The sequence below is a fragment of the Phacochoerus africanus genome, chromosome 3 (genome assembly GCF_016906955.1).
Source record: "Phacochoerus africanus isolate WHEZ1 chromosome 3, ROS_Pafr_v1, whole genome shotgun sequence".
Taxonomy (NCBI): domain Eukaryota; kingdom Metazoa; phylum Chordata; class Mammalia; order Artiodactyla; family Suidae; genus Phacochoerus; species Phacochoerus africanus.
In genome coordinates this window covers 111,243,588-111,387,766 of record NC_062546.1, presented here as the reverse complement: position 1 = coordinate 111,387,766, position 144,179 = coordinate 111,243,588, and the positions used below count along the sequence as shown (strand labels likewise).

General features: G+C 45.0%; 1 protein-coding gene across 4 annotated transcripts; it reads left to right on the top strand.

Annotated features, from left to right (window-relative positions):
- Positions 1 to 71,522: 71,522 nt before the first annotated feature.
- On the top strand, positions 71,523 to 137,729 carry ACSL1 (acyl-CoA synthetase long chain family member 1). Of its 4 annotated transcripts, none has more exons than XM_047772346.1 (21): positions 71,523 to 71,658; positions 91,267 to 91,493; positions 102,086 to 102,200; positions 108,823 to 108,887; positions 112,594 to 112,695; positions 114,870 to 114,969; positions 115,179 to 115,357; positions 119,170 to 119,202; positions 119,376 to 119,427; positions 120,197 to 120,270; positions 122,489 to 122,566; positions 124,663 to 124,797; positions 126,832 to 126,966; positions 128,011 to 128,106; positions 128,982 to 129,054; positions 130,573 to 130,661; positions 131,595 to 131,711; positions 133,182 to 133,325; positions 135,193 to 135,294; positions 135,454 to 135,525; positions 136,128 to 137,729. In XM_047772346.1, the coding sequence occupies exons 2-21, from the start codon at positions 91,296 to 91,298 to the stop codon at positions 136,266 to 136,268; spliced, it is 2,100 nt and encodes a 699-aa protein (XP_047628302.1). In that variant the 5' UTR covers positions 71,523 to 71,658; positions 91,267 to 91,295; the 3' UTR covers positions 136,269 to 137,729. The 4 variants fall into 4 exon arrangements, with proteins under 4 accessions (XP_047628302.1, XP_047628303.1, XP_047628301.1 ...); XM_047772347.1 differs by lacking the exon at positions 71,523 to 71,658 and adding an exon at positions 86,512 to 86,682; XM_047772345.1 differs by lacking the exons at positions 71,523 to 71,658; positions 122,489 to 122,566 and adding exons at positions 89,653 to 89,714; positions 122,631 to 122,708.
- The last annotated feature ends 6,450 nt before the right edge of the window (positions 137,730 to 144,179 follow it).

The following is a 144,179-nucleotide window of genomic DNA, read 5'->3' as shown; positions in this document are numbered from 1 at the left end:
GAAGTAATGGACCCCAGAAGAGGTCTCTGGTGAGATTATCCTATTAAAGCTCTAATTTGAAATCTCCTTCTCAACACATCCATCTAGGCAGCCACTACAAACTCATTAGAGCTGGCATAAAAGAGGGACTCTACTTGCCATTCCTGTTACAATGTGCTTTATTGTGATATGGTGCCAGGGGCACTGAGCATGAAGTCCAATGACCTGAATTTAAATCTAGACTCTGCTATGACCTAGGGCGGTCATTAAACCTCCCTGCTCTTCAATTTGCTTCATCCGTAAATAAAGCAATTGGAGGAAATAAGCGCTAAAATGACTGCCAGCGTCTATGATTCTATAATTCTCTGATTATGATTTTATTTTTTTGTGTGCTTTAAAAGTAAGGAAGTGACCGTAATACTTGAAGGTTAGGCATCGATCATGTCTACTTTGTATTCCATGCGTATGTAGAATTTGCATTGTCTCATTGTAGAAGCAGCTCTGTTGCATTGCCCCCCCCCAACCCTGCCCCGCCCCGATTTTCATTCTAGCTCTTGGGGTGTCCTCTGCAGACAGCTCTCCAGTGTCTCTAACCCTAAACCACTGCTCCATCCCAATCCCCCTCCCCCCCCCTCCCACACACTGGGCTCCTCCTTGTTTTCCACATGCAGTGAACCCAGACTGTCCCAGCAGGATGGCCTCTGCACAATCACCCTGGACTACTCTTCTCCGGTCTTGGAATTTCAAAAACCAGTACTTTTTTTTTTTTTTTTTTTTAATGTGGGTTATGGGTGTTTCTTGTTTTGTTTTTTGTCTTTCTTTCTTTTTAGGGCCACACACGCCCTATGGTTCCCAGGCTAGGGGTCCAATCGGAGCTGCAGCTGCTGGCCTATGCCACAGCCACAGCAATGCCAGATCTGAGCCACATCTTCCACCTACACCACAGCTCACAGCAACGCTGGATCCTTAACCCATTGAACAAGGCCAAGGATCGAACCCATGTCCTCATGGATACTAGTCAGGTTTGTTAACCATTAAATCGTGACGGGAACTCTTTTTTTTTTTTTTCATTGGGTGTTGTTTTTATTAGGTCGAGTAAGAGAGGCTAGAAATTAGAATGATATCATTTATTATCACCTTGATTTTATAAAAAAGAGAAAAATTACAACACTCTCAAAGTAGGGAGGAAAAAACCTCATCTCAAACCAAAGACTTTAAATTGAATAACTCTAACTTTAATAAATATTTATTAAATCTTTATTTAGTTTTATTTAATCTTTAATAAATCTTTTATTTAAATAGATTTAAATAAATCTAACTTGGAAAACTTACTGCCTTGCCCTCATTTTTCTCATTTCCTATAGATCAATGAAAAGTTAATCACCAGCATCTGTCCTGGGCTTGCATTTGAGACTCACTTCCCTACTCCATCTTTCCCTCTCTAGAATATTCCCACCCATTCTTTAAGATCAAATTTGAATGCTACTTCTTTAGTCTTTCCTGATTCCCCAGGTCAGAGGTAGGCCCTGTTTTCTTGTTTGTATTTTTGTTATAGTGTAAAAAATACGGATTTTTAATGGCAGTTTCTTGGGGATACAGAAGAGGGAGTTACACCATAAATCACTAAAGCCCCTTAAAAACCTTCTTGAAGTTCCCATTGTGGCTCAGCAGGTTAAGGACCCAACGTTGTCTCTGTGAGGATGCAGGTTCGATCTCTGGCCTTGCTTGGTGGGTTAAGAATCTGGTGTTATGGTGGCTGTGGCTTAGGTCACAGATGCAGCTCTGATTCGATCCCTGGTCTGGGAACTTCCATATGCTGTAGGCATAGTCATAAAAAGCAAAAACACAACAAAACAAAACAAACCCTTTTTCTTCATACTCTCTTCTCCCACATTCCTTTTCCCTATGCTAGCTATCTCCCCTCAGTCTCTTTCCCCTTTTTAAGAATTTGCTAAAAATATTTTTTTTTTGGTCTTTTTTTTTTTAGGGCAGCACCCACAGCACATGGAGATTCCCAGGCTAGGGGTTGAATCAGAGCTGCAGCTGCCAGCCTATACCACAGCCACAGCAATGTTAGATCTGACCACATCTGCAACCTACAGTACATCTTATGGCAACGCTGGATCCTTAACCTACTGAGCAAGGCTGGGGATCAAACCTGCGTCCTCATGGATACTAGTCAGATTCATTTCTGCCAAGCCACAGTGGGAACTCTAATAATTTTTTAATTAAAGTCAAAATTGGAATATAATGTTACATTAATTTTAGGTGCACAATATAATGATTCAGGAGTTCCCTTCATGACTCAGCAGTTGATGAACCTGACTAGGATCCATGAGGATGCAGGTTCAATACCTGGCCTTGCTCAGTGGGTTAAGGATCTGGTGTCGCCATGAGCTGTAGGTGTAGGTCACAGATGTGGCTCGGATCCTGCGTTGCCGTGGCGTAGGCCAGTGGCTGTAGCTTGGATTCGACCACCAGCCTGGGAACTTCCATGTGCCACAAGTGCAGCCCTAAAAAGCAAATAATAATAATAATAATAAAAATAATGACAATATTTATATTGTGAAATGATCACCACAATGTCTTGTTAACATCCATCACCATATATAGGTATAATTTTCTTTCCTGAAATGAGAATTTTTAAATATGCACTATTATTAACTCTTGTTGCCATGCTGTACTTTACATCTATGTTTCTAACTGAAGTTTGTACCTTTGACAAACTTCATTCAATTCCCCCACCTCTGCCTCTGGCAACCATCAGTCTGTCCTTTGTATCTATGAACTTTTTTTTCTCTAAGTGAGATCCTACATTATTTGTCTTCACAAATTTCATTGCACATAATGCCCTCTAGTCCATCCACACTGCTGCAAATAGCAGGATTTCATCCAATCTCTCACTTTTTTTTTTTTTTTTTAGGGATAATTATTTTTAACCCCTCCCCCCAATACACACACAACGGCCTTCCCCATCCCAACTGGAAGCAGAAAAAAAAAAAATTGGAGTAAAGGCAGTGATAATCAACATGCAGTACTGTGCAAATAGGTCGTCCATTGGAATCCTTAAATTCTGGGCAGAGGCTTGGTCTGCAGCTTAGATGCACATGCTCAGTTGGGTGTCCTCAGTGTCCAACATTGGCAGGACTGCAATTCAAAGTCTGCTGCTAAAAGTGAATCAGTTTAGCAAATTTACAAAACTGATGTTGACTGTTATGAGAGGAAAGTCCCAAGTACCAAACAAGTCCATCCAATGCACAGAGTACAAATTCCTTTTTTCAACAAAAAAGTAGAAAAATCAAAAATACTCCCAAATGGGTCAGTCTCTTTTTTAAAATATCTCCTTCAGCCTTTCCAAGCCCCCTACTCCATCTCCACTATCTGAAACTGCGTGGGACCAGAGTTCAGTAAAGCCTAAATCTGTCATCAGCCTGAATGTAAAACCACTGTGTCTTAAGCATTCCTTTAATCCAGCTTTTGCCACTTATCCATCTCCTTAAAGTCTTGTGGTCTCAAATAAACCAGTAAACAGGACAAAAAGACGCCAGTTTTTCCTGCTGTGACTCATGCACACACATGCACGTGCACAAACGTGCCCATGCATGCACACATACACGGAAATGTGCACACATACACACAACTTTTTTTTTTTTTTTGTCTTTTTGCCATTTCTTGGGCTGCTCCCTCGGCATATGGAGGTTCCCGGCTAGGGGTCTAATCGGAGCTGTAGCCACCGGCCTACGCCAGAGCCACAGCAATGCAGGATCCGAGCCGTGTCTGCAACCTACAGCATAGCTCACGGCAATGCCGGATCATTAACCCACTGAGCAAGGGCAGGGACCGAACCCGCAACCTCATGGTTCCTAGTCGGATTCGTTAACCACTGCGCCACGACGGGAACTCCCAATTTTTTTTTCTTTCTTTCTTTCTTTTTTTTTTTTTTTTCATTTTCTAGGGCCATTCCTGTGGCATATGGAGATTCCCAGGCTAGGGGTCGAATCGGAGCTGTAGCCACCGGCCCACACCAGGGCCACAGCAACGCGGGATCCAAGCCACATCTGCAACCTATGTCACAGCTCACAGCAACGCTGGATCCTCAACCCATTGAGTGCGGCCAGGGATTGAACCCACAACCTCGTAGTTCCTAGTCTGATTCATTTCCACTTCGCCACGACAGGAACTCCAAGTTCATTTATTATGCAATGTTCACATGTATATTTTTCCTGGCAAGTGTGGGGTGTGGTCACTTAGCAGACTTGAATTCAAGTTTTGGCTCCAGCAGCAATCAATTGTGAATACTTTAGCAAATTACTTAATTTTTAGTTTTTTTTTTCTTTTTTTTTGTCTTTTTGTCTGTTTAGAGCCGTACCCAAGGCATATATAAATTCTCAGGCTCGGGGTCCAACCGGAGCTGTAGCCACCGGCCTATGCCGCAGCCACAGCAACACCAGATCCAAGCCACGTCTGTGACCTGCACTACAGCTCACAGCATTGCCAGATCCTTAACCCACTGAGCGAGGCCAGGGATTGAACCCGCAACTTCATGGTTCTTAGTCAGATTCGTTAACCACTGAGCTACGATGGGAACTCCATACATACACACAATTTTTATTTTATTTTATTTATTTTTATTTATTTATTTATTTATTTTTTTTGTCTTTTTGCTATTTCTTGGGCCGCTCCCGCGGCACATGGAGGTTCCCAGGCTAGGGGTCCAATCGGAGCTGTAGCCACCGGCCTATGCCAGAGCCACAGCAACGTGGGATCCGAGCCGCGTCTGCAACCTACACCACAGCTCATGGCAACGCCGGATCCTTAATCCACTGAGCAAGGGCAGGGACCGAACCCGCAACCCCATGGTTCCTAGTCGGATTCGTTAACCACTGCGCCACGACGGGAACTCCTATACACACAATTTTTAAAAATAAAGTAATGAATAAAAGATCTATAGCCAGTATTGATACAGTAGATGCTACTCTTCAGTTCTTTGGGGCATCCCCGCTATCTTCTCCTATTTGATAGAGTTCTTGTTCCTATAACCTGGGTCTCCTTCTTCTCTAGAATGAGGAATAAAACATTTTTAAGAGAGCAGGGCAACTCCACTAGGACATCAACATTGGGCAACCCCATCATCATGGGAGACATGATGTTGAAACGTGGATAAAAACCATGCTCTCTCCTGAGCCCCCATCAAAGGCAGGGTCTTTGGTGATGGAATTGAATGGCTCCGTGGATGCCAGCATTCATTGCTTATTCCTATGACCACTTTGGCTAACTTCCTGAGCCTGACTATCGGTCTATTTAAGAGGTTGGAAAGGAGAGGCCCCATGTTTGCATTGGCATTGGGGATAAATTAAGACAATAACTGTACCCTGGAGTTCCTAGAAACTGCCTGTTGCTCACCCAGGCCTGATGTGAGCAGGGTCTCGTACCAGCTACACAGCTTGGCTGATGAGCAATGAGCTACTGGAATGAAGTCATGCCCTCTGTCCTCTTTCCTCTCTTGCAAACTGTGGGCACTCTTTGTTCTCTGGGGACTCCTTTACTATGTTAAACCTGTCCATTATCTGTCTGGGGAGAGGGCTGCCTGAGCCATGGGTTGTGACACTGCATTCAGGCTAATCGAGAGCAGAGTTAAGTACTCCATGTTCAGGGGCTTCTGTTCACTTGATTCTTCCCTGTGTGTCTTGCTGTTTATTGGCAGTTCTTACACAGAAGGCAGTCTGTATTCAAGGTGCTTGAGAAAAGAAGTACACTTACCTGCCTTGAACAAGACACTGTTTCTCCCCTTGGGCTGTTTGTTCAAACTCATAGAATTAGGACCATCATATCATCTTCCCAAAGAAATTACATAACCCAATGATGAAAACATGGAGGACAAATGGCGTCTTATCTTATGAAGGTAGCATTCAGGCGGCAGTGGTCTGGGTGACAGAAAGGGTAGGTGTTGAAAAGGCCTTTTTTCTTGGAGGAGAGTCTAGATCAGACCTCTCATGTACTTGAACGCTATTACCATGCTTTGCTTTTGCTTTTGTTTATTTGGATGGATGAAGGGGCACAGCAGTCAGGGAGAAGAAGGATATTTAGTTTTTATCAAGATCACCTGTTCAGGAAGTTCCCATTGTAGCTCAGTGGCAATGAGCCCAATTAGTATCCATGAGGATGTGGGTTTGATCCCTGGCCCTCAGTGAGTTAAGGATTATTGATGCCATGAGAAGTGGTATAGGTCACAGATGTGGCTCGGATCTGGCGTTGCTGTGGCTGTGGCTAGGCCGGCAGCTGTAGCTCTGATTCAACCACTAGCCTGGGAACCTCCATATGCCACAGGTGCGGCCCCAAAAAGAAAAAAGAAAAAGATCACCTGCTTCAAAATTTAGCCTCTAAAAGAAGCAATACCCTTTGTCCAGCTTCTCTGAAGAAAAGGAAAAGCCTAGTGATGAAAGACATGGGCCTTTTGCAAATAACCAGGTTGGTCCCTCTGCTGCTTGGCCATCTCACATCCCCTGGTGTCCCCATGAGGCCAGCTCACTCCTGCCGCTTGAGCTGCACGCCTGGCCCAGCCACCCATGACTACTGGTGGTCCTAGAGGCATCTGTCTTTCCTCCCCTGCTCCACCACTGTGGCTTTCAGATAATCCTGTGTGAGTGCCCATTCTGCTGCTCCTGTCCAGCCTTTGTCACAGATTCCTTATCCACGTGAGTTAAGCTCTCAGGAAAATCGTTCTTTAGTTTGAATTCTTTTTTTTATGTATTTATTTTTTCTTTTCTTTTCTTTTTATTACTCAAATGAATTTATCACAACTGTAGTAGTATAATGATCAGAACGATCCAATTTCACAGGATTTCCATCCCATAACCCAAGCACATCCAACACCCCTCCAAACTGTCCCCTCTGGAGACCATAAGTTTTTCAATGTCTGTGAGTCAGCATCTGTTCTGCAAAGAAGTTCAGTCTGTCCTTTTTTCAGATTCCACATGTCAGTGAATGCATTTGATGTATGTCCGACTTCACTTAGCATGATAATTTCTAGGTCCACCCACGTTGCTAAAAATGCCGTATTTCATTCCGTTTAATGGCTGAGTAATATTCCTTTGTGTATATGTACCACCTCTTCTTGATCCACTCCTCTGTCGATGGGCATTTAGGTTGTTTACATGTCTTGGTTATTGCAAATAGTGCTGCAATGAACATTGGAGTACATGTGTCTTTGCAAGTCGTAGTTTTCTCTGGATGGATGCCCAGGAGTGGGATTGCTGGATCAAATGGTTGTTCTATTTGTAGTTGTCTGAAGAAACTCCATCCTGTTTTCCACAGTGGTTGCACCAATGTACAATCCCACCAACAGTGTCATAGGGTTCCTTTTTCTCCACACCCTTTCCAGCACTTATTGTTTGTAGACTTTTTGATGATGGCCATGCTGGCTTGTGTAAAGTGGTACCTCAGAGTGGTTTTTGTTTGCATTTATCTAATGATGAGTGATGTTGAACATCTTCTCATGTGTGTTTTGGCCATCTGTATGTCTTCTTTGGAGAACTGTCTGTTTAGATCTTCTGCCCATTTTTTGATGGGGTTGTTTGTTTTTTTGGTATTGAGTGGTAGGAGGTGTTTATAAATTTTGGAGATTTATCCCTTGTCAGTTGATTCATTTGCAAAGATTTTTTCCCATTCTAGAGGTTGTCTTTTTTTTTTTTTTTTTTAGGGTTTCCTTTGCTGTACAGAAGCTTTTCAGTTTGATTAGCTCCCATTTGTTTATTGTTGTTTTTATTGTCAGTACTCTAAGAGGTGGATCTGAGAAGATATTGCTGTCGTTTATGTCAGAGAGTATTTGGCCTATGTTTTCCTCTAGGAGTTTTATAGTGTCTGGTCTTATATCTAGGTCTTGAATCCATTTGGAATTTATTTTTGTGTATGGTGTTAGGGAGTGTTCTAATTTCATTCTTTTCCATGTGGCTGTCCAGTTTTCCCAGCACCACTTATTGAACAAGCTGTCTTTTCTCTATTGTATGTTCTTGCCTCTTTTGTCATAGATTAGTTGGCTGTAGGTGCGTGGGTTTAAGTCTGGGCTTTCTATCCTCTTCCACTGATCTCTGTTTCTGTCTTTGTGCCAGTACCATACGGTTTTGATGACTGCTGCTTTGTAGTCTAGTCTGAAGTCCAGGAGCCTGATTCCTCCAGCTCCATTTTTCTTTTTCAGGATGTCTTTGTCTATGCTGGGTCTTTTGTGCTTCCAAACAAACTTTAAGATATTTTGTTTGAGTTCTGTGAAGAATGTCCTTGGTAATTTGATAGGGATTGCATTGAATCTATATATTGCCTTGGGCAGTATAGTCATTTTGATAATATTAACTCTTCCAATCCGCAAACATGGTATATCTTTCCATCGATTTGTGTCATTCTTGATTTCTTTCATCAGTGGCTTGTAGTTTTCAGAGTACAGGTCTTTTGTCTCTTCAGGCAGGTTTACTCCTAGGTATTTTATTCTTTTGGGTACGATGGTAAATGGGATTCCTTCCCTAATTTCTCTTTCTGCTCTTTCATTGTTAGTGTATAGAAATGCCATTGATTTCTGTGTATTAACTTTGTATCCTGCGACTTTGCCAAATTCATGGATGAGCTCTAACAGTTTTCTGGCAGAGTCTTTAGGATTCTCTAGGTATAGCATCACGTCATCTGCAAATAGGGATAGTTTTACTTCTTCCTTTCCAATTTGGATTCCTTTTATCTCTTCTTCTCTGATTGTCGTGGCTAGGACTTCCAAAAGTATGTTGAAGAGTAGTGGTGAGAGAGGACATCCTTGTCTTGTTCCTGATCTCAGTGGGAATTCTTTCAGCTTTTCACCATTGAGGATGATGTTCGCTGTGGGTTCGTCATATACGGCCTTTATCATGTTGAGGTAGGTTCTCACTATGCCCACTTTCTGAAGGGTTTTTATCAGAAATGGGTGTTGGATTTTGTCAAAAGCCTTTTCTGCATCTACTGAGAGGATCATATGGTTTTTATTCTTCAGTTTGTTAATGTGGTGTGTTACACTGATGGATTTGCAGATATTGAAGAACCCTTGCATCCCTGGGATAAATCCCACTTGATCATGATGTACAATCCTTTTAGTGTATTGTTGGATGTGGTTTGCTAGTATTTTGTTGAGGATTTTTGTATCGATGCTCATGAGTGAAATTGGCCTGTAGTTTTCTTTTCTTGTGGTATCTTTGTCTGGTTTTGGTATCAGGGTGATGGTGGCCTCATAGAATGAATTTGGGAGTGTCCCTTCTTCTGCGATTTTTTGAAATAGTTTCAGAAGGATAGGTATTAGCTCTTCTCTAAATGTTTGATAGAATTCACCTGTGAAGCCATCTGGTCCTGAACTTTTGTTTGTTGGAGGCTTTTTTTGTTTTGTTTTGTTTTGTTTGTCTTTTTGCCTTTTCCAGGGCTGCTCCTGTGGCATATGGAGCTTCCCAGGCTAGGGGTCTAATCAGAGCCGTAGCTGCCAACCTACTCCAGAGCCACAGCAATGACAGATCTGAGCCACATCTGCAACCTACCCCACAGCTCATGGCAACTTTGGATCCTTAACCCACTGAGAAAGGCCAGGGTTCGAACCCGCACCCTCATGGTTCCTAGTTGGACTCATTAACCACTGAGCCACGATGGGAACTCCTGTTGGAAGTTTTTTAATCACAGTTTCAACTTCAGTTGTTGTGATTGGTCTGTTCATCTTTTCTATTTCTTCTTGGTTTAGTCTTGGAAGATTGTTCTTTTCCAAGAATGTGTCCATTTCTTCTGGGTTTTCCATTTTATCAGTGCATAGTTGCATGTAGTAGTCTCTCATGATCCTTTGTATTTCTGTGATGTCTGTTGTTACTTCTCCTTTTTCATTTCTGATTTTATTGATTTGAGTCCTCTCTCTCTTTTTTTTTTCTTGGTAAGTCTGGCTAAGGGTTTATCAATTGTGTTGACCTTTTCAAAGAACCAGGTTTTCGTTTCATTGATCTTTTCTGTGGTTTTCTTTGTTTCTATTTCATTGATTTCTGCTCTGATCTTTAGGATTTCTTTCCTTCTGCTAACTTTAGATCTTGTCTGTCCTTCTCTCTCGAGCTGCTTTGGATGTAAAGTTAGCTTGTTTATTTGAGCTTTTTCTTGTTTCCTGAGGTGGGCTTGTATTGCTATAAACTTTCCTCTTAGAACGGCTTTTGCTGCATCCCATAGGTTTTGGAGTGTCGTATCTTTGTTGTCATTTGCTTCTAGGTATTTTTTAATTTCCTCTTTGATTTCTTCAGTGAGCCATTGGTTGCTTTGGAGCTAGTTGTATAGATTCCATGTGTTTGTGTTTTTTTGCAGTTTTGTTCTTGTTGTTGATTTCCAGTCACATAGCGTTGTGGTCGGAAAAGATGCCTGATATGATTTGAATTTTCTTAAAGTTACCAAGGTTGGATTCATAGCCCAGGATGTGATCAATCCTAGAGAATGTTCCCTGTGCACTTGAGAAGAATGTGTATTCTGTTGCTTTTGGATGGAATGTCCTATAAATACCTAGGAAGTCCATCTGGTCTAATGCTTCATTCAGGGCCTGTGTTTCCTTATTTATTTTCAGTCTGGATGATCTGTCCATTGCTGTAAGTGGGGTGTTAAAGTCCCCCACTATGATTGTGTTATTGTTGATTTGTCCTTTTAAGGTTGTTAGCAGTTACCTTATATATTGTGGTGATTCTATATTGGTTGCATATATATTTAAAATTGTTATATCTGGAGTTCCTGTCGTGGCTCAGTGATTAACACATCTGACTGAACAATGAGGCTGCAGGTTCAATCTATGGTCTTGCTCAGTGGTTTAAGATTCTGGCGTTGCCATGAGCTGTGGTGTAGGTCACAGTTGCGGCTTGGATCTCACATTGCTCTGGCTGTGGCTTAGGCCAGCAGCCACAGCTCCAATTAGACCCCTATCCTGGGAATCTCCACATGCCATGGGTATGGCCCTAGAAAAGACAAAAAAAATAAATAAAATAAAATAAATAATATTTTATATGTTCTTTTTGGATTGATCCTTTGTTCATTATGTAATGTCCTTCCTTGTCTCTTTAAAATATTCTTCATTTTAAGGTCTATTTTGTCTGTTATGAGTATTGGTACTCCAGCTTTCTTTTGATTCCGATTTGCATGGAATATTTGCAGTAGAGAAAGTGTGACTAATTTCTGATTACTTCTCTATGTAGAGAATACTGCTCCCTCCTCCCTCAGGAGGGGATGGGAGGCCCATCCCACATCTATCTGCTGATTGCATTTATAGTTCATAATCTGTAAAGTTATGAACCAAAATATTCACAGTGCTTATTTTAGAGGATGCAGTTATAGGTGATATTTACTTTCATATTAGACAAAATGGAACTATTTATATTTTTAAAAAATGAGTATCAGGTCAATTACTCAGATAACATGCAATGTTTTAATAACAAAATATTCTGTTATAGTGTTTGCCTTCAAAATACATTTTCAACCTTCCAGTTCAACTGTCCCTTCTTCTAGCTCTGTCTAGTAGGAAGTTTTTCTATATCAGAATTGACACAAATTTTATTGTTTTTTTTTTAAATGTCAGTCTTAAAGACTGTGAATTTGTGATATTAATTGAGCATCCATTTTGTGCATAATGCTGTGTTTGGAAACCACAAATAAAGACAGATAACTATATATATATATATAGTTTTTTTAGGGCCATACCCCTGTCATATGGAGGTTCCTAGGCTAGGGGTCAAATCAGAGCTACAGCTGCTGGCCACAGCCACAGCCACAGCCACAACAACATCAGATCTGAGCCACGTCTGTGACCTATATCCCAGCTTATGGCAACACTGGATCCTTGACCCACTGAGTGAGGCCAGGGATCAAACCCGCAACTTCATGGTTCCTAGTCAGATTCATTTCTGCTGAGCCAAGATGGGAACTCCAAGACATTTGTATTTATACTCTTGGGTTATTGCAATAAAAGTAGACTAAATCCATGTAATATACATAAAAGTATAAGATCTAAAGACAATTTCCACCAACCTCAAGAGAAATGCTTCTATCACATGCTGTATGTGTTTGGAAGGTGGAAAGCTTAATGCACCACAAGGGCTATTTTCCTTAGGGTTCAGTTTTTGGGAGAGCCAGAAATGTCCTGCTGTTTCTCCTAATCTCTGCAGCCCTGGAGGCTACAGCCCCACAATGGACAGAAATACACTGTCACCTCAAACACTTTCATGGCAGGAACTTAGATGAGCAAGGCAGGCAGGGTATAGGATGGTGACCATATCATTGATCTTCCAAATGCAAACACTTTTAAGGGTGGAGAGGGGAGCTCTTATTAATTACACAGGGATAACTGGCATAAACTGGGATCATCTGGGCAAATCAGGATATGTGCTCCCTGCTGTTTAGAAGCCATATGGAATGAGGGGCCTCTAGCTCCAACTAGAGAGCTGGTCCTAGAGACAGTGAGATAGGGCAAAACAGGGCTCCAACCAAACACGCAGCCACTGATTTCCAATATTTGAATACAATGCTACAATGTTGAATACAAAAATTCTACAAGATAACCAATATAACATGTATAATATGAAACCAATTATGTGATATATATATATATACATACACAGATATAGATAGATATATACATGTACAGATGATTATATATATATAATATATAATATATATAATATGTGAAAGCAGGAAAGAAATATAGGAAAGTATAGTTTGCCCCAGGAGATGGTGAGGGATGATTTTTGTCTCTTAAATTTTCCATGAGTTTTTTTTTTATTAAGTATACATTTCAGAATCAGAAAAAAGCACTTTGTATATGTGTTTAAAAGTGGAATATATGTGTAGATGTATGTAACATAATCTATTTTCTCATGTGATCTGTCCAGCACCAGTCCATCTGGCCAGAGACTCCTGTCATCTTCTTATACTCGGCCTTGGGTGGTAGTCTATGTCGGGATCATGAAGGGCCCATGGAAGAGCCGAAAAGAATCCTCAGAAAATACCTGTTCCCTGAATTCTCTGCCCAACCTGGTGCCAGGTAAGAGAAAGGACGGACTCTTGTTAAAGATTAACAGGAGTGGCTATGCACACATTGACAGTGAAATGTTTTCCTATTATTACACAATCTTTAAAAATGATTTAAAAATTAAAAAATTCCAATCTTTAAAAATTGTGTAAAATTTTCTGTGTATAGTCTGTTTTCTTAATTATCTCCTCTCTGTCCCACCCCACCCCACAGAAAGGAAGGTTGTTGTTGTTGGTTGCTTGTGTTAAAAGCAGTTCTGCTGGTGAGACTGGATCCCTTTGCCTGGCCACAAAAGGAGACCTGTTCAAGGTCTCTGACCCCAGGATCCATGGGCCGGGAGATGGGTCAGAGTGCTGTCACCACAGTCTAGGAAGAGAACCTCACCTTCTTGGCTTTTCTGCTGGTTCTTTGGGTTAAAAAATATCACCAAAGCTGGCAAAAGTTGCTGTGTTCTCCCCTCTGGATTCAATAGCAGTGTATTGTATTTTCACATGCATTTTGTACTTCACTAGAAAGGCTTTGAGATGGCACAGCAGCATTTTTATTTTTAGGTTTGGTTTCACTTATTCCATTTACAATTTTGGGTGTACCAAAATGAATATTTCAGTAAGATTTTTCAAAGGAAGGAAAGAAATCAGAGCAAAGGGAAAGTAAATGGAGAGGAGGAGGAGAGTGGATGGAAAATCCACATAGAGAATCCCTGTGGTGAGGTCACAAAGACTGGGTGGGACACTAAGCCGGGAGGCCCTAATGGTTAAAGAGAATCCCAGACAGAAGAGTCACCATGACTGGTTCAACAAGGAGAAGACTGTGAAGAAGTCTTCTTTATGGTTGTAATCATTTTTTATTTATTTATTTATTTATTTATTTATTTATTTATTTATTTTGGTCTTTTTGCCTTTTCTAGGGCCGCTCTCATGGCATATGGAGATTCCCAGGCTAGGGGTCTAATCAGAGCCATAGCCACCAGCCTACGCCACAGCCACAGCAACACGGGATCCGAGCCACGTCTGCAACCTACACCTCAGCTCACAGCAACGCCAGATCCTTAACCCACTGAGCAAGGCCAGGGATCGAACCCGCCACCTCGTGGTTCCTAGTTGGATTCGTTAACCACTGAGCCACGACGGGAACTCCCATTTTTATTTTTATTTGCTTTTTAGGGCTGCACCTGAGGCACGTGGAGGCTCCCAAGGTAGAGGTCCAATCGGAGCCATAGCTTCTGGCCTATACCACAGCCATAGCAATGTGGGATCCAAGCCACATCCTGGACCTACACCACAGCTCATGGCAATGCCGGATCCCCAACCCAATGATCGAGGCCAGGGATCAAATCCGCAACCTCATGGTTCCTAGTTGGACTCATCTTCACTGAACCACAACAGGAACTCCATGGCTGTAATAATTTTAAAGTCCTATCAGTAGGTAGCTGATACCACATGGAAACTGGTGTTGAAATGGCCGAGCTAAAAGATGGGAAAGAGCCTGAGAACCTGAATCACTGCCTGGAGGAGAGCTGCTCACCTACCAGAAATTTCTATTAAACATTTGAGAGTTTGTGTGTTACAGCACACAAACATGCCCTAACTAATATACCCATGAGGAAAAGTCATTATTGCACAAATCAGTGTCATTACCTTTTTATATGTTTGGGCCCCCTCTCTTCAATTAAACTGCAAGTTCCTTTGGAACCCATCCTTTTTTTTTTAATTAAAAAAAATTTTATGTTCTCAGAGAGCCTAGCATAGAGGCATGCATGCAATGAGCCTTCAATAAATGCTAAATGATCTATTCAACAAGCTCCTAATGGGATGGAACTGAGTCTACTGGGATTTGAAGTTCTTGCTATTAAGGAACGTTAGACCCAATATTTTCATAAAGAGTGGAGATCTAGGAGATCTAGGAGAAAAAGATAAAATAGAAGTACCCTCAAATCCATTTGGAATTTCACTGAGAGATGTTTATCTCTTTAGCCCCTGCAGTTGTTGGAAGTAATGGAATCTTGAGTAGAACTTGAACAGGCCTGTGAATCGAGAGGCTTGGGTTCTCTTAGCTCAGCTCCACCACAAATTACGACCTTCAATTTCCTTGACTGTAAGATGAATAGTGGTTCCTAAGTGAAATTCTATGGATTAATGGAACATTGGCTACCATTCAATTCCCTATCTCTGTGTCTATGTATATATATTGTCCATGTGATTTTGATGCACAGCCAGATTTGGGAACCCCCGGACAAGGTGATCTTAACCTATGGGTCCATCTTTTATAACATGGAAACATAAATTTGCTTTCCTGACCTAAGGTTGTAGAGCTGAGAACTGGGAAGAGAGAGGGCCGAATTAAACCATCTCTTTAGGGGAAAAAATGAACCATAATAATTAAAAACAAAAAACAGGAGTTCCCATTGTGGTGCAGTGGTTAACAAATCTGACTAGGAACCATGAGGTTGCGGGTTCGATATCTGGCCTTGTTCAGTGGGTTAAGGATCTGGCGTTGCCATGAGCTGTGGTTTAGGTCACAGACGTGGCTCAGATTCCACGTTGCTGTGGCTCTGGCGCAGGCCAGCAGCAACAGCTCCGATTAGACCCCTAGCTTGGGAACCTCCATATGCCGAGGGAGTGGCCCTAGAAAAGGCAAAAAGACAAAAAAAAAAAGAAAACCCCCAAAACAAAAAACACATCTAGCTAGTCCAAAGATGAAATGGAAAAATAAACATGTTTTAAGTTGACTTGGTAGAAGAAATATTTACTTTGACAGGATATTAGAGAATTTGTCAAGAGTTATTAAACATAGAAGTTAAAGTTTCCATTGTAGGAACTTAATAAATATTTGTTGATCAACCAGTTGATGTGCTAATTCAAGCAGAGAAGGAATTTTGTCACCATTGTAAAGTCAGGGTTTCTAATTGCCATTTGGGAAAAAAAAAAATGCTTTGTATTGCCCTAGACAACCTAAACTGTCTATTCCATTATCCTAACAAGCACCAAAGAGGAATTAATGTGTTCTTTGGCAACCAAAGATAGAATTCCCACTCAAGCTCCTTTCAGGCAGATATTCATGGTTACTTGCAGTCATTGAGAAATATTACATGATCCATGCCCTGTGCTTTTTTTTGGCTATACCCACAGCATGTAAAAGTTCTCCAGCCAGGACCAAACCCAGCTGAGATCTGTGCCCCCCGGGGGAACTTCCATGCCCTGTACTTGACCAATCAGGCTTAAGTTCTGGGCCCTCCAGGAATTTCAGGCCTTACGTTTTGGAGGTGTCTTCATTCCCCAGCCCTGGGTCTTTACTGCAATTTCTGAGTAAAGCCCAAACAATGATGGCAGAGCTTTTCAAAACAGAAAGGATCCAAGGTCCTTTCAAAAGGACAGCAATCAGAACTCTTTGATTCTGAAATTAAGCAATTTCCAGTGGTACCAAAGAATTGGCATATTATAGTAATTAGAGCGTATCTTCTATTCAGCACATTTCAGTTTATTTTCCACTCAAACATATTCAAAATGTATTTTTATTCAATATATTTAAAATGTTCCTTCTTTGAAAAATATCCCCCAGTTAGCCAGCACTCCCTCCCCCCAGCCAGTTGTTCCCACCTTTATTCTTTTCTAAGGGCTTAGTGGCCACTTAAAGGCTCTTTGCTCTGAGTTGTTCTCACTGCAACAGTCCACTCAAATTTCATGTAAATTTGAATTATGCAAATGTAAAATCATGCTGTGTAAAATAGTAATAAAATATCACAGAATGGGCAACATTTGAAATCGCGCAAATTCCTTCAAGCATGTATGATCTAACCAGAATACAGAATGGCATAACAAATCCAGAGCACCGTCTTAGGGAAATTTACACCAAGTTTAGTCTCTTGTCAAGCAGCCACCCCACATTAGTGGTAAATAGAAATCCCCACAGACCTTCATCTCTGTGAATCAAGCACAGAGGATTTTGTGAATGTTTTTGGTGACTGTAGTGATACTATTTTAACATTCATCGTTTTAATGGTTTGACATCTTTTCAATCCCATGATAGTACAATCTAAGCTTTTATAAAGTATTGGTGCTGAAATGTGCTGTAAATTACTATGAAATGAAGTTAGGTGCAGTAGATGAGGAAGGCACTGGCTGTGATCCACAGTGCTGTTAATTTGGGAGAAAGATTGCAAAATAAAAAAGATCTCTCCAAAGCACTTTTTTAAAGCATCGTTAAAGCAAAAAATATGTTACTATGATTGTAGATTTGTGTACTCTGAGTACATAGTCCCCCCAACCATTTTGTGATTGTAGCTATAAGAAAATTATACTTGAATTAGATGTGTTTTGAATGATGCCATTCTTCAGGAATGCAGTTGTCTTTAAACCATTTTCATGTGAATATAGTGCACCTTCCTCCTAGATTGCAATCTCTTTAAGAGGAAGCAGAAACCATCTGCTATTTGCATAGTCCACACGCCAAATACCAAATAATAATCATGGTGATATTGCTGTAGATATTCTCTGTTTATAAAGGGAATTGTCTCAATTCGCCCTCATAATGACCCTCCAAGGGGAGTTTTCTTATTTTCCCCATTTTACCAACCAGAACCCAGAGGTGTAGATTCCTTGATTTGCTTGGTCATTCAGCAAGACATGGTAGGTAAGAAAACTGTCAGACTGATCGCTGAAACAAGAACATACAGGCATCCTAATGGATTTCTTCCATTCGCCTCATCTGAAGCCCTCAGTCCGATTCCTCCCTCTGTATATAGACATGTCCTAGCAATACCACAGAGGATGACAGCCTCTCTGATGGTTCACAAACTGGCCCCCATACTTATGGGGCAAGGAGAGATCGAAGAAAGGTGCAGATCACTCCATATAGGTGGGTGGCAGGTTTAACAAGCAAAGGAGCTTATATATGATCTGCAGATAAGTAGATCTCTGTACCTATCGCCAAATCTTAGAATTGTATAGAGAGGACTTCACTGGGCTCAGTCACATATGTCATCCAGATGGTCTCAAACCATGTTACTACCTCAAGGCTGCGTCCTTGGGGCAGTTTCTGGGAGCAGGAAAGGCAAGCTTGGAACGCACATTCCAAGGAAATTCAGCCCCATTAGGACTGAGTGGTTGGCAAGAGACATACATAGACATTTAAGTTTAAGAAATAGCACAGGAACCCAATGATCAAGTCAAAGAAGGAGTTCATTTGGGGGAGTAAATGGGCCAGAAAAAGTGTTAGGGCAGTGGGCTAAATCCACTGAACTGTGGACAGGATTGGCCCCAAGGCCATAGGCCAGATCTGCAGATTTGGGTCGTTTAAAGGGGATGGTAGAGGGACAAACGGGAAGACTGCTGACCAGGAAGAACTTTGCACTGACTTTTAGCCCAATTCTCTTCTCCATTAAATATTTATCTGTTAGGAGTTCAGCAGAGCTAGAGAGTTTTCACCCTTTTACCTAAAAACAGAATGAAATAAAGGGTAAAGAGATGGGAGGTTCTGATTCGCATCTGCCAGTTTGGGGAAAGCAGTTGTATTTACCCAGATTTGGCAACTGCATTTTGGAGAACTCAAGCCCTCAGCTAGTCTGCCATGGCCTGGCTTCAGGGTCTTCACAGGAGTCCCCATTGTGGTGCAGTGGAAATGAATCCGACTAGAACCATGAGGTTGCATGTTTGATCCCTGGCCTCGCTCAGTGGGTTAAGGATCCGGTGTTGCCATGAGCTGTGGTTTAGGTCACAGACGCGGTTTGGATCTTGAGTTGCTGTGGCTGTGGTGTAGGCTGGCAGCTGTAGCTCTGATTGCACCCCTAGCCTGGGAATCTCCATATGCCATGGGTGTGGCCCTAAAAAAAAAGAAAAGAAAAAAAAGGTCTTCATAAATACTAGGAAAATGGACCCTAGAACTATGTGACGCAAGTCGTCCTTTTAAGAAGGCAAGCAGGGCCTAAAGTGTGGGATCAGTGAGATGACTGTCCTGGATGCTTGTTATGCAGGAAGAAAGGAATTTGACCCGCATCTGGGACGGGATAGAGATGGGGGAAGATGACTGGTCTTGGAGTCAGAAAACCTGGGTTCTCAACTAGTATCCATGAGGATACGGGTTTGATCCCTGGTCTCGCTCAGTGGGTCAGGGATCCGGTGTTGCCATGAGCTGCGGTGTAGGTCACAGACACGACTCGGATCCCAAGTTGCTGTGGCTATAGTGTAGGCCAGCAGCTTCAGCTCCAATTCAACCCCTAGCCTGGGAACTTCCATATACATGGGTGTGGCCCTAAAAAGCAAAAAGGGGAAAAAAAAAAAAAAAAAAAGAAAAGAAAGGAAGGAAGGAAAGAAGAAAAGAAAAGAGAAAAAGAAAGCCTGGGTTCTGAGCAAGGCTCTGCCATTGCAACTGCTCTGGGCAACGTCCTTGTCTGTGACTTGACCACACACCTCGGAGGGGGTAAGGAACATAAGGAATCATGTCTTCACAAGTGCACTGAAAGAAGCTGCAGAGCATCGTTCTCCTGTCCTTGAAGTCCTTAATCCCTTCCTTCCTTGTCAGCTTCTCAGATATTCTTGGCTGGGTGAAGAGAGAGACTCCACCTGATGTGGCTTCTGGAGCCTGAGCCTGTGACAACTTGGCTGTCCCTCAGGGGCTTGGTGGCTGGTCCAAGCTCTCGCCTTGTGTGCAGTCACACCCTCTTGGAGCAGGAGAGAGGCTCAAATCCCTGTCACTCTCAACGCACCTAAGGTGACTGGGCTCAAGTCAGATCAAACTAGGAGGAGGGAGGTTGTCAAGATCCAGGAGAAGGGGCACATAGGTCCCCTGGAGTCCCTGCAGCCTCTCGGTGACTCCCCGGTACAAACCCTCTCTCATCTCCCAGTTCTCCCTTGGATTCATCCACGGTATATACCTGGGAGGCAGGTAGCTCATGCTGCCTCACTTCTGAGAGGCTTCCTGACTTTGTCCTCTGGAACTGGCCAAAGCCAGGAGGCCAGAAACCAACCATCCTAGAACTGGTGTGGTCAGTGTGGTCAATGTGGTCTGGCACAGGAATCAGAGAAGGTTCTGGCAGGCCCTTTCAAGGAATATGGCATTTATTTCCTGGGCACGTTCTAGAATACATGTCTGGTGCTATGCTATCTGCCATCTGTATATAGTAATTCTCACAAACACTCGAAGAGTATGTCATTACAGAGGTGAGGAAAAGGAGGGTGGTAGGAATTAAGTGGCTTGCTTAGCGTTACCTGCTAGCAGGTAGCAGAGCCAGAATCCAAGCCCAGGTGGGCTAGAGAGCAAAGCCCATGCTGTTTGTATGGCCCCACAAAACCTCCTTCTCAAGAGGTGCTAATTACCTGGATTCAGGGGAGGGCTGTGTCCTGGAGCAGGTGAATCAAGGGCTCACTGCCCCTTAAACCAGCCAAGAGTCCAACACTGACAACTAAGACCTCACCCTCTCTTTCCTTCACCCTCTCCCCTCCCTCCTCTTGTGCCTTTACCAGTGGGGAGACCCCGGGACTGATGGGGGAGCTTGGGCTGGGTCTGGAGGTGCTCCCAGTGACCCAGGCTCTGTAGACCACACCTGTGAACCAATAGCTGTGAATGAAGTCCCACAAAGACTCACTGAACACGTGCCACGCACTTGGTGCAAATGGCTTGCATCTTCATCGGGGAGCAGGACATTCACCTCAAACTGCCAAGTGACAGTCAGGGCTGTGTCTGACTGGAGGCCAGAGGAAGGCTCCAGACAGCGAGGGTTCAGTTGGTTGTTGAGATCAGACGGGAGCGTGAGATGAAGGGAAAGGCTCCTGAGAGGCACAGAGACCCAGCTTCAGCCTATGCAGTGTCTGGTTCAGAGGAGTGTTTGTTGAATGAATAAATGAAAACTGAATGTGGTTTGAATTCAGACAAGAAGAAATGAGTTGAGATGACATTCCAAAAATAAGGCAAAACATCAGAAAAGTCTTAGGGGCAGGAATAAGCAGGAAGAGGGAGAGAAAACACTGTGGTTCATGCTGGGAAGGAAGGGGGGATGGGGGATAACGTTGGATGGCTGTGTGGGACTGAGAAATGCAAGGCTTTAAAGGCCTCGGAAGAGTCTGTTCAGTCCCCTAGGCACATGTTACTTGCAGGCATGCTGGCATCTCCATTGAGTATCTAAGGGCATCTCAAATTCTACTGGTTTCTAGCTGAGCTCTTACTCTTTCTCTGCCAAATCCTTGTTTGGCAATTCTTGGTCCCATCCTTCCAGTTGCTCAAGCCAAAAATCTGGGACCAATCCTTCCTCTCACAAGCTACATCCAGTCCATTAGGAAAGCAGGCGGGCTCCACCTTCACAGTCTCTAGATGCTGGAACACAATCCCATTTCACCTTGTCCACTCACCTCCGCCTGCCTAGACCCCCACCATTGCTCTGGACTGACCTCCCTCTTGTCACCCCTGCTGCCCTCACGTCTGTCTCAGTGCACCAGCCAAAGACATTCTTTTCTTTTTTATTTTATTTTTTTTATTTTAATTTTTTTTAATTTTTTATTTATTTATTTTTTTATTTTAATTTTTATTTGCTTGTTTGTTTGTTTGTTTTTGCTTTTTAGGGTTGCACCAGCAGCATATGGAGGTTCTCGGGCTAGGGGTCTAATTGGAGCTACAGCTGCCGGCCTACGCCACAGCCACAGCAACGCCAGATTGCAGCCATGTCTGCGACCTACACCACAGCACCACAGCTCACAGCAATGCCAGATCCTTAACCCACTGAGTGAGGCCAGGGATCAAACCTGCATCCTCATGGTTCCTAGTCTGACTCATTTCTGCTGCACCACGATGGGAACTCTGAAAGGCATTCTTTTAAAATGTCAGAGCATGTCACTCCTTTACTCAAAACTTGTCATTGGCTGGAGTTCCCATTGTGGCACAGTGGAAACGAATCCAACTAGGAACCATGAGGTTTCGGGTTCGATCCCTGGCCTTGCTCAGTGGGTTACGGATCCAGCATTGCCGTGAGCTGTGGTGTAGGTCACAGACACAGCTCGGATACTGCGTTGCTGGGCTGTGGTGTAGGCCGGCAGTTGTAGCTCTGGTGATTTTCTTATTTGACCCCCCAGCCTGGGAACCTCCATATACCATGAGTGCGGCCCTAAAAAACAAACAAAACAGGAGTTCCCGTCGTGGCGCAGTGGTTAACGAATCCAACTAGGAACCATGAGGTTGCGGGTTCCGTCCCTGCCCTTGCTCAGTGGGTTAAGGATCTGGTGTTGCCGTGAGCTGTGGTGTAGGTTGCAGACTCGGCTCTGATCCTGCGTTGCTGTGGCTCTGGCGTAGGCTGGCGACTACAGCTCCGATTAGACCCCTAGCCTGGGAACCTACATATGCTGCGGGAGTGGCCCAAAGAAATAGCAAAAAGACAAAAAAAAACACACAAAAAAATCCAAAACAAAACAAAACCCACAAAACTCATCATTGGCTGCCATTGCTCAGAGTGAAAAGCCAGTGTCCTTACACATCCTCTAAGGCCTGTGGTCCCGAGCACTTGCCTACACCCACCGGAGGCTCAGCTCCTCCTGCCCTTCCCCTCACTCCCTCTGCTGCTGTTGTGCTGGCCTCCTTGCTGGTCCCCAGGTGCTCTGGGCACCCTCCAATGTCAGGGCCTTTGTAACTGCAGTTCCTTCTGCTTCGCCTACTTTTCCCCCAGAGCTGGCCTCTCCCAGCTCCTTCAGGTCTTGTCGAGTGTCGCCTCCTCAGGAAGCTCTTCCCTCGCTGTCTAAGCTAAACTTGTGTTACTCCTCTCCCTTAGCCCTCTCCCCCTTCCTCTCTTTGTTTCTCCTGGCAACACGTACTGTCATCTGACCTATTTAGGTTTCTCTCTAGCAACTAGAACATAAACCCCACGCGGGCCAGAGTTACTGTTTTTTTTGTCCATTGCTGGGTATCCAGCCCCTAGAAGAGTGCCTTGCCCATGGTATGTGCTCAGTAAATCGTGATGAATTGATATCTAAATGCTAGAAAACTTGGTAAGGGAGAATGATGAAAGCAAATAACAAGAACCCGGATTGTAATGCCAAAGCTTTTCAATTTCCCCTGGCATCTGCTTCTGTGTTTTAGCTCCACCTGGGTTAAGAAAGACGCCCCTCAGCTATTGTTTCATTATCTGTCTTCGCCCTTTTCACCCCTAGCCGATGGTAGTCTCGCAGTTCAGCTGACAGAGCAAAGGGATTAGGTGATGTTATGAGGTGAATTGTGTTCCCCCCAAAAGAGATAGGATATCCCCCAGTAGAAGGTGGCCCTGTGTGGAAATAGGTTCTCTACAGAGATAATCAAGTGAAAATAAGGGTGGGCCCTATTCCAGGAAGACTGACGTCTTTATAAAAAGGGGAAATCTGGACATGAGACAGAGGGAAGATGACGTGAAGACACACAGGGGAAGAGGCCATGTGAGGGTGGAGTCAGACACTGGGGCTATGCTCGCATAGCCAAGGAACCCAGGGCCACCAGAAGCTGGGAGAGCAGCCTGGAGCAGATCCCCCATTCCAGCCCCAAGAAGCAGGCAGCCCACCAGCACCCGATGTGTCTTGGGCTTCAGGCCTGCAGAACCGTGAGCCGCCAGTACGGTGCTCTGTGGCAGCAGCCCCAGCAATAGAAAGTGAATAGGTTGCTTCCTCTGCACCAAGCCTCCCCGCCGACCCACACTGATGGGCAGGCATGGAGATGAGCTGGGTGAACATGAAGGGCTTGGGCTGCACGGTGAGGGGCAGACGAGCCTCCAAGGCTGCACTGGGGCACCTCGGACCAGGGTTTCAGTCCCCACCTCCGGCACAACCGGGCCCTGTGCTGCAGGCAAGCCGCTCCACCATCTGGGCCAGCAAAATGAGTTTTTGGAGTGAATCTTGTCTACAGCTCAGCCAGCGCTCCGTGTTCCATTGTTCTACGGCATCCTTGGAGGTCTAAACATCAGCGGGAAGGCAAGAGAACATTTGATTCAATGATGACCTTGAAAACCTTTTCAAGATAACTCTTAATTTGCAGAGCCCAGTTAAACAATTAAAAAAACTTTGTCTGTTCCCACTAGCTGGCTTTTCCTCAGCATTTATTTCCAGCCTGGGCTGATGTCATTGATAAAATGAATGGAGAGATGAGTCAGTGCTTGAGCAAGGCGCTAGGCCCTCTGCAGTAACTCCTAAATTAAGCTAGCTGTAGCCACCAAAGTTCAATTTAAAAGCAGAAGTGGGGGCGGGGGGGAATCACAGAAAGGAAAAGGCCCAAAGGAAGATCACTGTTGGTCCGTTGGAGAATAGATTTGTGCCAAAGGGGCCCAAAATAATACATAATTGGCAAGCTTCTTGTCAACGCTGCTACTTTCGTCCCAGCAGAATTGTATGGCAATTGTGTAAATTGCTATGAATAATTATCATTTTTGCAAAAATTATATCCAGGCAGAAAAGCAAGTGTCTTGTGCAGCGACATCTCTGAAATATCCAGATTTGGAAACAGGATTAACTGCCTCCAAAACCCGCCACCACAGCCTGCAATCACGTACATGTTGCAGCAACACAAGTGCAAGCACTCCCCTCCCCTGAAAATGGGTTTGTGGGGTCAGGGGGAGAGTGTGCCAAGTTGGTCCTGGACAAGATGCAGCTGTTGTCTATGCCAGAAACGGGGACCTTAGAGGTTACTATGCCACCTCCCATTCAACTCAAGAAATTAGAATATGGTAGAATGAAAGAACTTTTTCATCTATTCATTCAACATATCCTTATGCGAACCCACTGCTTCCCAGGTGCTAGACCCTAGAGATATAAGACAGACACTGTTCCCTGCTTTACAAAGCTTACAGTTTCAGATAAAAACCTGGAAATTATGATAAAATCTGGGAAGGAAGCAAAGACTAACAGAGACGCTTAGCTTTCACAAAGTGATCTTTGAAAAGGTGAAATTGGGGCCTAACACATGGGGAGGAGCTGTCCATATGATGATTAAGAGCAAGGCCATTCCAAGCAGAGCGAACAGCATGTGCAAAGGCCCTGAGGTAGGAAAGTTCAGTGTCTGCAGTAGAGGGAAATATAGAGATAAAAATCTGCACATCGGACAAAGAACTATGGACCTAGAAGAACCATAGAGAGCTCTTTGCCAAACACCATTATTTTGTGTTTTCTACAGTTTAAAGTGTCTCCGTATCTTCCCTAAAGTCACAGAGACCAGTGGAGGAGGAGAACTAGGCTCCAGAATGCTGGACTATATTTCATGTTACCAAGCCCTCTCATTAACCAAGTTGAACAACTGAGTTTACCCCATTCTCATTCTCCCAAGATACTAGTAGCTCTGTGTGTCATACAACAAATGAATTCCAGATTTGGAAGCTTTGTAGGAGTTCCTTATATGTGATTGTATCCATTCATCCATTCTTTCTTTCACTCACTTTCAACTACTTAGTGCAAGGAAGCCCATGTGCCCACAGCATCGCTCCTTTTCTGGGAACTGTACTTCATCACACTGTTCTTATGTCCTGTGTACCTGTCTGGACCTCCATGAGGAGGTCAGGATCTATCCCGAGCACCAGGGAATCTCCAGAGCTTACTTAGCTCAGAACATACAAGTTGCTCAATTAATATTTACTGAAAGCTGGGAGTTCCCATTGTGGCTCAGCAGAAATGAACCCGACTAGTATCCATGAGGATGCGGGTTTGATACCTGGCCCCATTCAGTGGGTTAAGAACCCAGCATTGCCGTGAGCTGTGGGGTAGTTCGCAGACAAGTTTTGGATCCCAAGTTGCTATGGCTGTACTGTAGGCTGGCAGATGCAGCTCTGATTCAACCCCTAGCCTGGGAACTTCCAAATGTCATAGGTGCAGCCCTAAAAATCAAAAACAAAACAAAACAAAAACCATAATTTACTGAAAGCCGAATGCCTGGATGAATGAGTAAGTGAAGGCTGAATATCCTCAGCTGTTATGTCCTCAGCTGTTCACTGGAAAGTTCACCTGTGAGAACATAGTTCTGTATTCATACATGCCCCAGTCTTGTCTTCAGACCCTGCTGATAGAGAGTTGATACATCATTAAATGCTCGTCCACCATTAAGACCATTAAAATCCAGTAGCAAATTTTACAATTACCCTGATATTCACAAATATTTTCTCAGTTTTATTTCTTGTTGTTTCCCGTAGGTAATATAAATGCACGATTTCAAAATCAAAGCAATATAACAAGGTGACTTTGTGAAGTGTTACTCCCACATGGCCCCATTTACTCTGTTCCCCAAGCCCCTTCCTCACCCCTCTAGGTTGCAGACTGTTTTGCCTAGGATAGTGTCAAGCTGTATCCATTGTCTTGGTATAAATATTAATAGTGTCCCCTTTCATTCTCAAAAATATCCCATTTATGCAAAAAATAATTTGATTACCCTAGCCATAGCTAATCATTTTCACTACTTCCTTCAAGCTTTTCTTTATGCAAAATGAAACAAATAAGAATATATATTCCTTTTTTTTTGGCCACACCCTCAGGATATGGAAATTCCTAGGCCAGGTATCAAATCCAAGCTGCAGCTACAGCCTATGCCACAGCTGTGGCAGGACCAGATCCTTAACCCAATGCTCCAGGCCAGAGATCAAATCCATGCCTCTGCAGCAACCAGAGCTGATACTTAAACCACTGCAGCACAGTGGGAATTCTACAAATATATGTTCCTATTTTCCCTCTTTCTTATGTATTCTTTTCAGCACTTTGCTTTTCTTTTTCTTTCTTTCTTCCTTTTTTTCTTTTCTGGCTTCCCCACGGCATATAGAGTTCCCAGGCCAGGGATCAGATCCAAGTCTCAGTTGCAACCTATGCCACAGCTGCAGCAACATCAGATCCTTTAACCTACTGTGCAGGTCTGGTGTTGGAAACTGAGGCTGGATGCCTCTGTTGTGTCACAGTGGGAACTCCTTGCTTTTCTCCTTAACAACTTGCAGCCTCTCCCATAACATAACATAGAGGTGGTCTCCTCATCTTTTCTTTCTTTCTCTCGCTCTCTTTTTTGTTTGTTTGTTTTTTTTGGGTTTTTTTTTTTTTTTTTGCAGCTGCATGGCATCCATTGCATAGATGACTACGGCTTATTTAACCATTCTGCTGTTGATGGGCAGTTGACTTATTTCCACTTGTTTGATGTTACAATTAATGTGGGAATGCTGTATCATTTACATGTGTGGAGTTGTGTCTATAGCAAAATACCCAGAAGTAGGATCACTAGGTCAAATGGCACATGCATCATCATCTGCAATTTTGATAGAAATTGCCAAATTTCCTTCCACTGGGGTTGTGACATTCTGCAATCCTAAAACAAGGTATGAGAAATCCTGATTTCCTAAAACCTTACTCTCAAATGTCATAGACTATATGGCTTGATCCAGAATTAGAAACTGTGACCTAGAGGGGCACACTGTTGGTTAATTCCTTCTCCAGAACCTGACTGACTCCCTACACCTGCCAAAGAAATGGTAGCATATTAATATTTTGTTCTAATATGTGATATAAAAAATCTTTAAATCAAGGGCTTTCATCAATACTAAGAACTTTCAGTATTTTCCCATCTTTTTTCTTAATAATTAATAGTTTTTCTATTAAATCTCCTAACAATATAATTCTAACCAGGGATTCTTTAGTCTGATGTATAAAGATTACTAAGAACTGGAGTTCCCATTGTGGCTTAGCAAGTTAAGAACCCGACTAGTATCCATGAGAATGCAAGTTTGATCCCTGGCCTCTGTCAGTGGGTTAAGGATCTGTTGTTGCCTTGAGCTGTGGCATAGGCCAGCAGCTACAGCTACGATTCAGCCCCTAGCCCAGGAACTTCCATATACTGCTGGTGTAGACCTAAAAAAAAAAAAAAAAAAAAGGAAGAAAACAAAACATTCTCTTTCTAGACTCCTCCAAGGATGATAATGGAAGGTGGTTATCTGAAGATAACAGTTGCGCTTCCATATGGTCCAGCTGCTTTTTCCCAGGGGAAGATTTGACCTCTCTGATGACCTCTGAGTTTGATTTCTTTAAAGGAACTGGTTAGTGAAATTGTAACCATATTCACAACCTTTCAGAATTAGATTTCAAGGGAGTAGAGTACCTGTTTGCTGATGTTAGCTGTAGCTGACAATGATGAATGCCGGTGGGAGCATTCATCAATGCAAAGAAAAAGGATAAAATAGACAAGATATATGCAAAAGAAAAAAGTGTACTGTGGAATATTTTCATGCCAATCAATATAGCTGTACCTCATAATTTTGTAGAACCTCAGAGACTTCCACTTTATAAATTTATAACAACTCACTTAACCCAATCTAAATTCTGAGACATTTAATTTTCTCCTATCATAAACATCTGTTACAGACAATTTTGAACTCCAGTCTGATTATTTTCTTGAGTTCAATTCTTAGAAGAGAGTTTAGAAGATTAAAGGATATGCATCTTAGAAGGGTTTTGACAGCTATTGCCAAACTGCTCTGCAGAAGAGTTGTACCAATCTAGACTCCCATGATCAGGGACCCCCCTCCCCACACCAATGTGAACTTAGGGCATTATTAGTCTTTGAAATATTTGTCAAGTATATGAGTGGAACAGCTAGCTTATTGTTGTTGTAATTTACATTTCTGTGCTTACATTTTCCACATTTTTATTAAGGTCCAATTTACCAAGCTGTTAAAGATTCAACAAGAAAAATGGAAGCTGATAGCCATTCTTTTTTCCAGTGTTCCTTGTGCAATGGCTGGTTCCGCTTGGCAGGCTTCAACTGAGAGCCCTGAGGTGCAAAGCCTGAGCTATCACACAGCAAGGTGCTGATGAGGCTAAGAAATCTGAGCCTGTGTCCCAACCCTTTGTGTCTTGCATCAAACCACGATCTTTCACAAGATTGCAGAATGCTGTCTTAAGGCTGAAGAAACATATCTCCTTTTCTTTTTTTTTTTTCTGCTTTTTAGTGCCATACTTGCAGTATATGGAGGTTCCTAGGCTAGGGGTCTAATTGGAGCTAGAGCTGCTGGGCTACACCACAGCCACAGCAACGATAGATCTGAGCTGCATCTGTGACCTACACCGCAGCTCATGGCCAGCCGGATCCTGAATCCAATGAGTGAGGCCAAGGATCAAACCCACATCCTCTTGGATCCTAGTTGAGTTTGTTAACCACTGAGCCATAATGGGAACTCACATCTCTTTTAAACAGAGTTTATCTACGATGAAAGACCTTTGCTGTTGGGAATATGTTGGAGTAAAAAAAAAAAAAAAAATTAGAAACCAGAATGTGAAAAGCAGTTCCAACAGCAAGAGGCCTTTTGCTCTGGGGGACAAAGATCAATCAAGAGCCTTCTCTGAATGTAGAAGGAAGCTTTATAGCTGAGATGATCAAAAGGTTTCCTTTGCAGCACCTGCAGTTTGGGTTTGAGTTCATTCTTGCCCTCTGTGTTACTGACCCAAGGGTACAGGCTTTGGTTTCCTCATAGTCTGCAATGCTTGCCTCTGTCAGCAGCACAATGGGGTGAAAGCTTTGGGGCTTTAGAGGATTGCAAATGACAGCCAATCACGGCTTCAAAAGCATAAAATGGCATTTTTATCACACAGTCAATGAAGTCCTCTGGTCCATCTTTTTCTTTGAAATGGAAGAAAAATCCACTTCCAATTCAGGTAGGATGTTGAGGAGTGAATGCTTTATGGAATTACATGCTTGTACAGACAAGGGATTGCTGAAGAACTATAGAAACCAAACCTACTGAAGGGTGGAAAAGGTCTGGCATAACATTCAAGCCACAAAAAGTGCTTCACTCATAGCAAAAATGTGCTTAGCAGCCCGTGTTCAGTGGTTCCACATCAGGTTTGCTTCTCCTTGGAGCAGGGGTGGCCCCAGCACATGCCCTCACATCTGGCATTCCAGCACCCAGCAGGGACCACCCCTTCAGGAGAGAGGACAGAACTGCATCTTAGAGCCTGGGGGACTCAGAATGTGCCAAAGTAAACTCCTTGCAGCAGGTTAACAGCCAGCCCAGAGGAGATCAGTGGACACCCGGCAGGACCATCCTTCTTCCACTCCCCCAGGGCCTCTCAAGGCCCCTCACCCATTAGCTCCTTCTCTATGGGAGCAGGAGGAAGGCTCTATACACACTCACATCCCTTTACAGACGAGGTATAGGATGGCTAAGGTTTCTAGAGATGGGGAGCCACTGGAATGGGCAGAGATGAAACCAAATCAGCTCTGAGTTGCTAATGTTAAAGTTGATCAGGGAGACGTGGAGGTTATTGCAACTATTCTCTCTGCTTTCACCTATGTTTGAAAATTTTCATTAAAAAATACTTTTTAAAAATTATGAGAGGAGTTCCTGTTGTGGTGCAGCGGAAACAAATCTGACTAGGAACCATGAGGTTGCAGGTTTGATCTCTGGCCTTGCTCAGTAGGTTAAAGATCTGGCATTGCCATGAGTTGTGGTGTAGGTTACAGATGCAGCTTGTATCTGGTATTGCTGTGGTTATGGCGTAGGCCAGCATTTGTAGCTCCAATTCAATCCCTACCCTGGGACCTCCATGTGCTTCAGATGCAGCCCTAAAAAGCAAAAAAAAAAAAAAAAAAAATTGAGACAGGGAGTTCCATTCATGACTCAGTGTTTAACGAACCTGACTAGTATCCACGAGGATGTGGATTCAATCCCTGGCCCCCATCAGTAGGTTAAGGATCTGGTGTTGCTGTTTACCAGATGAGGCTGGGATCCTGCATTGCTGTGGCTGTGGTGTAGGCTGCCAGCAATAGCTCTGATTCGACCCTTAGCCTGGGAAACTCCACATGCCTCAGGGTATAGCCATAAAAAAGAAAAAAAGAAAAAAATCATGGGACAGTGAAAAAAACAAAAACAAGAAACAAATCCTCTCTAAAAATCAGAGTGAGGGGAGCTAGGAGGTTCCTGCAGAGCACTGTCCTGTACACAGCTTCTGGCCAATAACTGGATGACAGCAGTAAGGCTCAGAACAGTGACATGGGGAAAGCTTGATACAGAGGAACCCAGTAGATATACAGGCAGTTCAGGAATCTAACCTTTGAATAAGTACTTCAGATGACTCGGGGTCAAGTAATTGGCTAAAGGGCCACAGTTTGAAAAACTCTTCACTCATGAATTTGATTTTTAGCTTCCATTGGGCTCACTTCCTTTACTTTAGCACAGCCACTCTATCAGTAAGATGAGGGCAATCGACTTACCATATTAGGGCTAAGGGTTTGAAAACTGTGAAGATGGGTAAGTGCTTTTCAAATGCTCCACGCTTGATTACTGCAGCCCCAACATGTTTCATGTTTTTTTGACAATCTTCCCGAGTAATCTATTTTTTTTTTGGTCTTTTTAGGGCTGTACCCACAGCATATGGAGGTTCCCAGGCTAGGGGTCAAATCACAGTTATAGTTACCAGACTACACCACAGCCATGGCAGTGCCTGATCCTTAACCCATAGAGAGAGGCCAGGGACAGAATCCGAATCCTCATGTATCCTGGTCTGGTTCTTAAGGTTGAGCCACAGCAAGAACTCCTGAGGGAATGTTTTCTTATTCCAAATTTTTCTCAAAAATGTCTTGATGGAAAACTAGAAATAAAATGACAAAATTCTAATTTAATACTGAGGTAGGTAGCAAGGAAGGAGATCCTTCATTATTTAAAAGTCTTTTAATTTCACCACACCAGAAATCTATAAAAATGAAATTACAGAGAACAATAACTCAGATGAGGGAGAAAGGAAAAACCCCAGAAAATCAGCTAAGTGATGAGGAGATTCTCAGCCTCCAGAAAAAAGACTTTAGACTGTTGGTGCTGAAGATGATGCAAGACATTGGAAATAAACTAGAGGCAAAGATGGATAACTTACAGGAAACACTGACCAAAGAGATACAAGATATAAAACTTAAACAAGAGGGGATGCAAAATACAATAACTGAAATAAAAAATTCACTAGAAGCAGCTAACAGCAGAATACAGGAGGCAGAATGAATAAGTGACGTGGAGGACAGATTAGAAGAAATTATGGATGCAAAACAGAAAAGAGAAAAAAGATTGAAAACAATTGAAGAGAGTCTCAGAGAACTCTGGGACAACGTTAAATACACCAACATCCATCTTATAGGGGTGCCAGAAGGAGAAGAGAGAGAGAAGGGGACAGGAAAAATATTCCAAGAAATAATAGCCCAAAACTTCCCTAACATGGGAAAGAAACCACTCACTCAAATCCAAGAAGCACAACGAGTACCATATAAAATAAACCCAAGGAGGAATACACCAAGACACATATTAATAAAACTGACCAAAATTAAAGACAAACAGAAAATACTGAAAGCAGCTAGGGAAAAGAAACAAATAACATACAAGGGAACCCCGATAAGGTTCTCGGCAGATGTTTCAACAGAAACTCTGCAGGCCAGAAGGGAGTGGCATGATATACTTAACGTGATGAAAGGAAAAAACCTCCAACCAAGATTAGTTGACCCAGCAAGGGTCTCATTCAGACTTGAAGGAGAAATCAAAACCTTCACAGATAAGCAAAAGCTGAGAGAATTCAGCAACACTAAACCAGCCTTACAACAAATGCTAAATGAACTTCTCGAGGCAGAAAAGAAAAGACAGCAACAAGAAACAAAAATACCACAAATGACAAGGCTCACCAGTAAAGGTATATATACAGTAAAGATACAAAATCATCCATGCACAATTATGCCACCAAAATCAGAAATCATGAGAAGAGGTGGGTACAAGTGCAGGACACTGGAGATGCACTTGCAATTAAGAGAACAACAACTTAAAACAATCTCATATATATATGAGACTCATATCAAAACTTCAGAATAACTGCAAACCAGAAATCTAAAATTGGTACACAAAGAAAAATCAACTCAAATACAGCACTAAAGATAGTCATCAAACCAGAAGAGGAGAGAACAAGAGAAGAAGGAAAGAAAAAAGAGCAACACAAATGAATACAAAGCAATTAATAAAATGGCAACAAGAACATATATATCAATAATTACCTTAAATGGTAATGGATTAAACGCCCCAACCAAAAGACATAGACTGGCTGAATGGATACAAAAACAAGACCCATATATATGCTGTCTTCAAGAGACCCACTTCACTTCTAGGGACACATACAAATTGGAAGTGAGAAGATGGAAGAAAATATTCCATGCAAACAGGGATCAAAAGAAAGGTGGAATACATATACTCATATCAGACAAAATAGACTTTAAAATGAAAAATATTTTAAGGGACAAGGAAAGTCATTACATAATGATCAAAGGACCAATCCAAGAAGAAGATATAAGAACTGTAAATATCTACCCACCCAACAGAGGTTCACCATAATCTATGAGGCAACTGCTAACAACCTTAAAAGGACAAATAAACAATAACACAATCATAGTGGGGGACTTTAACACCCTACTTACAGCAATGGACAGATCATCCAGACTGAAAATAAATAAGGAAACACAGGCCCTGAATGAAGCATTAGACCAGATGGACTTCCTAGGTATTTATAGGACATTCCATCCAAAAGCAACAGAATACACATTCTTCTCAAGTGCACAGGGAACATTCTCTAGGATTGATCACATCCTGGGCTACAAATCTAACCTTGGTAACTTTAAGAAAATTGAAATCATGTCAAGCATCTTTTCTGACCACAACACTATGTGACTGGAAATCAACAACAAGAAGAAAACTGCAAAAAAACACAAACACATGGAATCTATACAACTAGCTCCAAAGCAACCAATGGCTCACTGAAGAAATCAAAGAGGAAATTAAAAAATACCTAGAAGCAAATGACAACAACGATACGACACTCCAAAACCTATGGGATGCAGCAAAAGCCATTCTAAGAGGAAAGTTTATAGCAATACAAGCCCACCTCAGGAAACAAGAAAAAGCTCAAATAAACAAGCTAACTTTACATCCAAAGCAGCTCGAGAGAGAAGGACAGACAAGACTAAAGTTAGCAGAAGGAAAGAAATCCTAAAGATCAGAGCAGAAATCAATGAAATAGAAACAAAGAAAACCACAGAAAAGATCAATGAAACGAAAACCTGATTCTTTGAAAAGGTCAACACAATTGATAAACCCTTAGCCAGACTTACCAAGAAAAAAAAGAGAGAGAGGACTCAAATCAATAACATCAGAAATGAAAAAGGAGAAGTAACAACAGACATCACAGAAATACAAAGGATCATGAGAGACTACTACATGCAACTATGCACTGATAAAATGGAAAACCCAGAAGAAATGGACAAATTCTTGGAAAAGAACAATCTTCCAAGACTAAACCAAGATGAAATAGAAAAGATGAACAGACCAATCACAACAACTGAAGTTGAAACTGTGATTAAAAAACTTCCAACAGGAGTTCCCATCATGGCTCAGTGGTTAATGAGTCCAACTAGGAACCATGAGGGTGCGGGTTCGAACCCTGGCCTTTCTCAGTGGGTTAAGGATCCAAAGTTGCCATGAACTGTGGGGTAGGTTGCAGATGTGGCTCAGATCTGTCATTGCTGTGGCTCTGGAGTAGGTTGGTGGCTACGGCTCTGATTAGACCCCTAGCCTGGGAAGCTCCATATGCCACAGGAGCAGCCCTGGAAAAGGCAAAAAGACAAACAAAACAAAACAAAACAAAAAAAAGCCCCCAACAAACAAAAGTTCAGGACCAGATGGCTTCACAGGTGAATTCTATCAAACATTTAGAGAAGAGCTAATACCTCTCCTTCTGAAACTATTTCAAAAAATCTCAGAAGAAGGGACACTCCCAAATTCATTCTATGAGGCCACCATCACCCTGATACCAAAACCAGACAAAGATACCACAAGAAAAGAAAACTACAGGCCAATTTCACTCATGAACATCGATACAAAAATCCTCAACAAAATACTAGCAATCCGCATCCAACAATACACTAAAAGGATTGTACATCATGATCAAGTGGGATTTATCCCAGGGATGCAAGGGTTCTTCAATATCTGCAAATCCATCAGTGTAACACACCACATTAACAAACTGAAGAATAAAAACCATATGATCCTCTCAGTAGATGCAGAAAAGGCTTTTGACAAAATCCAACACCGATTTCTGATAAAAACCCTTCAGAAAGTGGGCATAGTGAGAACCTACCTCAACATGATAAAGGCCGTATATGACGAACCCACAGCGAACATCATCCTCAATGGTGAAAAGCTGAAAGAATTCCCACTGAGATCAGGAACAAGACAAGGATGTCCTCTCTCACCACTACTCTTCAACATACTTTTGGAAGTCCTAGCCACGACAATCAGAGAAGAAGAGATAAAAGGAATCCAAATTGGAAAGGAAGAAGTAAAACTATCCCTATTTGCAGATGACGTGATGCTATACCTAGAGAATCCTAAAGACTCTGCCAGAAAACTGTTAGAGCTCATCCATGAATTTGGCAAAGTCGCAGGATACAAAGTTAATACACAGAAATCAATGGCATTTCTATACACTAACAATGAAAGAGCAGAAAGAGAAATTAGGGAAGGAATCCCATTTACCATCGTACCCAAAAGAATAAAATACCTAGGAGTAAACCTGCCTGAAGAGACAAAAGACCTGTACTCTGAAAACTACAAGCCACTGATGAAAGAAATCAAGAATGACACAAATCGATGGAAAGATATACCATGTTTGCGGATTGGAAGAGTTAATATTATCAAAATGACTATACTGCCCAAGGCAATATATAGATTCAATGCAATCCCTATCAAATTACCAAGGACATTCTTCACAGAACTCAAACAAAATATCTTAAAGTTTGTTTGGAAGCACAAAAGACCCAGCATAGACAAAGACATCCTGAAAAAGAAAAATGGAGCTGGAGGAATCAGGCTCCTGGACTTCAGACTAGACTACAAAGCAGCAGTCATCAAAACCGTATGGTACTGGCACAAAGACAGAAACAGAGATCAGTGGAAGAGGATAGAAAGCCCAGACTTAAACCCACGCACCTACAGCCAACTAATCTATGACAAAAGAGGCAAGGATATACAATAGAGAAAAGACAGCTTGTTCAATAAGTGGTGCTGGGAAAACTGGACAGCCACATGGAAAAGAATGAAATTAGAACACTCCCTAACACCATACACAAAAATAAACTCCAAATGGATTCAAGACCTAGATATAACATCATGGGAGTTCCCGTTGTGGCATAGTGGCTAATGAACCTGATTAGGAACCATGAGGTTGCAGGTTTGATCCTTGGCCTTGCTCAGTGGGTTAAGGATTTGGCATTGGATGAGCTGTGGTGTAGGTCACAGACATGGCTCAGATCCCGTGTTGCTCTGGCTCTGGTGTAGGCTGGGATACAGCTCTGATTAGACCCCTATCCTGGGAACCTCTATATGCTGCAGGAGTGGCCCTGGAAAGGCAAAAAGACAAACAAACAAACAAACAAATAAATAAATAAATGAAGACCTAGATTTGAGACCAGATACTATAAAACTCCTAGAGGAAAACATTGTCCAAACCCTCTCTGACATAAACAACAGCAGCATCTTCTCAGATCCACTTCTTAGAGCAATGACAGTGAAAACAAAAATAAACAAATGGGACCAATCAAACTTCAAAGTTTCTGCACAGCAAAGGAAACCCTAAACAAAACAAAAACACAACCCACAGAATGGGAGAAAATTTTTGCAAATGAATCAATTGACAAGGGATTAATCTCCAAAATTTATAAACACCTTCTACAGCTCCATCCCCAAAAAACAAACAACCCCATCAAAAAACGGGCAGAAGATCGAAATAGTTCACCAAAGAAGACATATGGATGGCCAAAAAACACATGAAAAGATGTTCAACATCACTCATTATTAAAGAAATGCAAATCAAAACCTTACAAGAGGAAATTGTGCCATCAGATGGCCTTCCAACTTAAACTGCAGCATCAACTCTTCCTTCATCCCTAGACTACTGGCCCATCCTGCAGATTTTAGACTTGCCAGCTATACTTATGTTAACAGATTCCTTAAAATGAATCTCTTTATATATGTGTGTGTGTACATGTGTGTGTGTACGTGCACGTATACACATATAAGTGTGTGTGTATTTTTCATATATATATATTTGTGTATTTGAAACCCCTAAATGACTTGGAGTCCTTGCATATCCATAGATGTACAGAAAAAAGAGTGAACACTACACATATTCATGTATCTGCTCTGGGACTAGAGGTCAAAATACCTTTTCTAGAGACCCTGTTGAGTCCACTTGCTTATTACTGCCTTTTTAGACTTCCCTGGACTGTGAACTCTATTTGCCTACTGAAAACCATGACAGCAGCTTTGCTTCTTTTTGATTTGTTTGTCTCATTTCATTTTAGACTCCAATGTAAGTGAAATCATGCTGTATTTTTTTTTTGTCTGACTTACTCACTTAGCATAATGCCCTCAAGGTCCATCCTTGTTGTTGCAAATGGCAAGATTCCATTCTTTGTCATGGCTGAGTAACATTTGTGTGTGTGTGCATGCGTGTGTCATGTGTATCACGTCTATCCATTCAGCCATTGATGGGCACTTAGATTGTTTCCATGTCTTGTCTATTATGAATAATGCTACAGTGAAAATAGTGGGAAAAAGTTTTCAAATTAGTGTTTCTGTTTTCTTCAAATAAATACCCATAAGTAGAATTCCTGGATCATATTGTAGTTCTATTTTTAATTTTTTGAGGAACCACCAAACTCTTTTCTGGAAAGCCATTTGATAAGCAAATAGGAAAGAAACTATCAAGAGAAGTTTAGGTAATATAATTTTCATAGTAATTCACCTTCTGAGACCCTGTCCTTAGAAAACAACAACATCACTAACACACTTAGGCAAAGACTTATGTCCAAGGGTGTGGCAGACTTACTTACCAGGGCAAAAGTCTAAAATAAATGAAATGTTCAAATGTAGGAGAATGATTAAATAATCTATTATACACCTATAGGAACATTGTCCATCAGATAAAATGTGTCTCCCTAAAATAAAATAATAAAATATATAAATATATAACAATATATTTGTAAATATATTTACTATACATAATATGTAATAAGAAATATTTTACCAAAATGGAGGAATTCCCATTGTGGCTCAGCAGTAACGAACCAGACTAGTGTCTAAGAGGACATGGGCTCAATCCCTGGCCCTACTCGGTCGGTTAAGGATCTGGTGTTGCTGCAAGCTATGATGTAGGTCGAGGATGTGGCTTGGATCTGGTGTTGCTGTGGCTGTGGTGTAGGCTGGCAGCTGCAGCTCCAATTGATCTCTAGCCTGGGAACATCCATATGCTGTGGGTTCAGCCCTAAAAAGACAAAAAAAAAAAAAAAGATAATGGTGAGATAGTATAAAGTGAAAAAAGAAGATGCAAACCTGTAAGTACTTACTGAAAAAACCTAAAATGTCCATCAGGAAATGAATGGATAAGTGAGATATGAAATACACACACACACACACACACACACACAAGGAATAGTTATCAGTCCTTCAAAGGAAAGAAATTCAGATACATGCCACAGCATGGATGAATATTGAAAATATTATACTAAGTGAAATAGGCTAGACACAAAGGGACTAATGATGTATGATTCCATTTATAGGGGTACCTAGAATATGTAAATTCACAGAGACAAAGTAGAATGGAGGTTATCAGGGACTGGGGGAGGAATGAATTGGAGTTATTATTTAATGAGCACAGAGTTTCAGTTTGGGAATGAATTGGAGTTATTATTTAATGAGCACAGAGTTTCAGTTCTGAAATGGATAGAGGTGGTGGTTGTACAAGGTTGTGAATGTATTTAACACCATTGAATTGTATTCTAAAGGTGTTTAGGAGTTCCCGTTGTGGCACAGTGGTTAACGAATCCGACTGGGAACCGCGAGGTTGCGGGTTCGGTCCCTGGCCTTGCTCAGTGGGTTAAGCTCACGGCGTTGCTGTGAGCTGTGGTGTAGGTTGCAGATGCGGCTCGGATCCTGCATTGCTGTGGCTCTGGCGTAGGCTGGTGGCTACGGCTCCGATTAGACCCCTAGCCTGGGAACCTCCATATGCCGCGGGAGCAGTCCTAGAAAAGGCAAAAAGACAAAAAATAAAATAAAAGAAAATTAAAAAAAATAAAAAAGTGTTTAAAATGATTGATTTTATGTTAGGTGTACTTTACCACAATAAAAAGTATGCAAAGAAAAATACATGCAAATTTACCCCCCAAAAATGCATGCTTTGAAATATAAGATAATGTGTAATTGGATATTAAAATGTAATCTCTGGATACCTATTAATTCATTTTAAAGTATGGATTGGAGTTCCCATCGTGGCTAAGTGGTTAATGAACCCAACTAGTATTCATGAGAACTCAGGTTCGATCCCTGGCCTTGCTCAGTGGGTTAGGGATCCCACGTTGCTGTGGCTGTGGTATAAGCTGGCAGCTATAGCTCTGATTTGACTTCTAGCCTGGGAACCTCCATTTGCCATGGGTGCGGCCCTAAAAATACAAAAGACAAAAAAAAATTACGGATTGATTCACACAAAAGAACTATGGTATTGAACACCGACCATGTGTCAGTTACTCTTCTAGGGTCTGGGAATAGAGCTGGGCAAACAGGACAGGTGGCCCCTTACTCTAAATGCAGGGAGTAAAAGATAATGAGATTATAAGAAATTCTTTCTTTTTTGACTTTTTTTATATTTTTTAAATCCTTCACGCTGAGAATATTATTTTTATATTTGGGTGAAAAGCATAAGTGAAAGAAGGGAAGCAATTATGAAAAGCAATATTGGCTCGAGATGGACATTCTGCCTTGCTGTAACCTCATCCATCCAGAAAGGAAGAGGTCTGCTGCTGATGAGTGAGGGGCTGATAGGGATCAGAACTTGTGGAACCGGAGAGACCTGTGGTTCCTGCTTCATCTTGCCATCCCGCTCTTCTCCCTGTTGTGTTTTGGGCTTTCCAGCTTCCAAAAGCCTCTGGATGGCGGTTATTCTATTAGTCCTGCCCACTGCATCCCATTCCCGTGGTTTGGTTTACATCTGTGTTCGAGAGACTAAGAACTTCATTCTTCTGGTGTCAGGATTTTACTCCTTTGGAAACAGTCCTGCCGTAACTTTTGAATCATGGTATTTGGCCCTCTCTCTACTTACAAAAGGCCATGAAACGTCTTCTAGAGACTCACGAAGCTGATCTGAAAATATCAGGCAAAGGTCAGTAGACTTCCTGGCTCAGCACCTCTCCACCAAGGAATTGTTGCTAATTGTTGGCTCCTCTTACAACAGAGCAAAACTGAGACTATTTTCAGGGATTTGCAATGTAGAAAGTCCTCCATGGCCTCATTTCTCCATCCGCTTTCCACCTCCAAATAATTGACCCTAGTTTTTGTACTTTTTGGTCTGATATGGCTGGGATCAGGGGAGGGAGCTTGAAAAGGCAAAAAAGAAAAAAAGAAAAAAAAAGGAATTAGACCAAAAAAAGTTAGAGAGATGAGAATTGGTAAAGATGAGGTACATGTATGTATATATGGATGATACAATAGTTTATGGGTAAACCTTTCAGAATCAATTATAAAACTAAAGCAAACAATAAAAGAATTCTGAAAGATAGCAAGATATAAAGTTAATACTCAGAAATCAATAGCATTCATAATAATAACCAGTTAGAGGATATAATGATAAAGAAAATCCCACTGACAATAGCAAAAAAATAAAATTAAGTATGTAGAAGTAAATTTAACAAAAAATGTAAAAAAAAAGTGAGTAAAACAGCAAAATATTTGTAAAAGATACAAAATAGACTCAATCAAATGAAGACATTCATTTTTGGATAAGACAATTCATCATAAAAATGAATGAATAGGATTTATTTGAGTTTCTTGATGATAATGCAAAGAACCTCCCCCTTCCAGCCGCCACCACCGCCTGCAATCTCCCATAACCTTTGGCCTAGGTATCTATTTTAGTCAGCATTTTCCACACTCTGTCAGAAACCTCTCTTGTCATTGAACTAGATTTTGGAGGTGTATGAACATCTGGTTTTTGGACTACTAGTCCCCTAAAGGCTGTTATGATATTTAATTCTAGCAATTCAGTGAATGTTTAATTTATCAGTCTATGATGCATAAATAAAACCATCTTTGATGGCTTCATGTTTGTCTTACTCCAAGACAAATTTTACTCCGTATATCTTCCCCGCAAAAACTGACTTCTTTCTTCTCCATTTTCTCTCTCTCCCCCAAATCTCCAGTTATCAGTTCCTAGCAGTGAAAATTCCTTCTCTACTCTCTTTCCCTCCATGTTCATATCTAGCAGCCTTATATAGGAGAGACTATGTGGTTTGGTGGTTATAAAGCACAGACTGCCTGAGTTCAAATTTGGATTCTACTCCTTGGTTGTAATTTCTGTGTGCCTCGGTGACTTCATTTATAAATTGGGACTAATTAGAGAAACTATGCGATAGGGTTGTTGGAGGCGGGGTAAGGAATGCAAGGCATCTAGTGTGGAATCTGGCAACTGAAGAAAGATTCAATGACTGTCCATTGGGAGTGATATTACCTGAATGAGTGTAGGCAGTAAAATTATTTAGGAAAGCAGTCCTGCCTTCATGGCCTTTGTCCTACTCCTGACTCCATCCTATGAGGAGAAAATGGATCACCAACTTGTGAGGACAAATCTGGAAGAATGGGTTTGGCCCCAGGGAAGAAGTGACTGAGATGGGCCACAGCTACCACTTGCTCAGCACCTTCCAGCACAGCAAGCACTTCCTTGTCCTTCAAAGCCCTTGACGCTGCAGCACCTGTGCCATATGCATATGCTCCTGGGATTCGGTGCCCCTGCCTAGCACCTAGAAGAAGCTGCAACCTAGCAATATGAGCCATGTGCCAGGGGCCCACAATCAACGAGTGACAAGCTGAGCTGAGAGTCCAAGACTTCGGAGGACCAACTGAGGATCTTTGGGAGACACAGCGCTGCTGGGTCTGGTCTTCATTTCCCATTTAATCTATTACATCTACCCTGCTTCTGGGAGCCTTGCCTTCCTAGTCACCCCCCAGCTACATCCCCCACCCCCACCCCCACCCCAATTCCTGGATGCCACAGATGCAAAACATGAGTGTCCCCGCCCCTCTTCACATACCTAGTGGGTCTTGAGGATAAGCCACTGACCCAGACTGGGTCCCATGGCCTGGCCACAATTGCTTGGCTCAGGTGATTCCCAGATGGACCTTGCCACAAGACCTGGCACCTTCCAGGAGCATCTGGGGTGTTCACTTAGTTCCTAGCCCTCTCTCTCCCTGTGCTGTCTCTTGCAAAACACTCCCTCCTGGAGGCTGACCTGTTGCCCTCTCTAGTCTCTAGGCAGTGGGGAGGCAGCCTTATTCTGAATCCCAGTGTAGTTGTCAGTGGCCTTGGCAGCAGCCTGGCCTCATCTCTGGGATTTGAACGGACCCAGAGTGCCATTTCCTGCCAAAAACAGACAGATGTCAGGGAACAGTGCTTTGTCCTCTCAGCTCCTGAGCACTTGAAGGCTGCTACATCCCCCGATCCCAGGCCTTGCCCACCTGACTATAGACGTTCTTTACCCCCTGCTTCAGAAACTAGGGCCCGCCTTCTTTCTTTCCTCCCCCACCTGTGTTCTCAAAGAACCCATCATATTGTGCATCCAAGTAGTCTCAATCTCAACACAACCTCAAGATGCTGATATCACTCTATGGAGTAGAATTAGACTGTCCACTCCAACGTAACTTTGGGCACATTATCTTACTGCTTTGAGACTTTACTTCCTTTCAGTTGTGATGTGCATTAAATTAGATGACATCTCTCTGTTATAAAACTGTGTATTTAGGAGTTCCCATCATGGCACAGTGGTTAACGAATCTGACTAGGAACTATGAGGTTGCGGGTTCTATCCCTGGCCTTGCTCAATGGGTTAAGGATCCGTCGTGGCTGTGGCTCTGGCGTAGGCCAGCGGCTACAGCTTCGATTCGACCCCTAGCCTGGGAACCTCCATATGCTGCGGGAGCGGCCCTAGAAAAGGCAAAAAGACCAAAAAAAAAAAAAAAAACCCTGCGTATTTAGAGCTGAAACACCTTTTCTGTTACCTGAGGACTTTGAGAGAGAAAGCATGGTTATCAGTCTAATGACTTTAAGTATGTCTATCTTCCAGGGGGAGATACAGCAAATTTTCTCTACTATGGATAAAGAGTTCTAGTCTTTATTTCCAACTCATATCCCTCATGCTTTAGAATGAGCTTTTCTATCATATGTCTTTTTTTTCTTTTTTTCTTTTTTCTTTTTTTTAACTTTCAGATCTACCTTTGACACTTCTGTAAAATACCCTCAACTTTTGACATTAAGCTTCTTGCACGAAAAGTGTGATAATTTCCAGGACTTCCTGTCATGGCTCAGTGGTAGCAAACCTGACTACTATCCATGAGGATGTGGATTCAGTCCCTTGCCTCGCTCAGTGGTTTAAGGATCTGGTGTTGCGGTGATCTGGGGTGTAGGTCGCATATGCGGCTGGGATCCTGCATTGCTATGGCTGTGGTGTAGGCTGCAGCTCCAATTCGACCTCTTGCCTGGGAACTTCCATATGCTGCAGATGTGGCCATAAAGAGAAAAAAAAAAAAAAAGCATGGTACTTTCCTTCAGTCTGAAAGTACTTTGGAGACATAAAATAATGAAAATAACTTTTGAAGTGAAGCGTCACCCTGATGCAATTATAAAACATTGAAGTTGCTAAGACTTCAGCTATGTCAAAGCTTTGTACTTTTGTCTCTTGATATATTCTATAATTGTTAGCTAAATGATTAATTTTCATAATTCTTTTCTCATTTCTGCTTCTTAGATTTTTTTAAAAATTTTTCTTTGTTTTTTGATGGAGCAGAAATAGCTCCCACAATATCCCTGTAGAAGCTTCATTAATTCAGTAACTCATTCATTCAACAAATAAACTATCGCAATCTGTATTTATTCAAATTCTTTTACCAAAAAGCATTCCTTTTGGGTCTTCCCAAACCCAAAACATCTGTTTGAAATGAGAAATTAAATCATCCATGCTTGTAGGCATGTTGATTGGTAGAAAATTTTGGATCATTATTTGGATTTTTAGAAATCCAACCCAATATTATTAATTCATCCCTCCAATTTCGTGCTCCTAGGAACATGGTCATATTCACCTCCCAGTCCTCATGGCATCTATGTGAGGCCCTGTGACTGGCTGTCACAAGTGGATTGCAGAGGAAGTGACACTGCCACTGGGGGTCTAAGGAAGTTCTCTTCCTACCTCCCCCATTTGCCGACTGGATGATTCCAGGATGATGGTGAAATCTTGGGTTGAAGACAGCAAAACTGCACGAAAGGAGATGCGTCCCCCTGAATTATTATGTGGAAGGCCACCTCCCTAACAGGTGACTGGAGGGTGAGGTGACTCATTAGAGTTCTGGGATTGTCTAATACAGCACTTAGCAGACCTGGTGAGTACATTCCTTTTATCCTTTTTTTTTTTTTTTTTTTGGTTGTGACCTATGCTGTAGCTTTGGCAATGCTGGATCCTTTTTAACCCACTGTACTAGGTTCAGGGATGGAACCCGCATCCCAGAACTCCAGAGATACTGCAGTGGGATATTTTGGCTATAGTTTGGAATGATGATAAGACATCAAGGAGTATGTACTCCAAGCTTTGGCAAAAAGGTTGACTCTGGAAATGCAGATTTGGAGATTATTGTAATATGCATATTTATTTGAAAAGTAAAGAAGAAAAGAGTCCAGGGCAGAGGGCTGGAATAGACACCGGTGGTGCCCACAGTTGAGGTGCAGGATATGGAAGAAGAGCCCTAGAAAAATGTAAGGCAGCAGCAGAGGGAGGGATAAGGCACTGATGTGGGTCACACAAGTCACAAATCAGGGAAGGGACTTTCCAGAAGGAGAGAAGCATCTCTGGTGCCTAGGACTCCTGTGGTGAGAAAAGATAAGGGGATTAGAAGCCTTCAGTTGGCATGGTGATGGCCCGGAGCCCAGACTGGGAAGAACCAGGTGTGAACAAGTCAGCAGGCCCTGCCCAGGGACTGGAGAAGTAGGTACGCGGAGAGAATGAGGCTCTGGCTAGAGGTGGTAGCAATACAACTGGAGGCAGTTACTTTTTGTTCTCGGAGAGGCCAGTACCACCAATAATCCTCATAGTGAGCTTCCCTTCATCTCTTCCATTGCCACAGCTCATCTCTTTGTGCACATGTGCCTTTTCCCATAGCTTCTGCCTCCATCCTAGTCTGTTAGCTCCTGTCTCTTTTATTTTTTTTTTTAATTTAATTTTGGTGTGTGTGTGTGTCTTTTTGTCTTTTCTAGGGCTGCACCCATGGCATATGGAGGTTCCCAGGCTAGGGGTCGAATCGGAGTTACAGCTGCCAGCCTACAGCACAGCCACAGCCACAGCCACAGCAACGCGGGATCCGAGCTGCAACTTTGACCTATACCACAGCTCTCATCAACCCTGGATCCTTAACCCACTGAGCGAGGCCAGGGATTGAACCCACAACCTCATTGTTCCTAGTCGGATTCGTTAACTCCTGTGCCACAGTGGGAACTCCTCCTGTCTCCTCCTTTAGGTCTCATTATTGCTGCTGCACTCAGTCTGATCCTCTGGACCCAACTCTCCATTCCTGCTGACGTCGAGTGGACCCTCTGGCCTTTTAACAAATACGTCTAAGGTTGTTTCTCTTTCAAGGGCGTTGTGTCATCAGGAATGAAGATTATTTTTACCCAATTTATTTTCTTCTGCTTTGACATGGGCATCTAAAAAAATGATAGCAATTACTATTCAGATCACTCCTCTCAAGCACAGTCAACGTTCCTTTACCTCTTACCCCGTAATTGCATCGTGAGCTGTACCCAGCTGTTCTTTGGAGCTTGCACGGTGAATAACTTCCCTGCCCGCCCCTCTTTGCAAGTGATTCTTAGAATCCTTTTCCTCCACAAGGCCTCTGCAGTTGGATTTCTGATTCCTGTCCTCTATAGGACTTCCGTGACTGTTTCCCATATTTCCTCTTCCCAAACATGCTACCTGAATTCCACCTCAAGTAACAAATATGTGTGCCATTGAACAACGTAGATAGAGTTACTGCATCGTATAACTCTTCTTCTCCTTCTGCTGTTGGTTTTACCACATAAACTAGCCTGGGTTAGCTTCATTTTACATTACCTTACATCTTACAGGTCAGGAACCGTATCTATTCCAGTGTGTCTATACTCCAGGATCCCCGCACAGGGCCATGTAAGAAATGGTACTTTATCCATGCTTTTTGCTGATGGGTTGATAATGACCCCATTCCTATTCTCAACAAGTGACAACTCATTTTCCTTCTACTTCCTGCAAACCCACCATAGGCATCATTCATTTTCTCGGTTGTCAGCAGCCCTGAGTTCCTGTCTTCTTTTCAGAGTTTCTTTCTTAATACTTGTATCATAATGTTTTTCTGCTTTCCTTACATTTTATTCTGCCTTTGGGCAGGTACAACAATTATTTTCTGGTTGGAAGAATGCTCCACAGACTAGCTTCTGGTTATGTACATTTCAAACTTTGTTTCTCCTCATGACCCATATGTTTTCATTCTAATTCCGGATGTCAGGATACGGTCATGTCACGGTGTGACCTCTGACCCTGGACTTTTGTATCACATTGCTGGATGAGTTCCAGTAAACCAGAGGAGTATTCTTGGACATCACCTCGACTTTGAGAAGCCCAGTAATAACAACTGCATGTTGACATTACTGAAAATCACATCTGTAAATCCTACTCCACCAAAACTAAACGTATCCATAATTCACCTTCCCCTTAACCGCATCTCCAAAATGCCCATAACCACTCCAGTGACAGCTGACACAAGGAGAGATGTGATGGAGAGGAGGATGAAGTGAAAACATATGATAGATTTAACCAATTGCAGTTAAGATATCTTACCTCTGAAAATTTAGAAAGCATAAGCTTTTGTGAAAACAATTCTGGGATCTTGAAAGCAGTTCTCAGTACCATTGAGGGGCTCTGAAATGAAAGCTTCATTGAATTCATGGTAAATCCACCTTTCTACTCTCTCTAAGCTTTGTTTCCTCGTCTGCAAAATAAGGATAATATTAGCTTTGTGTCTTTGAAAGGGTGTCGTGATATATATAATGAAATCATCTGTGTTTTTAAAACGCACTTTATATTACTCTTTAATGTATTAATAGAGTTTATTCTTATATATATTTTCCAAATTTGCCTGCATTATCTTCTTCCCACATTCTCTTCTTACAAAAAAACATAGACACTCCTCCCACTGAGAGGCAAAGCCTGTGTTCCCGCTCTTTGAATTTGGGAGGGCTTGTGCCCACAGCAGATGTGATCCTGTGACTCCTGAAACCAGGTCATGAAAGGCAACACATCTTCCGCTTGGCTCTTTGGGAATGTTTACTCTTGCAACCCAACAGCTGTGAGGAAACTCAAGCAATAGAGATGCCCAGAGAAAGAAGAGCAAACAGCCACCTCCAACTGTCAGCCATGCGAGGGGGTCACCAGGGAAGTGGATCCACCAGCCCTAGCTAAGCTGACACCGAGTGGAACAAAAATAGCTGTAGATTCATGAGCAGGGTAAATGGCTGTTGTTGTTGTTGTTTTAAGCCTTTCGACTTGGGGGTTTTTGTTTGCTGCTTTTTAGGGCCACACCCTCGGCATATGGAAGTTCCCAGGGTAGGGGTCAAATAGGAGCTACAGCTGCCAGGCTACACCACAGCCACAGCAATGGAGATCCGAGCCGCATCTGTGACCTACACCACAGTTCACGGCAATGCCAGATCTTTAACCCACTGAGCAAGGCCAGGGATTGAACCTGCAACCTCATGGATCCTAGTCAGGTTCATTAACCGTTCATTAACCAATGAGCCACGATGGAAACTCCAAGCCTTTAGGTTTTGGAGTGGTTTGACATGATGTGAACCATTCATCTTTCCAATGAAATCCGTCCCCACTCACTCCAAACTGAATTTCTCTCCATTCCACAATCACACCCCACAATCCCCTGTGCCTATGCCTTTTCTCAGACCACTGCTTTCATCGGAACGTCCTTTACCCAGTCCTTTTCCTTTACCCATCCTTGAAGGGCTCTCTCAGTCACCACATGCTCTACGAAGCTTCCCTCCCTTTCCCAGATGCTTGTGATGTCTTCCTTCTCATAAGCCTTCTAGAACCTTGTTTCCACCACTTATAAACACTTATTGCCAGGATTGAAACCCGGCATATTTCACAACTGGCAAGGCCAAGATCTTAAATCATCCAGGCTGTGATTGATGATCCTCTGGCCTGCAGCAAAGTTGGTTCCACATTGTCTTAGCTCCTTCTGTGGCCTGCATGAGCCTTCTGGCCAGGGCGTCTCATGTATTGCTGTTGGTGTCCCCATCCCACACACAAAACCTAAGGTCTCGTGTGTAATATACCATGTATATTATTTATGAATAATTTGCTGAGACTTAAAAAACAGATCCCTGACTAATAAAAGAGAAGGTCCAGAGATTATAGCCAGGGATGCTGGCAGGGATAGGGAAAGAGCTTAAAACTTTAAAGCTGTAAACAACTGAAAAGTAAGATAAATTTTCTCAGATCAGGATCATAAGGCCATAGGGTTTTTGATCTGAGAGCTTGGCGATCACAGGGTTGGGGCTCACACTTGTGTGCAGAAGAATCACTTGGGGAAATTAATGTGTGATAGGGGTTGCAGAGGGAGAGTTTGGATTCTGGATTTCTCACCTTGGGACATTCTGAATAAGTAGGTTGGGGTGCAGTTGATGGCATCTCCCTGGAGAGTGCTTCACGTGACTCCGATGCAGATGGTCTGTGGACCACACTCACAGAAACCCAGGTTTAGTCAGACCCTCTCTGTCAGAGTCTCATTTATTCCCTCTTGCTGCAGTCATGTGCTTTTTTTTTTTTTTTTTTTGCTTTTTTAGGGCCATGCTTGCAGCATATGGAGGTTCCCAGGCTAGAGGTCTAATTGGAGCTGTAGCTGCTGGCCTACGCCAGAGCCACAGCAACGCTGGATCCGAGCCACATCTGTGACCTACGCCACAGCTCACAGCAATGCTGGATCCTTAACCCACTGATGGAGGCCATTGATCAAACCGGCAACGTCATGGTTCCTAGTCAGATTCATTTCCGCTGTACTACAATGGGAACTCCAGCAGTCATGTGCCCTTTGATGTGGCCACCTGGGCAGAAGGAAAGAGAAGTTGAGAAAGCCATAACTTTAGGGTTGTCTCTGAAAGAGAAATGGCTGCCTTTAAATCTCCAGCTGGTGGCAGAATGAAATAAAACACTTCACAAAATCGGCAGGGAGACAAGTAGCTGGTTAGGAAGCCAAGTAGCCGTTTAGGGAGCCTTCTGTCTAGGGGTGTCCTTGGGTGGGGTGACCTGTTTCCTCAGAGTTGAAGACACTGTTAATGGTGTGAATCACTCCGTGCAGTTCAGGCTCCACCCTTGGCTGCTTGGCTGGTGACTTTGACTCAGGCTCCCTTTGGCCTTGCTGAAATTCCCTTCGCCTGCACAGGAGCCAAGGATGAATCCATCCCGCCCTCCTTCCTCCTTTGCTCAAGTCTGATGGCCGGCCCACCTTTCTCCAGCTCCCTGGTCAGTCTGTCTGCTGCTTCTCGGGGTACCAGACCATCACAGCCGGTCTCCTTCCTTTGTTGCCAGCGCCCCCACAAGGCACAGCTCCAGGCTGAAGAAGCCAGAAGAGAGAGAATCTGGCATTCAGAATCTCTAATGAAATAACAGAGGAGCCAAGAAGGGAAAAGATATAAAAACTGGGCAAATTTCTGCATGCATGCCCACACTGGGCCAAATCTGTCCTCAGTTGTGGCATCTGCAGGGAAAAATGTAAACAGGGTTGTGGGCTTGTCTGCATGGGCAGCCTTCTTGAAACCACTGGGAAGAAGCGGTTTTCCTAAGCAGCAAGGCTCCCACTCTCACTGTGGGAAACGAGTTGTTCCTGTCCAAGCTTCCCCCCTCCCCCCGTAACTTTCAGAAGCTCCTGTCCTCAAGACCTGTTTCCCTTGACCTTTGAACTGCAGGTGATGGGGAAGAGGCGACCAGCTATGACAAATACTTGTTAAAGAAAGAAGCATCATGTTACTTCCTCCTGAGAGGAGGATGTCAGGGAAGGCATTAGCCTTTGTCTGTATCTGTCATTTGAAGGAACGAGCTTCAAAAACATAATCCCGAACCCTCTCCTCCCCTGACTGATGGAACACATGCTGAGCTCTATCATGGCCAGATGCTGGGATTCAGAGGGGAAGTAGCGTCTCATGGAGTCAGGGACACGTGATAAGGGAGGTTGTCCAGTCCAGGGAGACTCTATACTAAAACAACTTGATTTACTAAAAACACACTTCTTTTTTTTTTTTGGTTTTTGAGGGCCGCACCCTCGACTTATGGAAGTTCCTAGGCTGGGGGTCCAATCAGAGGCTATGTCTGCCATCCTACATCACAGTCACAGCAAAGCAGGATCCGAGCTGCGTCTGCGACCTACACCACAGCTCATGGCAATGCTGGATCTGTAACCCACAGAGTGAGGCCAGAGATCAAACCTGCAACCTCATGGTTCCTAGTCAGATTCGTTTCTACTGCGTCACAACGGGAACTCCCAAAACCCCACTTTTAACCTTGCCCATAAGTATATTTACCATGGCAGCAATGCTCCCATTTTTAAACACGCAGTGGTTAGCCTGCAGGGGGGTCAATAATTATCCAGGTGTGGCTGGGCACAGCTGGATACTGATCTCTGGAATGATGGCCCCTGTATCATCAGGTGCCCATTGCTGGCCCTTCAGACAGCATGAACTGATGGTTTTGCTCTGGGGCTGCGAATCTCAGGGTTTCCACTTTCTCTGGAGCTCCAAATGGTCCCCAATGTCCTGAGATGGTCAGTGGGCAGAAGGGAGGGGTTTGCATATCAAGGCGCAAAGTGGGACAACTTGCTCTATGTCTGTGCTGCCCAACAGCCACATATGACTACTGAGTACCTGCAATGTGATGATTCTGAATTGAGATGTGCTGTGCATGTAAAGTGAACAATGGATTCTGAACACTTACTCCAAAGAACTAAAACATCTCATTAATAATTTTGATATTGATTACGTTTTGAAATATTATTTCAGGACATACTGGGTTAAGTAACATATTAAAATTAATTTCATCTGTTTCTTTTTACCTTTTTAATGTGGCTACTAGAAAATTTAAACTTACATATGAAGCCTAGATCATATTGCTCAGTTCTGCTCTAGGTGTCAAGTTCATTGAGGGCAGTGACTGCATCGGTTTTGCTCCTCTAAGTACCATTGCACCTACAGAATTCAACACAGTATCTTGCGCCCAGAAGCACTTATGAAGTATTTGGGGAATGAATGAAAATATGAATGAACAAATGGACATCATTACTCGTTTCTCTGAAACCCAGAAACATTTCTTCCCCCTCCTTTCTTTAACATCTGAGGAGGTTGGAGATTTGCAAAAAATCTATCTCCCAAATTTGAATCTCCAGCCCTGGACTCTATCTGACTGCTGCTCAGAAACTCCACTTAGCTGGGTAATAGATGTCTTAAACTTAACATCTCCAAAGCCAAATCTTTTTTCTCTCTCAAACTGGTTCCATAAATGGCACCATGATCCACCAGTTTTTCAGGACAAACCCTCACTCATTCTTAAGTACTCTAGTTACAGGGGTTACCATCATCACCTAGTCAAGAAACTAGTCTTTTTGGCTCTACCTCCAAATATATTCCATTTATATCCACTTTCTGTCCTGCTGCCACTTTGGTACCAGCCACCTTCATCTCTCATTGGCACTACTGTTCCTAATTGGTCCCTGTGTTGCTGCCACTGCCCCCAGAAACTCTGTGAGCCATTATTATCCTTCTGACAAAGACAAAGCAATGAATGCCCAATTAACTTGATGGTGAGCGGATTGTTATCTGTATTTAACAAATGTGCTTCAACCAAGCATGCAAACTGCAGGATGGAAACAGGTGGAGCAGTCACCTAAATATACACTTGCCTTCAGGCAAGTCCTCACTTAGGCTGGTCCAGACAGAAATCGACTCTATCTATAAAGCTCTCCACAGATGTGGGCTCCAGAGAGGGGCTGGCCAAGGCTTTGACTCTGTGTTATTAGCTGAACAACACCAGCCTTCCCCAGGTGGTGGGTACAATGGCCAGAGCAGCATCCCTCTCCATACCAGCGGCTTGGGGCGCCTCACACTAGGACGCTCCCCAGCACAGAAGCTAGTAAAGTAGAACCCACCCCCCACCCCTAGAACTTACAAAACATACAAAGGGCCTTTAACTGCTGGAGCACAGATAAAATAAAGGAATGCGATCATAGGCACATTTTGCTGACTGGCTTATTTAATGAACTTGTACTGCTGCAGAACTGCAGGGAAGAGTAGCCGCAGGAAGGAGGGATATGCCGAACAGGAACCTTTCACAGAGACCCCTGTCTGGTCCCTTCTGCCACAGGAGAGCTGGCTCCTTCTGAGAGTTGGGGGGGATGGGGTGGGGGGGTGGCAGCGGCGTGGAAGCTTCAGCCCCTCCTTCCTCCCATCCCCAGATTTCACCCTCTCCCTAAGCATCCTCCTCCCTTCCAAACCCGCCATCCTTCCAGTGCCTGGTGTCATCTTTGGCTCCTCCTTCTATCTGGTGCCTCATACCCATCACCAGCCCTCAGATGTTCCCTAGGTCCGCAACATGACCTGGAGCAGATCCCTGTCACCTTCCGCAGGACTCCACGTTTCCCTAGGGGTGGCCCTCTCTTCACTCTCCTCGCTACTCACTCCTACTCTACATGGTCACTTCTGCCAGGTCAATCTTTCGGAAGCACCGTTTTTTTCTAAGTCAAATAGGAATCTGTGTAGCTCTTTATGGCTTATTCATTCATTTAAAAAAATAATCCATTTAGGAGTTCTGTTGTGGCTCAGCAATAACCAACCAACTAGTATCCATGAGGTTCCATTCTTGGCCTCGCTCAGTGGGTTAAGGATTCCGCATTGCAGTGAGCTGCAGTGTAGGTGACAAACGTGGCTGGGATCTGGCAGTCACTGTGGCTGTGGTGTAGGCCAGCAGCTGCAGCTCCAATTCAATTGGACTCCTAGCCTGGGAACATCCATATGCTGCAAATGCAGCCCTAAAAAGCAAAAAAAAAAAAAAAAAATTCCATTTAGCCCACAAACATTTGCATCAGGCCGTATGCTGGGGACTGTGATGAGGGAAACATGCTAATTCCCTACTCCACAATCAGCTGCAGGATTTGTAAGACTTAACCATCTCCAAGACAGGACTTTGCTGTCATTATTTCCCCCGATTGGAGTTTCACCTTCACTCATTTTCATCCTGTGAATTTTGCTCATCAGCAAAGGACCAGTTCAAAGCCTTCCTCCTCAATACCTCCCTGAATTTATATCATTTCCTGATCTGCTTCCTATCCTTCACCGTCTTGCTTTTTTTAAATTCAGTTATCTTTTCATATGTGTAGGTCTTATTCCCAGAGAGACTATACATATAAACATTCTGAGGGGGAGTCTCCCACAGTGTCTAGTTGGTAGGGTGTTCTGCAGTATTTTTTAATTGATTGATCTGTACAGAAATTTATTGTTTGAGAGATCTACTCCATTATCAGTGAAAGTCATGCATAGATATTTTTGTCATACTAAATTATCCAATTGAATTTCTATTGTTTGAACTTATTTTAAATCTTTAATAGGCAGATATTTATTATCTATTCTCTACACTGAAAAATTGTTTAAAATTCTATTTGTAAAACAGGAGACATGCTTAAAGTCAAGATTTCATATTTTACTTTGTTACATTTTCACTGTGTTTAATGTGACACTGAGCAAATACCAACTGCCTGATTAAAAAAATAATTGACAGTGGGAGTTCCCTGGTGGCTCAGGGGTTAAGGATCTGGCATTGTCGCTACTGTGGCTCTAGCTGCTGCTGTGGTATGGTTTTAATCCCTGGCCTGGGAACTTCTGCATGCCACAGATGAGACAAAAAAAAAAAAAAAAGACTGATGGAAATATTTCCCTGTATTTCAAGGCTTGATTTCTTGTCAAATGTCACCATTTCACTCTGATGTTGTCGAAAGCAAGACTGTGTTTTGCCCACTGCTGCATCAGCAGTGCCCAGGATAGGCCTACTACCTATTAGAAAGAAAAAGAATCAATGAGTGTGATGGCTGGGTGGATGGATGGATGAATGGACAATAGAGCAGCAGAGATTTTTTTTCAAGCCTAGGATATTAGAAATGCCCTCAAGGAACGGGTATTGGAACTATCCCATAAAGCCTAAGGAAGGTTTACATGTGTGGGATGGTAATAAGGGCAAACCTGGACTAAGCAAACATCTTAAGCAAAAGCTTGATAACTAAAAGAGTTTGAAGCCGGCAAGCTATGAAGTGATGGAAAATCAGGTTGGTGAGTGAAAATATGTTTGATGTTCTCAGGAGCCCATTAGAAGGAATTTAAGCTCCTTGAGGGCATGGCCATCTCGGGGTTGTGTTCTCAGAGCTTGGCACAGTGCCTACCACCCTGAAATAATGGGATAATAAACAACTCATGGACAAGGGTTTCCCCGTGGCCACTTCTCTGACATCGTCTCTGTCACTGTTTTCCTGGCTCACTCTGTTATACCGTGTTGATAGCTTGACTTTCCTTAAACCAGACTCAGAGCCTTTGCATTGGCTCTTCCCACTTCCTGAAACAGCTCTTGTTTGGCTCCATCCTCACTGACCTTCCTGCTCTTCTTTAAACTTACCACCCCGGACCCTTTCGCTTACCCTTATTTGATCACTCTGCGTGGAAAATTCTTCTCTCCTATCTTCATGGGACTCAGTCCCTCCCTCCATTTAAGCCTCTGCTCGAAGTCTTTCACTTGGTCCAGAAGCCTTCCCTGCAGCCTGTATAAAAAGTGCCTCTCAGAGTTCCCATTGTTGCTCAATGGTTAATGAACCCGACTAGCATACATGAGGACGTAGGTGGGTTCGATCCCTGGCCTTGCTCAGTGGTTTAAGGATCACAGTGCCATGAGCTGTGGCAGATGTGGCTCAGATCCAGTGTTTCTGTGGCTGTGGCATAGGCCGGCAGCTATAGCTCCATTCAACCCCTAGCCTGGGAATCTCCATATGCTGCCGGTACAGCCCTAAAAGACAAAAAAAAAAACCAAAAAACAAAAAACAAACAAAAAAAATGAGAAGTGCCGCTCTCCTTCTGTCATTATCAATCCCTCAACCTTTATTTTCCTATAAAGTTTTTGAATAGCACACATCACCATCTTATATTATTAGAGTTGTCTTTGATTGTTGATTCCCCATCCCTGTTAGAAGGTAAGCTCTCATTCTGAAAACCTCAAATGGTAGTGAGAACTTTTCTTGTTCACTGCTATTTCCCTGGAGCCTACCTAGAACAGCGCTTGACACATAGAAAACACCCAATGAACATTTGTTGAATAAGTCAATAAGTAGTTTAAATACCTTTTCCTGAAACCGAAGCCCTTTCTTTTTTGGCTGCAGTCATGGCATATGGAAGTTCCTGGGCCAGGGATCCAACCCACACCACCCCAGTGAATGTTGTCAGATCCTTAACCCACTGTTCTGCAGCAGGAACTCTGGGAGGACTTTTATATGCATATTACAATGTACCTTTACAGTAAACTAATTCCTACAACTTTAGAGGTAGAATGGACCACATTAGAATTATCTTATTCACCCAAAGTATTTTTTTTTTAATGGCATATGGAAGTTCCCAGGCTAGGAGTCGAATCGGAGCTGCAACTGCTGGCCTGCACCACAGCCACAGCAATGCAGGATCCAAGCCACATCTGTGACCTATACCACAGCTCACAGCAACACCGGATCCCTGACCTACTTGGCAAGGCCAGGGATGGAAGCTTCCTTCATGGATACTAGTTGGATTTGCTTCGGTTGCATCACAACAGGGACTCCTAAAGTTTTTTTTTTTTTTTTAATTTTTTTGGCCATATCTGCAGCATGCAGAAGTTCCCAATCCGGGGCTCAAACCTTTGTTTCAAACCAGTCCGTGCCTCTCCATTTACCCGGTCCAGGCAGCTGGGCTGGCTGAGAAAGGCTGCCCTTTCTGCCCCATCTCCTTTCTCTGCTCCTCCAAGTTCACACCCCATGCTGTTTCATGTTTATCTAGACCTCAAGCATACTCACTGTGCCCGGGCTTGTTCTTATCTGCTCGCAGATTCTCACCTGTTCTTCCTAGAGCGGGTACAGTGATGACCTTGTGCTTTGGGGCAGCTGAGGTTTGAAGCCTGACTTTCCACTCATTGGCTATGTGACTTCAAATCAGTAGCACCAGTTCCCTAGGCTGCAACTTCTCTAAGGTGGGGGAAAACCTCTCATGATAGAATTAAATAAGAGTGTATCTGGAGTTCCCGTCATGGCTTAGTGGCTAACAAATCCAACTAGGAACCATGAGATTGCAGGTTTGATCGCTGGCCTTGCTCAGGGGGTTAGGGATCCGGCGTTGCTGTGAGCTGTGGTGTAGGTTGCAGACGCAGCTCCGATCCCGAGTTGCTGTGGCTGTGGTGTAGGCCGGTGGCTACAGCTCCGATTGGACCCCTAGCCTGGGAACCTCCATATGCCACGGGTGTGGCCCTAGAAAAGGCAAAAAGACAAAAAGACCAAAAAAAAAAAAAAGAATTAAATAAGAGTATTTATATAAACTCCTTGTGCAAATTTCAGTAAATATAAGCAATTAACGTTAGCAATTACTATTACCATGATGTATCCATATAGAGTAATTCAGTGATCCAGCCTGCCTCCCTCACCCTATTCTTGCTAAATTGTCTACTTCTTATCCCCTGAATATGTCTTGGGTACTGTTGCCCCCTCGCTACGGGGCTCTGCACTCACTCCATTGATTTAAATCCTAACTGTGGTTCAAGGCCCTTTGCACGTCAGGGGCCATCTCTGGATTCCAGTAGCAGCCCTTCCTCATCCTACTTACAGTAGATGAGATTATCGGTGTCTATCATGTGTAGCCCCTTCCTGTGAAAGTGCTATGGTCACCCTTATTAACACTAGGCTTGTAACTTGGGGCCAATAAAATGGAGCAGCAGTGTCTTAGGCCAAGGGCCCTCGGACCTCTCAGAGAGCTCTCTTGTGGTCTTTGCTGCACTTTCCTCTCTGCCGAGAGTGGCATCTCCTTAGAGAGGCCGTCCTTCCATCTGGGGCTTGGAATGACCAAGTCTGTGGAGTCCACAGTTGGCCTGTGGCTCAGCTGTCATGAGAATGAAAAATGGAGCTTTGTCACCATCAGCCACTGACATTTTAGAGTGGATGTCACTGTAAGCAAACCGAGCATAAGCTAAGGCACCGTTCATTTACCTTTGTCATGTGCTATTTATTTGTCTTTAAATAAATATATCTTATGGTCATTCCTGGGTGTTTTCCAACAACCAGTTCTCCACTGATATCAACTAAGTGTCAGACAATTCAATTCCATCAATAACGCAGTTAGTGCAGACCCCACACCTTAAGGGCTCAGCCCCTCAAGTCCCCCCACCGCCACCCTGTCTCAGATGTCAGCTGCAAGTAGTGGGTACCCAGCTTACTCACATTTATGTCTGATTTAGCTATAAATCCCTCTCCTCAGTTTTCTAATTTGCTGGAACAACGGACAGAACTCAGGGAAACACTTATATTTACCAGTTTATTACAAGAGATATTATAAAGGATGTAAATGAATGCCCAGATGAAGACCAGGAGGGTCCTGGGCACAGGTTTCTAGCCCTGCCTAGTTGAGACTTGCTCCCCGAACCCCCCCTCCCCGCAAGTGGATGGGGTCACCAACAGGAAGCTCATCTCCACCCCCTTCCTCTTCCCAGAGGTCAGTGGGTTAGACTGAAAGAGCCACCCCAGGAGGTTATCTGGGGGCCCCACCCCAAGTCACCTCTTTAGCATAAACTCAGGTGTGATCTGAAGGGGTTCACCCTGAATAACAAAGACCTTCCTATTACTCAGGAAATTCCCAGGGTTTTAGAGCTCAGGACCAGGAATGAGGGACAAAGACCAATTTTATTCCTTATTATACCACTATTCCCAACTTAACTTAAAAGCCTTTGGAGAATAGACTTGTGGTTGCCAAGGGGGAGGTGGAGGGAGTGGAGTGGATGGGGAGCTTGGGGTTAATAGATGCAAACTATGCCTTTGGAATGAATTAGCAATGAGATCCTGCTGTGTAGCACTGGGAACTATGTCTAGTCACTTAAGATGGAGCATAATAATGTGCAAAAATAGAATGTGTACATGTATGTGTAACTGGGTCACCATGCTGTACAGTAGGGAAGAAAATTGTATTGGGGAAATAACAATTAAAAATAATTTTTAAAAAATTCTTTGGAAACAGCAATGAGCTTACACCAGGCGCAGTTCCCAGCCAGCACATAGCAGGTGCTCAGGAAATTGGACGGAGAGTAAAAACTTTCAGCACATTTGAAAAGGAACCAAAAAAAAAAAGAGGGGTGATTTCAATGAGCCCAGACTCTGGCATTTTCCTATACATAGAAAAACACTAAATTCATTAACTTGAGATACCTGGTTTTCTTTATTTAATGGTAATCTTCCGATGTTCTGACTACTGGGTCTTTTTTGCACACACACACACACCCCCAGCCGCCCCCTGCCCCACTCCAAATCCTGGCTCTTTCCTAACCTTTTCAGAGTGGTCCCTCAGAGCGAGCTGAAAGGCTGGGTTATGGGCAGAAGTCCTCAGTTTTGTCTGCCAAGTAAAACATGATGCTCCACTCTTAGGTTGTGCAATTTTTTTTCAGTCAGCAGCACCGAAGAAGGGTCAGAGTTTGATCTGTGACCCAAATGCTGGAGGGATCAATAGGGCTATGTCTTTTTAGGGAGTTAATTAGCTAAAAATTTTGGTGTTAATTTTTTTTTTTAATTTTTAAAATTTTTATTGTATTCTCCTCTTTGGGGGGGTCTAGCTTTATTTATTTTTATTTAATTGTATCAGAGTGTAGTTGACTTACAATGTTGTATTAGTTTCAGGTGGAAAGCAAAGTGAATCAGTCATTCATGTAAATATATCCATTCTTTTTTCTCACATAGGTTATTACAAACTGTTGAGTAGTTTTTCTTGTGCTCTGCAGTAGGTTCTCATTAATCATCTATTTTGCGCTAAATTTTCTTAGAGACTGGATGCTAGGGACAGACAGGCACTGGGTCCTCACCCTGTGAGCTCTCTGAGGTCCTGTATTGTACTCAGTTCTTACACCCTTTATGAGCAGGTGTACACACATGAACACACAAACACACACATACCTGTACACTCCAACACCTCCCACTGTGGATGGCATACAGTCAAGGCTCAGTAAATGTCTTTAGGTGAAGCTAGGAAGACCTGGACTTAGAAGGCAACTTTGGGAGTTCTTGTGATGCAGCAGAAATGAATCTGACTAGGAACCATAAGGTTTCCATCCCTGGCCTCGCTCAGTGTGTTGGGGATCCTGCGTTGCTGTGGCTGTGGTGTAGACTGGCAGCCGTAGCTCTGATTCGAACCCTAGCCTGGGAACCTCCATATGCTGTAGGTGCGGCCCTAAAAAGCAAAACAAAAAACAAAACAAAACAAAAAAAAACCAACACACAACCCCCCCCCCCAAAAAAAACTGAAAAGCTTTACCAAGGACTAATTGAATTTTTAAAACTCTGAATAGAAGGGAACTTTGACCTTTTGCTGCCCATGTGTACCAAGCTGACAGCAGCAGATACTTGCAGATGGTTACAACACCGCATTCCTGGAAGTGAGGACCAAGGACCTAGTATGTGGCAGACCTCTTCCCACCTGTAGAGCTGGCTGTTATTATCCTTTGGTTTCAGATGTGGAAGCTGAGGCTCAGAGAGAGAAGTCACATGACCAGTGTCAAATAGAGTTCTAGGCCCAAGATGGAGCTGGCCCTGCCCCAGGTGCTCCGTCAGCAAACCAAAACTCAGGTTAGTCCCTGTGAACACTCCACCTCACTTTAAGAAACGTGGCATGTCCAGACAGCCAAAATCCAAAGGCCAAGCCAACTCTGGATTCTACACTTGTTTCCTGTTCTTTCTTACCCCAAGCTTGTCCCAACCAATCAGATATTTTCTTTCTTTCTTTTTTTTTTTGTCTTTTTGTCTTTTTGCCTTTTTCTTGAGCCGCTCCCACGGCATATGGAGGTTCCCAGACTAGGGGTCGAATCAGAGCTGTAGCCACCTGCCTACGCCAGAGCCACCGTAACGTGGGATGGGAGCCGCATCTGCAACCCACACCACAGCTTATAGCAATGCTGGATCCTTAACCTGCTGAGCAAGGCCAGGGATTGAAACCGCAACCTCATGGCTCCTAGTTGGATTGGTTAACCACTGCGCCATGACGGGAACTCCCAATCAGATGTTTTCTATTCTTCTCTTCCTTGTTCTTTACTCCTTATCCTACAAAAGCTCCAAATGGAGACTGTCAGATTTGTGATGTGTTAAAGTCTGTATCATCTCATTTGTCTTTCTTTAATCCACTTTTTTAAAACACTGGTAAGAGGCAGAATCAGGCTTTGAACTTGGATCTTTGTAGCTCTGAATATAATGTTCTCTCTATTCTATCAGAGGCTCTTAACCTAAAGACCCTAAGAAACCCATAGGAAGCAATGGGAAACATTTATGAGTTGAGGATCTGTATCTTTCATCAGATTCTCAAGGTGGTCCATGGGCTTTGGAAGGCTGAGATGTGGGTTTGTTTTTACACGCAGGGGTCAGGCTGGTGTTTGCCTAGTGTGATAGAGAGAAAGGACTGTGTGAAAGCAGAAGTTGGAGGAGGCTGTTTGTTCCTCCACTTGCCCAGTTTCAACATCACTCTGAGCTGATGTACCAGTTCCAGGGGGTTTTACCAGTGCCCTGTCCCTAGGGACACGGGATGACAAATGGCCTGGTCCAAGTCCCACGTAGTCCCCATGGCATTTGCAGATACATTTGCTTACTGAGAGAAATGGAAGCCGCTAGTGGGTCTTGCAGGCCTGCCACATAATTAAATCTTTAGGTCAGGATGCGTGGGTCAGAGAGGCTGCAGGGATGGGGGCTGTGCCTGAAATTAATTGCCCTCTCAAGCTCATGGTGGTGTAGCTGTGTCATGACTGAAATGGAGAGGGAAGCCAGTATTGCTCAGACTCTAAGAATGGAGTAGAAACAGCTATTGATGCATTAGATATTAAATCTAATTTTCCTCTGGACTTCTAGGCCACGGGCCTTGTTGAGTATAAGAGGAATGGAGGGAGTTCCCGTTGTGGCGCAGTGGTTAACGAATCCGACAAGGAACCATGAGGTTGTGGGTTCAATCCCTGGCCTTGCTCAGTGAGTTAAGGATCCGGCATTGCCGTTAGCTGTGGTGTAGGTCACAGACTCAGATTGGATCCTGTGTTGCTGTGGCTCTGGCATAAGCCGGTGGCTACAGCTCCAATTAAACCCCTCGCCTGGGAACCTCCATATGCCGTGGGAAACGGCCCTAGAAAAGGCAAAAAGACAGAAAAAGACAAGGAAAAAAAAAAAAAGGGAATGGAGGTTGGAAATGCTTTTAATATGCATGTAATAGTTATTTGTAGAGACTTCACTGCTCCTGCCAGGCATGGTGCTAGGAACCCCTTGCCACACAAAGGTGAATAAGGCACAATCGATATATGTTCCTGCTACACATTACACAAATGAGTAATCACAATTGAATGTGACAGGTCCTATACAAGAAACGTTATAAAGAGACTGTGGGGGTCATCTCCAGAGGAAGGAAAGATTATATCTAAGGGAACGAAAGCAGTTCTATTGGAGGTGACATGTCAGTTCAATTAAATAAGAATGTATTGAGCACCTGCCACTGTATTGGCACAGGGCTGGAAGATGTCTAGATGCTGAGTATCTGTTGTCAAGAAGCTCAAAGCCAGGCCACAGGTCTAGAAGCATAGACAAACCTGCTACAACAAAGGCCTTGCCGGGAGTTCCTTTCGTGGCTCAGTGGTTAACAAACCCGACTAGGATCTTTGAGGATGCGGGTTCGATCCTGGCCTCACTCAGTGGGTTAAGGATCCAGCATTGCCATGAGCTGTGGTATAGGTCGCAGATGCAGCTTGGATCTGGCGTTGCTGTGACTGTGGCATAGGCCATCAGCTGTAGCTCCGATTTGACCGCTAGCCTGGGAACTTACATATGCCGTGGGTATGGCCCTAAAAAGCAAAAAAAAAAAAAAAAAACCTGCATCTGAAGTGCAAGGTGGCACAACTCTAGGAAAAACAAAAGTGTGTGTGTGCATATCCTGCAGAAATTTATGCCTAAGTTAGGTTTTGGAAGATAAATAAGAGTTTAAGGTGTTGCAGGTAGAAAGAAGAATAGATACAAAGGCTATTCAAAGAGAAGCAAAAATACTAGTAATTATAGAGTTCTCACTTGGAGCCAAGCACTGTACTAAGTGCTTTGCAGACATTATGTCACAGAGAGACCACCTCCCTTTTTTTGGCATAATGGTCCTTTCTTGCATAGAAGCTGATACTCAGTCTCCAAAGGGCCTGCCATAATCCAAACTATCCACCCGCCCATCCATCCATATCTATTCAGCTATCATCTTCATCTACTCATCTATCCATATCTATTCCAGTGTTTACTCAGGAATCAGATATAGGATTCTATTTTCTTCAGACACCATGGTGTTTTTCTAATAAGCAGAAAATACACTTTCCAAAGTATTGACTTAAATATTCCTCTATTAGATAAGGTGAGTGATTTCTGAGCAATAAGAGAGCACCATGTTTGGAAGACCAGGGTGGGATTAATATTTAGGTACCTTGAAAGGAGCTCTCTTGGGGATATACTTTGTCTTGTCATCCTCAATTGTTTAAATTCCCGGGTTATAAACTAGAAATATGTGGTTTGTCAGAGCACTAGCAGTTATGGATTGGGAACTTTAGTTCTATAAACCCTGCGGACTCAGTAAAAGTTATGTAAGGGTGGAGGACTCAAACGGTGGACCTGCCAGGGAGTTCCTGCTGTGGCACAACGGGATCTGTGGTGTCTTGAGAGTACTAGGAAGCAGGTTAGATCCCTGGCCGGGCACAGTGGGTTTAGGACCCAGCATTGCCACGGCTGTGGCTTAGGTCAAAACTGCAGCTCGGATCTGATCCCTGGCCCAGGAACTCTGTATGCTTTGGGGCTGCCAAAACAAACAAACAAACAAACAAGCAAAAACAGTGGATGTGCCAGGACTGCTCCAGAGTAGAAAGGCCTAAAGGAAAGCAGGGTACACCATCATTGTCCATCTGGACAGTGCTACAGGTTTTCAGATTGATCAAGAAACTATTTCCTCGGCAAAACCCCACAGAAGCATTATTTTTCCTGTGAGAGCATTGTTTTGTCCCCTGAAAACAGAAGGACAGCAGGATTGTAATCTCGGAAGGAAATGGGGGGCAGGGCGGTGGTGGGAAGGCATTGTATCTACTCTTTATTTATTTATTTACTTATTTTTGTCTTTTAGGGCCGCACCTGCGGCATGTGGAAGTTCCCAGGCTAGGGGTCGAGTCAGAGCTATAGCTGCTGGCCTATGCCACAGCCACAGCAGTGGGGATCTGAGCCTCATCTTTGACCTACACCACAGTTCATGGCAACATTGGGTCCTTAAGCCACTGAGTGAGGCCAGTGATCGAACCCAAGTCTTCATGGATCCTGGTCGGGTTTGTTACCGCTGAGCCACCACTCTTTAAAATGGAAAATATTTGACTGACTTTAGTCATAAGTGTGAAGAGAGTGGGATTCCTTCCTCTTTCAGCTCTTATATCTTCCAGTTTTATCTGTATGCCCTTGTGCCTCTTTCCCTCTAGTCCCAGAAAAAGGTCTTTTCCCCTTCTAAAAGCTTGACTTATTTTCAAAAACATTTGCCTCCCATCTCTTCCAACATTGAGGTCTGACCACCAGTAATCCCTGTTCCTATTTTATTTTCAGTCTCTTCCATTTTCCTGGCTTCTGACTCAAAGCTTACAGATTTATATGTGCTCTAATCCCTCTCATCTCTGTTAGTTAAAGCTACAAACAAAATACTCTAAACTCTATGTTCCTTTTAGAGACTATGTTTCTTCTTTATGTTTTTAAATTGAGATACAACTGACATATAACATCATATAGTTTCAGACATACAACATAATTTTTTGATATGCATATATTGAAAAATGATCATCATAATAAGTCTAGTTAACATCCATCACTATTACTACATTTTGTGTATACTTAGATGCATAATTGTCCAGATTTTTTTTTTTTATATACATCTCTAGAATCAGGACATATGGTGGATTGTTTGCAAAAGGGCCACTGTAGTTCCCCTCCTTGTATCATGTCCTTGGGTAGTTCTTTCCCACGTGGATTCTTGACATGGTTGTGTGGCTTGCTTTGGCCAATAGAACAGTAGTGAACATGATACAAGCAGAGGTCTGAAAAGAAATTGTACCCTGGGGCTTGTCTACTTCACTGACCTTGGAGCCCTGAGACCACTGATTAAACATGCTTGAACCAACTTACCAGAGTGGCCATGAGGAAAAGAACAAAGGGACCTCAGTAAATAGGCTGATGACCATCAAACATGTGAGTCAGACCATCCCTGGACCACCCAGCCCTAGTTTCTCCATTAGCTGACCAGCTGTAGGAAAGCCCAGGAGAGACCAACAGAGGAACTGCCCAGCTGAACCCAGCCCAACTGCCAACCCACAGAATCATAATCTAAGAAGCAATTATTGTTTTAAGTCATTAAGATTTAAAGTGATTGGCTATAAAAGCTAGCCAATGTAGGGTGTATCTATATTCTAATTGATGATGTCTTACAGTTAAAATGGGTGACATTTTTTTTTTCAGAGATACATAAAGTAATGGTGCATCTTATAATGGATTGTGATTTAGATTGGATGAGGTACAGAATCCTACTCCTTTGGCAGATAAGAAAGCTAGGGACTAGAGGGTTTTTTGCCATAGGTCTGTAACTAGTAAGTTTTGGAATTCGAATCCAAGCAGCCTGACCCCAGAACCTTTGCTCTTAACCTGCAAGTGGTTCCACCCGGCTGGTAAGGGGAGTAGCCAGAGAGCTGGTTGATAAAGAAACCAACCAGCATCTTATGAAATTCTGGCAAAAGGTTTGAATTTTCCTGGTTGCCAATGAAAAACTAATTGAACTGGAAGAATGGGGTACTTACATAATTTCTTTTTAATTGACCAAAGAAAACCTTCATCTCACCTCAAGAAAAAGAAAGTTGACTGTTGTGGGGGTGTGGGGTGGAGTCCAGAAACCCTGGCCTCATCTGACGGCTCTGCTGGAACAGCATTGCAAAGCCAGGAGGAGCCCTGGAAGGCAAATCCAGGAGAGCTGGTGGACTCCCACCCAGCAGGCAGAAATCACTGCCTACGCAGCTGTGGACTAGCTCATCCTCATAAAGGCAATAAACTTGGTAGATCAAATACATTCGAAAAATAAAAGGGGAGATCCCATTGTGGCGCAGTGGAAAAGAATCTGACTAGGAACCATGAGGTTGCGGGTTCAGTCCCCGGCCTCGATCAGTGGGTTAAGGATCCGGTGTTGCCGTGAGCTGTGGTTTATGTAGGTCGCAGATGCGGCTCAGATCCCGAGTTGCTGTGGCTGTGGTGTAGGCCAGCAGCGGTAGCTCCGATTCGACCCTTAGCCTGGGAACCTCCAAATGCTATGGGTGCAACCCTAAAAAGCTAAAAAAATTTTTTTTTTTTTTAAATAAAAGGGATGTGGGGAAAGGGAGGACTATGGCTTAATTAGGGCCACTAAAGACCTTGTGATAATCATCATAGTTAGGGAACAGTGTCAGTTTGGTGAACATATCCTTCTTCCCTATGGCTGGAAGCCCAAGAAAGCCAGACTAGCAAATGTAAGCAGTAGCACAGGGACTCTGCAAAACATCCTGCTGACTACGAAGCTAATGTAGCTTAGTTTTCAGGGCCCCTCTGTTACAGGAGCCCCTTGCAAGATCTGGGAAGGGGCTCTAGCAATATTTCACATAATTCAGTGTTCCTGCAAAATTTGCAAAAGTAAGATAATTTAGCTGCAATCAGGTAATACCATTGCCACGCTCTACTCTCTTCTCCAAGTCCTCTCTGTCACCACCCCTCCCTTTCAGCCAACGCTAAAATGGCCAGGTCATTTCTGGCACCCAGCTAAGGAGTTGGGCATATAGGATATTTATGGGCTGTTCAGGCACTTGTATTTCTCTAACCTTCCCAGTGCAGGAATATCTCAGGACTATTCTCTCTGCCAACTCACTCAGCATCTTGGCAGGAAGGTTCAGAGCCAGTGGTCATATCTTCTTATCAACCTGTCTTAAGGCATCTGGAAGTATGTGGGCCATGAAAGAGAAACATGGGGTTAAAGATACACAGCTAGGAGCTATACTGCTGAAAATTCTGATCAGCACTTGTTTAAAATGAAAATCCCTGGCGTTCCTGTTGTGGCTCTGGTTAAGGACACAGCATAGGCTCTGTCAGGATTCGGGTTCAATCCCTGGCCTTGCTCTGTTGGTTAAGGATCTGGCATTGCCACAAGCTGCAGAGTAGGTCGCAGATAGATGCAGCTCGGATCTGGTGTTGCTATGGCTGTGGTGCAGGCCAGCAGCTGCAGCTCTGATTTGATCCCTAGCCAGGAACTTCCATATGCTACAGGTGAGGCCATAAAAATTAAAATAAAATAAAATAAACAAAATGGAAATTCCTGGATTTTGTTCTCATCAACATCTAATCAAAACCCATTTTTGGAGTTCCTGTCATGGTGCAGCGGAAACAAATCTGACTAGGAACCATGAGGTTTCGGGTTCGATCCCTGGACTTTCTCAGTGGGTTAAGGATCCAGCGTTGCCGTGAGCTGTGGTGTAGGTTGCAGACGTGGCTCGGATCCTGCATTGCTGTGGCTCTGGCGTAGGCTGGCAGCAACAGTTCCGATTAGACTCCTAGCCTGGGAACCTCCATAAGCCAAGAATGCAGCCCTAAGAGGATAAAAGACAAAAAAACAAAAACAAAAACAACAACAAAAAAACAACTCATTTTTAAAAAATTCATCAGCCATGTTGAAGGAAAGAAAGAGTACTTTCCATCTATTGTCTCTATAGAAAATCATATTGTAAAATGTCATATGGGGTCTCCTGCCCCCAGATTTATAGCCCAGGCTTATTAGGAGAAAAACATCAGACAAATCCCAATAGAAGGACATTTTACAAAATAAAGCGACCAGTGATTCTCAAAGCGGTGAAGGTCCTCTAAAACAGGGGTCATCTGAGAAACTGTCAGAGCCAAGAGGAACCTAAGGAGACATAACCACAAATGTGATAGAGCATCCTGGCTGGGAACAGAAAAAGAACATTGGGTAAAAACCAAAGAAATCCGAGCAAAGTGTAAATTTTAGGTATAAAAATGTATCAATTCTGGCTCATCAGTGTTAACAAATGTACCACACTAATGTTAGACGTTAATCAGAGCAGCAGTTGGGTGTGGGGTTTATAGAAACTCTGCATTTTTCCTGTCAATCTAAAACTGTTCTAAAAAACAAAAGTTTTTTAAAATGTCATAGTAAGAAGCAATTAATGAGTATGAAGCCAAAATGGGGGTGAGAGTGCTTATTATAAAGTCAGGAAAAAACAATTCATAAAAGGCTTATTTTTTTCCCTAGTTTTGGTGAAATGTATAGTGTTATAAATTTTTTAAATTTGAAATTTACTGGGATTTCTGTTTTCGATCTAAAGAAACATTTAATTTCATATCCAACTTTGTAATTTTCTTGAAGAGGCCCTCTAAACTACATAAACTTCCCACTCCACAAAACCTGAATCCTTGCTTGGTTGACCACATGTGAATACTTAGAAAAATATGTCCAGTTCAACAATGGAGTATGCACCGTGTGTAAATACCATGCTAGGATGTGCAGAGGCGTGCAGTGTGTTGGTAGTGGTGGTGGTGGTTTATGAAGATTCTCTGTTCTCTGACCACTTACAGTTTCATGGGAGAAATGGTTATATGCCTAACATAGATGCAGCCTCCATACATATTGAGTGACACCCACCTCCTGCCACCAACACCTCCCAAGGTCTAGAAGTGAGAGCACATTGGCCATTATTAATCCATGTGGCCATAGTTCAGAGAACTGTGCTCAAAAGTTGTAGCCAATAGTAATCATCACAACTTTGCAGGGGCCACTGGCCTGTGAGAGCTTTTGAGACAAAGCCATTGACAACCTGCCCCTCAGCTTGTCTCCAAAAGGACTCTGACTCACTTTAGTTTGTCTAGAGGATTGATCAGTTTTAGACAGATATAGATTTGGACCTAGCCAGAATTAACCACAAAAATTTTCATCAACCCGAAATGTAACAGGGGTGAGAACAACTGAAAAGACCCAGGCTTCCATTAGGAAATTCGTTCCACTGCAGTATCCAAGTGGCTCTTGTTCACTCGGCCACAGAGGAAGTTGGAAGAAAGAAAGTAAAGAGGTTTAAGACTGGATTCCTACTGTTCCACGAGTCACAAAATGGAATCCCTCAACCATAGACTGTGGAACATTCATTTAAAGAGAAGACTGAGGCCATAGGCTGTTCTTGTGGCACCCTCCCTTCTAAGGTACGTCCTACTAATCTCATTTTACAGAGGAGATGGCGCTTAATGCACATTGGCCCAACTCCAAAGCCTCTGTTCTCAACCATTGTGCAGTACGGCCTCCCATGCAAGTCTAGCTGATGGTCGCAGAATAACCCCATAAATTGTGAAACTTTTAAAAATGATTAGGAAGCAAAGTTGTCGGCCGAAAAGGACCCGAGGAATTATTTCATCTAGCTGCCTTACTTCCTGAGGAGAAACCTGAACTTCTGGGGAATGAAGTTGCTTCCCATTGTCACACAATAGTTTCTGCCAACAGAAGTGGGACTCGAGATGCAATGCATGCCTGTCCCACTCTTGAGCTGAGAAATCACCTGCATTAAGGGCTAAAACCCAGGGACAGGCATGATACAGGGGGAAAATGTCTTGGAGGGGAAGGGGATAAGAGGAGACAGCCAAGGACAACTGTCACGTGTTATGGGTTGAACTGAGGGCCCCCTACCCTATATATGTTGAAGTCTTAACCCCTAGAACTTCAGAATGTGACCTTTTCTGGAGAGAGATTCTTAACTGAGGTAATCACGTTAAAATGAGGGCATTACTATAGACCCTAATCCAGTTTGACTAGTGTCATTGCAAGGAGAAATCTGGATACAGGCACATAAGAGGGAAAACCATGTAAGGGGACATAGGGAGAAGAAGCCATCTTCAAGCCAATGAGAGCTGCCTGGAACAGTCTTCCTGCACGGCCTGCAGAAGGAACCAACTCTGCTCACACTATTTTATTTCATTTTATTGCTTTTTAGAGCAGCACCTGTGGTATATGGAGGTTCCCAGGCTAGGGGTCAAATAGGAGCTACAGCTGCTGACCTATACCACAGCCACAGCAATGTGGGATCTGAGCTATGTCTGTGACCTAGCTCAGAGCAATGCCAGAACCCCAACCCACTCAGCAGGGCCACAGATTGAACCCAAATCCTCATGGATACTAGTTGGATTTGTTTCTGCTATGTCACAATGGGAACTCCTATTTTTTCATTTTTCTTTTTGTTCTTTTTTGGGCCAATACGGTAGTTCCCAGGCCAGGGGTCGAATTGGAGCTGCAGCTGCCAGCCTACACCCCAGCTCTAGGCAACACCAGATCCTTAACCCACTGAGCAAGGCCAGGAATTGAACCTGCAACCTCATGGTTCCTAGTCGGATTCGTTAACCACTGAGCCATGATGGGAACTCCCTATTTTTCTTTTAAATGGAAAATCCAGATCTAGAAGCTCTAGATGGGAGTTCCCATCATGCAGCGAAAATGATCTGACTAGGAACCATGAGGTTGCAGGTTCGATCCCTGGCCTTGATCAGTGGGTTAAGGATCTGGTGTTGCCGTGAGCTGGGGTGTAGGTCAGAGATGCGGCTCAGATCCTGTGTTGCTGTGGCTCTGGCATAGGCTGGCAGCTACAGCTCCAATTAGACCCTTAGCCTGGGAACCTCCATGTGCTGCAGATGTGGCCTTAAAAAGCAAAAAAAAAAAAAAAAAAAGACCTAGATGGAGAAGGAGCTCAAGGAGAAGTGACCTGTTACAGAGTCCATCAGAATGCAGAGTGCCCCCACCATCACTGTAGCACAGCGCTGAAAACGCTGTGGGAGGAAACAGTTACTGTGGCCACTGTTCAGATGTTCTGGGACTGTGAGAGAAGCCCAGTGACAGTCCTTAGGCTACTGTCATACAGTCAGCCTGAGTATTGTCACATAGTTAAGGTTGAGTATGAGGCCTGAGTGAGCACAAGCTCACACCAAAGTCAGTACAAGTACATTCGCCTATTACGGACTGCTCTGGAGGCAGATTGCCTGAGGCCCAGTGTACTTCTGCCCTCACTAGCTTTCCACCTCCCCGTGCCTCTGTGTCCTCATCTGTAAAAAGGGACTAATGACAGCACCCATCTCATAAGGTTATGATGAAGATTCAATAGGATAATTGTGAAATGTTTCAGTAAAGGCTGTCATTATTAGAGGCATTATAAAAATAATTCTTCTCATGCCTCAAACTCAAAGCAGTTCCAGATAAGAGCCGGCCATGCAGTGCTAGACACAAGCACCACTGTAACCGGGACCTCGGTTATTAGAGGTTAAAGTACCAGCAGACCTCAGGGGGCTAAGAGGAACAATAACATTTGGGCTAGGAGCCTGAAAAAAGTTGGCCTCTGAAAGGCCCATAATGGGCATCGCATGGATGCAGACAGTAGCCCTCAAAACCGCACCGCCAGGGCTGAGCAGCAGACAGGCCCCAGGAACGTGGCAGGTGAACACTGCCATTAGTGACGTGGAACCAGTGCTCGGCCCCAGTTATACCCGGGGTGATCTCTTCGGTTGCTTCATGTCCAGGCATCTGCAGAAGTACAGACTGGGGCCTTCCCAGCCAGGTCTGTGGCAAAACCCCACGTGGGAGCAGTGGTGAAACCGGGTTAAAAGGAGTCCTGCACATCGTTGCCAAATAAAATAGGAAAAGAAAGCCCCCGCCCGCCAAATCAGCGGGGCACGCGGTTGCGGAAGGAAGACACGAAAGGGCGTCTCCCGGCCTCCAACTGCACCGCAGACTTCTGGGCTGAACCGCCACAATTTGCTCTTTGCCCCCCCTCGGATTCGTTATGAAATCCCGGGACAGTTAGGGCTACTTCAGAGGCGTTTCCCCAGCGATTCCCGGAACTCCCCCACCTGCTGCCCGGCCGGCACGCGCGCGACCTGACGGGAAGGCCGGCGCGCGGCGGGTGGGCGGGACCTGATGTGGGGGCGTGTTCTGTGATGGGGCGGGGCCTGAGGACCGGGCAGGGCGGGCGCGGCACGCGCACCGGCAGCAGCCTGTCTCCACAGGGGTAGGGGCTGGGGCACAGCTCGCTCACGGCGGCGACGGCGGCGCCCTTAAATAGCATTCGGAGCCGGTGCAGGGCAGGCAGTGGGCTGCGGTGACAGCCGGCGGCGAACCGCCTGGCCTGCGGAGGAGGTGAGTGCTCCTGCCGCGAGGAACCGTGTCCGTGCACGCCGTGGCCCCGAGGTCTTAGCGGAGCTGCGAGGCTGATGCTGTTCCGCCGGCAGGAGCCTGGGAGGCGGCGGCCTCGGCAGAGGCGCGCGAGCCGGCCCTCGGCTAGCCGGGACGTGCCGCTTTTCCGGCCTCTGCCCTGCGGCCCCCTGGGTTCCCGCTGCAACTGAGGCCTCCGGGCCGCCCGAGCCGCCGCCGCCGCCGCTTCCTGTGCCCGAGCCGGGGATACCGGCCCTCGGCTCCCTTCGGGCGGCGCCGGGCTGGTGCACGGCGGCGTGTGGGTGACGCGGGCCGCGGGACTAGGTCCTTATTTTTATGACGGCGAGGACCGGCCTGGCGAGAAGCGGGACCCGGGGCTGCAGATGCGAGGGATGATCCCGCGGCGCGGTGACGGTGCTCTCTCGGTCCGACCTCCCTCCTGCCCCTGGGCGGGGTTTGAGGCGCGCTCCGATCGCGCGTGGACGCATCGGTGCAGGCTGTGACCCAGCCTCCGCGCGATGGTGGCCCCTGCGCGCGGCGCTTGCGGGAGGGTCAAAGGCAGCATCGGAAGCGGGTTGCCACATGTGGAAATTCTCGCGGTGCCTCCACAGTAGTGCCCGTGCCGCTGCGCAGAGCTGTGATGGAGTGAGTCATTTGAGGAGTCTGGCATTTTTTGAAAATAGGAAGCAAAAATGATGCTATCTATCACCTTGCAGCCTAGACGGAGAGTGCTGGTAGGTGGCTTGAACGAACACGTGGACGAGAACCTAGAGACAGATGCTCTCGCCAATCAGTGTGTACGTTAGAATAGCACACCCCTTCCTCACCCCACCCACTTCCAAGGTTATGGAGCTTAATTAAGACCATTATAAAAGTGCCCTTGCCTTTTAAAGTTCAGACTTCTAAGCTTCTTGTTAGTGCAGGAATAACAGTGCCCCAACTGTTAATATGCTTCCTTTTATTTTCTAAATTTATTTTTTATTTTATTTATTTTATTTTTTGGCCCCACCTGGGGCATGTGGAAACTCCTGGGCCAGGGATGGAACCCGTGCCACAGCAACGACCGGAGCAGCTGCAGGGACAACCCCAGATCCTTAACCCGAAGCACTATAAGAGAACTCCCCTTCCTTTAGACCAAGAGAAACTGCTTAAATTCCAGTTTCTGACACAAATTTCATCTATGATTGTCTCACTGTAAACATTTATTTACTTAAACACTTAAACAAAAAGCCAATCAAAGCCTTCTGGCTGATTGACCATTTTCAGGTGGAGGTGGCAGGTCAGATTGATTTAAAACCTAAGGTGTGAGTTGACAGTCTGGTTGGGTGGGCTTGAGAAGGTGGACTTTTAAAGGAACCCTTGTTTCCCATCAGTGTGGAGCCAGGCTTGGGAGTCTTGTTCTTTTTTTGGGGGGGGGGTCTTTTTAGGGCCTCACCCAAGGCACATGGAAGTTCCCAAGCAAGGGGTTGAATCAGAGCCACAGCTGCCAAGCTACACATAGCCACAGCAACACCAGAACCGAGCTGCGTCTGCGACCTACACCGCAGCTCATGGCAATGCTGGTTCTTTAACCCACTGAGCGAGGCCAGGGATCAAACTCACATCCTCACAGATACTGGTCGGGTTGTAACCACTAGCCACAGTGGAACTCCTAGGCTTTTAAATTGGGGGCATTTAGAAAGTTCCTGTGTGCCAGCGGCTGCAGGTTCAGTCCCTGGCCTGGGAATTTCCACATGCCTTGGGTGTGGCCAGCAATATAGTGATTAGTTAATTGGGGACATTTAAGAAATAGAGACTTGGGACAAACTCAGGTAGAGGCAGGTATATCATACAGGTTGAGTTTTCATAGCTATGGCTACTTTTGGATGAGGTTTGGAATGGCTGCAAGTGTCCCCAGGTGCCACAGTGTTGTGCTTATTTAAATGTCCAGGTCTTGCCACATTTTTTGTTTTTGATGTAGCTGTTTTGTGAAAGTTTGGAGAAGAGGCTGAGGAAAGATGACGTTTTTGTCATCATAGTTCGGGAAGTTCTCCTCTCCTCAAGTTTCACTTTTCTGACAAGAGCTAGATTATAGGAAGTCATTTCCAGATCTGCTACTCAGAAACCTTAGAGGAATAGTTTTTTAAGGTCAGTTGCTGAATTTATTGTGTAAATTTGTCAATTGAGCCACATGTCCATTATTCTTTTGCAGTTACTGTCTGTTATAACCAAGTTCTGTCAATGTTGACAGAATTAATAATGTTTTACCAACAGTATTGTTTGGATGATGCAATAGGTGAGATTTCTGTGTTAGCAAATTCAGAAGAACTTCCTTTAAGGCAGCTCAGAGCTGTAGGTATCCTAAGGCCTCTTCAAGCTGCTCTCTGACAGGCTACTGCCAGTCAGGAGGGAGCTGGAAGGTGCCAGAGTTTTTATTGAAGGTCATTGGTCCAACTTGGTGTTCAGACAAACACATTAGCATCACTTTGCTTTGACACTCCTGCATGGAGACCAAGTCTCAGTGAAGAGAGCTTATCTAAAGCTACCAGGGGTTGAGTTTGTGTCAACGTTCTATTACTTACAGGACCTTTGGAGAGCTTTTAAACCATCACGAGGCCTGAAGACAGAGCTGAACTTGATGATCTAGAGAGTAAAGTCACCCAGTGCTCATGTCTGCAACTTAAAATCATTTCCTCTAGTTCCTTACTTAAAATGCTGAATGCCAGCTCTTAAAAAATCCTAGCTTGGGAGTTACTGTCGTGGTGCAACAGAAACGAATCCCAATTAATGCCCACGAGAACACAGATCCCTGGTCTTGCTCAGTGGGTCAGGGATCGGCGTTGCCATGAGCTGTGGTGTAGGTCACAAACTCGGGGCTCGGATCTGATGTTGCTGTGGCTGTGGTGTAGGCCGGCAGCTGTAACTCTGATCAGCCTCTTGCCTGGGAACCTCCATATGCCTTGGGTACGGCCATTAAAAAAAAAAATCCTGGTTTGTGTAAGCCTGAGGTGATATGTAATTTGTACCACAATGACAAAAGAAAAAGATCACGTAATCTGAGTTAGTTTCATTTTTCTTTTTCACATCCTTATGTTTAAAAGTTCTTGACTGTGTTGGAGACACACAGTACTTAGTTAGCCGTAACCTTTGTGGAATCAAAAGGGGACAACGAAATGTAATGGTGCCTTTCCTGAAATACGGCTGCCTTGGAGGGATGGCACATTCTTTGGACAACAACTTAGCTGGAGGAGAGGACTCTGCTCCCCTGTGCTGCCTACCCCAGGAAAATACATTTGGCTGGCGCTCCAGGGCTTGCCTCCAGATTTTAAGACTGGTGGTTCCATGTGCTTTTCAAGTTTTAAAAAAAATTTGAAAGGTGTCTAATATCTAAATCAAAACCACTTGTCTCAGAAAAGCAATATTAATAAAATATATAATATATGGTTATATATTATATGATATATTAATTTAAATACTTTTTATATTATAATAGGAGTCTACGCTCATTATAGAAGATTGAGGAGCTTTAAAAAGTCTTGGAGTTCCTGCTGTGGCATAGTGGGTTAAGAATCTGGCCTTGTCTCTGCAGCAGTCTGGCTCAGTGGATTTAAGGAGCCAGCACTGTTGCAAGTGAAGCAACGTAGGTTGCAACTGCCACTCAGATTTGATACCTGGCCTGGGAACTTCCATATGCTAGGGATGCGGCTCCAAAAAATAAATAGGTAAAAGTCTTCAAGGAGTTCCCTTGTGGTGCAGAGGGTTAAGGATCCGACATTGTCACTGCAGCAGATTGGGTCACTGCTGTGGTGCAGGTTCAATCCCTTCTATATGCCATGGGCATAGCCAAAAAAAAAAAAAAGGTCTTCAAGAGATATTAACATGTTCATATATTTCCTTTTTGTATTTTTCCAGAAAAATTTTTTTAATTTAATAATGTTTTTAATCAAAAATAAGAATTTTGATGATTTAATTTTAATCACTTAAGTTATATTGTGAACATTTTTTCCATGTTATGTACTCTTGAGAAAAAATTAGGGTTTTTTTTTGTTTGTTTGTTTTCTTTTTTCGTTTTAGGGGCACACCTGTGGCATATGGAAGTTCCCAGGCTAGGGGTCCAATTGAAGCCATAGCTGCCGGCCTACATCACAGCTCACAGAAACGACGCATCCCCAACTCACTGAGCGAGGCTAGGGATGGAACCCATATACTCATGGATACTAGTCAGATTCGTTTCCATTGTGCCACAATGAGAACTCCGAAAAATTCGTTTTGAAGCAGACTGCCTTGGGTGGTTTATGAACTATACCATAGTTTGTGTATTGTTGTGTATTTGGAAATAACTATTTAAGAACAGTTCACCAAACTTCTTATATATTTCATTTTATGAATATATATATATATATATATATATATGTATGTATGTATTTAAGTTAGGGCATGCTCTGCTTTAAAACTGTTGAAGCTGGCAATGATTTGGAAATTATTTTTATTAATGAGTGGCTTTAATGGACTTTGTGGTTCATGTGTTCTAGTCAAAAGCTGTTGAAATAAGGATTTCATGCTTTGGAAAGATAAATGGAAAGAAGTAAGGGCGTCACAGGAGGAAATGTGGGTTGCCTTTTATACCATTTCCTCATTCGGGGAGGGACTTCTGATAAATGTATTATCTGTCCATTTGCACAGTTATTTGGCTGCTATAGAAATTGGCATTTTCCCCACAGGTTTGTGGTGGAGAAAATGTCCATATATGTAAAGCCAAAATGTCCTGAGTACCATTGATTCCTTTATTAACCAGAGTAAAGAAAAAGTGGCTATAGGGGCTGGTTTCTTCCTGGAGACTCAGCATCAGCTCTGGAGCAGGGCAGGGTCAGCTGACTGCCCCGGTGGCCACTAGTGGCCAGCCTGGGAGACACAGGACATGACAGGCGATGATGACAGCCCATAGCACCAGGGTCTGTTCTCAGGGCTTCACATCCCTTAAACCAGTTAATTTTCCCAACCTCCCTGTGTGGTAGGTCCCACTTTTATCTGTGTTTTACAGAAGGTAAGGAACAGTTGTAGAAGTTAAGTCACCCAAACTAGGATTTGAACCCAGGCCGTCTGGCTTCAGGGCCAGAGTGCCTCATGGCTTGGCTCCACTTCTAGAACTCGAAGGGTTCTTAGTTCAAGGTTGGGGGAGTTCCATTTATCCAGCTGGTGGCGAGACTGAGGACAGAGCTGGTTTGGTGTCACTGCTCCTGGATCGTCCCCTGTCTCCTTACATACCCACTTTACCACCAGCATGCTGAAACAACAACAGATTTTGATTTAGCTACATTTAGCAAGTGATAAGATCATCTGCCACATAGCTGTGACTGTCTGGAGAGTTAAAGAGTAAGGGGCTTTGCCAGCCCAGGAAGCTGGTCTTGTTCTAGCTTGTGCTAAGCACTTTCTTGCTGTTGTTTTTATGGCTGCACGCACAGCATACAGAAGTTCCCGGCCTGGGCCAGGGATCAAATCCGAGCTGTAGCTTCAAGCATATACCACAGCTGCAGCAGCACCAGATCCTTAACCTAATGTGCCATAGCAGGAACTCCTGAAAACATTTAATAAGACAGGATAATAGAATTGTGGATTTGCAGAGTTTGAAGGCACAGAGGTATCGCCCAGTGGTCATGGCCCCTTTTTGCCAGGACAGTTTTAGGCAGAACCCTGATATATGAAGTAAATAGAAGCAGGGCTGCCCTGTTAGAAGCAGTGGGGTGGGAATCCCAGACCACACAGAGAGGAGATATGTCTCTGAGACACTGGAGCACAGCCCCAGGCTCCCCAGATCACTGAGAGCCTCACACCCTCATCAGCCCTGTGTTTACAGGGTGCAGGAAAGGGGGTAACTTTCCAAGGATACACAGTCTGTGTCCGCTCGGGCTGGGACACACAATGGATTTTGTTCCTGGGCCTTGTGCCTATTGGAGGAATGGATAGACCTCGGTGTCATCCTGGACTTGTGCCCTGAGATCCAGTCAGTCAGGAGGCTCAGGTTATTCTGACTTACTCTCTGTACCACACTGTCCAGCATGCACCATTTCTTCCTTTCACCTTTCACCTTCTGAGTCACTGCCCTCATCCAGAGTCTGTCACCTCTAGTTCAGACAACAGAGGTCTTTAGTTAAAAAAAAGAGGAGGACAGGCATGGCTGTTCCTAATGTAGAGTTCTGATCAAATCCCTCCTCTGCCTGGAAGCCCTCCAGATTCCCTCTGGAAGACCCCAGGTCTTGGCATAGCTTGGCCATCATGAGCAAGAGTCTGGTTCCCAGGCGTCTTCGGAACCACCACATGCTGGGGTTTTTGGAAAGCTGTGTCTGCTGGTATGGGGTTGAACAAGGTTTATACCTGTGACTCTGTAGTGAGCACTCCCTTCTGCCCAGCCCACCTCCTGTGTCCTGGACAAGCCTCCCAGGCCTGCATGCCCACCCCCATCTGTCTGCAGTGACATTCCTCTTCCCACCCTCGTTCCTCAGAGGTACTTTTTCTGGAGTGACCCTCGCCATCCTCAGACTCCACATCACTCACTGGAACCCTCGCTGAAAATATTCATTCTGCTTGGAAAGTAGCTGCTACCCCAGGCACCCCAACCGTGATTCAGAAACTGAAAGGTTAACTCCTGGCCCACCAGAGGCTCTCTTGAACCCTGTTCTGGTGGTCGGCCTCTTCTTTTCCATTTGGTTAGTATCTGGCTCTACTAGTTTCTCGGTTTTTTGACTGACACCCTGCCCCTGCCCTTCACTCACCTCTGTGTGTCTGTGTGTCTTGCTTCCCCAGAAAGGCCCCCAGCTGCACTCTGAGCTCTGTGCTTTTAGACCTAGTCATTGTCATTTCTGCATTTTCAGCAGCAATGAGCATAGGTTCTCACTGCTGCTAAGCACTTAAATATTATGATGAATTGAGCCCAGGGGACAGTCAGATGGACAGATGTCCCATAGCAGATGTCACAAGAATGTACTTTTCATAGTTCTCGGTCTGTATGTTATGATCCCATACAATGCTTAGATCTTATAGCCGGGATCAAGGCATTGACAATCTCCAGACCAAAGCCTCTGCTTTCCCAGGGTAGAACTTGGCGTGCATGAGGGCATCCAAGGTATCTCCCAGGGCAGTTCGTTCTGTTGGAGCTGCAGGTGGCTGTAGGCTTCACAGGAAGGAGATCAGTGTCGAGTTTCAGATACTCTTGCATAACAGCACTACTGCCTATGTTTACCTGGTACTCCTACCTAAAATCCTACCTTGATTCTATGCCATGGGTGAAATGATTACCTAGCCATGGTTCCTTTTGTAGGACAGTTACTTGCCTTGTGCCTCAGGCAAACTTCCCACATGCCTCAGACTGAGCAGTGGGCAGGGACCTCACCTGTCAAGCAATCCAACCAACCACCTCTCAGAGGAGGGCCCTGAGGGGCAGAGAGTGTGCCCAGCACCTGGAACAAGCTGGGTGCCCTTGGTGGTGCCAGACTGCCTTCCCCCTTCTGACATGAGTCAGAGGTCAAGGCTGAGGACTCCAGGGCCTCTTCTGAGTGCAGGCAGGGGCTGTTCTAGGGACAGACCGTATCCCACGAGCCCGCCCTTTAGCCTGCGGGGTGGGGTGGGATGTCCAGAACAGCTGAGCCAGTCCGCTTGCCTTCCGAGGTGGGCCAGGTTGAGGTGACCTGTGACTGGTGCTGTCCTGCGCTCCCCAGCACGCATCATGGGGCCGTGCTGAGTATTTTTGTCTCCCCCTGGACGGAAAGTCTGTGTGCAGGGTTTGTTACCCCGCGTCCTGCACATGGCTGGCTATGGCAGGTGTCCCAGTTAGCCCTCATATTTACTCTGCCCCAAGTCAGGAACTGAGAGGGACTCTAGCCAAGCAAGTGGCAGAGAGGCAGCGGCACTGCTTAGGAGGTTGAGGGGTAGCCTCCAAAATGGGGTGCATATGCCCCGGGTGGGGTAGACCATCCACTGGGTACAGGTGGATGTATTAGAACTTCCATAGGTATTTTTTTTTAGCTTTTTAAAAAAATACATACTTGTGTGTATTATAATATTCAGAAAATATTTGCGCATATCTGTAGTTTATAAACGAGTACACCTACATATTGGGGATATATTTATTTATGATTTTTGAGGCATCATCAAACATTTAGAGAACCAGAAAATTAACTCCTTCTCTGCCATCAGTGTGGCAAAATCCCCCTGAATGCCGTTTTTAGGAGAATTTGTTAGTTAGGGAGGGGGAGCAAACCTGCTTTGTGACACTGGGTTGTGATTTGTGTCAAATTGGTCTCTCACTTCAGGAGAATCAGGTTAAATCCAAAATATGTTTTGCCTTTGGACTCAAAAATTGACTGTGTAGAAAGATGCCTCATTAGGACAGAGATTTATTTTTTCTTGGTTTTGTTCCCTTCCGTGCTCCCTCCTCCCCAAGGCTAGGGCTTGACTAGAGTGGGTGCCCTGTAAACATTGGCGGTGAGTATGAATGTACCTTTTTCTTGAATGACAAGTATCATGCTGGAGTTCCCACTGTGATCCCGAATCAGACTAGTAACCACGAGGTTGCGGGTTTGATCCCTGGCTTCACTCAGTGGGTTGGGGATGCGGTGTTTCCATGAGCTGTGGTGTAGGTCGCAGACTTGGCTTGGCTCCTGGGTTGCTGTGGCTGTGGCGTAGGCCAGCAGCTGCGACTCTGGTTGGATCCCTACCCTGGGAACCTCCACATGCTGCAGGTGCAGCCCTAAAAAGCAAAAAAAAAAAAAAAAAAAAAAAAGGATACAAGTATCTTGCTGGGTTGACCACTTCAAGTCAGTGTTTGAGTTGCCTTTTCTTTGTTTAAACCTTTGCCCAATGGCAGGGTGCGGTATCTGGGATTTGCTTTTAGATCTTTTTTCTTTTTTCTTTTTTCTCTTTCTTTTTTTTTTTTAGTGGATATAGAATGAAACAATACTGGCAAAGTGTTGATCATTATTGAAACTGGACCTGGGGTTGTGGGTACATGATGGCTTCTTATACTACTCTCTATATTTTTTGAATCGATTTGGAAATTTTCATAATAAAAATTTCAGCAAAACATGAAGGACCCCAAACCAGTGTCATCTGTTCCAAGGAGGTACCGTCAGATGGGACAGTCTCTTTTTTTCTTCCTTCCTTCTGTTAAACGCTGGTTATTCTATAATGCTCTGCAAGTGGTTAGATGTGTGTTGTCTTTAGCTTCCCTAGGGCTCATCACCGCTTCTTACAGTTAACCCGAACTCTTGGTGTAATTCGAGCTCACCAGTGCCTCCCTCGGCCCCTCACCCAGGGAACAAAATCCTAATTCTCCTTTTCTCTGTCTCTTGTGTCAGTTTCTTCCAGCACCACTGAGGGCGTTCCCCAGAGCTGAAATCTGTAAAGGCTCAAAGGGGATTTGTCCCACACTTGGGAGAGGCTAGCCTTGCTCTCCCACTGGACAGAAATCTTTTATTCTGCCTTCCACTCACCCCTGCTCTATTGGCCGTTTATCTCTAGTTTATCCGTCCCTCTGAAACCTCGATCTATTTTAAGAGGTGTCAGTAACTCTACCCAACCTTGTGTCCCCTCAGCCTTCTTATCCAGGTCACTGACATGTGATCGCCGTGACCTCTGGGAGCCACAAGGACTGGGCCTGCTTCTTCCTGAGCTACTGAGGCCAGCTGCTGCTCCATCTGCCCACAGGGCTGCCCTCCTGGGAGGGCAGAGTCCCTGGCCTCTGGTTTATGTCACTGTTGTCCTTAACCCACCTGCCACCCCGCTCGCTCCCAGCACAGGCTGGCCTTCAGTGCCACCCGCCCCGCCTCCCCCGCCTCTGCCTGTAGCCCTGGCTCACTGGACTGCCCTCCCTCTGGCTCCAGCCCATACAGGGTGCCCTCTCTCTCCTCTGGCTCTGGAGCCCAGGGCCCTGTATAATTGGGTTGACACTCACAGGTGGGTTAACTCCTGCAGGAGGGTAGCTGGCACAAACTTAGATCTGTATCTTCTTTTTTTTTTTTCTTTATCTTTTTAAGGCTGCACCTGCTGCATATGGAGGTTCCCAGGCTAAGGGTCCAATCGGGGCTATAGCTGCTGGCCATAGCCACAGCAACTCGGGATCCAAGCTGCGTCTGTGACCTATACCACAGCTCACGGCAACATCGATCCTTAACCCACTGAGCAAGGCCAGGAGTCAAACCTGCATCCTCATGGGTACTAGTCAGGTTCATTTCCACTGAGCCTCGACAGGAACTTCTTAGATCTGTGTTTTCTGAGAGAGGCTTCACGCCACCCATCACTCTGCTGGGAGGACGAGTTGCTACCTCGAGACCTTTCCAGAGCAGGTGGGAAATACATAAATAAAAGAGGAAATGAACTGACCTGACCTAGTTATAGCTTCTTTATCTTGAGAAACTAAAAAGAAAAAGAAAAAAAAATACAGCAAAGTACAAAGAGTAATAACACCATAACACAAATACTCATAGAATTGATGGTTTTTAACATGGTCTGTTTTCTCTATATGTCCAGCCATCACCCTTAGTTTCTGCTGGACTGGGATCCTGTTATTTAGTCCCAAATGCCAGGACTTCATGGACACCTTCTGCCTCTTATAGCGTCTTGGAGATGCTCCTGGGTGTTGCCGATGGGGAGGGTCAAAGCCTCCTTCTGTCCCCCTCCCTTCTCGTCCCCTCGGGGGCCCACCCAGGCCATGGGGGCAGGCTCAGGGTTTTGCAGCTTACAAGCACAGCCAGCCCTGGACAGTGAGCTCCGAGCCTGTGGGTCTAGCATTCTTTCATGATTCTGTTCTGTCTCCATCCATAGCCACCATCGGAAGTTACTGGCTTTGGACAAAGCATCTGAGGGGACCCCAGGAATTTGGTGCCTCCTCTCTGTGCAATTTCTCAAACAAATGGACTTCCCCCAGGCCCTGAGGCCCTGAGCAGAGGAGAGCTGCTGCCAGCTGGGTCCAGCCCTGTGACAGGACACTGGTCCTGTTTCCTGTTCCATTGTTCTCCCCTTCTCTCCTCCACGGAGCCTCCTGCCTTAGCTTTACTTTGTGGTTCATTGTCAGCCAGAGAGGAGGAGAGTCTTGTCTTCAGGCTGGTTTTATTTCCTCCTCTAGCTGATACAACAGGCTCTCCTTGTGTTGCCTAACTGCCCCGGACCATGGTGTCATGCTCCGTAACATGCAGGCCCACAGGCATGTTAGAACCCTCCCTGGGCCCAAATCAGCTGAAACAACTTGCCTGTTGGATCCCACTGCTGAGCGGGAGGTTTTACCTGCAAGGAGACTCTTCATCTTGGTTCTTCAAGAAGCTTGAAGTCAGCCTGACTAACAGGCCTCCTGGTCTCCAGCAGCTGAAGCAGAGCCGGTGGCCCAGGGCTGCTTCCTTCTCTGGCTCTGATCAGGAAACCTCTCTGCCCCCCTGAGACATCACTTAATGGTAGCAGATTGGTGTTTGAAAACCAGTGGAAACAGCTTGTAGCCTCTGGCCTATTTGGAGTCTTAAATCAGGGCTGGGGGAAGAGGGGTAGGTGTGGTGACAGCTGGGAGCGGAAATGCATGGCGGGCATGGAGGCAAAGGGAGGACCTGTGGGGCTTTGAGGGGTGAGCAGTGCAGGAAGGAAGGGTTTGGAAGAGGAATGGACATGGCGAGCACTGTGATACCTGCCTTCATGGCCGCACTAAGGCCGGGGGGGAGAGGGGGGCAGGTTAGTCCAGAGCATTGAGGGGAGAGAATGGAATGTTCTGGAGGCTTACGGACCCCACAGGGTCAAAACCCCCTCCCACTTCATGCTTCTACCATCCCTCTCCAGACTCAAGAACTCACCCTTCCAATTCCTTCTCTTTTTTCCATTAAAAAAAAATTATTTTTTGGCTGCACCCACAGAATATGGAAGTTCCCAGGCAGAGATCAAACCTGCGCCATAGCAGGGACTTGAGCCACTGCAATGACAGTGCCAGAACCTTCCTTAACCAGCGGTGCCACAAGACTGCTCCTCGTTTTTCTCTTTACATGCACTTAGTTACCAAATCCTGGTGGGTTTTTCTTTTTAAGTGATTCTTTTTTTTTTTAAATTCTGGTAAAATATGCATAATATAAAATTTACCATCATCGGTAAGCATGCAGTTCAGTGGCATTAAGTGTTGTATAAACAGTACCGGACTCTAGTTCCAGAATTTCTCGTCATCGGAAACAGAAACTCTGTACCTGGGAAGCAGTAGCTCCCCATCCCCCACCCCTATTTCTGGTCTCTGTGAATTTGCCTATGTTAAGTGTCTCATATATGCAGAATCATACAAAGTGTATCCTTTTGTGAATGGCTTCTTTCACCTGGCCTGACGTTTTCTAGGGTCATCTGTGTGGTGGCAGGTATCAGAATTTCCTTGCATAAAGGCTAAGTAGCTTTTCAGCGGCGTGTGTGCAGCAGGCTCTGTTGTCCCTTCCTGTGTAGATGTTCAGGGGGAGTCACATCTCAGCTTTTTGAAGCCTTTTGTGTCCTGGCTTTGTCATCCTCTGCATTGTCTCCCACCTTTGTGTAGGTTTGTCTTTTTTTTTTTTTGCTATTTCTTGGGCCGCCCCCGAGGCATATGGAGGTTCCCGGGCTAGGGGTCGAATCGGAGCTGTAGCCACCGGCCTACGCCAGAGCCACAGCAACGTGGGATCCGAGCCGCCTCTGCAACCCACACCACAGCTCACGGCAACGCCGGATCGTTAACCCACTGAGCAAGGGCAGGGACCGAACCCGCAACCTCATGGTTCCTAGTCGGATTCGTTAACCACTGTGCCATGACGGGAACTCCCCTTTGTGTAGGTTTGAATCACCACGTGCCTGGGTCCCAGCCTCTTAAGGTCCATAGGCTTTGGCTGCCCTTAGCCCTGGGCACTAGTCCTGCTTTTTTTTTTTTTTTTAAGGTTTTTATTTTTTCTATTATAGTTGATTTACATCGTTCTGTCCATTTCTGCTGTACAGCATAATGACCTAGTCACGCATATATTTTATATATTTTATTTATTTATTTATTTATTTATTTTATTTTATTTTTAGGGCCGCACCCGTGGCATATGGAGATTTCCAGGCTAGGGGTTGAATCGGAGCTACAGCTGCCGGCCTACACCACAGCCACAGCAACAGCCAGATCCGAGCCATGTCTGCAACCTACACCACAGCTCATGGCAATGCCAGATCCTTAACCCACTGAGTGAGGCCAGGGATCAAGCCCACAACCTCATGGTTTCTCGTCAGATTCATTTCCACTGCGCCATGACAGGAACTCCTGGACACATTTTTATTCTTTTTTTTTTTTTTGTCTTTTTGCTATTTCTTTGGGCCGCTCCTGCGGCATATGGAGGTTCCCAAGCTAGGGGTCAAATCGGAGCTGCAGCCGCTGGCCTACACCAGAGCCACAGCAACGCTGGATCCGAGCCGCGTCTGCAACCTACACCACAGCTCACGGCAACGCCGGATCGTTAACCCACTGAGCAAGGGCAGGGATCGAACCTGCAACCTCATGGTTCCTAGTCAGATTCATTAACCACTGCAACACGATGGGAACTCCTGGACACATTTTTAAATAGCTGTCCTAACATTATACACGTGTGTTCCTGTGACTTGGGACCATTTTTGCCGTGGCAGCTGCAGATGGGACTTCAAAACACAGTTCCACTTCAGCAGCTTAAACGAAAGAGAAAAGGGGAAAGATGTGCCACAGAGAACTGTTCATCCTCAAAAAGTGACTTTGCAGATTCCAGAGACCCTGTTGGAAAGAGCATGTTCCAGTGAGTAAAATGTCCCTGAAATGTGAATAGAAATACAGGAACTCTTTCTAAAGTAACGTATATTGTTGTGTGACTTAAACATGTAGCTCTATAAATGTAGAAACTACAAGTAGACATTCGAACATTTCATCTAGTCCCTAAAAGTGTATCTGTTCCAGTTGGACACGTTATATCTGGAATTTCTTTGTTTTGGGGCACATGTGGTAGCTGTGGCCTGTGGCCAGTGGGAAGGGGCAAGGCCTGGTCTTAATCTTACTGGTTAAAAATTAGTCTAGCTTCATACTTGCCTATAAGAGCTTTGTGTCGCACTCTCTCTCGGACAGTTTTAAGGGGAGAGGCAGGGAGGGAGTGGTTGAATGTGAAATGATTCAAATTGTCTCGACCATTTCAGTAAATCAGTTTTCTAAAAACGGAGCATCTCTGCTCCCTTTCTCTGTTTAAAATCTCCTAAGAAATTGAATTGGTGATCCACAGGATCACTTCGATGAAAATTAAGTGGGTGTAAAGTTTACTGTGCTTTGTTGCGCGGCAAGGCCCTGAGGCAGGGGATGGGGAGAATTCCCTGTGGAACTACTTGCTCCTTTGCCTGGGATCCTGAAGTGCTAACGGCAGTGCCAGAGTGGTCCCTCTCCTTCGTCTGCTCAGGATGAGGAGACGGTTCAGGGCAGCAGCGGCCACAGTCGGGAGGCCCCAGGCCAGATGGGATGGGGACAGCCACCTCTGCCTTCCTTTCTAACAGTGGCCTGGCGCCTCTGTAGAGCTTCTGATCCTCCCACTCGAGGGAGAGACTGATTGCTCTTTTGGTTCCCAAGGGGGCAGTTTAAGCAAATCTAGCCTTAGGTGGTTTGCCAGCCAGGGTTAAGGAGCAGGAGGGCAGCTGGTTTGGAGAGGCCCGTTGAAAGAACAGCGCACGGCCCGGCTGCTGCTCTCTTGTTCCTCCTGAGGCTGAGCCCTGCCTGGCCGGTGCCAGACAAAGAGGGCACTTTCAGGCCTCTGTCAAGGGGCTATTGTACAGGGAGGAGGTGGAGCGCCAGCTTGGCTCGCGGTTGTGAGGAGCGATGTCAGGAGTTGGTCTGCTGCTGCCGGGCTCGGGTGCCGCTCCTGTGGGCTTGTTTGAGGGATGTGTTCCTGGTGAAGGCCATCCAGCTGCTGTTGTTCAGCTGGATGAAAGCTTGAGGCACTTAAGAAGGAGAGAAGCATGCGGCTCACCCAGTTTTTTGATTTATAAGTGACACGAAGAAAATAAAATGCTAGTGTAAGTATCAGTTTGCAGAATTGCAGGAGCTGTGTGTGTGTGTGTGTGTGTGTGTATGGGTGCACACGTGTGGCCCTAGAGAATGATGCCCTTGTGAGTCACCTCTGGCCCTGAGCCACTTCTTTCCTGGTGCAAACAGAATGGTAAGAGGTGAACTTTGTGTGCAGTGGACCTTGGACCCACATGCTCGGAGGCCAGGGGGCTGGGATAAATGCCAGTGGTTGTATAAGACGCAGCGAGTGAGATGGGTTTCAGAGGCTGAAATGCCATGCAGCATGAGTGTTGGAGGGGCCAGGAGAAGCCACCTGCCTCACGGTTCCTAACCAGGGGGTGTGGGCTGAAGGGGGCTTGTGAGCCCCAGGTGCAAAGAAGTATGTGAATGTTCTCTGGGAAAGCCTTTCCAAAACACCGACCTGATGCAAATTGTCATTTATTAGCCAAAGTCTGGGCGGACAGGTACCAGGATCTCTGCATTCAGACAGTCCGGTTTCTCTTCTGCTGCCTTGTTTATCTAGACCCACCCAGGCTTGTCTGAAGGCATCCTCCGCTCTGGTTCTTTGCACTGGGCTTGTGCCAGCCTCTGCAACCAATGTTGGCTTTCCTGTCTTGCAGTTTGAGACCCCAGCCCTGTAGGAGGTCTGGAAGACTCAACTGAGCAAGCTGGCTTTCTGTGGGCACGGGAGTAGCTGTAGGGAAGGAGAGGCTGGCTGCCAGGAGTCCTTGTGTGTTCAAGAAATACTGGCCGCTTAAGCCCTTAAGCCGATTGAATCATGTTCTTAGCAAACAGCACCCTGATTATATGCCTGGACTATAAAAACTTCCCAAGATGATGATGTGAAAATTTGCTTTTGAAAGAATTAGAAAAATATTCTGACTAGAGCACCATTGGAATAAGAATAAAATCTGGGTTTTTAACCACTTGTTGGCAGGTACTTGAGTCTTGATACCTCTTAGAGACCTGCTGGGGTTGTCTTTATACATTAAGGCTATTTATTGTGGCTAATATTCTTTGAATGTGGGTCTGCTTCCAGTTCTGAATAAGCCCAAGTGCCTTTTCCTTAATAGAAGTTAAACAGAAGGGAAAAGATTGGTGATCCTCTCTGTTCACATTTAAGAGTTGTTCCTAACGTGGATCTAAATGAGGTATTGGCTTGGTTCTTCACTGCGTGGACTGCAGTTTTCCCATGTACAGCATTAACCAGTTTGCTCAGCAAAGTTGGTTTGCAGCTTGTTCCTGGGCTGCCAGCTAAGAGGTATGAATTAAATTACTGTAGCTTGTCATTGTCATGCACGAAAGAAACGAATTTAGGAGTTCCCATCATGGCTCAGCGGAAATGAATCCGACTAGTAACCATGAGGATGCAAGTTCGATCCCTGGCCTTGCTTAGTGGTTTAAGGTTCCAGCATTGCTGTAAGCTGTGGTGTAGGTTGCAGGTGCGGCTTGGATCCTGAGTGGCTGTGACTGTGGTTTAGGCCGGCAACTATAGCTCTGATTCAACCCCTAGCCTGGAAACCTCCATATGCCATGGGTACAGCCTCAAAAAGACAAAGAAAAAAAAAAATTTTAGCTGGATTTAAATATATAGCCTACGGCAAGTTCTCATGTGGCTCAGAGGGTTAAGAATCTGACATTGTCACTGCAGTGGCCCAGGTTGCTGCTGTGACATGGGTTTGATCCCTGACCTGGAAATTTCCACGTCACAGGCACAGCCAATAAGTAAATAAATACATAAACCCTTAGTATTACAGATTAGTACCTAAAAAAATGTTCTTGCATGGGTGCTACAAAATCAGTAATTTTCTGTTTTGGGGTGTTTGGGTTTTGTTTTGTTTTGTTTTCTTTCCTAGACTTATTTCCAGAAATTAGACTCTTTCTTAGTTTAATGCTGTCCTCTTATAGCTACTGATGATGCTTAAGATTAAAAACAAACAAACAAACAAACACCTGTTTATGACTGTGTCTGTGGAGGGATGATATAATATTCTTACACAGGGATGTAAGCCTTTTGAACAACCCAGTGAATCTGCATAATCTAGGTTTAATGGAAATGACCTCAGAGACTCTTGGGAGAGAAGAGGGAAGGGCAGGGGCACGTGTGGAATAGGGCAGGAAACTGGCATTCCGACTTGACGTGCTGTGAGCAGATGAAGACAAGCGGGAGATGGACTGATTGGAGGGAGAAGCAGGTGTGCACCTTAGCATAAGGTTTCTGTGCATCCACAGAGTTGCAGTATTGTTCATGAACTCTGACCACCTGGTGCCAGTAGGGGCCTGGGCTCCATCTCTCTGCTTACCCTCAAAGTCTCAGTGTAAACATGCACCCCTCCGAAGGGGCTTCCCTGATCTCAGGTCTTAATCGCGGTTACACTTACCCCACCCTGCAGTCTAACTTGGTCGCCTCCTCTCTAGCTGGTTAGCCCACTGAGAGCCAGGCCAGGTCATCAGCACCCAGCTCCTAGCACACAGTAGAGGCTCAGGTTTGTTGAATGGCTGGAGTAGCTCAGTGAGAGCTATGAATTCATCTAGGAGAAATCTGCTGTCATGTACTACTGACAGACTCTTCCTTCCTTGATCTGTTTTATGTCGGTTTGGAATAACCACCCAACATCTGATCATTCATTTCAGTGCTTTTTTTTTTTTTTTTTTTTTTAAATATGCCCATTGTTTCTCATTGGGAAGCCCAGCAGAAAGAAAACAGTGTCTGTCTTTAGAACTGGCACTGGCAGTGACACTTAACTGATGCCTGTCCCTGCCCAGGGGTGGAGCAGTGGGGTGACTGCTCCCAGCTCCTCATTGGCCCATCCACCGTCTCTTCTCCTGGGATGTCAAGTGTGGATTTTGTCTGCTAGTTACCTTTAGCCCAGTGGGCAGAAGCACAGGACTGGGCATGTGATGAGTGCCCAGAGAGACCGAGGCAGGCCAGGTCAGCCCCGCCTGAGCTCCTCCACCCCCTGCCCCACCCCCACCCTGACGCCTGGTCTGCTTCTGCAGTGGTGTGTCACCCAGCAGTCAGCTGTTGGTGGCACAGTTGGTGAGTGGCTTTGTAAGCCCTGGTGCTTTTTGTCCCACAGTTATGGCCTGGAAAAATGCTCTTATCTGCTCCTTCTCTGTTGTCATGTTAAAACTTCAAAATTTCCTGAGTGGGTGGGTGGGGGAGTGGGGTATGGAGCTAGTATATGTGCGTATGCCTGTGCAGGGCTGTTGTAGCCCCAGATTGCATTATGTTGCCCTCTAGAGTATTGATGGCCAGTGAAAACATCTGATATTCTGCAACTCGGTTTAAAAAAGAAAATACAATAGTATAATTTAAATTTAAAGCATATTTCTATATTTGAAAGAAGGAAATTATCTCCAGTCTTGTGACCTAGCTGTTAAAAAGAATATATAATAAGGAGTTCAAAAATATCATCTCAATTTATAGTTAAAAGATTAACACTTGTTGCATTGCCTGGGAGTTTTTGAGCAAAGTCTTTCAGATCATTTACTAGGATTTCCTTCCCTGTACTAAATAGAATTATTCTTATTTGCACATTAATTTTTTATACCGATGTGTATATAAATTATCTATAATATTCAATTGGAGGTTTTAATATCCATGGGGTTGTTTATCTGATTTTTTCTGTGTATTTTGGTTTCTTAACTTTGTAAACTCCTGGTAGTTAAGTATAGTTACCTTCTTTATTCAGAACTAATCACACAATAATGGTAGAAGAAATGATAATGATGCCCAGCACTGACTGAACAATTCCGATGCCTCACACTGTTCTAAGCTCTTTATGTGAGCCATTTAGTCTTTATAAAAACCCTGAGAGATAGGTCCTGTTTTTATGGATGAGGAAACTGATGCACAGAGAGGGAAAGTGATTTGTCCCCAGTCACACACCTAATGAGCTGGGGAGGCAGGCTTTGGCTCTGGAATCTGGGATCTTAAATACTATTTTGTACTTTCTCTCAAATACTGGCTATAATCTCTCTCTCGATATGTGCTAGATGAATATTTCTAGATATTTATGCATGCTCATTTATAATTTGTTTTAGCTATAATAGTTTGAGGAATATGAAAGACACTGTTTCATCAGAATAGCCAACTACAATTTCCCCAGCCATTTATGGGGTTGCTTTTTTGGTACAAAGAATGTGGGAAAGGTGGGGAGTTCCAGTGAAAGTCAGCCTGGTCTGTTTCACCAGCTGGGGAGCCCGTGCTGAGCTTTGTTAAGAGGTAAAACCTGATGGCCCCAGGTGGTGTGGGCTAGTTTCTGCCTCTCTGTTCTTCTCCCCATTAGCCGTGATCATGAGACTCAAGTGCATTTGACTAGATGGCCAAGAACAGGGAGGGAATATCAGGCAAGAAAATGGTAACTTATGCCCCTTCTTTGAACATCGTACAGCATGCATTCTAAGTAAATCTTCTTAACATGGCTCATGAAAGCTTTACACAAGATGATAGAAGTGAAACCAATTCCTAAAATGTTTTTAGAAAAGTGAAATTTGACAGCCAGAAAAAGACCTGGCCCATCAAACCGGGCTGGGGGTCTGGAGCAGCTCTTGCCACCCAGAATGAACAGGACTTTTTCTCTCTGTAGACTGCAGCATAGGGCACCGCCAGCCCAGGATGATGCAAGCCCACGAGCTGTTCCGGTACTTTCGGATGCCAGAGCTGGTTGACTTCCAGCAGTACGTGAGGACCCTCCCAACCAACACGCTCATGGGCTTCGGGGCGTTCGCGGCACTCACCACCTTCTGGTACGCCACGCGGCCGCGGGCCCTGAAGCCGCCATGCGACCTGGCCATGCAGTCGGTGGAGGTGGCGGTAAGTGGAGCCGCCTGCCCGCGGGCCCTCCCTCTCTCTGTCTTTCCCCAAGACTCCATCAAAGGCGATGAGCAAGGTCACAATCACAGGCAAACGTGGGTTTACCTGGGCACTTCGTTGGTCAAAATGTGCTCATCCAACAGAATTCCAGCGGTGATAAGAGGTGGAGGCCAGAATGTAGGGCAGGGAGATGCAGCGGGTGGTGCTGGCTGGCTGTCTGCCCACTTCACATGGAGCAGAGGCTCATTCTCCAAATCACGGGGGCCTTCTGCCCTGTGTTGAGCTCTGGAGGACCCCGAGAGGGGAAAGGACAGGTGCGGGGGTCTGCCCTCGGGGCCCTTTTCCCACCAGAGAGGAGGAGGGTTGTCAAATGTTAGAGAATGAAGGGTTTCACCTGTAGTCGTTCTGATACTTGAAAGATCCTCCAGCAGTTGGAAGGGACTTGGGGATTTCTAATAGGAGGACTAGCCTAGGAGCCTGCTAGAGGAATGTGGCCACAGAATCTAGGATGAGCGTGGAGAAAACAAGGGCATTTGAGAGGCGGGTGAGGGTGGGTTGGATGCCGTGCTTGTGTGTAACTTGGGCAAGTGAAGGGCCGTGCTCTCATCATTATAAAAACCCAATGAGAGGAGTTCCCGTTGTGGCTCAGTGGGTTAAGAACCTGACTAGCATCCATGAGGATTCAGGTTCGATCCCTGGCCTCCCTCAGTAGGTTAAGGATCCAACATGGTCACAGGCATCATAGGTCACAGATGTGGCTCTGATCTGGCATTTCAGTGGTGTAGGCCAATTCAGTCCTTAGCCTGGGAACTTTGTAATGTGTGGGTACAGCCCTAAAAAGAAAGAGGAAAAAAAAAAAAACAAAAAACAGTCACAGAGTGAGGTCCATCATTTGGGCTCACTGGCTGAGATGATAGGTCCTTCCCAAAGGGGTCGTTCCGGGTGCTCCCTCCTGAATCTCTTAGGAGAAAATATGGAGTAGCCAGGGCCCTTCAGCTACTCTCTGCTTTGTAGCATCTTGTTCTCCCCTACCCAAGTCAGGGTTCATTTGCAGGCTTTATTACTTGCCAAAGAAGAACGTTGTGAAATGTTTTTTTCATTTGCTGCTTTTAGATACAGCGGTGAAAGGTCCACCACCACCCCGCCTCTGCCCCTGCCCCCTCCCACCAGGCTGATGGCCGCAAGAAGAGAGTGTGTCCTTCCAGATAAAGCCCTGGCCTGACTTGTACCTTTCTGTTATTTATAGGCTTTCAGTTCTTTGTCTCATTTCAGACAATTTCTTGGATTTATTAGCATGAAACTCTTAAAATACATAAAAGATGTGTCAGTCCGATTCATGCCAAAATGTAAAAATAGAATGGACTCCTGCTGAGAAAAATGACTTTGTGCTTTATTTCTCATTAGAAGATAAACTTAATATTTCACAACTAGTTATATACCAATCGTGAGTAGAATTTAATTTTTACTGATAGATAATGTGTGAGCTTTCTGGCATCTTCTCTCCTGGCAGAGGACCTGGTGTTTCATAGTAGCATTGCCACCACTATGAAAAGAGTACTTGGCAAGCGCAGTTTTAAGATATTTATAATTTAGCAGTAACTGTTAAAAAAAAAAAAAAGCCAAATTCTTACTGTATGAGAAATTGGGGAAGCACTTACAATGTGATTTTTAAGTCCCAGCTTAGCATAAAATCATTGAGCCTTATTAAAGTAATCATACATGTCCTCTGTAGAACAATTTAAAAATACAGGTAAGCAGAAAGAAAATGTAATCTCTAGTTCCATTACCTGGTACATGGGCTTCCCAATTTTTCTCTTTGCTTATAGAAATAGATTTAGCTCTGATTTTCAGAATTTGTAGGTCTTAGGAGGAGACCAGAATTTGCTTTGCGTTTCTAAAAAAGAGCTTAAAATATTGAGTTTAAGATTAGCTTTGGGGTTATGATGCTTAGTAATTTTAGATGCCTTTATGTAGATAACATTGTCATATGGACTTCCATGGCAGAAAGAGGAACTTCATTCATTTCATAATTCATCAGGGGCCTCTATATCTGGCACTGCTGTAGGGGCTGATTGCCAGAATAAAATTTCGTTGCTTTGTTCCTACTTTGAAGACAAGTAGGCAGCACTTGCCTGTCCCCACCCTCACCCCTGCCCCCCATTTTGTGAAAGCAGTTTTTTTCACCCTCCTCTTCCTATAAACTTTACATGGCTGTTAAAATGAGAGGAATCTGCCCTTTTGGGTTTGGCCGCATCTCATCACTACCCACACTGGCTATTTCCCAGTTATACTTTTTTTTGTTTTGTTTTGTTTTGTTTAAAGCAGCAACACAAAACTTCCCGATAAGTTAGAGCTTTTAAGATTTCCTTTCACATATCAGGGTAATAAGGAGGATTAAGTACCTGTGCTGTAGACCTGGGCAGGAAGAGCAGTGTAGACACAAACTATAGATTAAGATAAAAAAGCTTGAGTTAGCAACAGAATCCTAAAAGTCTCTCTCAGACTTTTGAGCTTGGTTTGATCAGGACCCTCTGGGTTCCTCTGTCTCAGGTAGAGCTCACCACCTGCAACAAGGGTTGTCTTCCAAAATGCTTCTCTGCTATTGCTCCTTACCTTGGAGCAGTGAATGAAAGCAAGTTTTGGGGTGTATTTCTTTTTTATTTTACTTTTTTTTTTCTTTCTTTTTTGGCCTCCCTGGGGCATATGGAGTTCCTGGGCCAGGGATCAGATCCAAACCACAGTTGCAACCTATGCTGCAGTTACGGTAACGCTGGATCCTTTAAACCACTGTGCCAGGCCAGGGATCGAACCTGTGTCCTGGTTCTGCAGAGACACCGATGATCCCATTGTGCCACAGTGGAGTTCCTGGTTGTCGTTTTTGTTTTTTGTTTTCCCCAAAACCACAAGTGATATGCAGGTGTTCTGGTTTTAGCTGGTCTCAGCCTGTTGTCTGGAATTGAGATCCCCATGTCCCCCTCATGAAGATGATCTCCACTGAAGGGACTAGAAACCCTTTGGGATGGGTCAAGGCCCAGACCACACTGGTTGAAGTTGTAGGACATAGGAGAGCACATTGGAGCTGGAAGGGACCAGAGAGGCAGGGAGATGTGGCCAAGGCTGAACCCGGCCTATCTGCTGGACCAGGTGGCTGTGGACAAGCTCACCCAGCCTGACCTTGATTCTCCATCCGGAGAATAGGATTGACCCTTCCCACCATGCCAAGAGGCTGCACGGATGTGGGCGGCATGTCCACTGGGCCTGTGAGAAATGTTCAGTAGATGTTAATTTTCTTCTTCCATAAAGCTCTTCTCTTACAACCTTCACTTTTTTTTAAGGGCCACCACACCTGTGGCATAAGGAAGTTCCCAGGCTAGGGGGCAGATTGGAGCTGCAGCTGCCGGCCTACACCACAGCCACAGCAATGCCAGGTCCAAGCCGCGTCCATGACCTACACCACAGCTCAGCACCACCAGATCCTTAACCCACTGAGCAAGGTCAGGGATTGAACCCACATCCTCATGGATAGTAGTCAGATTCGTTACTGCTGAGCCACAAGGGGAACTCCCGTAACCCTCACATTTTATGCATAAGAAAACAGCTGCCCCCGAAGAGGTGAATTTATTCTACACAATGAGTGGAAGCCTGGAACTCTTTTATGCTGCCTCCTAACTGTAGTTGAAAGTTACGTGTAATAGCTAGGGCTCTTTTCGGGGGGAAGGCTCTATCAGAATAATAAGGAAACTTTAGATCCCTCTAGGTAAATTTAAAGAGTCATTTTCTAGAGCTTCTGAAGCCAGGCGCAGACGCTTCTGAAAATGGATTTGCAGGCAAATGAGTCTGAAGGTAGTGACAGAAATGGAAGGAGGAGTAGGGACAGATAAGGTAAGACGGAATCTGGGGTCCCCCACACAGGGTGGATGTAGGATCAGAAATTATCAGGGATGGGATGGGGGAGGGGGCAGAGCGCTATCAGAGCCTGGGCGGCAGCAGCCCAAGCAGAGTTCTGGGAGCTTCTGCCTTCCCTGAACCAGGCCGGGCCAGAACTTGCTGCCGATGGGGTCGTAGGCCAGACTTTAAGGGGTTCAGGCAACAAACCATTCCAGAGTGTAGTTAAGAGCCATTGTCACTGTGGAGGGGACGAGAGACATCATGCAGGCATTGAAGTGGCTGTCTTCTCAAATTAAGTTGGAAAGGTTTTTGAAAGCTATGAGATTATGACATACTGAAACAAAAACCCAAATTATTTTGTTTTGTTTTTTAAATATTAGAGGATGGAACAAATCGTAGCAAATAAACACTTTTTTATACCTTCCAGTCCTTAGCCTTTTAATGGCTTCATTTGAAGACTGTCAGAACTTAGTTTAAAAAAATGGGGTTAATAGATGCAGACTATTACCTTTGGAATGGATTAGCAATGAGATTCTGCTGTGTAGCACTGGGAACTATGTCTAGTCACTTATGATGGAGCATGATAATGTGTGAAAATAGAATGTGTACATGTATGTGTAACTGGGTCACCATGCTGTACAGTAGGAAAAAAAAAATTGTATTGGGGAAATAACAATTAAAATAAATAAATAAAATTGAGCTCTAGTAACTCAGCCAGGTAGTCTGTAACAGAGTCACTGTTTAGACCAGCTCCCAGACCTTTGCTCTAGTGTGGATTCATCCCTTTTCATATGCAGAACTAGTTCTTGGGGTATAACTCATCCTGTCTCCAGGTTGATGCCCCAGGTCATGTGACATTCGGGTCACATACTGACTGGGTGACTCCTTTGCATTGAAAAGCTGAGATTTAAACATCTATGTGCTGGGATGTATATGGAGAGGAGCTTGCCTTAGCTGCCGAAGGTGGAAGGTTGACATTGTGACCCTCTGGGATGTGATCACGGAGTGTAGGTATCAGGTGGGCACGTGTACTCAGCAAGTACGTGATGTGCCGAGGACCAGGGAGGAAGAGGCTACTGTGCTTTTGGAGCATACAGCCCAGCAGGAAGGACCACCGAGGATGCCTTCCAGCCCCGGCAGAGGGCGAGGGCCATCCTCAAGCTACGAGTAACACAAGCGACTTGCTTTCATGCCATAAAATTAGAACCGTGGTTCCTTGTCAGGGAAGAACTGGAAGGAAACTAAATGTAGCACATCCAGCCCATGGAAGCCATAGAAGCTGTGCTTAGTAAATAGCAAGGCTTTCAAATTCAAAAGCTTTCAGGTGGCAGGTGAATAGGTCTGAGGATCTCATGTAAGACACAACAACTCTAATCGATAATGCCGTATTGTGTAATTAAAATTTGCTGAGAGAGGAGTTCCCATCATGGCTCAGTGAAAATGAATCTGACCAGCATCCATGAGGGTGCAGGTTCTATCTCTGGCCTCGCTCAGTGGGTTAAGGATCTGGCATTGCTGTGGCTGTGGTGTAGGCCGGCAGCTACAGCTCCAATTCAACCCCTAGCCTGGGAACCTCCATATGGCCGTGGGTGCAACCCTAAAAACACACACACACACACACAAAAAAAAAAAAAAAAAGGAAGAAATTTGCTGAGAGAGAGAGAACATGTGTTCCTGCCAAAGGTGGGGGGGCTCCTGTGAGGCGATGGCTGTGTGAATCGACGGGGGCATCGTTCACAGCGCACATGTGTATCACATCATGTGTGCACCGCAGATGTGCTACAGTGTTGTTGGCGATACAGCAGCAAAGCTGGAAACACACAGAGTGGCGATGCCCCTTGCACTTGAGTCTCTGGGGCATAATGGGCGGAGCCCACAGGGAAGCTGCTAGGGTAGGAGGTGGTAGGGTGGACCAGGTGGTGGGACCACTCTCCACGACACCAGCTCTAGGGGTTGTCGAGCACTGGCAGAGCCATCTAAAGGTATAGCAGCCAAAGGAATGTGAACCAGGTTAACACTGGGAGGCAGGGGAATGGATTTCAGGGACAGCCACACTCCTGCAATTGTTTGTGAATATGAACATGAACACAGGCATCAGCTTCACCACTGGGAGGCCTGGGGACAGGCAACTCAAAGGACGAAGGGCTTGCAAGACTTGGAAGGAATCTCTTCATTTGAGGCTCTGACTTCCTGTCTGTCGGGAATCCTCCTGTAAGTTGCCACTGTTTAAGCATCAGCATTCACTTACCTACTGTGCGTACACAGCCAGCTCTGCCCCGGTCCTGACTGTGTGCACTTGTGCATGTGGTCAGGTAAAGAGGAGGGCAGACAGGTGCCCTCCCAGGCCAGCCCTCGGCAACCTGGCTGCTGTGCTGTTCAGATAAATTTCACACGAGTTTTCCAGAAACATCACATCTGAGGGCATTTTCAGCAAGCCAGTTGAGGCACAGAGGGTGGGATGGAGACAGTGTATTTGGAGGGGGTGTTTCGGTTGAGAAGTGTTATTCTGGGAGTGTTTTTATACCCGGAGTTAATTTCAGCACCTTTGCTAAAACTTAATGGGCTTCTTTTTTTTTTTTGTCTTTTGTTGTTGTTGTTATTGTTGTTGTTGTTGTTGTTGCTATTTCTTGGGCCGCTCCCGCGGCATATGGAGGTTCCCAGGCTAGGGGTTGAATCAGAGCTGTAGCCACCGGCCTATGCCAGAGCCACAGCAATGCGGGATCCGAGCCGCGTCTGCAACCTACACCACAGCTCACGGCAACGCCGGATCATTAACCCACTGAGCAAGGGCAGGGACCGAACCCGCAGCCTCATGGTTCCTAGTCGGATTCGTTAACCACTGCGCCATGACGGGAACTCCTTGATGGGCTTCTTAATAACAAACTGCAAAACCTTGCTAACTGACTTCTTCACTAAACTCCCCTGAGAGGAAACTTAACTGAGTTTCTGGTGCGATCGGACTTGTCTGCTACCTTGAGAGCGAACGGCGATTTGACCGCAGTGGTGGAAGTGTCCATGCTGGTCAGGGGGCCACGGCGGTTGGTGAGCTGAGGTTGGAGGTGAGGGCAGGTGTCAGGAAAACTCAAGGCAGAGGGGCTTGTCTTTGAGCCGAGACCAGGCCACAGGAATGTTAAGGAGCTGCCTATGGGAATTCAAAGAAAGAAAGGTGATTGTTTTAGAAAAACAAAAAAGTTATTTCTGGCTTTTCTTCAGCCAGGAAGAAAAAGCTCAAATTACTCTCTGGGAACGTGGTTAAACAAGGCCTGAAAACACAATTTGATTTTGTCCAAATGTTGCTCTCGGGTGTCATAAAGCAGGGACACGTGGACGCATACATGACAGAAACGTGTGCTGCCGTGTTTAGTGAAGTTTAAAAATAGCCTCCCCCGAGCAGGGTCTTCTCCTGTGAATTAAAGGTGGCAGGTGTGGGCCTTCTGAGCCTCTGGAGAGAAACCTTTCCTGCACACCAATGTCTAAACAGCCAACTGAGGAGTTCCCATTGTGGCTCAGTGGATTAAGAACCCAACTGGTATCCATGAGGATGTGGGTTTGATCCCTGACCTTGCTCAGTGGATTAAAGGATCTGGCGTTGCCATAGCTGCAGTGTGGGTCGTGGATGTGGCTCAGATCTGGCGTGGCTGTGGCTGTGGCATAGGCTAGTAGCTGCAGCTTTGACTGGACCCTTAGCCTAGGAACCTCCATATGCTGCAGGTGCGGCCCTAAAAAGACAAAAAAGTAAAATAAAAAATAAAAAGCCAACTGAGGATGAGAAACAGACATGGTTCCTTCTGGCTCATTCTAAGCAGCAGCCGCACAGAGATGGCTGCAGGAGGTCCGTTTTGCTGGAACTGTGTGCATTTGTGGGATTTGGGTTCCGTGGCTCTGCGCGCCCTCTCTGTGGAGGTTGGGGAGCTCTTCTCCCTCATGCAGGTAGCTGACTGTCCCTGGAGACCACACTGATGTGTGTTTGGCAGTTTACCCAGCACCCCTTAGTCAGGTCCTCCCATCGGGGTGGCGGAGCTCAGGCAGCTGGAAACTGAAGAGCTTGTTGGGGGCTGGTGGGAAAAGCCTCCTGGGGGTGCAGAACCAGACCCCAGTAGGCCCCCAGCGGTCTGGGCCTGTCTGCTCCAAGACGGAGGTGAACAGAGTGTAGGCTGAATCTGAACCCAGATGCCCCACGTGGCAGGTTTGAAACTCGTTCCACGTTAGGACCTGGGATCGAGACAGGAAGGCCTCCCCACTGTCTCTTCTCATCTGCGAAGTGGCTGGACTGTGGGCCCCTTGCTCACTCCTTCCACCTCCTGCACTCAGATGACAACACCCAGCACCGATCTAACTGGTGCTGCCTCCCCTTCCTCACTCACTGGGCGTAACAGATCTTGGGAAGTTGGCTGGTTAAGTGGTGAGCGTGAGCAGTGAACCTGAGGGTCCCCCTGTGACATTTATGTCAGTATAATAATGGGGGCGTGCTCTTAAAATGTCCTATTCATCATTTTTAAAATGTGGTGAGGAGCATCACCTATTGGCCAGTCTTTAATAAAGGCCCGAGTTTGCTCTGTCAGTGACCCCGTGTTGCTGCATAGGAGAACTGATGGCCAGGAAGCCTCTAGATCCCGGTATGGCAACATCACTCTGTGCCTGTTGATAAAAGGCGGCAGATGATGGTGGTCTGGGCATGTAAGAGGCAGGTAAGATCTGAGTGCTGGGAGGAGTGTATTTTGGAAAGAGCCAAAAAAAAGGTCGTTTTTACCCCCAGGACAGTGGTTCTACTTGCTGCTTTTGTCCCAGGAGATGGATTAGACATTGAAATCCAGCCAAGTCTTCAGCAGTCTTTAGAAGTTACTCGGTCCTTCCCCCTCCCTCTATGTGCTGTCTCTTCCTTCCCCTTCTCTCTTCCTTCCCCTCCATCCTTCCCTCCCTGCTACTTCCTTCCCTCCCTGCCCCCCCCCCCCCCAGCCCCTCTCCTTAGAAGGAATAAACAGTAGTAACACAAGGGGTAGTTGACTCTTAGAGTCTGTAGATAATCCATTTTCTAGATGGAGATGAATGAGACCACAATTTACAAAGCTTGGGCCTTTCTATCACCACAAAACTCTCAGGGATGAAGTTATTTGCTTTTGCCTTTAAGTTTGGGAGTGATGCAAATGGACTCTCCCCATCAAGTGTTCCTTTTTCTCAAATATTGGCAAGAGTTCTGGTCTTGGGCTGTTTCAGATGCTCACTATCTTCCTGTCCTGACTGCCCCCCAGGGGCACTTGACCATTTATTTCCTAACTCAGCCTTGCCTGGGGAGCCTGACCTCCAGAGGATCCTCAGCTTGTATGGCTGTTGCCGAGTATACTCATGACCTCTGATGTGACCGTAATGTGGTCACTACACACTGACTCATGATCTTTTATTTTTCTTAAACTGGGAAAACTGTATAACCACCTTAAAGAGGAAATGAAAGGCCTGTAATCCTCCCTGACTCAATCTTATTGTCTGCTTTCCTGCGCAATCCATTGAGCATGTCTTGTATAGCGCTCCCTGTTCTTTCTTTTTTTTTCTTTCTTTTTTTGCTTTTTAGGGCCACACTTGCAGCATATAGAGGTTCCCAGCCTAGGGGCTGAATCAGAGCTACAGCTGCCGGCCTACGCCACAGCCACAGCAATGCAGGATCCAACCTGCGTCTGCGACCTACACCACAGCTCACAGCAACACCAGATCCTTAGCCCACTGAGTGAGGCCAGAGATCGAACCCGAAACCTCATGGTTACTAGTCAGATTCATGTCTGCTGTACCACAAAGGGACCTCCATCTCTCCTGTTGTCTTGAGCACAGCTGGAACCCCCACCTCCACACCATCTGCAGCTTGTGTCAGAAGTCCAGGAAGGCCCCTTCAAAGTATTTTTTCTTTCGAGAGTTCCCGTTGTGGCTCAGTGGTTAACAGGAGTGTGGGTTGCAGACGCAGCTTGGATCCTGCTTTGCTGTAGCTGTGGTATAGGCCAGTGGCTACAGCTCTGATTCGACCCCTAGCCTGAGAACCTCTGTATGCCGTGGGTGAGGCCCTAGAAAAGACAAATATATATATATATATTTTCTTTCAAGTAAGTGTTCCTAGAAATAGCTACATGTGCTTGAATAACCCAGTAGTTAAATGCCCTGCCTTTGAAATGGCTCAGTTTTTGTCACACACACAAACGTTTGCACTCTCATTGTTCTAGCCACACTTCCCAGTGCTTGGCATGCAAGCCCTCATCTCTGTAGGTAACTAAGGTTGCTAACATCCAGTGTGTATGGATCGCACTTTCATTTGAGAAGAATGATAACACACGTGCACATCGAAGGTGGTGATTCTTGCAGTTCCCCAGTGGCTCAGCGGGTTAAGGATCTGTGGGTTATCACCACTGTGGTTCAGGTCACTGCAATGGCATGGGTTCAGTCCCTGGCCAGGGAACTTCCACCTGCCATGGGCACCCCCTCCCCCAAAATGATGATTCTTTATGGGCACATGTGATCATTTCATAAACAGATGTCAAAGCACATATCTTGTTGCTCGGTCTCCCTTACCCTCATTTCATTCACTCTTTTCTTGAAATTACAGAGTACACCTTACAATTAAGTGAGGTTGTGACAGTTCCTCATGTTAGGTGGACTTTTTTTTTAGGTTGACTTTTTATATTTGATTCTCTCTTCTAACATGCCATCTGTCTGTCTTTCCCTAGGGCAGTGATGGCGCCCGGAGATCCGCGATCCTTGACAGTGATGAGCCCTTGGCGTATTTCTACGATGATGTCAGAACGTTATACGAAGGTTTCCAGAGGGGCATACGGGTGTCCAGTAAGCATCTGGCTGAATTTGTGACTAACACTTGTCTCCCATTCAGAAAGAGGGTCTTTCTTCAGAAAGCTGTATTTGTGCTCCTTCCCACCCACTCAGCCTGGCTGCTGGTTCCCTGTCTCCTCTGTAACTTCCATGAGTCTGAGCACATGGCCTCTGGGTTTCCCAGACAGAGGGGCTTCTGCGGTCAGATGCATGTTCGTGGAGACACATGTCCATTAGCTCAGTACAGATGTAGACGTTTCCTGCAATGAAGAGACCTTTTAAATTGGGCCTGATCCAACATTTTCTTAAACTTGCTTGACCCACATTTTGAGAAATAGACACTGACCTCCGTGGGAGCAGTGTCCTCTCAGAGACGCTGGGGACTGCCCTGTGTCCCTGACAGAGGCACAAGGCCGGGTACCAGCACCTGCCTCCCAGCCCTGCAACTTCCTGGCTCTGTACTCACCCCCAAGTCACACTGAGCTCTGACAGAGCCTCGGTGCCTGTGCTCTCTCTGCCCCATGGCTCCCTGTGCCTTTTTGTCTCTGATTACAAAGCTTCTTCTTTCCCATCCCCGTCCAGGGTGCCTGATAGCCACTGATTTTGTAGAAGTCATGTGACATCTCGCCTTTTAATAAAATCTTCCTGGTCTGTCGTTTTCATCCCCCACCTCCGAGTGAGGCGATCCCCCTTTCCCCAGCACCATGTACCTATTTCTGTAGCAGCCCTTTCAGGGTGCACAGGTGTAGTGGGGCACCCTATCCCCCAGCCAGGGCCACCTCTTCCCCTGGCACGGAGCCCACACACAGTTAGTGCTTCATTAACTTGCCCTCAGTGAAGGGGACAATGCCCTCTGCTCCTTGCCCCTCTTTTTGTTTTCACATCTTCCTTTTTGCTTATTCCAGGTTCCTCTCTAGAAGCGACCTTTGGGACCCATGGTTTGTCATTAAATCTCTTGGTCTCAGCTTCCCTCCCGCCACTGCCAGCTAGACCGTGACCACCTTATGTCCAGGGACACTGCTGCCTCTGTCCCCCACAATATGTTGCATGTAGTATGTGCCCAAGAAGTACCCCTTGCTTTTTCCTTAACACTCAACCCAGTAAAAAGCAGCTGGCTTAGTTCAGTGTGTTTGTCCCAAGATTCCTGTGCCAAATTCATTAATTAAGCCCCACCACAAAGGAAGGCAAACTTATATCTGTATTATTTCATCTGTGAACTGCTTCAGAGGTAATGTCAGGTCAGATAAAGCAGCCTGACGTAGGCCACATGACAATATACTATGTGTATGTGTACGTATATGTGTATATGTATAGTTTATGTATGTGTTACCACTACTGCAAAGCACATGTGTGTATAAATGTACAGAAATTTTTCCCCTTGTTGGCAGAGGATGGGATTCAGCTGAGAACGTGGTGACTTCCATCACACTTCTGACTCCTCTCTGATCTTAACACACATCACATTTTTTTGGTCACTTTCTCTACTTTGAAAATAAAGGTCTTACATGAATGTTTCAGAGCAGTTGAAGAAAAATAAGTTCTGTCTTCCTAACTGATACTGCTTGAGAGGAGCTGCTTTGCAGATCACTTTTTTTTCTCCTTTTTCTCCAGGACCTTTTTCTTCTAAGCCTTCATTTTCCTGAGCTATCATACGATGAAGCTTGTATAGGAGAGCACAAACTAGCCTCTAGATGTGGAGTTTGTTGAGTGATGGGAGAAGCCAGCCTAGAATTTGTACACGTAGTACAGTGTTTTAAAATTTCCTACACCTTCCTAGGTATCCTGTACCCAAGAAGCCGTTCATAAAGATTGAGTTCCTTGTTGGAGGAGTTTTCATTCTACCTGCACTTTATACCATCTGGAGAGCTTTTCCTTTTTTCTCTTTAGGGCTGCACCTGCAGCATATGGACGTTTCCAGGCTAGGGGTAGAGTAGGAGCTGTAGCTGCCAACCTACTCCTCAGCCACAGCAACATGGGATCCTTAACCCACTGAGCAAGGCCAAGGATTGAACCCACATCCTCATGGATACTAGTCAGGTTTTTAACCAGCTGAACCACAATAGGAACTCCTGGGGAGCTTTTAATAAGTGCTGAGACCCAGGCCCCACCCCTGTCCACTTGTGTCGGAGGTTTTATAGGCAAGGCCTGGGCCTGATAGATTTGGTTACGTTCCCTAGGTGAGCCTGGGGGTGGACGCCACTGTCCTGGAGCTGGAGTCTGCACACATGTTCTGTGAAGGGCCATATGGTAACTACATGAGGCTTACTTGACCACATGGTCTCTGTTACAGCTGTTCAACTGCACCCTTAAATACGTAAGTGGAGAAGTGAGGCTGTGTTCCAATTAAACCATATTTACCAGAACAGGCGGCAGCAAGCCTGCCTTGGTCTCTGGCTGTAGGTTGCCAGTCCCTGTTCCTGAGGAATAAAATTATTGCATGTGGCAAGTGCTTTTTTTTTTCCCCCATCTGAAGACAACATCTGATGGAACTTGTGTTTGGCTCAGCCTTTGTCCCAGTCCCTGTGGATTGAAGAGGATCTCAGAGCCTCTTGGTGTCCCTCTCTTCTTTCTCGGGACCGTCTGGGAGAGTGGAGAAGTCCATATGGGGGCCTCTGTCTGCCCAGGTCCTGCTGGACCTTGTCCTGATTCTTGAATCCAGTAGGCATCACGCTTCTCTGCTCCAGGGTGTGACCCTGGGCCCAGGCTGATTGGGGCCCCAGGTGGGGCCCTTCTCTGTCTTCCCCTTTCTTTCCCTGTGCCAGGGTCCCCAAACCAAAGCTGACACCTCAACTGACACTCAGACCTAAACTGGTGAATCCAGATGTGCTGTGATCTCAAAACGGAAATGCAAATGCCCTGTTCAGTTGGGAGATGACAAAGTAGCGAGCCTCAGGTGTCCCTGTGGAAGCTTTGCAGGCCCAGCATCACCCAGAGCTGGGGGATAACTGATGTGGTCAAACGATGGTCTACACATGGCAGCTTTTTTTTTTTTTTTAATTTTTTTAAGGTGGACATAGCTTTTCCTTTCAACAACTACAAACTGGGCATCAAATTAGCTTGGGATGAATCTGTAGAAAGAAACTTGTATAATTCCAAATACAAATGATTTGAGGTATACTTATTATTCTTTTTTTTTTACACGTACACGTACACATTCTATTTTCTCACATTATCATGCTCCATCATAACTGACTAGACATAGTTCTCAGCGCTACACAGCAGGATCTCATTGCTAATCCATTCCAAAGGCAACAGTTTGCATCTATTAACCCTAAGCTCACCATCCACCCCACTCCCTTCCCTTCCCCCTTGGCAACCACAAGTCTATTCTCCAAGTCCATGATTTTCTTTTCTGTGGAAAGTTCATTTGTGCTGTATATTAGATTGCAGATATAAGTGATATCATATGATATTTGTCTTTCTCTTTCTGACTTATTTCACTCAATATGAGAGTCTCTAGTTCCATCCATATTGCTGCAAATGGCATTATGCCGTTCTTTTTTATGGCTGAGTAGTATTCCATTGTGTATATATACCATGGGGTCTTCTTAATCCAATCATCTGTCAATGGACATTTGGGTTGTTTCCATGTCTTGGCTATTGTGAATAGGGCTGCACTGAACATGCAAGTGCATGTGTCTTTTTTAAGGAAAGTTTTGTCCAGATATATGCCCAAGAGTGGGATTGCTGGGTCATATGGTAATTCTAGGTATAGTTTTCTAAGGTACCTCCATACTGTTTTCCATAGTGGTTGTACCAGCTTATATTCCCACCAACAGTGCAGGAAGGTTCCCTTTTCTCTGCACCCCCTCCAGCATTTGTTATTTGTGAACTTATTATTGATAGCCATTCTGACTGGTGTGAGGTGGTATCTCATGGTAGTTTTGATTTGCATTTCTCTAATAATCAGAGATGTTGAGCATTTTTTCCTGTGCTTGTTGGCCATCTGTGTATCTTCCTTACAGAAATATCTATTCAGGCTTTTGCCCATTTTTACATTGAGTTGTTGGCTTTTTTGCTATTGAGTTGTCTAAGTTGTTTGTATATTCTAGAGATTGAGCCCTTGTCAGTTGCATTGTTTGAAACTGTTTTCTCCCATTCTGTAAGTTGGCTTTTTGGTTTCTTTTGGGTTTCCTTTGCTGTGCAAAATCTTGTCAGTTTGATTAGGTCCCATTGGTTTATTTTTGCTCTTATTTCTGTTGTTTTGGGAGACTGACATGAGAAAATATTCATAAGGTTGATATCAGAGAATGTTTTGCCTGTGTTCTCTTTCAGGAGTTTGATGGTGTCTTGTCTTATATTTAAGTCTTTAAGCCACTTTGAGTTTATTTTGGTGCATGGTGTGAGGGTGTGTTCTAGTTTCATTGCTTTGCAGGCAGCTGTCCAGGTTTCCCATCACCACTTGCTGAAAAGACTGTCTTTTTCCCATTTTATGTTTTTGCCTCCTTTGTCAAAGATTAATTGACTGCAGGTGTCTGGGTTTATTTCTGGGTTCTCTATTCTGTTCCATTGTTCTGTACGGCTGTTTTGGTACCATTACCACACTGTCTTGATGACTGTGGCTTTGTAATACTGCCTGAGGTCTGGAAGAGTTACGCCTCCTGCTTGGTTTTTGTTCCTCAGAATTGCTTTGGCAATTCTGGGTCTTTTGTAGTTCCATATAAATGTTTGGATAGTTTGTTCTAGTTCTGTGAAAAATGTCATGGGTCATTTGATAGGGATTGCATTGAATCTGTAGATTGCTTTGTGTAGTATGGCCATTTTTACGATATTAATTTTTCCAACCCAGGAGCATGGAATATCTTTCCATTTCTTTTCACCTTCTTTAATTTCCTTGATTAATGTTTTATAGTTCTTGGCATGTAAGTCCTTTACCTCTTTGGTCAGGTGTATTCCTGCGTATTTGATTTTTTTGGGGTGCAATTTTAAAAGGTGCTGTATTTTTGTATTCCTTTTCTAATATTTCACTGTTATTATACAGAAATGCAACTGACTTCTGATTGTTAATCTTACACCCTGCTACTTTGCTGAATTTGTTCTATGATGCCACCATCACCCTAATTCTAAAACCAGACAAAGATACCACCAAAAAAGAACACTATAGGCCAATATCTTTGATAAATATAGACGCAAAAATTCTCAATAAAATTTTAGCCATCCGAATGCAACAATATATAAAAAAGATCATATACCACGACCAGGTGGGGTTCATCCCAGGTGCACAAGGATGATTCAACATATGCAAATCAATCAATGTCATACACTACATTAACAAAAGAAAAGTCAAAAACCACATGATCATTTCAATAGATGCAGAGAAAGCATTTGACAAAGTCCAACATCCACTCATGATCAAAACTCTTACCAAAGTGGGCATAAAGGGAATATACCTTAACATAATCAAAGGCAATTATGACAAACCCACAGCAAATATAATGCTCAATGGAGAAAAGCTGACAGCTTTCCCTCTAAAATCTGGAATATTTATTATTCTTAGTGTGAATGATTAAAATGGATTTTCTTTCTTTCTGCTCATGCATACCTAAACTGGAATCAGGACATATTCTGATATTTCTTAACTTTTGCTTTCGTAAATTCCCTCTTATTTTCCCTTAATTTCGCATCTTTTCTTCATTTTCATTCCTCTGTAGTCAAAACTATCTATATACTTAGAATTCCAGGTGATTCTTCATACATTTAGGCATCAGAATTTGGCTACTTAAAAAATTATATTTTCCTGGAGATGCTGTTGTGGCTCAGCACTAATGAACCTGACTAGTGTCCATAAGGACAGAGGTTCGATCCCTTGCCTCTCTCAGTGGATTAAGGATCCGGTGTTGCCGTGAGCTGTGATGTGGGTTGCAAACATGGCTCGGATCCTGTGTTGCTGTGGCTGTGGTGTAGGCTGGCATCTGCACTTCTGATTCGACCCTAGCCTGGGAACTTCCATACGCCAAAAAGAGAGAAAGAAAAAGAAAAAAATTATATTTTGGGTGTGGCCCCAAAAAGAGAGAAAGAAAAAGAAAATTTATATTTTGGGTGTGGCCCCAAAAAGAGAGAAAGAAAAAGAAAAATTATATTTTCCTGACTTCTCTGGGGGCTCACTGGGTTAAGGATCTGTCATTGTCACTGCAGTGTTGCTGCTGTGGCACAGATTTAATTCCTGGCCTGGAAACTTACACATACTGAGGACATGGCCAAAAGAAATTTTTTTTAATTAAATAATTTTTTAAAATTTATATTTTCCTTTTCCTATTCTGAGCTAGAGTGCTAGAAACATCTTTAGGAATTGGTAGGGATACTTCTGAAAACCCATATCAAGGTCTCTGCCACATTTAACTTATATTGAGGAAGAATTCACAAATTGAGCATCCTTAAAAATTATCTTATCTCTTCCCATTTTTCTCTTTCTCTCTTCCTTGTAAGAAACAAAATAGAAATAAAGAAACAAAGAAAAACTCAGACCAAAACCCAGGTAGAAAACATTTCCAGTCTGAATTCATTATTGCACGTCTAAGGACCATAGTAGTGTCTGCCTGATACTTTGTGGAATGAAGTAGGATACAAATTGGAATCTAGGAATATTTATGCATGTTAAGCCCATCTTTTGTTTTTTCATTGTTTTTTCTCCTTTTAGATAATGGCCCATGTTTAGGATCTCGGAAACCAGACCAACCCTATGAATGGCTTTCATACAAACAGGTGAGTTTTCTGGCTCGTGGACACCTCACATGAGCCTTAGTGTTTGGACATGTCAGTTCTTGGAGGCATTGGGCTGGAAGATTTCTATGGAGATTGTGTGCCAGCCTAGCTCAGGTCTTCAGGATGAACACGTGGCATCCAAATGGACATGTTTCACACACAGATTTGGGGAAAACTAGTTAAGTAATTGAACTGGTGGATCAAAGTATTTTATTTTAGAACTGAAGTGGGTGCATTGTGGAGTACAGAATAATCCCTTTTTTTGGCCCCACCCACAGCATGTGAAAGTTCCCAGGCCAGGGATTGAACCCAAGCCACACTGGTGGCAATACCAAATCATTAACTGTTAGGCCACCAGAGAAACCCCCCCCTTTTTTTGGTAATTTTTAAGATAAAATTCTAGAAATGTGCTTGAAGCAGGTGACTCTTCTCCCAGGCTCTGAAGGAAGGTGGGATTTTTTTCCTCTTTGTCCTGAGGGGGACTAGCCAAATGTAGATGCCCCAGGACAAAGTCACCCTCTCATTTTATAGACAAGAGACAGGCCCCAGGAAGGGATGGGACTCGCCCTAGGTGGTAGCTAGTTGGTGGCAGAACCAGGACCAGGACAGAGGTCCCCGCCACCTGGGGTAGGGGGTCTTCAGAGCATCACACTGATCCTGACCAGCATGGGGCTGGTGTGACCTTTAACCCCAAGGTCATCATAGAGAGCAACACAGATGTTCAGAGACACACCTGTGTTACTAAACAAACAAAGAAAGCTGGGATCCGGATGTTTTTATTCCTGTCACTCTGTGGTCCCAACAGATCCGTGGCTGCAAATGTTTCAGTAGTAGTTTGTGAATGGCAGGTGGCAGAGCAGGAAAACTTGCTATTTATTTTTAATTTCTATCATGATTACCCAAATCTCGGTGCCCCTGCTGCTACTTAGGACAGGCAGCAGCCCAAGAACACCGGGAGCCACCAGCAGTGTTCCCAGCACGGCCATCCAGGAAAGGGCTCTCTGCTGCTGGGCCAGTCACCCCATGGCATTTGGGAACCTGGAGGAGCCCCTGTGTCAGTGCTGCCGAAGTTGCTGTGTCCCAGGGGATGTGTGTGAGGGGTCATCTTCAGGAGCTGCAAAACCAGGTCTGGGTCTCCTCTCACCTAAGGATCAGCAAAATGCAAAAGGTAGAGAGACAGAGAGATAAGACCCATAGCTCAGGTTCCTTGTAGGAGTGATGAGCCGTAACCCAGGTGAGCAGAGGGATTTCTCTGGATTTCTTTTTCCTGATCAGAGCCAGAGTAGTTTTCCATCAAAATGGAAGTTTTCAGATCCCTCCTTTTCACAGGTAATATGAAAATAGTTCTTGTGTGTTGGAGATATAACACTGCCTGATGGTCTTCAGGCCTCATAGACTCTTCAAGTGCTTCTGGGTTACTTCTTGTTGTGCTAACTGTTTTGTGCCATCTCAGCCCATCAGTATCTAATGTGGTGGCTGGATCCACCCTTATCGTTCTTATTATGATTGCATGACTCCCTTCAGCAGTAACCATAAGGAAACTTGGAGAAGGTAAAGATTTCTTACTATAGGACCTGAACGTTGCATAGCATACCAGGCCACCCAGCAAGGTTTTGGGCAGGGGAGAGTGCTCATGGGAGGCCTGGGGTCAAAGGTGGGGCCTCGGTTTCAGGGGTTCACTCTTATTGATCAATTTAAAATGCAAGAGTGGAAACTCAGAGCATGGGAAGAGGAAGAAACAAGAGGCCCCAATAGTCAGTTATCAACAGTAACCAAGATCTTGAAAACCAAGGGGGGCTGCATGTGGGGAGGTCTGGCCCCTGTCCAGTCTATGGCTGACAAAGTGTTAATGATGCCACCTTGGTAGTGGATGCATCAAGGCAGGAACTTGCATTACAAAAAAAAGAAAAAAAGGAGACAAACTAATCGTCAGGGTTTATACTATAATTATAGTAATATATTCCCGTATTGTGTTATATATTGGCTGGAAGAGCGAAGATGGGTCCATCACAGGGGGGATTTTGGAAAGCAGATTGAAAATCCCTTAGGTTTCAGAAGGCGTTATTGCAACGTTTCAGACAGGGCCCGTGAAGATAATAAAAACAGACTTGAGCTACCTTTGGCTTTTTACATTTAAATCATCCACCCACCCCCCCCAGCCCAGTGATCCGGGCTCCAGCTCACATGCAAGTGGGAGTTGTGAAATAGTCTGTGGGTATGAAAGTAATGAGCGTATTCATGTTCCTGCTGTCACCTCACCAGTGTCTCCCTCACTCCCATTGGCAGAGCAGGGGTGGCACTGTGAGCCGGAACCAACAGGGTTCTCAGGCAGGAATAGGTGTGGTTCTGTTTTCTGCCAGCTGTGGATATGAATTTAAAGTGCCCTTGAAAATTCACCAACTGAGACGAAAGAAAAGAATTCCAAGTTCAGATTTCAAAAATTCTTTTTGGTTCATTTCGGGTGGGAATGAAGAGAAGATGGGTACAGGCGGAATTTTTATGAATCTACTTATTTTTACTTAGTTGTAATAATAGTATACATTTTTGTATGTATTTATCTTAAAATCATTACAAAGACTCTCAATTTGGTATGGTTTCCTTCATCATACTAATTCCTAGCCATAGAGCATTTTCTTAGAGATTTACCATCATTTACTTAACCATCCAGCCATTAGTCTTTTTTTCCCTAGACTCTTATGACTTTAGATAATTTTGAAATATGTATCTTTGTTGCTAATGTTTTCTTCAAACCTCCTGTTGAGATTGGATTACTCCCCCCCCCCCTTTTTTTTTTTGGTCTTTTTGCCTTTTCTAGGGCCGCTCCCAGGCATATGGAGGTTCCCAGGCTAGGGGTCTAATTGGAGCTGTAGCCACTGGCCTACACCAGAGCCACAGCAATGTGGGATCCCAGCCGCATCTGCGACCTACACCACAGCTCATGGCAACGCCGGATCCCTAACCCACTGAGCAAGGCCAGGGATCAAACCTACAACCTCATGGTTCCTAGTTGGATTCGTAAACCACTGAGCCACAATGGGAACTCTGGATTACTTCTTAAGAATAAATTCTCAAGAGTAGAATTGTGGAGCCTAGCAATAAGAGCTCATTCTTTTTTTTTTTTTTAAAGGTCTTCCCCAAACTCGTTTCTTTGTTTATACCAAAGGATAAATTTTGGCTACTTGGTTACTTTTTGTAAATATAGACACAAAATTCCATGCCCCTGGATTGCTTTTATAGTTTTATAAAACTACGAGTTCCCTGGCAGCTCAGTGGGTTAAGTATCTGGCATTGTCACTGATGTGGCACAGGTTCGATCCCGGGCCCAGGAACTTCCACAGGCCATGGGTATGGCCAAAATAAAATAAACTAAACCTCTAAAAATTTTATAAAACTAAAATATAAAATAGAATCATGTATGAAACCCTGACATATATCATCTGTGACCTGCAGCTGTTGGAGTGAAATTCATTTGCTTTGCCGAAGGAACTGAATAATCAGTTTCCTTACAGTGAGTTCTGGCAAGTCGAACCTTGACCTTTACAAAGATGTGTATCTAAGGGAATACCAGTCTGGTCCTCTTCTCTGGGAGCTACTGCTCATTGGCCAAGGTATCAGGCCTGGCAGGCGCCAGGAAGCTTTGTTCCTTGAGTCGGGCCTGACCCCTGATGCTGCCACTGATTTTTTTTTTTTTTTTTCCCTACTTTAGGTTGAAGACATGTCGGAGTGTGTGGGTTCAGCGCTGATTCACAAGGGCTTCAAGGCAGGCCCAGAGAATTTCGTTGGCATCTTCGCTCAGAACAGGCCTGAGGTATTAACTATTAGGCACTGACTGCGTGTAGTGTGGAGAGTTCTCAGATACAAGAGCCAGTGGGGTTCACACCTGCCTCTGCTTCAGACCAGATGCTGTGGTCTGATTGCTGCTGAGAGCGTGGCTTTGCGTTCTGCCTGAGTCAGTTCACATATGAAAACCCAAACCAGGTGCTTCTTAGCCTTTAGGTGGGGAAAAAACCACTTTGAAAGAAAAGTTTTGTTGTTGTTGTTGTTTTAAAGCAGCACCCCCACCCCCAAAAAACAAAACCAAGTCCCAAAACAAAAACTTTTGAAGTAATTCTTAGAGTGAATAGCTACTATAAGGGCTGCCTCTGTGATTAGAAAAATAGCATTAATAAATGATAAAGAAACAAGTACATTTTTGTCAATGGAAAACTCTCATCCTTTCTTTCTAAAAGGTCCGGGCTTTCCCTCTGCTCAGGTTACAAAGTTTAAAATCCCAGGGGCAGTGGGGAGACGGCTTGACTGGGAGCTGGCCTAGATTTAGACAAGCAGACCACTGTTGGGCCATCCAGGCCTGTGTGCGGTGCTTCTGTAAACCACTGTATTAGAGTAAGTGTGAATGAGAAGCCCTTTGGAGCATTGCCTATCGTGTGAGTAAACAAATTACTGGCTCAGGAAAATTCAAGCGCTGGGCTTGAAGAAATGGAAATGACCCTAGACCTACCTGGGTCCTCAAGACATGTTGGCTCAATCCCTGTGCTACTCTTTTATAAATTAGAATGATTTGTTAACGTTCTATAGACTCTGAAACACCATTTTCCACAGCTAGGCCGTGACTAGGCTCTTGGAATTTCGCTTCTTTCACATGAAGTGAAACCCATTTAAATGAACACATCCAAAATTTTTGTTTCTGTGGGATATTATAAGGAATCTATGCCTAGGACACGTATTCCTTACTTCATGGACTGAGCGGGTGTCTCCCTGTATTTATCAGTTAGTTCACTGAGGGCTTATTGAGAACCTCCTATGTGCCAGGCTCTGCCAGCCACCAGAGCACAACAGTGGCTTGGACCCTCTTCATGAGGTACTGTGAAGACAGCCCCATAAGCCCATGGCTGCCCTGTCATGTGTTGTGTGCAGAAGGATTATGGGCACTCCGTCAAGGTGGACCTCCTGGAGGTGGCATCCTGGAGGAATCTTGAAGGCTGTGAGGATGGGGAAGCCAAGGGAATGTCAGAAACAATGGCCTGTCTGTGTTGGGGGATGAAGCATCTTCCTGTGGTGAGAGAGAAAAGGGTTCCAAGCTGAGTGAATGTGAGTGGGCTGAGCTCGCTTCCCAGGGCCACGGGGCCCTTACTGGTGCCATGAGATCTGCAAAAGCCCAAGAACTGTGGCTGCAGATGATGGGGGCCACCAAGGATTATAAGGCAAGGAGTGACCTGGCTGCTTACTTGCTGTGTGGCCGATGGGTTCAGAGGCAGGGAGATGAGTGACTGTACCACCTTTTTCCTTCCTCAGTTTTCTGGAGTGACTTTACCAGGACAGTTTTCCCATTAGACCACGCACGCCCTTCCCCGAGTCCCAGGCCCTGCTCTTCCCACAGCCGGGTTGCTCTTCCCACGGCCGGGTCAGTCTTCCTTGGTCATTGTTTGACCGAGAAGCCCCAGCCACTGTGCCCTGCCTAGAGGGTAGACTCTGACTCCTCCCTGGCCTCAGGCTGGCTGCAGCCCTCTGCTCCATCCTGGCTGGACCCCCTATCCCTGCCGGACTGTCCCTGCCAGTCTCAGGGCTCACTGACCTCTCCCTGCCTTGAGCATGCAGCCCCTGGTCCTGGAGTCCCCTTACCTGTCTCTCCATTGGTCTAAATTGTGTTGCTCTTGCAAAGGACAGGCTCTGTGAGTACCGCCACCAAGGGGGCCTCTGCGAGCTCTCTTGCCCCTGAGCCTGTCATCATCCAGTGTTGTTAACCCTCTTTTTACGTATTTGCCTCAAATCTTCAGGCAAGTTGTACTTTCCATTAAGAGGTGAACAAGTGTCTTGCTCAGGTTCAGAATCCCTCGTGGGTACCTGGCACATCCTAGCAGATACACAGGTGTTAGTTTTGCTGCATCCAGTGGTGCCACATCACATGTCTAGAGTGTTGTTTTCCCTGGCACAGTTCCGTGATGACATCTCATTTTCTCACCCCGATCTTTACCTTTTCCTCAGTGGGTGATCATTGAACAGGGTTGCTTTGCTTATTCCATGGTGGTCGTCCCCCTCTACGACACCCTCGGAACTGAGGCCATCACCTACATCATCAACAAAGGTACGTCTGTGGCCTCTGGGGGCAGGTTGGCCAAGTCATTGCTTAGAGTCAGCAGCTACCTTCGCTGATATGTGACTCGATAGGGTTTTTCTGTTTAAACATACATCTACCCTTCTATTCAAAGAATGTAGACGTAGCCTGTGTCAGATGTTGCAGCCGAGCTTTGAATACCCTGGAGCTGACTGTGCACCGTGTCCCTTCGCTTCCAGGCGAACTCTCCTTGGTTTTTGTAGACAAGCCAGAGAAGGCCAACCTCTTACTAGAGGGTGTAGAAAATAAATTAATACCAGGCCTTAAAACTATCATTCTCATGGACTCCTACGGCATCGACCTGTTGGAACGAGGCAAGAAGTGCGGGGTGGAGATCATGAGCATGAAGGCGCTGGAGGTGAGTCACCCCGCTGCCGCCGCCACCTCCCTGCAGGGTTACCCGAGGTCATCTTGACACACACGTGGCATCCAGTACCACCACGCAACCCCAGTGCTGGCTGGTCCTCTGCAGCCTGTGAAAGCTGGAGAGCAGAAATGGCCATCTCACTTCCGGAAGGGAATCTTGCCTGCTTGCCCAGTGTTAATCCATCTCGTTTCACAGAAAGTGTTCTCATCAAGCAAGTCGCAGTGCTTAGCTTCTCATTCTTGAGCACTGACAAGCCATGGCCACAAATGCCTGACATGGGAGTTTCAGATTCAGGTGGAGATTTAACTTCGTTTGTCCTCCTTAGGCTTTATTGCCTTTCACTTACTGATTTGTCTCTACAACAGAGCCAGACAGAGAAATCTGCCTCATTATTCTTTTTCTCAGGTTGCTTTCGTAGGGTCCTGGTGAATTTCTAGCATGATGCTTGTTTCAGTTTATTTTCATGTCATATCAAAGATTCACATGAATCACAACTTTAAAGCTTCCTATTCTAGGAAAATGTGTGTGGTCCACATTTAAATTGGTTGTTTGACATCAGATTGCATAAAAAGCTGATTTTCCCGGTTGCACTTGGACTAGACTGCAATCTAAAACAGCAAACAAGAGGAGGGGCTATTGTTATGTGCACATCACGGGAAGTCATAGGCTCCATAGAATAAGTCATTCTCTTTCTGAAAATGTTGTAAACATTTGCCTGGAACTGTTATAAACAGAGTTTTAATTTTTATTTATAGTTCTCCTACCAAGAATTCAAGCTACAAGTAAGGATCTAGAAAACCTTTCCTGGGGAACTTAGTAATCACAGGGAATCTGTCATTTGTTCTATCAAAGCTTGCATGCGCGCGCGTGCGCGCGCGCACACACACACACACACACATACACACACACACACACACACACACACACACACACTAGCAAGGACCAAGAGTCCATAAAAGCTAATGGGTGTGCCAAATTATTAAATTGGATTTTTAGCTAGCTTTTGACCTAACGTTTCCCCATGTTTGTTTTTTTACGTGTAACCTCATTTCATAATAATCTCTCTTCCCTCATTTTTCCTCTTCCCTCACCTCGCTTTCCCCCCAGACACATACATGGGCTTTTTTTTTTTTTTTTTGGTCTTTTTTGACTGCTGTATGATAAAGAAATAATTTTAAGATTAAAAAATGTAGATGATTAGGTGACCAAAGATTATAATATGAAGTTTACATTAAAATATTTGTAAAAGACACTGTTTTATACATACCTGTGTGATATGATTCATATCTGTTTTTTAAAAATTTTATAAGCAAAAGATTAGATTTTTAAGAAATGAATTTAAAATTAGCTTTTCGGTTGATGATGTGATCTAGTTTTTATTAATGTCCATTTTTATAGCATCAAAAAATAGAAACATTTTGGGGTTCCTGTCATGGTGCAGCGGAGATGAATCCGATTAGGAACCATGAGGTTGTGGGTTCGATCCCTGGCAACCCTCAGTGGGTTGAGGATCCAGCATTGCTGTGAGCTGTGGTGTAGGTGGCAGAAACGGCTCAGATCCTGCACTGCTTGGCTGTGGTGTAGGCCGGCAGCTGTAGCTCCTCTTTGACCCCTAGCCTGGGAACCTCTGCAGGCTACAGGTGCGGCTCTAAAAAGCAAAAAGAAAAAAAAAAGAAAAAAAAGAAAAGAAACATGGTATTAGGAGCATTTTTTCCCCAGTATTTTGTTATGTAAACTTTCAAGCAATACAAACAAGCTGAAGGAATCATACAGTAGACCACCATATATCCACCAAGAGCCTACAGTAAGCATTTTAATATACCTACTTTATCATATATTAGTTATTCTATCCCTTTATTTATCAATTTGTCTTTTTTTATGCATTTTCAGTAGGGTGCAAATTTTATCAGCCCCACATACTTCAGCACTCTATTCTTTAAGTGAAATTCAGTTTTCCTTCTGTTTTGAGGTTTTTTGTTTGTTTGGTTTTTGTTTTGGCATTTGGAACCCAAAGATGGCAGCTTGTTTATTTTGGGGGAAGGGTGGGTTTGTTTTTTTTTAGGGCTGCACCTGCAGCATATGGAGGTTCCCAGACTAGGGGTCGAATCGGAGCTGTAGCTGCTGGCCTACACCACAGCTCATGGCAACGCCGGATCCTTAACCCACTGAGCAAGGCCAAGGATGGAACCTGCATCCTCATGGATGCTAGTCATATTCATTAACCACTGACCCACTGTGGGAACTCCTAACTTGTATATTTTTATAATTGCTGTATTTTTTTCTGAATGATGACGTAAGACAGGCTATAAAACTTTCTTGGCAAATAATGCACTAATTTGGGTAATTTTTTTTCCTAACAAATTAGAAGTCAAGTTGCATATAACTTGCTTTATTTTACTTAACATCAATTTTTTGAAGAATTAGAGATCTTAGGAAGTGGTATAAGAATTTCAAAAAGATGAGTGGGAATTTGTACCTGATAAAGGTTATTTTGGAAAAAAATTGGTGGGATTATCATTGCTTTAGCTCTTAGTTGACTTTGATTTGGATGTCAGTGTTCCTGGTTTTAATCAGTGTGTGTGTATATGTGTATGTATAAATATATAAAATTTAAAGTATTAGGGTTGGGAATTCCCGTCTTGGCTCAGTAGTTAACGAATCCGACCAGGAACCATGAGGTTGTGGGTTCGCTCCCTGGCCTTGATCAGTGGGTTAAGGATCTGGCATTGCCGTGAGCTGTGGTGTAGGTCGCAGACGCGGCTCAGATCCTGAGTTGCTGTGGCTCTGGTGTAGGCCGGTGGCTACAACTCTGATTGGACCCCTAGCCTAGGAACCTCCATATGCTGCAAGAACGGCCCAAGAAATGGCAAAAAGACCAATAAATAAATAAATAAATAAATAAATAAAGTATCACGGTTAAAAACTGTCTAAAACTATTTATGCTGGGTAGAAGCTCACCGAGCCCTGAATACACCCATCTAATTTCCATTTAATTCTAGGCATGCTCATTCCATTATGCTTACTCAAACTGTTCGATTTTAATAGGAAAAATATATAAATAGTTCATTAAAAAATGAATAGATATCAAAGTGGCCATGGAGACCCCTTCATGCAGGAACACCATTAGAATAAGCCCTTAGTGGTAACTGGGAGCGCACTGGAAATGCCACACCTCAGAAATGAATCTGTTGTTCTTAACCTTCATGTCCATTCAAGAGTGGTCTCAGAGCTTCTGCCATGGCCTGTTTCATGATTGGAGACCCCAGATCCTTTCCCCACTCCATGGGGGAAGCACACGTGTTTGAACCTCTCCAGAATGGCCTGCATTTAAATCTGGCAGAGACCGATTGCTCTCTCCAGATCAAAGATGTCAGTGTTGCAGAAGTGGGTGATCACATGTCAGCGCTGAGCTCTGGGTCTGGGATGATAAAGGGTGTCTGCAGTTCTCTGGTTGCAGCTGAGGGCCAGGCTTGGTTAAAGGCCATGAGAGGCAAGGGCGTGAGCACTAGAAGTATATGTAAGAGACTTTGATTCCTGTCTCTTGAATAAATCCTATTTCAAAGGCCAGTTCTGATGCCACCGATAGAGTTTTATATGAGAGAAAACAACGGGAAAATGTCTTCTTAGAACAATGGGTTCAGGCTAATTAAAATTGTTATGATTAATTGAATTTGAAATCTGTGCTTTGAGTTGGCTGAGAGCAAATCTCAAAATAAAGTCAGCTCTAAGTGACCTGATTGACTTTTGTTCTTTACATTTAGAAAATGCTTCCATTTAAGATTTTTTTCTCTTTTCTCATTAAGGACCTGGGACGAGCCAACAGAAGGAAACCGAAGGTGAGTGGGCCACGTTGGACCTTGCCCAGGCTCTGTGTGGTTTCCGTAGCTCGTCAGCTCGGAGCCTAGTGGAAATCTTGGGTGATAACTTACGACAGAGTTTTCTAGTCCATTCTGATTATACTGGCTTTTCTTTTACTTCTTCTTCTTCTTCTTTTTTTAATGTGTTGTAGCCTCCAGCACCTGAAGATCTTGCAGTAATTTGCTTCACAAGTGGAACCACAGGTCAGTTTTGAAAAGGAATTGTTTCTACGTGGTATCTGGAAGAATGTATCCCCTGCCTCCTTTTGTGAATGACTTATTCGAACTATAGATGGACTGAAAACAGGGGAGGTTCAAGCCCTGTCTTCTGGTCGCTCTATAAGACATTCCCAGAATCTGAGAGTGTCCTCAAGCATTTATGGAAGGTCAGGAGTTCCCATTGGGGCTCTGCGGGTTAAGAACCCAACGAATATCCACAAAGACGAAGGTTCGATCCCTGGCCTCCCTCAGTGTGTTAAGGATCCGGCGTTGCCATGAGCTGTGGTGTAGGTCATAGACGTGGCTTGGATCCTGCATTGCTGTTGCTGTGGTGTAGGCCAGCAGCTGCAGCCCACCGATTCGATGCCTATCCCAGGGACTTCTATATGCCACAAGTGTGGCTGTTAAAAAAAAAAAAAAAAGATGGAAGTCAACAGTAGAATCACCCATCTTCCTGCGACAAACTGTATCAGTGGTTTCCAGAACTAAATTCCTGAGTTTTCTTTTCTTATTGCTACACACACCCTCTAAAACTTGCCCATATTAATAAAGATTAAGAAAATAAGCTTCATATAAAAGATTACAGTTTGCACAGGAATTTGATATGACTCAACATTCAGCTTTCACGGATGTACCTCACACCAGAGGCATCAGAGGCCCTTTATTAGACGGGGTTTCTGGGCTCCGTCATGTCCATCACTCTTGGGCGGCATTTCAATCCTCTAACTTGGTTCTGCTCCTGTGTGTTCCTCAGGCAACCCCAAAGGAGCAATGATCACCCATCGAAATGTAGTGAGCGATTGTTCAGCGTTTGTGAAAGTGACAGAGGTAAACTTTGGAGATTTTATTGTCTGTCTTCGTGTCTACTGGTTGGCATCAGGCCTCAAGGGTGAAAGTGGTAAAGCCCCTGCCTGTCACCTCGGCTTGGGCTGTATTTGCAACACTATCTGAAATATAGATAAGGTCTGAGCTTTCCTATGGCCCAAGGTCACCTTCCCCCAAGTAGTTCTCACTATGAGCCTGATCTCCAACTCCTGCTTGTGACCCTTAAGGTGAATTGACCTCTAGGGTTGACTGTCTTTTATCGAGTGACCCTCTTTTGGATTCTGCCCTATAAGTGTTCCTGGGAAAGGACAGGGGAGAATTGACTCTCTTGTGCTTTTATCTCTGATTTTAGGGTGGCGAAAGAAGTAATTTCTTTAAGTTGATGTTAATGAAATGTTAAATGCTGCCAATGGTTTTTAAATTGTTATTATTTTTCTTATTTATTGTATTTGATTGGACCTCCACTTTATAAGAAGGATTAAAGCCTCAAACTGCAGTTTTTTCCTGTAATCGTCAAGTTGACTGTACAGGTGTCTTAGTCTCCTGGGCCTGCCATGACAAAATAACACAGGCTGGGCGGCTTAACAACAGACATTTATTTTCTCACAGTTCTGGAGGCTGGAAGTCCACAGTCAAGGTGAGTTTGGTTTTTTGTGAGGGCTCTCTTCTTGGCTTGTAGACCACCGAGTCCTCGCCTATGCCTCACCTGGCCCTCCTCTGTGCGCACAGCAAGAAAGAGAGAGGTTTCTAGTGTTTTTTCCTGTTCTTACAAGGACACCAGCCTCCTTGGATCAGAGCCTCACCCTATGACCTCAGTTAACCTTAATGACTCCCTGTCTCTAGTCACCTAGGGGGCTAGGGCTTCAGCATATGACTTTGAGGGGGATGGTCACAATTCAGTCTGTAACCCCAAAGATCTGTTCCAAACTTGACTTTTAAAAAAGTCCTTATTGAATACTGTGATGAATAAGCTGTATACATTTTTATATAGTTTACTTTTGCATGGTGTCTGAGAGGGCTCCGTGGGCTCTAGTTTTTGAGGCAGGATCCTGTGCTTGATGATTCAGGGGAATCTTTGGTGGCTGGAGAAGACCGATCTCACTTTCACTTACACTCTCACTTTCGTAGTCCTAAATACTTTTGTGGCATATACTTTCTAAACAGAAGTCAACATTTGGTACCTTACCAAAGTGAGATTGTAATTTCCTAACCATTCTTCAAAGAACTTAAAATGCGTGAATCAGTGAATCACTGAGACAAATAATTAAATTAATATTAAAATTAATGTTATCAGGGGCATTCTCAACATTGTAAAACTTCTAATCATGCAAATGTGTATTATTTGTTTGACCTATATCGAAAAATTGGAAAGTATAGATATTATTGAGTCTGGTTTCTGATTCTATAGCACTTTTCTACAGACAAGTACTGGTTGGGAAGCAGGTCACATTGGACTGAAATTAAGATTATGGCATGATGAGGCTATATCACATGTCACTGCATTCTTATGAAGAGTGGCCCAACTTTGGGGAGGGGAGGCATGGCCCTAAGTGGGTGCATCACCCCCAAACAACTTGACAAAGCCTTTGTTTCTTAATTGGTGTGGCAGCAGCTGCTGTTGGCAGCGCCTGTTGGGGCCAGAACTCTCTAGATTAATAACAGGAACATTCTACACACTTGCCTCACTGTGCCTGACCCCGAGTAAAGCCCGTTCTTAGCCATGAAATGGAAACCAGATGTCCAGATGTCCTCGAGATGCAGACCTCTCACGGTCAGCATTTTATGGGAGAACAAATTCATTGCGGCCAGTTCAGAGCTCATGTCCAACAAATTGGGTTATTTTTCATGAACAAATTGGGTTATTTTTTATGGGGTCGAATAGGACTTTAAGGTAAAAATGTTGATCAAACAAATACTCAACATACATTTGTACTGTAAATAAAAGAGGCTTGGAAATCCAATTTCTCTTGTCTTTTCACCTCCTTTCCCTTTACGACATAAGATGCTGGTACTCTGTGGGAAATGGCCTGTGTCTCTTACCTGACAATGGAATTGATATATTAAAGTATTGCTTTGCATTTCCTTCTCTGGTGAGAAAGAATTGCAGAATGTCGGCCAAAGCTTTTTGTCCTTAGCCCCAAGGAATTTTGTGCTCTGAAATGAAACAGAAAATTCCTGGAAATCCTAATGCCTTTCTACCTGCTGGTGTCTTTGCTTACAGAAAACATTCAGTCCTTCCTCCGATGATACTCTGATCTCTTTCTTGCCTCTCGCCCATATGTTTGAGAGAGTTGTAGAGGTAGGCACTGAGTTTTTATTTTGGTTGCTCGCCTGTCTGTGTTCTAAGTCGTTGTGTTTTACAGAAATCACTTGTCTTGAATGCCAGTGACATACACGTTTCGTATTTACCGCTTGCACACATGTATGAGCAGATCATGCAGGTAAGTTTGAGTGTACAGGAGTTCCCGTCATGGCTCAGTGGTTAACGAATCTGACTAGGAATCATGAGGTTGCAAGTTCGATCCCTGGCCTTGGTCAGTGGGTTTCGGATCCCACGTTGCTGTGACTGTGGCATAGGCCGGCTGCTACAGCTCTGATTAGACCCCTAGCCTGGGAACCTCCATGTGCCACGGGAGTGGCCCTAGAAAAGACAAAAAGACAAAAAAAATAAAATAATAAGTTTGAGTGTACAGACCACCCTCCCTGTAGAAAGTACTCTGCTCAGGCCCCATTTTAAAAATTGCGCTAATTATTTAAAAGAGCATAATTTTTTTTCTGGGTCCAGATATTCAAACTTTAATTATTCATTTGAAAATCAAAAGCTCAGACTTTTGAAGGACATGGCTATGGACACAGGTCCAGAAAGACGAGCCGCGAATGGAGAATTTTTATGAATACCGTCCCACAAAGCCTGGCGAAGCTTCAGTTCTATAAGAAGCCTCCATTTTCACCTGTGCTTGTTCGTAAGGCCCAAGTTGCCTTAAGACATTTTTTCATCAATATCCTCAGTGCCCTGGGCCAAGCGAGATTATCTTCAGCTGACTTCTGCCTGGGCTCCTCATGCACAACTGTGTGATTGATTTAAAAACCAACCAAGAACCATCTTTTCTCCTTCTTGGACAATTTTGGATGTATGCTCATAAGAGAAACAGTGAGCACTGTTGCTTCATCTTATGAATGTGTTGCCGGCGCTGGGCCAGGGGCCGGAGGGAGCTGGGCAGCTGATGAGGAGCCGGCCCTCTGATTAGCTGGGACCGCATGGATTTACTTCCCCCAAAGGGTCAAGGGCCTCTCATCTGATAGTCTGCTTCCTGCAACCCTGGGAGACCTGAGTTGACAGTGGACCATGGCGGGCAAGCTGGAGTTTTCCCAGGGCTGCCGGGAGGCAGGCCATGCCAAACAAAAGCCTCTGAGCTTGAATTTTTCAACAATGAACCGTGATATCCCTTTCTAGTGGTTTCTGCTTTCCAGCCTGGGACTGTTAGTACTTCTGTTGCATTACCTCCTGAATCTCTCTTCCTTTTTAAAATTTAAAACAAGCAGACTCCTTGTCAGGTGCCTGTGACAAGGAACAAAGTCAGGCATTAGGTTGTATAGAGCTGCATGTAAGCCTCTTTGCTACAGATGGCCTGGTGTCTCCACTGCAGCAGATTCTGAGTTCTTGGAAATTTAGATCCAGTAGAACAAATGAGATTTTAAAAAGGTTGGAATAAAAGCAAGTAGCTCAGTTTTTATTATGAGAATAAATTAGACCTCAAGTTTCTGGAAGTCTGGAAAGCATGCGAATTATCTAAAACCACGTCATCCCCTCAGCAGATATTTATCGTGAAACTCAAATAGCAGAACCTCAGTGATCATCACTAAAAGCCATGCCCCTTGGTTCCTTCCTGGCCTCTTTACCTTCAGGGTGGTCAGGAGCAAGACCATGTTTCCAAGGACCAGAGGACACGGGAATCTTGTTTTGAAAGCTGAATTCCTGTTGTGGCTCAGTGACAATGAATCCAACTAGAAGCCATGAGGTTGCACGTTCAATCCCTGTAGGTTAAGGATCCAGCATTGTCATGAGCTGTGGTGTAGGTCACAGGCATGGCTTGGATCCTGAGTTGCTGTGGCTGTGGCATACACCGGCAGCTGCAGCTGCAGTTCAACCCCTAGCCTGGGAACTTCCATATGCTACAGGTGCAGCCCTTAAAAATAAATAAATAAATAAATAAATAAATAAAGCTCCCTACATTTAGGAACTTAAGATTTCTGAAAACTAGTCTGAAATGCTAACAAGCCGCCTGTGTGTGTGTGTGTGTGTGTGTGTGTTGTATGTTGTATGTGTGTTGTATGTGCGTTGTGTAACCTCTCCTTCAATGCTGAAATGTTGGATATTTCTGTTTACCTCTCTAGTGTGTAATGTTGTGTCATGGAGCTAAAATAGGATTTTTCCAAGGAGATATCAGGCTACTTATGGATGATCTCAAGGCCCTTCAACCCACCATCTTCCCTGTGGTCCCCAGACTGCTGAACCGGATGTTTGACCGAGTAAGTGCCAAGCCCAGAGCAGGAGACAGAGCATGGGACCCAAATCCAAGACCCAGGTGTGAGTCGGGCTCAGCTGGGTGCCCTCTGTGTGACCACAGACTCCACCCTTAGTCTCGCAGGACTGCAGTTCACTCCTCTGTAAAACCAGAGTCCATCACCGCCCAGGGCTGTGGGGAGGATTGTAGGTGAACACACGTGAACATGCCTTGTCAACCTGAGGCACAGCGCAGGTGTGAGGTGGAGGCTGTTTTATTTTCACAATAAGTTCTTTGAGCCTCTGTTTTCTCACCCTTGCAATGGACGGTTACCCCCTCCCCCATCTCATAAAGCTGCTAATTACATCAATATGAAAATAATAACTATGAAATGGCTTTATAAATGGTGGAGCCCCGGAGTTCCCATCAAGGCCTCATGGGTCAAGATCCCAACTAGTAACCATGAAGATGTGGGTTCGATCTCTGGCCTCGCTCAGCAGGTTAAGGATCTGGTCTTTCCATGAGCTGTGGTGTGGGTCACAGACTTGGCTCAGATCTGGCGTTCCTGTGACTGTGGTGTAGGCCGGCACCTGCAGCTCCGATTCAACCCCTAGCCTGAAAACTTACATATGTCGTGGGTGTGACCCTAAAAAGAAAAAAAAAATAGTGAAGCCCCACCACATGTGAAATATTCCTTACTTAGCCATTGAGAGACACAACCAAGTCAAGCCAGGGACCGAGAGAAAGCCAGCCCCACGTGGTGGGCCATGACAGACCCCACACCAAGTCAGGATCCCCATGTGTTGTGGGCCATGTCCAGAATGAATTGGATCAGGCGGTTTTAATACTATTTACTTTGAGCCATGGCTTCTGTCATCTATGAGAACCTTCTCATTTTTTAATGGTTCTTTAAAAAAAAAAAAAACAAAACTTTTTTTTTTTTTTTTTTCCGGCCCTGAAAGTTCCTGGGCCAAGGAGCAAACCCAAGCCACAGCAGCCCCCCAAACCAGATCCTTAACCTGCTGCACCACAAGCGAACTCCTTTAAAAAAAACTTAAAAACAGCTTTATTGAGATATAATTCATGCTATATACCATTCACCTATTTAAAATATACAATTCAGAGGCTTTTAGTCTGTTCACAGAATTCTGCAACTATTCACTGCAGTCCATTTTATAACACTTTTATCAACCTCAAAAAGAATGTGTTATCCTCCACCCTGTTACCGCCCTCCATTCCCCAAAAATGAATTGACTTTCTGAATCTATAGGTTTCCCTATTCTGGATTTTCCTATGAATGGAATCATGCAATATTCTGTTGTGACCTGCTTCTTACTTAGCATACTTTCAAGGTCTATCCACATCATTACATGCACCCTTACTTCCTTCCCTTTAATGGCTAAATACCATTCCACTGTGTAGATGCTGCACTATCTATTCATCCATCTACCCACCCATTGATGGGCCTTTAGGTTATTTCTGCTTTTTGGTTCTTATGAATAATGCTACTATGAACATTCATGGGCAGGGGTCTGTATGGACATGTGTTTTCATTCTCTTAGGTATGTACCTAGGAGTGGAATTGCTGGGTCATATGGTAACTCTGTGTTTAAGTAAGGAACTGCTGGAGTTCCCATCGTGGCTCAGTGGTTAACGACTCCAGCTAGGAACCACGAGGTTGTGGGTTCGATCCCTGGCCTTGCCAGTGGGTTAAGGATCCGGCATTGCCATGACCTATGGTGTAGGTTGTAGATGTGGCTTGGATCCCGTGTTGCTATGGCCCTGGTGTAGGCCAGCGGCTACAGCTCCGATTTGACCCCTAGCCTGGGAACCTCCATATGCCGCGGGGCCCAAGAAATGGCAAAAAGACAAAAATAAAAATTAAAAAAAAAAGGAACTGCATATCTGTTGTCTAAGGCAACTGCCTTATTTTACATTCCCATCAGCAGTGCATGAGGGTTCCAGTTTCCCCCATCTTCACGAGCACTTGTTATTATCTGACTTTGCAATTCTCTCCATCCTTCTCATTGTTCACCCTTCTTGTTTCCTGACTCATTAGATTTTTGGACAAGCAAACACCACGCTGAAGCGATGGCTGTTGGACTTCGCCTCCAAGAGGAAGGAAGCTGAGCTTCGCAGTGGCATCATTAGAAACAACAGCCTGTGGGATAAACTGATCTTCCACAAAATACAGGTAGCACATTGACTCATTGCTATTATTTGTCATATAAACAAATCTGAGTTTCAAATTTTCTTCTTTTTTAAATTGAAGAATAGTTGATGTATAATATTATGTAAGTTACAGGTGTACAGTGTAGTGATTCACAATTTTTAAAGGTGGTACTCCATGTATAGTTTTTATAAAATATTGGCTCTATTCCCCATACTATACTCTATGTCCTGTGGCTTATTTTATATACAGTACTTTGTACCTCTTAATCCTCTACCCTTATGATGTATGTGAGCCCTTTTGAAAAGAAAAGGTGAGAGAGAGGATTTCTGGCTTTTTTTTTTTTTTTTTTGTCTTTTTAGGACTGCACCTGGGAAGTTCCTAGGCTAGGAGTGGAATCGGAGCTATAGCTGCCGGCCTATACCACAGTCACAGCAACATGGGATCTGAGCCGCGTCTGTGACCTACAACAATGTCAGATCCTTAACCCACTTGAGCAAGGCCAGGGAGAGAACCCGCATCCTCATGGATGCTGAGTCAGATTTGTTTCCACTGAGCCACAATGGGAACTCCTGGCATATTTCCAAAAACTAAGGACAGAGCCATATCCAAGATAAATCTGAACAGTGTTTGCAGCTATCCAGGGCAAAAAAGAATCAGGGAGTATGGCCTTTCTGATTCCCCATTTTGTTGTACTTTTCTGGAACAACCATGTCACCCTTGAGGTAATTTTGTAGGCATGAGTGATAAAGAATATGGAATTATGTCCCCCCCAAATGTGGTGGTGCCACAAACCTACCACACTCTTGTTCTGATTCCTCAAAATCCCTGCAGGCAGCAGAGCTACTTAATTTTCCATTCCTGCCAAGAGCGAATGGGGTGGTTTCGGGTGGAAACAAACTAGTCAGGTGTCCTCTTGGACCACCTGGGCGTCCTTGGCTGTTAGTGAGCTCTGTGCAGCCTGCAGACAAGCCAGTGGGTTAGGGCCTCAGGGTTCAGGAATCTCTGAGAAGCCCACCAATTCCAGCCACTTGACCCTCACCCCGTGTCTTCTCCCTGCCTTGCAAGTCAAGCCTGGGAGGAAAAGTGAGGCTGATGGTCACAGGAGCGGCACCCGTGTCCGCCACCGTGCTGACCTTCCTGAGGGCCGCGCTGGGCTGCCAGGTAGGTGACCTCCCTGTGGCCGAGGGTCTTGGACCACGTCCTTCCCCAGGGGGGGAGGGGGGGGGCGGTCTTCCTCCCCGGCATGTGTCTTAGTGTTTGGAAGATCATGTTATTCCTGGGTTGCTTGGAGAAGGCGATGTAGGCACACCTCGGCAACAGTGTAGCTTCAGTTCCAGACCACGGCCACGAAGCGAATGTCACAGTACAGCCAGTCACATGAATGTTTTGGTTTCTCAGTTCACCTAAACGTGATATTTACACTAGACTGTAGCCCATTAGGTGTGCAATAGCATCATGTCTAGAAAACAGCCTATCGACCTTAATTTAAAAATACTTTATCACTGAAAAATGCTAACCATCACATGACAGCACAGGATTGCCACAAACCTGCAAAGTGTAAGAAACGCAGTATCTGTGAAGCACAATAAAACGAGGTCTGCCCGTATGTATCTTTGACCCAAGCAGAATGTGCCTTTGCATCTCCACTGGGTAATTTTCTTCCCGGGGTTGGGGGGGGGCATGAGTTGTATGTGAGAAGCCACCTGAAAACCATGCAGGGGACCTGTCTTGGGGGTGGGGAGCAGAGACTGGGTGACAAGGAGGACATGTGTGTCAGCGTGACCTGTCCTCATGTTGTTGCCTGTGCTTGGAAGTTTAAGTGGACATGGCCATGGCCGCGCTGGCAGGCGGAGCAGGGGTGCCGGCTGCTGTGATGAGTGGAGCACAGTGTGCGGGGCCAGTTTGCCAAACAGAAAGTTTGGAAGGAGGATTTGCCAGTCAGCCGGTAGCCAGGAGCAAGGGGACCTTGGTTACTGAGCCTCCCATCAAAGGTGTGACCATCCCCTGCTCCTCCTCTTCCTTCTCTGGTGACCCAGTTCTACGAAGGCTACGGACAGACGGAGTGCACAGCCGGGTGCAGCCTGACGGTGCCTGGGGACTGGACCGCAGGTAGGCAGTGGCGGGCTCTCCTTGTTGGCCTTACTCTTCATGTTGGAATTATTGGAATTGGGTTAATTAACTGTCTTAAACAAGTGCTGTGTCCCGGGTGATGAAGCCCTGGGGCCGCCAGTCTTACAAACCAGGGGGCTGCATGGAAAGCACCTCCTGTGGTGGAGCGGGATGTGATTTTGAGGCTCTGACTGTCAAGAGGGGCGAGTGGCAATAGAGATGTACATAGATCCTGAAGATCATGTCTAAAGATGGTGCCTTTATACCAAGTTCAGAATGTCTGGTCCAAAAGCTTTCCAGTAATGGATTGGACCCAATGACTTGCCGATAAATACTGATTAAATTCCCGCTGTGTGCTATACCGGGTGTTGAGACTCCAGATAGAAGTAAACTCAAGTCCTTTTGCCCAAAAGGAAACAAAAGAGGGACGACAAACACAGTTGGTTGAGCCCCTGTCCTGGGTGAGACTCCGTGTTAGGCTCTTAGGATGTGTGTTACATGCCCTTCAGCCCAGCAACACCCCTGTTACCTCTGGGAGGAAAGGATTGATTGTTGGCTAAGAAGCATGACAATAACGTATACGAATTTACGAAACTTTATGCCTTGGAGCCAGGATTCCAACCCAGGCCTGACCGCAAAGCTTCTGTGCTTACCCCATCCCACATGGGTGGTGTATTCTGCACTGTGATCATGAAGTCCCTGCTTTGTTTGCTGTATTACCCGTGTGAGCACGTCATGACATGGCTTCGAGTATCAGACGCTCTCTAGAAGCATAATTCTACTAGGATTGACACTAGCTGTCTATGAACCTCTTTCAGAGTGTCTGTTCACTCTTTAACCCCTGGTGCGCTACCAGCTGGAGGATTTAGACGAGTAGCTTCTTTAAGCTGAAATGATCAAACATTTAACCTAAAATGATCAAAACATAGGAAGAATGATTTGTGCCTCTCTTAAAACTTACCTGGTTCCTGTAATTTTTGTCTGGGGAAAAGAAGCCAATACTAGCACCCTTTGGCAGGAGAGTTAAATGAGCTGTGAAAGGTAGCTTTGTCCTGTCATCATAAACTCACCTATAAAACGCATTCATCCACAGTCAAGGGCATCAGGCCATGTTGGGCAGAACCATCTGACTGATCAAGGTTTGTTCTCATAGAGAACGGGGCCATGGCATCCATGTGAGGGAGAGGGGGCAGGAATGATCAGGCTTTTGGGAAACTTGCTTCCAGGTTTTCCTGGAAACCCTTAAAGTCAGCAGCAAAGCGATTTATACCCTAAAAAATAATTTGGAGCATCAGACTTGGGAACAAGTCCCTAAGAGACTTTGGGATGTTTCTGTCTCTTTTCTAGGAATCAACTCTCTAAATTAATTTATCAGGAGGAGACTGACTGGGACAGCCGAAACCAGGGGGTTATACTAGCTGTTCTCATTCTGAGTAGGCTTGTTTGTGATGAGAAAAATTTGGCCTGGGGATATTTGCCGTCACATTAGGAGTGATCACTCTTTTATTTGACATACAGGCCATGTGGGCGCCCCAATGCCTTGCAGCCTTATAAAGCTGGTGGATGTGGAAGAAATGAATTACTTGGCTGCCAAGGGTGAGGGCGAGGTGAGTGAGACCCCGAGATGACCCCTTCACTGTGGTTTCTTCATAGCAGGGCCACTTCTCAGCATGGGGCGTGGCGACCCTGGGGTCACACAGGTTTCTTTTTGAAGGTGCATTTATGTCTAACTCTCAGGGGGGTGCAGTAGGGGTGTGGGCACAGAAACCCACCTTCTGCCCCCAGGCACGATGGGGACGTGGGCCCAGGGGGTACAGAGGCTCCAGGGCCTGAAGTCCTGGGCTGCAGCTTCCTGTCTGCTCCTTGGCCTTGGTGCCTGTTAGTGGTGGAAGGGAGGCCTCGTTAATTAGTGATTTCATACCAGCTGGGACTTTCCAGCCCCCCTGAGCTAGAACATAGAGCAAACATGAACCCTAGAATTTGACTGCAGCCAAGGCCATTAAGGAAGGGAAGTGGGAGCATTGAAGGTGCTGCCGCAACCCCAGTGAGACTCCGGTGGCTCCATCTGGATCATGGAATCCAGGGCTTTGGCTAAAAGCTGGGACACACACACACACACAGTTTTCTCTGGAGAAGCCCCAGTCAGTGTTCTTAAATAGATCATATTTTTTTCTCTCCAGTTTTATCTAATTGGCATCCAACACTGTTTAAGGTGTACAGAGTCATGATTTAACTCACATGTATTGTGAAATGATCAATCACTGCAGTGAGTTTACTGAGCATCCATCATCTCTTATAGATACAAAAAAAAAAAAAGAAAGAAAGAAAAAGAAAATGGTCTCTTTTTCCTCGTGATGGGAACTCTTAGGCTCTTCCTCTCTTAACAGCTTTCAAATACTACACACGACTGTGTTGTCAGGCCACCATGCTGTGCGTGACATCCCCGGTCCTTAATTACCTTATAACTGGACATTGGTACCTTTTGACCACTTTCCTCCAGTTCCCATGCCCATGCTTTGCTCTCGGTTTTTTTCCTTCAGGTGTGTGTGAAAGGGCCAAACGTGTTTCAAGGCTACTTGAAGGACCCAGCAAAAACAGCGGAAGCTCTGGATAAAGATGGCTGGTTGCACACAGGGGACATTGGAAAGTGGTTGCCAGTGAGTGGTCACCTCCCCGGTCACAGACACCCTTGTTCCACTCTGGGGAGGAAAACCTCCCCCATGGCAGTGGCTCCCTAACTTTCTCTCCTCTTTTACTGAGCGGCTGAATGTAGACCCTTCCTGTCTCCTGCGGGAAACAGGCTTTCACTTAGCATCCTTGTGAAGCATTTGCACTTCAGCTGCAGCCCATGATGGCTTGTTTTGACACTTGGCATCCTTTCTGGTTGCTGCTTCCGGCTCGAGATCTAAAGACACTTGTGTCTGGCTTTTCACCTCTCAGTGCTGTGCCTCGACGTTGAGGCCCTAGCTCAGGTCTGGGGGGCGTTGCGTAGGCTGCCAGGAATGTAGGACCGATGAGAATTTGTGAGCATACATGTTTCTTGGGATCGTCATCTCATTAGAAACAGTGTTGGTGAGGATTAGGCCAACTCCTTCGAACTTAGCCTCAGAACCATTTTCTATAGAGAAATACAGAGTCCATCTTGGCAATGAGACACTTATGCAAGAAGCCAGCCATAGGTTTGACCACTCTTGCTTGCAGTGGTGACAACCACTGCTTTTTAGAGTTGTTGCTGTGTGTAATTGCACACACCCAAATGGCTGGCATAGTTTTTGTTATTGTGTCTTACAGATGTAAGTCTTACAGATTTAAGGTGCTATATACTCTGAAATTTCTATTGCTTTATAAAATGCCCCCCCAAATTAATTCACATGTCAGAATACCAGGCTCTTCAGAAATAAATTGAGTCCTTTCCAGACGCGGGAGGGATTAAGTATCTGTTCTAATTCTGACTCTGTCTCCAAGGAACGTATCTCATAATCTCCCTGGACCTCAGCTGGCTCCTTTTGGAGACAGAGAACCATCTGGGCTGAGGGAACTCTCGGACCCTTCCAGCAGGTCCCTTTCAAAGGGGAGAATGAGCCAGGGTAGGGATGGTGTTTTGGTTACCAGAGGTGGGCAACCTGGCGTTGGGCGAGTCTGGTCCTTCAGAGATCCTAGCATCCCCACAGCCATCATGCGGGCAGTCGACCCCACCCCCCGCCTGACCGCCCACAGGGCCAGGAGCAGCACCCTCCCTTCCTTGCCCTGGACCAGCGACAGAGAAGTGAGCATTTGCTCTCGAACGGCTTGAGCCTGTTGCTGGAGCCCCCATGTCCTGACCTGACTCCAACTTGAGGCCGAGTGAAGGGAGCAGGTGGGCACTCTAGGTGGCTGAGGCTGAGGTAGAGTGAGGGGGCTCCGGGGTCCCTCCTCTGTCTCTCCACTTGGCTTGATGGCCAAGGGCAAGATATTCGTCCCTCTAAGCCTCAGTTTCCCCCTCTATAAAATGGGTTGACAGCTGACCCCTGCTGGAGGTTATTAGGATTAAATGACAGTGCACAGGAAGTGCCTGGTGCTCTGTGTGACTGCTGGGGGTGGGGCAGCCCCCGGGACTTGCTCACAGCTCACCACCCACCCCCAAACAGAATGGCACTTTGAAGATCATAGACAGGAAAAAGCACATCTTCAAACTGGCACAGGGAGAGTACATCGCTCCGGAAAAGATCGAAAACATCTACCTGCGAAGTGAGCCTGTGGCTCAGGTGTTTGTCCACGGAGAGAGCTTGCAGGTACGTGCTGCCTGGGCCGTGAGCGCTGTGCCTGCTGGCTCGTGCTGAGAAGTCCAGGGCCTTTAAATGCAGCGGGTAGTGTGCAACACATGTGAATTGCCTTTCGTGTCTGACGTATAGGAATGTTATTGACACATTATTGGTTTTTTGCTGCTTGGGGTTTCTTTTTTTAAACTTTTTTTCTTCCATTTATTTCGTAACTAGAAATTTGTGCCTCTTATTCTTGGCACTTCTTATCCAGAAAAGTTTTTTTCTCTTGAATTTCCCTATTTTTATTTTACGTAGAGTGGTCTGCTGTTCCAAGGGAAGTTGGATAAAGATACTGGGGAGTGGGTAAAATAAGCTTATAACTTAATTATGAAGGTAAATATTGATATACGGGTTAAAAGAAAGTTTAGAATTTTGGAACATTAAATCCAACTATTTATGATATGATATATGATGTGCCTCCTACATCTTTTTTTTCATGGCCCCACCCACAGCATATGCAAGTTCCCTGGCCAAGGATTGAATCCGAGCCACAGCTGTGGCTTGAGCCGCTGCAGTCAGATTCTTAATCCATTGCTTCCCAGCAGGAACTCCACATTTTTGAACAAATAGTGATTCCAAGCCAACATATCCTTAAAGTTGAAAACTCAGGTCAATATTTAATGAAACATCATTTGCCAAAATGTTGAGCAGTTGGTGGGAAGAAAGAAAAGGGGGTCTGGTTTCCTGAGGATTAATATTTCTACAAATCTTAAGATTTTTAAATTACTTTATTTTGGTATTTTTTTCTGCTTTTTCTTTGGTGCGGCATATGGAAGTTCCCAGGCTAGAGGTTGAATTGGAGCTACAGCTGCCGGCCTATGCCACAGCCACAGCAACGGGGGATCCGAGCAGCATCTGCAACCTACACCACAGCTCACAGCAACACCAAATCCCTGACCCACTGAGCAAGGCCAGGGATCAAAACCACCTTTTCATGGATACTAGTCAGATTCATTTATACTGCACCACAACGGGAACTTCAAGATTTTTAAATAATTTGAGAAGAATGTTTTCTTATAAGAAAACACACCTGTTCTTCTTTGAGCATGCACCTAATTTTCTTTGACCTGGAACCTTTCCATGCCTTTGATTTTTATTTAGTTTCATTGTCACTAAACTGTAAAGAATGAGGTACTGGAGATTTTTTTTTTTTTTTAATGAATCTACAGGAGTTCCCTTGTGGCACAGTGGGTTAAGGATCTGGCATTGTCATTGCAGTGGTTCAGGTTGCTGCTGTGGTATGGTCTATCTCTGGCCTGGGAATTTTTACATGGCATGGGCATTGGCAAAAATAGAAATAAAAATAAGTAAAATGCAGCAATTTTAAAAAAATTAATCTTCATACTTTTTTCTTTCTCTTTTTTTAAAACAGCTTTTTTATATCTATCCCCTCGTTTGCTTATTTTGACTTTTATTTTTTAAAGTAGACACAAAAGTAAAAATTAGGGAGTTCCCTAGTGGCCCAGTGGGTTAAGGACCCAGCATTGTCACTGCTATGGTGAGGGTCACTCCTATGGTGAGGATTTGATCCCTGGCCTGGGAACTTCCACATGCCATGAGTGCAGCAAAAAAAAAAAGTAAATAAAAATCAGAATTTTATTAGATTTTGATTTCCAGTGGTTCTTTTAAAACGTTTACTACAAAATTCCCACTGCTATCTGTATGTAAGAGGCAGGAGTTCTTAACCTGCCTCGTGGACTCCCAGTGCTGCTAACACGCTCTGAAGGGGGCTCAGGACCTTCCACCAGATCCCTCAGGGGCACACGATGCAGATAATAAAGAACGATTTTAAAGCATCTGGATCGAGCCGTGTCATCTCTCATTCTCTCTGTTGAAGGCATTTCTCATAGCGATTGTGGTTCCAGACGTTGAGACGCTAGGCCACTGGGCCCAGAAGAGAGGCTTTGTAGGCTCCTTTGAAGAACTGTGCAGAAACAAGGTGGGTTAGGGCCCCTTCTGCTCTTGCCTTTGCGTGAAGTGCAAAGTGCAGCGCCCCCCACTGCCTACACACACACACACACACACACACACACACACACACACACACACAGAGCAGACACATACAGGAATAAGGCTCTTCTTTTTCTTACCTCATTAGGATGTCAAAAAAGCTATTCTTGAAGACATGCTGAGATTGGGGAGGGATGCTGGCCTCAAATCATTTGAACAGGTAAGCCTTCCATCCAAGTGTATGAGTTTCTGTAAAACGGGATCTTGACTGGAGGATGTCCTTGGCGAATAGGTTCTGGAAGAGGACGAGGTGCTGTAAAGACATCGTGCGGAAGGGTTAATGGAGTGGTTTGGTGGGTAGGGGATTCCTGTAACCGGGGTATGAGTTCTCTTCCTGGGGGCCAGGCTGCGGTCCTCTTCTGTCCTAAGAACAGGCCTTGCCTCTGCCCTTGTGGTGACAGCGCAGCTGGGCCTGGCATGAGAGGCTGGTGTGGACCGCCCGGAAGCCTCTCTCTCTCTCTCTCTGCGAAGGCTTAAGTGCTTTTCAGGCTCAAGTGTCCGACCAACCTCCCTTCCTCCTGGTTTTTTGTTTGTTTGCTTTTTAGGGCCACACTTGTGGCCTATGGAAGTTCCCAGGCTAGGGGTCAAATCAGAGCTACGGCTGCTGGCCTACACCATAGCCACAGCAGCACCAGATCCTTAATCCACTGAGCAAGGCCAGGGGTCAAACCTGCATCCTCATGGACCCTAGTCGGGTTCGTTAACCGCTGAGCCACGAAGGGACCTCCCCTCCCTCCTTTTAACAGCCTGGTTTCTTTGCAGGTCAGAGGTATTAGTCTTCACCCTGAATTATTCTCCATCGACAACGGCCTTCTGACCCCGACAATGAAGGCTAAAAGGCCAGAGCTTCGGAATTATTTCAGGTCACAAATCGATGAACTTTATTCCACCGTCAAAGTCTAATGTGGGGAAGGAAGGTGGGAGAAACCGCCTCTGCGGTCCCCTTCCGCCAATGGCCTTCACAGGGTGGTTTCGACGGCAGCAAGTATAGGGAAGAAGCACCTTGTCTGCCTCGCTCTTTCAGATTTGATTCTCGTCATAGGAACAGGAGAGGGCATGGAGCACGGCCTTATGGTCACCTCACGTCGCAGACCGTGTTCACGGTGATACACAATTTCCAAAATGAGCCTTAAAAAATTGTTAAGGGGAAACTATCAATGTGCTAAGTTATTTACAACGTCCTCAGTTATAAAAGGTGGGTGAAAACTTCTGTCTCCCTGTTTTGCTAACCAAGGAGTTAGGACTTTGCTATTTCTGAGACGTCTGCTGCTTGCTGCAAATTCTGCAGCTGTCTGCTGCTCTGGAGAGTACCGTGCACTGGAGGGAACCGTCCCGGCTGAAGGATGTCGCAAATGGACCAGAGGGTTTTTTTAACATCCCTGCCGCCCCCCACCTTCCCCATTTCACACTCGCTCCTACAACCCTCTGATTGACCCCTGTCATTCCCGTCGGATCAGAAGGTTGCCAGTGAAGCAAAGGGCAGACCCAACTCAGCACAGACAGCTACCACTGGAGTCGGTGGATCCTGGCACCCACAGAGCAGAATATTCTCTGATCCTCTCCTCCAGACCCAATTCCCTCCATCCTTTCCCAAGGGTTATTGAAAAATCTGCCTTAGACTCTGCAGTGAAGACGAGCATTTCAAGAAGGAAATAATTACCTGGATCAACCGTGTTCAACTGTGACGCCTAAATAACTGTCCATGTAACCTTTGCTGAACCAGTCGCTCTGTCTGATGGCCATGGATCTTTAATGTGGTTTTCATATCAAAAGAGTATGTTGTGATTAAGTGGCTTACCCCCCACCCCCCAGAATAAACTCTCAGGCAAGGCATGTCTTTAAAAATATTAAGGGAATAGATACACTTGGGTACTTATTGAAATGGACAGTGATAAATGCTCTTCTATCATAATGCTACCTGATTTCTATGAAATGTATTTGACAAGCCAAAATTCTAGGACATAGGAATCTGAAAAACTCATCTCCTAGGGTTAATGTCTCAAGGTTTTTTTTTTTTTTTAAGTTAATTTGGGAAATTAGCAGCATTTCACTTAACTGCAAGTCTTTGCCACCTGTGACTGAATTTAGTTGTCATTTATACGTTGAAAGCAGTTGTTTTTAGACACGTAAATACATGTATTATACAAGCACACCAGGGTTTGCACTAAAGAATCATCATTGTAATAACACTATTTGGTAGCCTAACTTCATACATGTATTCTTAATTGCACAAAAAGTCAATAATTTGTCACCTTGGGGTTTTGAATGTTTGCTTTAAGTGTTGGCTATTTCTATGTTTTATAAACCAAAACAGAATTTCCAAAAACAATGAAGGAAACCAAAATAAATATTTCTGCATTTCAAGTGAGTGAGTGAAGCTTTCCTTTTCATGTCACGTGTCATATTTGGAATAGCCTCTGATGTGCCTGAGGAAAAAGCAAGAATGACTTCAGCCTTGAGCCCCTCCCTATGGTCCCCTCCCTCCCAGGTCTCCTCTCCAGGATGAGGGGCCCTTGGCCAGCTTCCCTGTCCTACCATGTTTCAAGGAGGAAAGTCATGGTGTGAATAATGTGGGTTGTTTTTTTGTTTGTTGGTTTTGTTTTCTCTTTTGGCAGCCCCGTAGCACGTGGAGTTCCTGGGCCAGGGCTCAGATCTGAGCTGCGACCTACACTGGATTCTTAATGCACTGCCGGGGAAGGAATTGAACCTGCATCCCAGCGCTCCAGAAATATGGCCGATCCCATTGCGCCACAGCGGGAACGCCAATAACATGGTTTTCAGTCTTTTGTTTTTGGCTGCAACCCATGGCATGTGGAAGTTCCTGGGCCAGGGATTGAACCCGAGCCACTTGCAGTGACAGTGCCAGATCCTTAACCTGCTAGGGCACCAGGGAACTCCCCAACATGGATAATCTTAAATGCAAAATCTCTGAGGGAAAAGCTACTTTGCAGGAGCCCTCAGCCTCAGGTGGTTCTGGAGTGGATTTCATTCTGCTGAATTTCAGTAATTCTCTTTGTACAGAACTGCTGGGGAAGATGTCTCATTGAGAGCACCCGACTTTTCCTTTTTCTCTCCCTCTGTCGCAACCCTGTGCTGTCATGTTCAAGACTTTTCCAGAGGTGTTAGTTAATCTGCTCCTGATTTCCTTGATGACACGTTGTGTTTAAATAGTCTCCTTCTCTCCAGTCTTGTGATTAGGGCGCTGGCATCTGCCTTCATCCTGCCTTCATCCGCATCCCCAGTCGGGAGACTCCTCACCCACTGTGCCTTTTTGTTTTGGTTATTTAGTTCCAAGTTTCATCTTCTTCCATCCCGCCTTCCCTGTGCTCTGGGCCCGTAAGTGGGGAAGTGTGAGCCTCCTGACGCTCAGCGTCACCTTTCTGTCTCCTCTCGTAGCTCCCAACAGAGGGCTTGGGAACTAGTGGGGGTTCCTTAAATAACTCTCTTTTGAACAAATATTTGAAATTTGGAACGAAGCTTCTATAATGAGGTTGATTTTTTTTTTATTTGTTTTTTCTCTTTTTTAAAAAAATTCTGGTACCATACACATAAAATTTACCGTCTTAATCATTTTTAAGCATCCAGTTCGGTGGCACTAAGTGCATTCACACTGTTGTGTAATCAGCATCACCGTCCATCTCTGGAATTTTCCCATGTTGCAAAACAGACACTCTCCCCACTAAACAGCCCCTCTCAGTCCCTCCTCGCTCCAGCCCCTGGCCACCAGCCACTGCTTTCTGCCTCTGGATTTGACTACTCAAGGTGCCTCACATGAGTGAACCATATAGTGTAAGTCTTTTGCTCTCAGGGTCCATCCATGTTGTCACAAATGGCAGGATTCTCACTTTTTCGGCCGAATGATATTTGTGGAATTAGACCACATTTTGTTTATTCAGTTCTTGATGGACAGCTGGACAGTTGTTCCCACCTTTTAAATACTGAGAGTAGTACTCCTCTGAACGTGGGTGTACAAACATCTGTTTGAGAACCTGCTTTCAGTTCTTTGGGGTAAATACCTAAAAGCAGGGTGACTGGGTCATAGGGTAATACTATGTTTAATTTTTTAGCAACTGCCAGTCTTCCACATCAGCTGTGCCATTTTACATTCTCGCCAGCCATGCACAATGGTTCCACTTTCTCCTACAGCCTCACTATCACTCACTGGCTTTTGATTTTTTGATAATAGCCATCCTAATGGTGTGACGTGATATCCCATTGTGGTTCTGTTTTGCATTTCCCTCATGATTCTAAGGTTGAGCATCCTTTCCTGTGCTAACTGGTGACTTGTATATCTTCTTTGGAGAAATGTCCTTTCCCTATTCTGTTTAGCTTTTTTGGCGGGCAGTGGTGGTGGGGGGACACACCCACAGCATGTGAAAGTTCCCAGGCCAGGGATCAAACCTGTGCCACAGCAGTAACCAGAGCCCCAGCAGTTACAGTACCAGGTCCCTAACCCGCTGAGCCACATGGGAACTCCTCCTTTCCCTACTTTAAATAATTGGATTGGTTTTTGTTACTGAGCAGCAGTTCTTTATATTTTCTGGATATACTTCCCTAAACACTGTCTTCAGTGTTGTGCTGCCCTGTATACGGGACCTCTATCCTACAGATCAAAACTGGCCCCCCCAGCCAGTGGGTCTTCTCAATCCAGCAGCACAGCCACAGCCCTGCCGCCCTCAGAGTTCACCTTGCCCCTCCTCAAAGACCTAATGACACACCCTCACTATGTCTAAACTCAGAAAGACAGGGGTATTTTTCCTTCTTTTTATGGCTGCACATGTAGCATATGGAAAATCAGAGATGCAGCTGCACAGCCACAGCAATGTAGGATCCAAGTGGCATCACGACCTACACCACAGCTCATGGCAGCGCCGGATCTTTAACCCACAGCCTCACAGACAGTGTGTCAGGTTCTTAACCCACTGAGCCACAATGGGAATCCTGACAGTTTGTTTTTAGGTGCACTTGGCAGTTGGTAGTTAAATAGCTTGGCTCACTCCCAATTTTTAGATTACTTGGAATAATCATAACTGAAATGCATCGAATGTTGCCACATGCCAGGCACTATTCCTAGCATCTTATCTAGATGACCCATTTCATGTTTACAACCCTTTGAGCCAAGTGCTCCTGTTGTCCCTGTTGTACAATGAAGAAATTGAAGCACATGAATTTGATCCATGTCACACATACTGGACAGTCTGGCTCTAGACACAGCCTTCACCTCATGCCTGTAGAAGTTTCTTCTCATTTGCCTGTGGCAATAGCTTCCTGATAAAATATGTCCTTGGCTTGTTTCTTGGTGCCCACAGTTTCTGCCTCTAAGCTTTAGTCCAAATGGTTTTGCTTCTTACTTCATGATTGTCCCTTGTCATAGCAGAGGCTAATACCACTTCCCAGTTTTATTCTGGTTTTATAAGTTATCAAAATTAAATATGGTTGCTCTCTGGAATGTTGGTAGCGAATCCAGCAAGGTGGAACCAGCCACTCTGTTTCAGGAGGAAAGCGGGTATAAGCTGGGTGGCAGGCATGAGGCAGGTTCATGAGGTCCCTTGGAAGCTCTGGAGGTAATGACAGCTCAGGCGCTGTGGAATTCCTACCAGCAGCTATGCTGTTTTCTGCCCTTACATCCTCATTTAATCCTCACCTGTTGGGCAGGTGATGGATCCAAGTTCCAGGTGTAACTCAGTTCCAGGTCAGCTCAGAGCCAGGCTTGGTTCTGGGCTGTGGGGATGCAGCAGTGAGCAGAGCAGATGAGAGACCCTTGCCTGGGGCTCTCACTTTGTAGCACAGAGAGATGGGCAGCAGACAGGAAAGCAGATGAGCACCTTCGGAGTGTGATGGATGGTTCAGGAAAACAACAGACTACAGGAGAGGGGACCACAAGGGCCTATTCTAAGTACTGTGGTCAGAGAAGGTCCCTTAGGAGGAGGTGACACCTGTGATGGTAACCTGAAGAATGAGAGGAACCAGCCTTGCAAACGTTTGGAGAAAAAGTTTTCAAATACGAGAAATGGCAAGTGCAAAGGCCCAGAGGAGAGAGGACAGATAATCTGAGCTTGGTAAGGACGCCAGTGTGATGAGCGGGGGAGTGGGGGGGCGTTGTTAGAGGCAGAACCACATTGCCTGTATATGGGGAATCAGGAAAGCGGAAGGGTCGGTGGTGGAGCCCGGGAAACTGGGGACCTGGGTTTGGGGGAGGGGCTCATGAGCTTGGTGCGGGCCATGTCCCCATGAAGAGCCAACGGCTCAGAAGATAGGTCGGAAGATCACAGCACACAAGAGGCATTTCAACCTGTGGGACCAGGAAACCTGCGTGGGAAGTGGAGGAGGCCCCACACAGAGCACAGGGGGACCTCCACGGTGGGGCGCTGAAGGAAGAACCCGCCACAGGAGTTGACACCTGCTGTGAGGAAGGTGGGGTCCCTGAAGCCCAGAGAGGAAAGTGCTGCAGGGAGAGGGGTCAGTTATGCCCTGTGCTGTTGAAACAGGGAATTATTATTATTATTATTATTATTATTGCCTTTTTGCTATTTCTTGGGCCGCTCCCGCAGCATATGGAGGTTCCCAGGCTAGGGGTCTAATCGGAGCTGTAGCCACCGGCCTACGCCACAGCCACAGCAACGCCAGATCTGAGCTGCATCTGTGACCTACACCACAGCTCACAGTAACGCCAGATCCTTAACCCACTGAGCAGGGCCAGGAAAAAACCCATTCATCCCCAGTTGGGTTCCTTATGGCTGAGCCACAATGGGAACTCCTCCTTTGGCTTTTAACTCCTCTGCTCCTGACTTGTCCAAAAGGTGGGTGTCTTGCTAGGTGAGTTCTGCTTCTCAGCACCGTGCCTCAGGTACAGAGGGATTCTGTTCTTTCCAGGAAGCAGAAAGATTCTGTTCTTTTTCACTACTATGTATTGCTTGTAAGTTCTTTCCTACTCTCTTTTGTTTAGATTTTTAAAGAGGTGCTGGTTCTATTAGATTTCTCTAACAGTGATGGTCCTTGTTATAACACGATTTTCTGGATTTTCCCCCAAGAACCTGAGGCGGTCTTCCTGCTTTGCATGTGGCTTGTAAAGCTGGAGGGTGAGTCAGTGTGTGACAGCAGTGCTGCTGCAGGGGACATACGTGGAGTGGGTGTAAAACCAGTCGGCTGGCATTCTGCATTGGGCAACATGTGCAGGCACAGAGGGACTCTTGTCTTTGAGCCTCTTGCTTTCCCACGCCCACTGATACTGCCGCCCCCACCCTGCTGGTACCTGCCAGCTTCCCTCCCTGCCCCACCCTAGCTGAACTGTCGTTGGGCTGCATTTGAGAGAAACTCCAGGGCCTCCCCAGGCAGCCTTAGCTGCCACATCTCACTGATGCTTTTCTCTGCTGTCCATCAAATCCATCCACAGCATTCCATCCCTAAATCCTCCTGCCAAGCAGGATGGCGCCACCTCTGGCCAGGCCAGCTGCACCAGCTTCTCACTTGACCTCCTGTCTCCAGTTTTGCTCTCTACTAACTCACCCACGTTTCTTCCACCTTGTGGCAAGAATCATCTCTCTAATGCACAAGTCTTAATCTGGTGATTCCTCTGCTTAATCATTCCGAGGTTTCCTACCCCTCTCAGGTTTAATCTGTTGACTGTACTTAGAGGAGGTCTTCTCAAACGTGATTGTGCATCAGATCCCTGGGAGATCTTGAAATGCAGATTCTGAGTCAATAAATCTGGAATCAGGCCTGAAGTTCTGCATTTCTAATAAGCGCCCAGGCAGCGCCAGTGCCACTGGTCTGTGCGCTACACTTTGAGGATTAAGGACCTGGAGGGTCCCCACCTGTCCCCCACCGCCCAGCCTCATCTCTCGCCACCTCCCCATCTCTGTTCCAGCCACAGTGAGCTTAGTCTCGCTCCCAGAATGCATCACGCTCTCACACACCCCTGGAACTTTGTGCATGCGCCCTCCCTAGAGCAATCTCTTACTCCCGCTTGGCTGCTCCTGCCCTTTTATTTCAGTGAGATTACAGCTGTCACTTCCTCTAGGAAGGTTTTTCTAGTTCTCTAAATGCAGGAAACAAATTGTTGAGCATGATTGTGGCTTGGCAGTAGTGTGGTGATAACCATCTTTTTATGTTAGGGGACAAGGTCAAAAGGGTGAGTGACCTGGACCATGAGGTACAAGGTGGCAGCCAGAAAGTGGGTGGAGGTGTTTCTTCCTGCAGAAGGTTCTAGGAAGAAGGTTTTTATGTCACCTGGGGTTAGAGGGAAGCCTGTCTGACCTGGGTTTGTCTGAAGGGTCCCTGGCTCTTCACTGTTCCTTCCTTGGCTGAGCAGAAAGGATCCCTGAGGAAAGGACCTTGCTTGCCCCAAGCATTCTGAACAAGGTCAATCTCACAACTGTGTGTGTTCTCAGGCCACCCCAAAGTCACGTCTGTGTGAGCAAGGTCATTACAAGGATGAAAACTTTTTCCAGAAAGTTCATTTTTAACCAGAGCATGAGTGAGAATACAGAGACAAGTTTCTACTATAGAAACTTTATTTCTCTTCTTTCCTTAAGAAAATCTTTTTCTCTGGAGTGTTCTTTCATTTTCTTTTCTCTTCCTCAGCTTCTGTGCCCCTTTGGTCCTTGTAGAAATTTGAGTTATAAGGTTACTCCCTCCACGGGTTAGAAGTCGGTTTTTCTTGGCTAGTGAAATCCTGAATTTTGCTAGAATGTTCCTGCTGGGGTTCCTGCACCAGACTTTCTTAGTCCTGCAGGGAGCTAGGAATGGAATCTGAACTATGTGACATCACATCGTCAGGATGCGGTGATCCGATCTATTTGGCCATGTGACCTC

What these genes read in the sequence shown, in the direction of transcription:
- ACSL1 (XM_047772346.1), top strand. Translation starts at nt 91,296, where the DNA reads ATGATGCAAGCCCACGAGCTGTTCCGGTACTTTCGGATGCCAGAGCTG. An exon ending in CCAACAGAAGGAAACCGAAG is followed by an intron (nt 119,203 to 119,375) that starts GTGAGTGGGCCA and finishes AATGTGTTGTAG; the next exon opens with CCTCCAGCACCTGAAGATCT. An exon ending in TGATCTTCCACAAAATACAG is followed by an intron (nt 126,967 to 128,010) that starts GTAGCACATTGA and finishes CTGCCTTGCAAG; the next exon opens with TCAAGCCTGGGAGGAAAAGT.